The sequence below is a fragment of the Nelumbo lutea genome, chromosome 1 (assembly GCF_056320005.1).
Source record: "Nelumbo lutea isolate HS-2025 chromosome 1, American lotus-T2T, whole genome shotgun sequence".
In the NCBI taxonomy this organism is placed as follows: Eukaryota; Viridiplantae; Streptophyta; class Magnoliopsida; order Proteales; family Nelumbonaceae; genus Nelumbo; species Nelumbo lutea.
The window spans coordinates 174,299,425-174,415,658 of record NC_142684.1 but is presented as its reverse complement, the minus strand read 5'-3'; the positions used below and the strand labels follow the sequence as shown (position 1 = coordinate 174,415,658).

Below are 116,234 nucleotides of genomic sequence, written 5' to 3'. Positions count from 1 at the left end.
ATGGGCAGACTACTGAGTAGACCACTAGTCACTCCCAGAGCCTAAGGGCCAAAATGATGAGCTAACACGACCATGGCATGGGCAAACTTCAAGGGCAGACTATAAGCCACCCTCTCAGCCTAAGGGATAAAACAATGAGCTAACTAAGACCTCGGCATCAAGAAAGACTTAGCCACTTCAGTGGCAAAGGCAGAGTATGAAATATCAGAGGCATAAGCAGCTCGAGTTTAAACCTTACGAAGCACAGCTCGTCTCAGTACATTGGTTGAACTGAGTAACCAACAAATGTATAGTTCAAGCATACATGGTAATCACTTCACGGTATACCATAGAGATGCCTTAAATGTTAAAGGACAGCTCGAGATAATGACAACCGAAAAGTCCTAATTCGGGCATGTAGTTCTAAAAGCTCAAGTTATGAGATTGCTTTAGCACATTTTTGGTATTCGAAAAGTCAGAAATCCCCTGATTCCCGCGCGCGCATTTAATATGAGTAGTCAATCAAGTTTGAATTTCGATCAAATCAACCCATCACACTTCATGAACTCCTCACGCTAAGGCAACACTCTTAGCCCTAGGAGTGGGGGGCAATTGATGGAGGATGATTTGACCCGACCTATTGAGACGATGACACGTGGATCTGACTCAGCACACAGCTCAGCATCATGGCCTGACCACAACTAAGTAATGAGCCTGTAGAGCTGCTCGCTACGTCATAGCTCGCTATAGGGGGAGCTCGCCACAACACGAGCTCCAGGTCCCCCGAGCTACTGGAAAGGGAATACTCCAAGACTATTTCAACTCACGAGCTAGGGAAACTAGCTCGCTCCAGCACCTGGGCAGAAGAACTCCCCCAAAGACTAACCTTGATGAGGGTCACCTCGAAGTACCCCTAAGAGCTTACTACAAAGTAGCTCGCTGCGTGACAGGGTAGCCCACTACAAAGTAGCTCACGACTAAGCAATGCGAGCTCTTAGGAAGCTTCTATCTGACAAGACTGTACTCGTCAGACTGCACCGCATCTCTCGACTGATGGCGCAGTCCCTGCTCATTTAACAGTTTGCACCCACGTCTCTCGACAGATGGTGGCGTGCATGTCCCTTCAAGACGTGTCACTCATTCAAGCGGGTAGTACATTGTAACGATCACCTGCGCAACCCTGGCAGGTAATGGCTGCGACAAGAGCCCAGTGGCGGTTACGCCTGATTTAACAAGAATGTCCCTATAAAAGCCCTTTAATCAAGGAGGAGAGGACTCTCACTCTCTCGAGTTTTACTCTGAACTTGAATTCTCACTTGCTCACGAGCTAATCTTGAGACATAGTGATCACGCATGACCTACACTCTTAGCCTTTCATACTCTTTTCTTCCTCCTCAGCGTTCTAACTTAAGATTCAGAGTATTCCCGTCGTGCAAATCCCCTGGGAATCATCCTTTTTCATCTTCTCAAGTGCCATCCGTTGCCAACAAGGAGCTAGTCAGCAGCCAGCTAGGAGTGCCCGGATCATTCCGCATCAGCTTCTTAATAGAGGTGTCCATGTCAGCATAAGTTATAATTTTCATGACCAAATTACCCTTAAATGGTGAGTTAGAGGAAAAATGGTCTTTTTCAGTTTTCAATTTTCTTGTTCTTTTTGCATTGTTAGTTTTTGTTATAATTTCCAATGTTTTTTCTATAATCTTTGTTTTTTACATTTTTTCTATTTTCTATAATCTATAAATTTTCCTATATTTTTGTTATTTATTTATGATTTCTATGTTTTTCTATAGTTTTTTGTGTTTTTTCTACAATTTTTATTTTATGATTTTGTTTTTCAATTTCTATAGTTTCTATAATTTGAAAATAATTTTTTGTTTTGTTTGCAATTTCTATAATTTTTTATACTTTTGTAATTTCTATGTTTTTATGTATTTTATATTTGATAATATTTTTTTGAACTTTTTCCTTTTTTCATGTATAAATATTAAAATGGTAATATATTAACACCCATTAATTTATTTTGTACATATTTTAAAAATGGTAATATATTAACACTTGTTAGTTTGTGTAACGTCAAGTTAGTGATATGGTGAGGTTTAGACATTTTGAAAAGTTGTGGTGAGTTTAAGATAAATGTTGAAAACTCATGGTGAGTTGTTTTGTTTTTTTTTTGTTTTTTTTTTTTTGGGGGGGGGGTTTGGGATTGGGCTTTCTCAAAAAAGCCCAGTTTGAGCCTGAGCTTGACTTGATAATATTTTATATAATAAAAAATATTGTGTATAACATAAAACATATCTTATAAGTTCCTCTTCTCTTTTCTCAAGCCACAATGAGATCTTTTAGTAATTTTGGGTTTTGAGGTTATTTAATATAAATAGATCAATTTTGTTGTTAAGTAGAAAAAGAAAATCTTTTTCCTCAATCTCCAAGCTGGGTTTTAGGCTTTATTGAGGGTGGACTTGGGCTCAAGATCTAGGCCCGATGGTTGGGTTAGGCTTCTGCTCAGGCTTGAAGGTGTTGTTCATATTAGAGGCAAAGCCAATCCGATCCTAACCTAAACCAACCTGTGAATTGGTCTATCTCCAAGAATCATGCGATTATTATCGCCATGTAGGTATTTTTCTATTTCCCTTGCTTTTTTTATTTAATCAAGTGTTTTAAGTAACATTAAATGCCTTGGATTATGTAAAAACAATGTTTGGAGAAAATATCATCTTGCTGTTTCTTGCAATGTAAACAATATTTTTTACCTTTTTGCCTATATCTATATGTATATGCATATCCATATGCATGTCTATATCTATACTGCTATTAAAGTTGTGAATGAGAGTATGGAAATTTTGTTTGACTAAAATGCCCCAATTTTTGAATTTGGTCCCTCTCTAATTATAAGGGCAAAAATATAATTTGAGTAGCCTCTTTTGTCCTCATTCATATCCCTCTCACTAAGTCTTATATGTAAGGTATTTAACTCCCATTAGCATACATTGAATCCTATTATGGACTAGAATACCCATATATTGAATTTGGTCCCACTCTAATTGTGATGGCAGAAAATGTAATTTGAACTATTACATTTCTTTGCATTCAATTCCATCTTGTTTAAGTCTTTTATTTAAGGTATTAACTCTCATTCTTTTATTGAATATGACATTTAAGCTATTTTTTTTCCACCAATAAATTCTATCAAGTAGAATAATATCCAATACTTTTAATGATACAAAATACGTGCTTTTTAAAAATAGCTAAAAAATGGAACCATTCTTTGGTTCTTCCATCCTAGTCGCAAGTAAGAAATCCAACCATTTGGGACAAATGGATCAATCTATGATGTCATAATTAAATAAAAAGATTTTCAAATATAAATAAATAAAAATATAGAAAATTTGGGCACATATCCAATATTTTACATTAGGGATATTAATGAAAAATGAATGTGATAAATAATAATTATTCATATTGATATTGGAATGAAGTATAAATTTAAAACTAATCAATAAATAAAAATTATTTAAGTAGTGGAAAGCTAAGAATTCAACATTTTGAGTTAAATGTGTCAACCCTTAATATCATAATAAAATAAAAAATGAGAAAGAAAAATACAACGCAAACATTATGTAATAATATAAAAATTTTGCAAAGAAAACACTTACTAAAAAAATTATAAAATTAATTTAGGCATTTACCTAATATTTTATACTAATCATATTAAAGAAAATTGAGTGTGACAAATAATAGTTGTTTTTAATGATGTTGGAAAAATATATAATTAAAAATTGACCCAAAAATGAATGTGTTTTCTTGGTGGTGGGTCAACGGTTCAACCTTTTGGATCATATATGTCAACCATTGATCTCATAATTAAATAATAAAAATTAAAAAATATAAAAATACAAAAAGTGAAAAAATATAACCCAAAAAATGAAATTATTTTTCTATGTGGTGGTAGATCAACGATTCAACCTTTTCAAGACAAATGTGTTGATTCACGAAGTCATAGTTAAATAATAAAAATTAAAAAAAGATAAAAACACAAAAGATATGTAGAAAACATTTAGGTATATCTCCAATATTTTATATTAGTTAACCATGCTAAAGAAAAATAAGTGTTACAAAGAATAATTATTTTTATTGATGATAGTGGCAAAATGCACATTTAAAACCTACCCAAAAATTTGTTTTCCTATTTGGTGACAAGTAAAAAATTCAACATTTTGGGTCAAATGTTTCAACCCTTGATGTCATAATTAAATAATAATAAGAATTGAAAAATATGAAAACATGCAAAAGTAAAAAAAAAACAAAAATATTTGAAGAAAACGTTTGGGCAGATCTCTAATATAATATATTCATCATATTAAACAAAAAATAAGTGTCACAAATAAGAATAAATTTTATAGAACTAGAAATAAAAATATAAAAACATTTGGAAACATATTATTTAATATCATCATCATCATCATCAACATCGACATAAAAAATTGCCATGTCACGTGCACACTTATCAGAGGCATCTAATCATGCTTAACAAGCACCAAATAACATAACAATATAAACTATACACAGAATAGTTACATTACTAAATTTCAAGACATTACCATTGTTTGAGAAAATGACAATAATACCAAACACCCCCTAAATGAATAAGCTATTAAGTAGGTGTTTGGCATCATGGCTTTTTCTAGCAGGGACTGAATGGATTGATGTAAGAGTGTCAATGGATCGGTTTTGGATTGGGCCCAGTCTAGTCCAAAATCAGTTTGGACAGATTGGACAGCCCAACAAGACTTGGATTGGACCAATCTGGTCCAAAATATTTATTAGATTGGATTGGACCTGGTCCATTCGTAAAAAAATTATATTGGATTAGGTTTGATTAAGCCAATATCTAGTCCATTGATATAAGATAAGAATATATGTGTCAATGGACCGGTTTTGGGTTGAAACCAATCTAAATCAAAATGAATTTAAATAGATTGGATGATCCAGACATTGAATTGGACTGGTCCAAATTGGTCCAAAACATTCATTGGATTGGATTGGACCTGGTCCATTTATAATGGACTCATATTGGACTGGATCAGGTTTGACCAAATCCAATCCAAATGACACCCCTAGATTGATGAATTGATTATTATAACTCTAAGGCCATGTTTGGGACTGCTTATGTTAAAAATAAGTGCTTAAAAACAAGTGCCTATTTGAATAAGCAATTATTTGCATTTGGCACCCAACTTTTGTCCTTCATTTTCTTCCAAATTTTCAAAATATCCAATCCAAAGTGAATGAATAAAAGTACTTTGATAGAAGTGCTTTTGTAAAATTACTTTGAGAGAAGTGCTTTTGTAAAAGTACTTTTACAAAAGTGCTTTCATAAAAGTACTTTGATAAATGTATTTCTATAAAATACTTTTGTAAAATCACTTATGTAAAAGTGTTTTTATTAAAGTATTTTCTTAAAAGTGCTTTTATATAGGTACTTTCGTAAAAGTACTTTTATAAAAGTGCTTTCATGTAAAAGTACTTTTACAAAAATGCTTTCACAAGGTACTTTTATAAGAGCACTTCTAAGAAAACACTTTTATAAAAACTCTTTCATGGAAGTGATTTTATAAAAGCACTTTTACGGAAGTGATTTTACAAAAGTATTTCATAGAAATACTTTTATCAAAGCACTTCTTTAAAATTATTTTTACAAAAGCACTTCTATCAAAGTAATTTTCATAAAATTACTTTTTTAAAAGTGCCTTTGTAAATTTGATTTTGTAAAAAGGTATAATTGATATTCAAAAAATGCAGTAGGAACATGGGAGGAAAAAATGAACAAGTATTTATTGTATGGGCACTTAGAAAAAACTGAAAATTTAGACTTTAAAAAATAAGTCCTTATTTTTAAAATAAACACTTATTTCCCAAATAGTAATAAATGATTAATGGTATAATCCCCACCCAAATCAACACTTATTTTTAAGCACTCTCAAATATTTCATAATATGATTTTTGCTATCCACTAAAATAAAGAATAACAAGTCATCCAGTTGAGCCACTTTAACCTTTAGCAAATGTATTTGCTAATTTGCCCTAATCATCCAATAATTTGTACTATACTACAGTCTACAGTAATTCAGTCAAGCAAACTGCATAAACTGGGATGCTACGGCCAACGGCCCACGGGAATTCAATTGGCGCCCGTAGACTAGGCCTCCTCGTCCAGTCGTCCTCCTCCATTGAACGGACCATGGAACCACTGGTGACAAAAGTTCGGTGCTTTTCCCAATGTGTTAGTACATTGTGATGGCTGAATAAACTTCCTAGTCCCATCACCAGTAAGTACATATGGGGCAGGGGTGTCGACAATCGTCCGATTTTAGGTTGAGCTGTATCGAAATCAGAATCAATTTGGACGGATTGAACAGACATATTATTGTACCGGCTCAGAACTCCAGATTTTAATGGTTCAAATTAGATTGAATTGGACCTGGTCCATCAATAATTAATGGATTTATATTGGATTATATGGGATTGAATTGAACTAATATTCGGTCTATTATAGAAAATAAGAATATGGATATAAATGGAATAGGTTTGGGTTGGAATCAATTTGAACAGATTGAATAGTTTAGACAATGAATTGGACTGATTCAAAATGGTTCAAAATATTCTTTAAATTGAATTAAAATGGTTCAAAATATTCATTGAATTGAATTAAAATGGTTCAAAATATTCATTGAATTGAATTGGGCATGATCCATTTGTAATAGACTCATATTGGAGCAGATGGATCGGACCAAATTCAGTCCAATTGACATCCCTAGGGCCTAGGCTTGACTTGTACATAGATAGGAGGGCCGGAAGTGGGCCTACTTTGTTAGGCCCAACAAGTTAGAAAAGAGATTCACACGATACAAAGCCCATAATCATTGGATCCTCCTAAGGATTCGAAAGCAGCCCAAACACAAAGCTATTTTGAGCAATGACATGGGTTAGCATATTACAATTTACAATTCCTTTGCACAATGAGAGCTTTGGATTCCTTAAATCCTATTCAACAGCATCCCTATGTCAAGATAGATTCAAAACAGAGGAGAGTGACGAAAATCAGAGATGGATTCCAACTCATAAACCAGGAAATCCTTTCCCTATCTTTTCTTCCAAACCAAACACAGCCCAAGGGCATCGGTGTTCAACAATAAGCTTCTTTCAACAGATCAGCAGTGCAATCAGGCAAAATCCAAAGCATGCACAAAAGAGTTCTCTAACGACAATTTTAAGAGGTGTTATGTGATATAAGGCATGATATACTCATGGAATCCTTATAGATATCATAATCATGCATCCTTGAAGCCTTGAAGGATATCAATTTTAGCTATCAATTCTATTTAGGGGTGCGATTTGAATGGACCCGACTTCATAGCTCGGGTCGGATGAGTGTAAATTCTTTTAAATTGGGTATCCACTTGCACCTCCAAAATAAAGGAATAAGGTATAAGATATAGGTGAAATATGTAAATTTTCTAGTAATATCTTTTATTTTTATGATTTCTTAAATATGTAGAATCTAAATTTAAGTCATTCAATTCTACTCGTTCAAAAATGCACTTTATTTACTTTATTTAGGGTTTCAGCTGTTTGATACCCCTTATTTATTTGGATTTAAATATATTGAATATTTTTTGTGTGATTAATTATTGCTTTTTATCATGATAGTTTATCTTTTTAGTCTGAGGACCATAACTTGTGAGATTAAAGCATTGCCCATGTAAATAAATAAATCATTGGCATGTAAAAAAGAATCAGCATAATCAAATGATATAAAGAGTGTGTTTGGTGACAATTGCTATTTCTACCTAAACGTACAAATTTGTGACTTTGTTTTTTCCTCTACCGAAAGGTTTTGTGTTTTGGGCTTGCCCATTTGCCAAATTGCTGTCTATACCTAAAACTTCAAAGGGGTTTTTATTGTTCAGTCCATCCCACAAATCTTATCTTTATGTACAATTGGGGTAGATGTCAGCTTGGAATTGGTGCCAATATACGGACAGGTATTGGCATTATAGGTGGAAGTGTTTGAAATTTTGAATTATTGTAGGTCTGCAGTGAAATTTAGAATTCTGAGGTGGAGTGCAATTTACTTATTCCAACTTCAAAAGTAACACCAAGCATACAATTTTCTAATGATGTGACAATATATATTTTTCACCATTTTGTACTAATGGTACTAAATTAGGAATGGCAACAGGGAGGGGTGGGGACGGGGAGCCTCTCCTCATCCCTGTCCCCATGAAAATCCCGATCCCCATTCCCTGTAATTTTTTATAATGTTAATCATTTTTTTTTCTGTTTTTATTTTATTTAAAAAATAAAAATAAAATAATTAAAATTTACAATCTATTAAAAAAGATAAACATATTCAACCATATTTCTAACATATTAATATATAGACGTATGTGTACATATATAACATATGCACACATATATATATACATATATATTAGTGGGGATCTCATGGGGCGGGGAGTGCTCTCCCCATCCCCACCCCATCCCTGCTAACAGGGATGTAAATTTCCCCATCCCCATACCCGCGGGGAAAATCATCCGCATACAACATTAATGATCTGATTTGGACTTTTTTTTAGGTTATTATGAGTCTAAGAGATTTATTACCTAGGAAAAATCTATGATACCAAAAAATTATAGATATTAGGGTTCAACTATGATACTGGAAAAACTTAAAGCAAATCAACCAATTCATGGAGCTTTGATTGGTCAAATCTCTTGCGGTACCGTGTCATTCCGGTACCATAGATTTTCCCTAGATATTAATACTGCCCTTTTCAGCCCGATTTATCTGCTATGTGTGGCCCATCTGATGATAAGTCCTAACTCTGAGAAGTTTAACATGTGGCAGGTTATAATAGGGGGGCCAATGGGCCACCATATTCTTGATGTATCAGTTCAGTCCATACTTAAAAAGAGCATCTTGATAACACTCTTGGGCTATGTTTGGTTTGATGGAATATGAAAAAAACATAAGTTGAGGAAAGATCTTTGAAGGATATTAAAAAAAAATTGATGATCTTTCTCTCAACTTTATGTTTTGTTTTCTTGTTTTATATCAAACCAATCAAAACTGCCTACATCAGTAAAATCATTTTTTTTTGCTGATGTATCAATTATTTTGGTTTGAGAAACAAAAGTATCATAAAAATTTCCAACACCCACTACAGACTGAAAATATTAACACATTTCTCTTTAATGGGTTGGGCTTGATCATCAAAGCTAAGCCTGTCTTGAAATCGATTAGAAGGTTGGGCTTTGGGTTGGATCTGGCCGTCTGGGCACTTTAAAATTTTTATGGATGGGCCTACGCAAGACTTTTAGGGCTGTTGTGGTTGGGATGGGCTATTTCTAAGGTCAATTTATCAAATGGGATGGCATGACTCAGTCATGTCCATCCCTACCGTCATAGATTGGGGAGTTCTTTTCCCTTTTCCTTGGGAGTATGTCTCTAGGGTTCATACTGAAATTTTTTGTAACCAATCAACAACAAGGTAAAGTTGAACTAATTCATTCATATATGGACTGGGAGAGAACAAAAATTTAAGGCTGCGTTTGGTTGCACTGCAGGTGTAAATGCATGAGAGTGCAGCTAGGCTTTAATTTGTGTAAATTCTGGTTTAATTTTGCTTCAGATCTGACCTTGTTTTACTTGTTTGTGAGAAGTAAAATAGTATGGTCCCACCTAATATGAAAGAGAATGGAGGTAGAAGGAGGGTTATTTGTTTGGGAGTGAGGCAGGGAGCAAGATGATGTAGTTTCAACTTCATATGAGAGAATTGATGTAGGACGGTGGTGTAAATTTTGCATCAGTTTTCAATATGCAAAACTTACACTGCCAGCAAAAGTGCAAATGAGACAAAGTTTAAATTTTATATCATGTAGCAATTCAAATCATAGTTACAAACAAATTGGTGCAGATATTTTATTTGGTTTAGATTTACACTGCAAACAAATAGAGCCTAAAAGAGGAAAAAAATGCAAATGTCATTTGTAATGGCAGTAGGGTTTCTTAATTCAGGATCTTGTAATGGGTTTGACATAAGCTTCAGGAAAACACTTGGTTTCTGCGGAGACATGAGGGAGCCTTAATTTTTATCCCAATTGTATATATAATGAAAATAGTTGAATATTTTTATTTTTATTTTTTGTTTTTCTTTATATAAACTGTTATATATTCTTTTTCTTCTAATAATTAATTATTTTTTTCTTAAAATTAAATTAGATTGGATTATACTCGAATATCTAACATCTTTACCGGATTTGAATCCGAATCAATATTTATGAGATCCAATCAAATCTTCGAATCGAATCAGATTGGACCTATAATTTATTAGATCGGATTCGGATATACCCTTATTCTAATGCAATCCGTTTGTATCCCAACTTACACCCGAAATTTCATATCTATCTATGAATGCATGCATATTTGATGTTTTTTCTCCATATATACAGATTTATGTATGTACGTGTTCATCATGTCATTCCAATGTGGACTAATGACTGACTATACGTTGATAAAAAAAAAAAAGAAAAGAAAATCTAAGGTCAATCAATGGTGTCCATCATATAAGAAACCCTTAATTGGCCATGTTTCTCTTGAGGCCTATAACCGACAATGCTTTGAAATTTGAAGCTTTATTTTGCATACCAGTCGTTCAAGGTTTTGCTTTTCAATTTGACTTGTATTGGATGCATGGTAATGCCTTGCTTTTTTTTTTTCTCTCTTTTAACACTGAAAAATTGTTATGTAATTAAAGGATGGCAAAAGGAGTAAAGAGACATTTTCAACAGAATAGTGATTGGATATTTGAATTGAGCTGTTCCTTCATCTATTAAACGAGTTAGTTGAACCGGTCAGAATTTCTGTAGGGGTGACCATTTAATCTGGAAATCTACTTCTGAAGGTAAGTTTTCTATCAAAATCAGATTGGAATTTGGTGAAAAATCAATGTCACCGGGTGCATGCACTGAGCATAAATTTATTTGGAAATCTGAAATTTCAATGAAGCTCTCAAGTTTGATGTGGAAGTTCATGCTTGAAATTATTCCTCTAGATGATTTGATTACTTAAGAAGTGGAAGTGGGATCTCAGCTTAATAAACAGTAACGACTATTGCTGATGAAAATTATTCGATTTTACATCTTAATATACCTGTTAAGACAATTGTGAATAAGAGAGCAGGACGGATCTCCTAGTTCAAACCTAGAGCGATTCCTTTTAAATTGATTGCTGACCGTGCATGTAGAGGGAACCCAGGTCTAAGTGGAGGCAGGGTGCAAGTCAGATTGGCTTGAGTTAACAGTTTATACTGTTTTAGTCTTGGACTTCAGGTTTAACCTATTGAAATTTTAACGAAATCCCAACCCTAAAGGACTCTTTCAATGTTGAAGTCTGCTTTGCTTTCCATAACTTTTAGAAAACGGCTACTTAAATGTTGGCTATTCTTGTTGGTATTCAACTGTGTATTGATAGTGATAATAAAACTGCCATTCATTTTCCAGAGGGCAAGGTTTTTCACCTTTGGAATCTTATTTATGTTCAGTTTTCTCACACTCTTTGTGAAAGCAATTATTGTGCTGATTGATCATTTCCTTGCAAATTCAGGTATTGACAAGGCTCCCGACTTGTTTTTCTTTTTATCTATCTTTTTCCCACTCTTCATTAAATTTAATGCTTTATCATGGTTTCCTTAATTTGTTTGCGGTGGGTTTGAGTTAGTGAGGGAGAGCATTGTATGTTTGAATTTTGGGGCATGGTGGGATACGTCTCTGTCCATCTCTTTCCTGGAGAGTTAAAAAAGAGGCTATATTTGTATCATGAAGACCTTATGGGCTTTCCCATTAATGCTTTATAATGGGTTTCTTTGTATGTTTGGGTTTAATTTGAGGCATGGTAGGTTATGTCTTCCCTATTCATCTATTTTGTTTTTTTTTTTTTTTTTTTTTGATAATGATTGATAAAATTATTTGAAGGTGAGCACCTCCATATAGAACATATAGAACAAATTTTGGGGTTAAGTAACAAAGACCACCTACCCGATTGGAATATCATGTAACTTTTGACTCTCGTAGTTAAGATTTGTTTTTTTAGTTAAAAAAACACGTCATCAAGTCAATGGCCCATAACATAGTCGGGGGATTCCACCTATTAGGCACAACATAGTATACACGTTCAATGAGACAATGACCACTGGGCCTTCACGTGCATCCTGCTGTGCCATCCAGGGTGGCGGAGGGAAGCCATGGCCCCATGTCTTGGGTTTGGACCCTTGCCAACCTAAAAGGAAGTAGGCAAGATTTTCAAAAATGAACCAGACAATGAATCGGTCAGGGGTCCAGTTCTCTGGTTGAATGGTCCGATCGTTCAAGTCAAAAGAACGGCCCATTTTAACAAAAAATAGAGTTAAAAAAAAATTAAAAAAAGGGCCAAAACTGCTGAACAATTCAAACGCCCGGATAAGTGGTTTTCTGACCAAATCAATGTTTTTTTTAGCAAAATAATAGTTTTGAGTAAAATGAAACTGATTTTCCAAATTTTCCGGACCAACCATCCGGTCCAATCCAGTTTTGAAAACCATGGAAGTAGGTGAGGCTTCTAATCACCAAAGATAAATGGTCCTACTATAGCCTCAAATTTTATTTCGGTACAGATGGATACTAGACCTAGCTTTTAATTTGCTAGACAAACTAACATAGTAAAAAGGGGGCCCATTTGAGAGTCCCATGGTTTTGATAAACCAAGTGCCACTTATGAGAGGCCCATTTATATTTTTGAGAAAGCTAACCCTTCTCAAATGAAACCTTCCTTAAGAGATTCAGAATTATTCAATCCCTTTACGTCTCTACCAGTCTCTAATCCAATAGCTTTCTATACTCTAGTCGATAAGGCATCACTAAAATTAGTAATCTTTTCTTATTTTCTCTTTTCTTTGCCGATTTCTTCTTTCCAAGATTTCTTTTGCAGAATTCTTCTCTCCAATAGATATTTGTGTTCCCGCCACAATTTCTTTCTGATTTCAGACTAAACACAAAGTCTTTCTGACTTTGAATTTTTCAATGAATCACGGCATGGTGGGTCTCATGAACAACTGGAAGGATTCAAAGTTGCAATCTCGCATAACCATACATTCCCCCAGAACCCTCTACAACCAAAGAAATTCTTGAATCAATTCCACCTATTGTTATTGTTATTTCTGCTTTTGTTATCATATTTCTCCTACATCAATGTGATGAGAAAGCAATATTCATACTTACTCCACTGAGCCGTATTGTGAAAAGAGTTTGATTATAGCTTCAGACTTTATATAGCTTAAACCAGATTAGATTTAACATCCACATTTAATCCAATTATCAACTTGTTGGATCTGAATTTGATCCAAAATCCAATATATAAAAATCAAAATGGATTCAAATTAATCCACTTGTCATATTATGCTTAAAAAGATAAAAAAGTGCTATATATATCCATATAAAATAGTAAATTTATTAGTTATCTATTTATCTGTTTATCATCCATCTATCAATCTATAAATGAAAGCCCTAGTTTCAAGTGAAGAATCAGTGTATATGATTGACTATGGTTTCTTCACTGAGGAGTTATAAAACTAAAATTCTATTGCCTATTTTTAGAAAATCATATCCCTAGCAAATAAGGAAAACGTTAACCAGAGAGGTCAGTTCTTTACTTGAAAGAGACACTAATCCCCCCTAATTAAAATATGTCAAAATCTGTAGTGCATAAACTACTTTGTGAAGCAAAAAATATGGACCAGTGATAAAACGACATGTCGAAGCTGACATCTTTTAACATTTTTAAAGTCTCAGTGATAAATACATGTAAAATATGAACCAATGAAAAATAAACAGACCATGTAACGTTTTATTGTAATTAGTTCAAATCTTGATTTAATATATAATAAATATTGATAAATGCATCATAGTTGGAATACTTAGATATCTAAGAATGTTCACTAGCATGCGCTCCTTAGACTTGACTTCCATAGGAGTATTCGACTCCTCTCAAACATCAAGTAGAAGCCAAAGATTGTCATGGCCATGGGGTTTTGGCGGCTAGATCTTTTTCCCAATCAAAATGAAAAAGGTTTGTTGGGCTTCTAAACAACCAACAGCCCGCACAGAAAGACATGTCAAATGGGGCTTTAATATGAACCATGGGTTTTGGTAAACCAAACCAGGGAATCATGATTCATGAGTTGTCTGTTGAGTTGAGTTATTGGGCGGTTTGGTATTGGGTTTGCAAATAAAACTTTAATGTGTTTCACTTTTGAGGGTTAAGGTGATGAGGAGGCCATGCCCATGCGGGGTGAAGCTTTGAGCTTTAACATGGGGTAGGCTTATCTTGTTAGCCCTTGCAAGTGTGTTTTATAGGAATGAATTAAAAACTGTCCATTTCTTTTCATTTTCATTTGTGAAGCAAAACTAGCTGAAGATCCGGGTACATGGATGGAGCTTAAATCCTTTATAGTTTAGGCGTAGAGGTGTAAAACGGGCCGTGATGCAAGCTGTAGGCCGTGTCGAGCTGGGTCACATGTCGGGCCTTGGGTGTGGGCCAAAACGGGCCAGATTGTTTTTTTTTGACAGTTTTGATTTTTTTTTTATTTCTTTGCTAAGTAAAACTAAAATACTAAACTTTACTTTGGGAATTATTTGAAAAAATAAGAAATCTAACAAAGAAATGAAAAAAAAATAGTTAACTGAATAAGAAGTTAAAGAGGCAAAGACTCAAAGTGAATATCAAATTGGAACAAAAATAGGAATTTTATTTCATTTAAATTTGAATGATACAAAGCATATAATGGTTGGGTGAATGAAATATGAAAATTGGAATAAATAAATAAAATATAAAAATACAATATAAATACAAATTGAAGATAAAAAATTATGTTATTAAAAATATCGAATAAAATTAAAACAAAATTTACAATAAGTTGAAAAAAATGCTATACAACTATTGAGTATACAAAAAATATTGATGACATCATTTGCTCCTATTGTTCTTGACTTTGATCATCTAATTCAGGTGAAACATCAGGTGTAGTGTCATGACTTCCTTTGTCTTGTAATCTATCTTCAGCATCCAACCAATCTTTTAAAGCAGATGCATATCTCTAGACTTTTATCATTCATACAGTTCCTCTTGTTGTCCAGCACCCTAGTACCTGTATTAAAACAAGATTCCGATGGAACTGTAAACACTGAAGGGGTTAGTAAATCACGTACCATGGCAACGAAAACTAGATAATTATTGCATTTTCACTCCACCGGGCTAAAATATCAAAATCATTTGTTCCCTTCGAAGTGAAGGAAGAATCACTTAAAGTACAAAAAAAAAATTGCTTGTAAATAAAAATTAGGGAAAATTCCCGATAGGTACCCTGTACTTTAGGCCAAGTGCCAATTTAATACCCGAACTTTCATTTTGTGATGATTTAGTATTTGGCGTTAAATCACCGTTAAGTGTCATGGAAAAAGACATAAATGCCCTTTAAGTGTTTTATCAACCTAAAGCAGAAAAGAAAATGGTTTAGGGGATAATTTCACCATAAAAATGTTTGTCGTTTAGGAGAAAAGTCAAAGGCAATACAAAGCAGAGATCAGATGGTTCAGATCACGAACCTGGTGCAATGTAACCGTACGATCCAACAATGGAGGACATACACTCTAACGCTCCGACACCCTGTAGGAACTTGGCGTGCCCAAAGTCTGCGACATGGGCCTCGAAGTCTGAATCAAGTAGGATATTGTTTGATTTCACGTCCTTATGAATTATAATAGGAGAGCAGTCGTGGTGAAGGTAGCACAATCCCTTCGCTGCCTCCATTGCAATTCGGTACCTCATCTCCTACTGTAAGTATAAACCCTTCAATCCATGCAATAGTTCTCCCAGGCTGCTATTCGACACGTATTCATAAATCAACAGATTTGCATTGTTGTTAGACACGAAGCCCAGCAACCAAATAATGTTTCGGTGTCAGATTCTTCCCAGAGTTTGAATTTCAGCAAAGAAGCTATGGTCGCTCCTGCCACTTCTTCTCCCCACCAGGCGCTTAATGGCCATGTCCACACCATTCGACACGGACTCACGATAGACGATTCTGGTGCCACCTTGTTCGATGATGTTCTCTTCCTTCAAGCATTCAACCACGTCTTCTACCTTGAAATTGAGCTTTTGGAACGGGGTCAATTTCTAAGCTTTTGATTTGCGGCATTTTTTTCCGATAGCTTTTGAGCTTTAAAGCTGCAGTGACAAGGCCTAACAGAATAACCAAGATGGTCACGATGATGATAATGACTTTTAAGGATGTAGTCATTCGGCCCGAAAACCCGTCTATGTTTTGGGATGGTAAACATTGTAAATGAAGCAATGGCCTGCAAAGATTGGGATTTCCCGTGAAAGAGGTGTTGTTGAAGACTAGGAATTGCCCACCTGTTGGCACTGGACCCGCCAAATCAAGTGTTGTGAGGTTGGTCATTGATCTTATCTCATTGGGAATTTGTCCTATAAGTTGGTTCCTTGATAGGTTCAATGTGTTAAGGATTTTGAGGTTCACAATTTCTCTTGGGATTTTGCCAAAAAGATTATTACAACTAAAATCTACCAACGATAACGACTTGCAGTGTGCCAGAGCAATAGGGATCTCACCTATAGTGTTGTTATTGCTGATATTGATCTTGGAAAGCATCTTTAGACCAAATATCTCTGACAGAATTTTGTCAGAAAATAGGTTTAGTTCAAGGTAGAGAGTCTGCAAGTTTGTAAGGTTTCAGGCGACGAACGGAGATACGGACATTTAGGCAATGTTATAGAAGGATCAATCACCGAAGTTCTCATTTCTCTGGCGACGAACAAAGGTTTTAGGCAAAGTAATCAACGCCGGTGTAAGAGCAAAAGAGAATGGGCAAAACTAGAGAAAAATGTGAACTTCGTAGTCGTTTGGAACTTGGGATTTCTAAGGAATAACAAGTAGATAGGGATGGGATGGGGGTGCTTTTTAAAGGGACAGAGGTGAAGAGATTTGGGTTCACCTCCATCAAGATATGGAGGTGAGCAGCCATAATCTGGTGGTGGATGGAGGCTTCACCTCCATCAACAGATTTGGGTTCTCGGAACCGGATCTTCATTTTCTTGAGAAAGAAGATGATGAATAGTGAATTTTAACTCTAAGGGTAATTTTGATATTTTCAAAAATCTTAAATCACACATGAGGCCATGTGATATACGGTCCATTAACGATAGGTACTAAATTGTCGCATTTCAAAAGTTCAAGTACTAAATTGGCACTCGACCTAAAGTACAAGGATTTCTGCCTCTTACTTATTAAATAAATAAGTTTTTCTCTTCCACTACTAGACTCAAGTTCAGAAGTGGAAGATGATGTTGTACAAGTTGTGGAATTTTTACTATTCCATGTTACTTCACATTCATATAAACTATACATTTCAAATAATAAACTATTAACTTCTTCTTTTTTATTTCCAATTTCAATATTCATATTTTCACAATATGTTTCAAGTAAAATATCTAAAACATCTTTCCTAATTGTAGGATCTAATATTATAGCTAAACAATAAATAGGAGAAATGTTCTCCCAATATTTTTAAATTTATTTTCCATTATTTCAACAATACTTTCAAATTATGGATTCTTTCTATATTTTGCAAAGCAAACACTAATCATCATTAATTGATAAGCTAAACTACAATAAGTTAGATAATAAATACCTGATAATTCACTAGTTGCATCATAAAAATATTTTAAAAAATCTCTTATACAAATTGTCATTTCCTAGTCTTTCTTAAATATAATATCAGTAGGCATTTTTGCATTATAAAAATCACAAAGAATTTGTTTGTGAAAAATACAACTTTCTAACATAGCATAGGTAGAATTCCATCTATGTTTAATATCTAATATAAAATGTTTATATTTTAAACCATAATTTTGACATAAATATTTAAATTCTTGTTTTCTTGCTCCAAAACTTTTAATATATATTGTACAATTTCTAATTTTAAAAATATGAGTAGAAATAATATTTAAAGCATCTTGAATACATAAATTTAAGATGTGACATGCACATCTGATATGAAATAATTTAACAATTAAATATGGTTTAATTGAGATTATAAAATATTTATTGTTGAATCATTAGTACTAATATTATCAAAACTAATAGAAAATAATTTATTGTCAATTCTATACGCATATAAAGTATTTAAAATACTTGCAGCAATAGCTGGGCCAATATGTGGCCATTCAAGCCTAGTAAAACTTGAAATTCTTTTATTTAAAAGCCAACTTTCATCAATAAAATGACCGATAATACAAATATAACTTATGTTAAATTTAGAAGTCCAAATATCAGAAATAATTGCAACTTTAGAATTAAGATTTTATTACATATAAATTAAATTTTGTTTATATGAATAAAAATTTTTTAAAGCATCTAATTTAATTGTATTCCTAGAAACTTTTTTAAATTGTGGATATATAGAATTGCGTAACCATTTTTTAAGTTTAGTATCTTTATTTAACAAAAATGGCTGTTTAGCATGTACAATGTATTTTGCTAATTTTTGCCTCATTTTTTCTTGAGAATATTTTAAAGTACCAACCCCCCCACCCCACCCTATTTGTGTTTGTGTTTCTTCTTCTTCTTCTTCTTCTTCTTTCTAATGGATGAGCAAATGTCTACCCAAATGGCTAGTACCATCCTTGCTACAATAGCTAAAGCCTTTTTTACATTTTTGGCAAACAACTCTTTTTCCCTTTCCTTGAACCTCCTCTATTTTAAATATTTTCCAGACTGGGCTAATCAATTTAATGGCCTTCTTTTTCTTTCCCCTAGTATTAGTACTAAGGGTGGAAGTCGACTGTTTTTCTAAATTCTAAAAAAATAAAAATTAATTTAATTGTACTTACCTGGATTACCGGTTTAGAATATCAACTTGATTTCAATAGTTGAAGGCTTTCAACTCCAAGAGTCCAAACCTCCCAATTTGCTAACTAGGTAAGAGATTAAGAGAATTGTTAAATTGGTGTAATGAAAATGGTGGAGGATAGAGCTATTTATTGAAATTGAAAATAATTCAATTGCCAAAATACCCACCAAACTAGTTGTTATATAGCTATTGGGGGGCATTTGTGTCATTCTTTCTCCCCCAAACCAAAATGCATAAATACCCCCTATATATAGCTGTTTATAGCTGTTGGGGGGTTATTTTGTAAAAAACCCCCGAAAAGCTAAAACTAGCCGTTGGGGACCCCCCAACAACTAATTCATCAGGTAGGCCGAGCGTGGCCCGTTATGTGTCATGTGTCATGCCAGCCCATGGACCTAGAACCCCAAGCGTAGCATGACCCGGACCATCATGATAGGCCTGACATGACCCGCATGCCATCGTACTATGTCAGGTTGGGCCGGGCCACGAGCAATATGACCTGATTTACACCTCTATTTAGGCAGTAGTAGAGGTGTAAAGTGGACTGGCCCACTTTTGTGAGTTGTCCACACTTTAATAGATCATGTTGGGCTAGCCCACGGGAATGGTAGGCCATACCTACCTCGCACGAATTACCCAAGAGAAAATCCCAGAACAGCCAAAGGCCCGGGTTGCAAACCAACATGATTTTTTTTTAAGAAAAATGAGAAAAAATAATGAAAAGTTAAAATAAATTAACAATATAGACAATAAATTGAATAAAAATATTAAAATTTTTATTAGATATGAATTTTGATTTATACAATTATATATATATATGAAATAATAAAACAAAATAAATAATTAAAAAATATATATAATAAAATTAAAAATAAAAGGACAAACATCAATTCATACTCAACAAATTTACAGTGAAGATCAAAGTATCAGTTTTGAGGTTGTTGATACATGAAATATGAAGAGTCAGAATCATGACTACGTCCAAAGGTTTATATCCTTCTACTGATTAAAGTTCTTGAATCAGGGAGTATTGATGCTTTGACACATTCGATACATGAATCAGTATTCAACATGTCGATACTGTGACGTTTGGACACAGTAACACAGACGGGTCATATAAAGTTAAGCCCAAAACAAGAATTTAACTATGGTGCATTCACATTTCAACTATTTATGATAAGTCTATTTATTTTTTATTTGTTTATATTTTATTATGTTTTTGTATGTTTTTTGGTAAATTATTTATTCGGATAAATGCAATTATCTGGGTAAATTTTTCTTAGGAAATATTTATCCAGGTAAGTGTATTTATTCATGTTATTTTATTTCTTAGGTAAATAAGGTAACGTCTATTTTAATCGTAAAAATCCATTATTAAAAGGGGTAGTTTTGTCCCATTTAAGTGCTAGCAAATTTCCTTATAGGTGAAAAATTTATGCATCCACCTAGTAGATGATCCCTACATTAATCTGAAAAATGAACATGATATTCTTGATCAATAAGAACCAAAATCCCATTGGCCAACTTTCCCCCTCTCAAAATCAAAAAAAAAAAAAAAAAGCCCCCTAAGCATATTTTTCCCTTTAACAAGATGTAATTATCGTCATGTTCAACTAATTACGTCTTTTGTTATATGGTCCAACTTTCATATTTTAAGCCTTTAAAAGTTGTAGTCAACTATTGACTTGCTGCTTCCATGACTTTAAGGCCGAATTGGGCCAGATTTTCAGGCTAAGTTGGGAGTCATTAGTCTGTATTTCAAACTTGTTCTTTCCTTCTTCCACGCACAATCCCTGGCTCTCTCGATCTCCACTCAGTCAATCAGGACATTCATACATACCCGAAAGACAAAAAGTTTCAAGAACCAAATTAGTGAATGATTTCTGGGTCGGAAGATGAAAATGCAGAATTTGGTTGCTACTGAGGTCAAAAGAGCATGGAAAAGAAGGTGAGGAACGGTAGATGCAGTTGCGTGTTGCTCAAGGGTACCCCCCATGAAACACGAGGGCCCTTCCAAATGCTCCCTAACGAGGAAGCATGATGGAACGTCTATAGAAAATAAAGATTTTCTATTAACGTAAAATTACGGATGGCAATTTTTCTCATTTCTCTGATTCCCGTGGGGTTGTGGGTCATCGGCTTCTAGGTCGTGGATCATCGGTTTGATCAGCCAGGTCGAATGGTTCAGACCATGCCACATCAATGCATATATATATATATATATATATATATATATATATAATGGCAACGGGGCGGGACGGGGATGGGGAGCCTCTCCCCATCCCCATCCTCGCGAAAATCCCCATCCTCGTTCCCGTCCCCGTCCCTGCTAACAGGGACAAAGTTATCCCTATTCCGGTCCCCACGGGGATCCCCATTCCCCATGATTTTTTATAATGTTAACAATTTTGTTTTTTATTTTATTTAAAAAAATAAAAATAAAATAATTAAAATTTACAATCCTATTAGAAAATATTCAAACATATTCAATTAATATATAGATGTATGTGTACATATATACATATATAACGTATGCATACATATATACATATATGTTAGTGGGAATCCTACGGGGCGGGGATTGGGGTCCCCGTGGGGCGGGAAGTACTCTCCCTGTCCCTGTTAACAGGGATGAAAATTTCCCCATCCCCATCCTCACCCCATTCGAGGCGGATCCTCATAGGGATCGGGGAAATGGGGAAAATTTCCATCCCTATATATTAGCAATAAATAATGTATAAATATATTTTAGATATGCTATATGTATCATTTTATATTTAATTTATATATTTAATTTTTATTTATAAAAATATTAAAAATTGCAATTTAAGGCAAAAAAAGGGGGTTTTCTCAAAAATAATAGGGCAAGGAGTCAACACCTTGGGATGCATAGATCTTAAAAAGTTACAAAAAAAAAATCACCCCAAATCAGACATCGGAGTGCAAAATTATGACCTCCGAAAGTTTACATGCATTGAGTGTGCAACCCAATCACTAGGTCAATATTTTGGGTCAAACAGTTCTTGACTAAGTCAACAGTTTTGACAATCTGACAGGTCTTGACTGAACCAGACCCAAAATCTTGGTCAGGTGTCGGTTCGATCGGATTAACAGCAGGTTGAAAAAACTAGGTACAATGTCTATTGATTTAATTTAATTTTAATGTAGAATGCTCTGAAAATATAATTTGATTATTTTTTAATTTTTAACTTATAGTTTTTTATTTGAATGAATCATAAGACATTTGAACTATTCTGCTCGACACAATCCGAATAACAATTACACGTCTCGTCAGAATTTGACAACACTGCCAAGTCTGGATTTGGGAACTGTTTTTGCAATTATCTCTAGTGGATTAGATTGGCATTATATTTTGGGTTAATAGCATATATAAGGGCAACTTTTGGGGTTTAATATCAATAAAAGTAATATATTTAAAAAAAAATCAAAAATAGATTAACTTTTTAAAAATAATATCAATAAAGAGCAAAAATATAGTTCATCTTCTTCTTCTTGCCATTTGTTCATGAAAGCTGTCGTTCGCCGCCGCCTGCGGACGGCGGTAGCGGGTGGTGGCGGGCAGTGGCGGACGACGATTCTGGTGAATAAATGGCAAAAAGAAGAAGATGAACAGTGTTTTTTTCCCTTTATTGATATTAATGTTAACATATTTTTGAATTTTTTTAAATATATTACTTTTATTGATATTAAACCCCAAAAATTACCCTTAAAAACCCTTAATTTTTTCGATGTTTTAATTAAAAAGATGTTTACAAACGTTTGTTCTCCCTTTACATGTGTGCATAGGGTGTTGAAAGAAAAACCTATTTGGCTTTTTTTTTCAAGGAAGGGGCACTTCAATTGTCTTATGTGGTGCCCATGCGTTTATAGGGCTAAGTTTGGAAGGAGTACAACTACAAATATGTACAGAATAAATACATACAAAATATAAGAATTTTTACTCTACATATTTCTATTTGTATTTGTACTCTTTTCAAACTGAGTTGTGTTTGGTTGCAAGGCAAATAAATTTGCATTGGTGCAAAATCATAGTAGTGCAAATGAATGTAAATCCTGACCTATTTTTGTTTCAAATTTTAGCTTATTTTGTTTGATTACAGTACAAATGAAGTAAATTAAGACATGAAACCGAATAAAGTAAAATCCAAAATAAAATTAAATGAGAATTTGCATTTTTTTCATTTGCACTCCCATGCATTTGTACTAGTGCAAATAAAATTGCATTGCAATCAAACACAGCCTAAGGTGCAAATTGGAAAACCAATTTGAAGAATTTACACTGCATAAGGCCTAGGCTTTCAGGTTAGGCCGATTTATATTTTAACAAAATCTCAACCCGAGACTGCCCAAGTTGTACCCAAGGTTCAAAATATCGAAAAAGGGCATATCGGCCTGTATCGAAGGCCGCCCCACCTTTTTTTCCTTTGATACTGGTTCAGAGGGGTCGGTCTAAGGCTGGTCTACCCTGAAACCAGGTCACACCCTGATATAACCCTTGTAAGGGCATATCATTAAGCCCCCCGATACAATATAATATCATATCGAAATTTTAAACCTTGATTAGACCCTATATACTTGTATAATCATAAGGAAACAATTGTGCATTGAGTTATGTGCAAAATATTTTACTTTATCAAATGAGAAATCAAATACAATATTATACAAACATTGAGAGTTCAACCCAATAATCCAACATGGCATATCAATGATACACCGTTTCATTTTTCTTCCTGCCTTTTTTTTTTTTTTTTTATTTGGAAAATAGCCACCAGAGTTGTCCATTCATCAAACGGGGGAATTTACACTCTTCAACAATGATAAGGGATATCCATCCAGCAGATCCAAGTTTCACTACTAGCCATTCTAAATACAGCTAGACGAGCAAGGTTGTGAGCTAGTCGATTACAGTTTCTATGAGCTAGCAAAATACAATCGAAAAGCCTGGGATTCTGGATCAATTATTATATAGCAGCATGAACCAGCATTCTCCAATGACGGGAAGAATTTTCCAGAGTGGAGTAGACCCACAGTCGAATGGGCACATGAGACTTAGATCACCACTTGGGCATCACTTTCCAGCACTACTACCAACCCCCAAAGGATAAACCTCAGCCTCAGCCTCAAGCCATCAACGGTGGGGAACACAAATTCTTTTTTTACACCAACACATTTGGCCAGCATGGTCTCTAGCTTGTTGCCACTAGACCTAAACCAATCCCACTCTTTCTTTCTTCTGTTGCATACTGCTTCAGAATTTGGTGGTTATAGAGCTTAGGATTCCAGGAGATCAAACATGTAAAGAAAAAAAAAAAAAAACTTACAAAACACATGATGGTAAGAAAGAAAAAAGATGCAAGAATATCATGTGACCAGAGAGAGATTCTGTTTTTCAATTTATCCACTTATGGGATTTTGCATAATAGTTGAAAAACTATTGAAATTTTTGTTTTTGAATTTTAAAAAAAGAAAATTGATCAATAGGATTTTAATTACTATTTATTAACATACCCATGTTTTTATTTTTTCAGTATTATGTAGGGCCTTCAAAATTTATTTTCCTTGGGTGTGTAAGTGATACCCATCTTAATTTTTCCATTTGGGGGAGCTGTCGAACCCTTATTTGAGATAAATTTACCCCTTTTAATAATAGTTTTTTATAATTAAAATAATCATTATTTTATTTATCTAAAAAATACTTACTCAGATAAATACATTGACCAGGATTAAAAACTTTCCAAAAAAACATAAAGGGTCAATAAAAGGACTAAAGAAACGAAAACATAAAAAACCAATAAATACAGAAAAGATTTCTTAACCTGGTCTTTTTTCTCTAATCTTGTTTTCGTGTTTTTTTTACGGCCGTTGGATTAAGGTTTATCAACCTATAAATGGGCCATGCTCAATTCAAAAAGAGGACTGAGAAAGTGAACGACAAACACAAAAAGGAAGAAAACTGAATCTGAGAACACTATCTCTAATACATGTTAATAATTACAAGTGGACAAAAGTTTCATTATTCCCAATCCTTAGACTGGATTTTCAGAATCCTCCTTGTTATAGAGGAATTCGGGTGATGGGTCCCTCTAAGATACCCGGGAGGATCCTCTGATTCCTCTCCACCATCTGTAAGGTACTTGGCCCTATCTGAATTCTTTATTTATTTTTTTCTTTATGCTTTTGCTTTATATGTTTTATTTTTTATTTGAAAAGTTTACAAAGATGTATATATGGACATGGTTTTCATTTATGGAGTCATTTAGGCTTATGAAGAACAGGTAGGGAAACCTATACAGCATTAAGAGAAATTTTATAATGTAAATTGTTTTTCTTGTTATGGGTTCTAAAAATAAATAAATCAAAACCATCTATTTGAAAATAAACTATTTCTTAAAACAAAAACACAGAAAACGTGCATGTTTTGTGTTTAAAACTGAAACTAAAGACATGTTATTGAATTTCTGGTTTCAAAAATATATTTTTATCTGGTTATTTATTATCATATTCTGTAAATTATATAATTTTTATATTATAAATTTTTTGTTTTTTGTTTTTATAACTATTGTTTTGATGGTTTCAAAAACATGTATTATTTTTTGAAATAAAACCAACTTATTTTTGTCTTGTTTGCCTTCAAAACAAAAAAATGGAGTTCAAGAACATATTTTTGTTTTTTGTTAATTTAACAATTTTAAAAACAAATAAAAAAACATTCATGTTATATATCACCCTTTTAGTTTTTTTTTTTTTTTTTTGTTTTGATAAATAACTTGGGGGTGTTTGACAATATGGTTGATTTTATTTTTGAAATAAAAAACAACTGCCACATCAGCAAAATTGTATTAATTTTACTGAATTATTTTTGTTTTCAAAATCAAAACCAACCATATTGTCAAATACCCCATTTATTATCAATACAACTTATCAATTTCATCCATGTGAAGAGTAATCCATTTCATCTCTTAACTGATAAACGATCCAAACCAGGCATAAGATTCCTCCCACGTTGCAGAAATATGTGTGTTTTATAGAAAGCTACCTACTTGACCTGGAGCAGTGAAACTTTGTCCTATTTTCTTGTCCATGTCTATTTTTAGGGCAGTCATAGTCATTCCAATACATCCATTTATGATAAATTGCATATCCTACAGTGAAAATACAAAAGGTGCCATTTTATTTAATGGCAAAAATAATATATAGGACAATTATCTTTTAAAAATTGACATATATATATATATATATATATATATTTTTTTTTTATATTACATATTACACGTTGGAGAGGGATTAAGGGGTGGGGACAGAATTAGGCCTTTGGATCGGACCGATTCAAATTTTGACAACAGGCCAATTCAAACCCGTCTAAATTGCATCCCCTAAGGGGCTGTTTGGCATCATTGCCTTTTCCTGAAGCAACAACACTACATTAGAGCCACATCGGAAAATACATTGCTCCAGGAAACGAGCATTTGTTTAGAATCGTTTTTCCATAAAAAATAGTGCTCCAAGCCATGCCTCGGAAATCGGGAAGCCATGGCTTGGAGCAACGTCAAATTTGGCGTTTCCTGGAGTTGCAGCTCGTTGCTGCCAATAGGACAGTGATATGGCACTAATATCGATGTGGCATTGGATAATGGGTACCAGTGCTGAAAACGTTTCCTGGACTTGCAGCTCGTTGCTGCCAATAGGACAGTGATATGACACTAATATCGATGTAGCATTGGATAATGGGTACCAGTGCTGAAAACGTTTCCTGGAGCAATGATACCAAACAGAAAAAAGTTGTTGTTACTCTAAGAAACGTCCTACCTGACAGCAACGATTTCAAGCAAAAATAAAGGCACCGTTTTCTGAGAAAACAGTGCTCTAAGCCACACATCAGAAGCTACAGTATCGATGCCAAACATATACTAAATAAAACAGGGTGCATGCCAACTCCATTAACCTTATCACATAGTGTCCACTGGATCATCAGCAACTATTGGATCATCAGCAAAATTGACTAATAATTAACCAATGAAAAATGACCTAATGTAAGTGGCCAACCTTCTATTTATTCCATAAGAAAACCCTAATTATTTCTTCTAATACTATCAAGTTTATTAGCATTTTTCTTGCTTTTTCCTTTTATGGGCATGCATTATCACATGGATGGATATATGAATGGCCAACCCATTTTTGTCTGAGCTATGAACTCCAACATTGAGCAAACCATCTCCTTCTCTATCCTTCACAATTTTGTAAGAATTGCTCCGTATTTTTCACAACCACCAAAAAATAAATTGAATTGAAAATACAAGCACATAAATGTAGTGGCCATGACTGAAGGCCATTAGGCTGGGGCCCCTTTTATGCTTCATAATTCTCATCTCTTCTACTTAATACATCTCCCTTGATATTCTCTGAACAAAATTTTCTTTTACAAACAAAGATTAATCGTTTATTATCTACTAATGGGAACATTTCCCCATAAAACATTACCTCCGTGCAATGGGAACATTTTCCCTATGTGTGATGTGATGTTATGTGGGTAGGTGTGGATAAAATTGTTATGGATTGGAAACCCGAACTCGGCGGCGAAGAGGGTTGAAGGGAAGTGGGTGACTTGAGTACATGTGGAGTGCAATGCACGTGAACGCATGGACAAGATGATAGAACTAGAATAGATGGAGAGATTTGATCGTTGCGTTGGCACGACAAGGCCAACCATGAGCATATGTAATGTGTAGTGTCACATGATGGCGGGAGCATGCCATCCACAAATGTGAAATTCCACATACTCGGTGACTCATCCCTATCTACTTAGCTACCGAGGTTGGACTGGGGATTTGGTGGGGGCCCATTGGGCCCAACAGTGTGTTATCCAAATTTTTATAAAAGGGAACAAAGTAAGTTTCTATGGCCCTTATGGGTTGTTTTCATTGGTGTCCAAGGTTGGGTGGACAGGTTGGTGGTGGGTTCTAATGGAGGAATCATGTGTGGGCTTGGATGACAAAGATGGATGCTTCTGTTGATGGTGATGATGTAATTTTATCTATATATATATATATACCCATCTATATCTATATATATATATTTTTTTTTTCTTTTTTCTATTTCTATTTAAGTTTAAATAAATCTCGTCTGATCTGATGTTCTCTTGTTTAGTGGCTACGTGGATTGCATTTTAATTTCACTTAGTCACCTTCTAGTTGCTTCATCAAATTTTGGATGGTCACAGCCAATCAGCTAGCCTGCACTTTGCAAGTCAACTTCTTGTGCTCCATAAACTGAAGAAAAATAAAGAATTATATCAGATCCATCTCTCTCAAATTTGTAGGACTAAGACTTCCTCTTTGTTAGCCATCAATTATGCTAATTAAAAGTAAGCATGCATAAATGTCTCATTTAGTGGAACCTTTGTAGGATACTCTTTCTTGGGTGTGGGTCCAGCCCATATGAGGGGCCCACCCACCTTTATTTGCTCCCAAAATGAGCTGTATAGTGGAAGGAAAAGATTTCCACCTTTACAGTTTTTTTGGGCATCATGTTCTTAACCACCCGAACTGAGAAAAACAAGAAAAAAAAACACAGAATCGAGGGGTTTTCTGGTTTTCTGAGTTTTGTGAAGAAGAGAAGAAAAGTTGGCTCTTATTCCATTCAAGATCAAGTTCGGAGGTGTCTTTCAAGCCCACTCTTGATAATATTAAGTGCTAGAGTTAAGAATCCCACTCCAGTTCAAATTTGCTGTTTTTTCCTTTCTCTACTTCTCAGTTCAAATTTACAGCAACTTGGTGAGATCTAAACATCTGTTTGTGTTGTATCCACCATGCATTTGGTGATGTTAATGCCGTTCTTGTGAGCCAAGGATTATTTCATTGATGTTTGTAAGCCTCTAGTTGCAAATAGAGAAGATTATTGTATCCATTAATTTCTGAATTAGTGGAAGACTTTTACGGACCACAGGTTCCGTGGTTTTTTCCCCGATTAATTCTGGTGTGCTATTGTGTGGTGATTGTTATCTATTTTTTTGTTTACTTGGCTGAATTGTTTACTTGTTATCATTGTTGTTGGCATACCCATTTTCACACACAAACTTAGGGGAAAAGTTCTTGTTTTCCTGTGATCGGTTTTATACTAATTTCTTCTACTATAGTATAACTTACCCAACAGTGGTATTAAAGCCAAGTTGGCTGAAATTAATTGTTTGTGTTGATACAAATGGAGGAATCCTCGGGTGTTATGATAAAATTGACTTCATCGAATTATGCCATTTGGAAATCCAGAATGGAGAACATTCTTTATTGCAAAGATTTGTACCTACCCATAAGAGGTGATGAAGCAAAATCAAGTGACAAGTCAAGTGATGAATGGGAAATCATGCATAGGAAAACTGTAGGCCAAATCCAACAGTGGATCGACCACAGTATTTTTCACCATGTTGCACAAGAAACTAGGGTTGATGTTTTATGAAAAAAATTAGAGTCTATGTATGAAAGAAAAACGGGTTTAAACAAGATTGCCTTGATTAAAAAACTAGCACACTTGAGATATAAAGATGGGACTAATATGTCTAAACATTTGAGTGATTTTCAAGTTTTGATAAATCAATTGACTACTATGAAATTGAATGTGGATGATGAATTGCAGGCCTTGTTTTTACTTAGTTCCTTGCCTGACAGTTGGGAAACCTTGGTGGTTTCAGTCAGTAATTCAGCCCCTAATGGTATGGTAACCATTGACACAGTCAAAGATGCTTTGTTGAATGAAGAGTCCAGGATAAAAGAACAAGCACACTTGAGATATAAAGATGGGACTAATATGTCTAAACATTTGAGTGATTTTCAAGTTTTGATAAATCAATTGACTACTATGAAATTGAATGTGGATGATGAATTGCAGGCCTTGTTTTTACTTAGTTCCTTGCCTGACAGTTGGGAAACCTTGGTGGTTTCAATCATTAATTCAGCCCCTAATGGTATGGTAACCATTGACACAATCAAAGATGCTTTGTTGAATGAAGAGTCCAGGATAAAAGAACAAGGGACTTACTCATAATTTCAAGCTCTTATGGCAGAAAAGAAAGAAAGACAGGGAAAAAGTAAGAACAGAGGTCCCTGTAACAAATATGATAAAACCAGAGGAAGGTTCAAGTCCAAGAAAAATATCATTTGTCATCACTGTAATAAACCGGGACATTACAAAAATGAATGCAGAGTCTGGAAAAGAGAACAAGCCAAAGGGAAAGGTGAAGGCAAGAAAGAAGAAAATGATACTACAACTATTGTAATCGAGGGTGGTGTTGTTATTGTCTGTGATGATAATTATGTCAACTTTGCATGCCCATACAGTGGTTGGGTCATAGATTCGGGTGCTTCTTTTCATGTTACTCCCCATGGTGATTTTTTCACAACTTACACTACAAGTGATTTTGGACATGTTCGTATGGAGAATACTGGTGCATCCAAGATTGTTGGCATGGGAGACATTTGTTTAGATAGCAATACTGATTGCAAATTAATTTTGAAGAATGTTAAACATGTTCCTGATATCTGCCTAAATCTGATTTCCACTAGCAAGTTAGATGATGAAGGTTATGCAAACACCTTTAGTGATGGAAAATGGAAGCTCAGTCGGGGTTCACTCATTGTGGCAAAGGGAAAGAAGCACAATACCCTTTATGTGATGCAAGCAAGGTTGAGCAGAGGAGAGGTGAATGCAGCTCATGATTCATCCATTGAGCTTTGGCACCGGAGGCTTGGACATTTGAGTGAAAAAGGGCTTCAGATACTTTCTAGAGAAAATCTTCTTCCTGATATAAAATGTATGCCTCTTGAAACATGAGTACATTGCTTAATTGGTAAACAGAGTAGAGTTGCATTTCATAAATTTCCTCAATCTAGAAAGCCTCATGTTTTAGATTTAGTTCACACTGATGTTTGTTACATGAAAGATAGATCTCTTGGTGGTGCATTATATTGTGTGACATTTATTGATGACCACTCCAGAAAAGTGTGGACATTTTCCTTGAAATCTAAGGATCAGGTGTTGGATGTTTTCAAGTATTTTCATGCCAAGGTTGAGAGAGAAACATGGAATAAGTTGAAGTGCATCCGAGTTGATAATGGTGATGAATATAGGGGTCCTTTTGAAGAATATTGTAGGATTCATAGCATCGGACTTGAGAAAAGTGTTCCTAAGACTCCTCAACACAATAGAGTAGTAGAGAAAATGGATAAAACAATTACTAATAGAATCAAATGCATGCTCTCTCATGCTAAGTTACCTAAATCTTTTTGGGGTGAGGCTATGAGAACTACAGTTGACCCCATCAACCTTTCTCCTTTAGTTCCGTTGAATGGAGATCTTCTGAAAGAGTTTGGACAGGGAAAATCATATCATACAGTCATTTGAAAGTGTTTGGTTGTAGGGCATTTGTTCATATTCCTAGAGATGAAAGATCCAAGCTTGATGACAAGGCTAAATAGTGCATCTTCTTAGACTATGGGCATGAAGAGTTTGGGTACAGGTTATGGATCCAGTGGACAAGAAAGTGACCAGAAGCAGAGATGTTGTATTTCTTGAAGATCAAACAATTGGAGATATAGAGAAAATTGAGAAACCAAAATTCTCTATTGATGTTCCAATTAATTTGGATCCGGTTTTTCCACCTACAATTGATGGTGATCACAGGGGAGATGTACCAAATGAACATGATGATACAGTTAGTGATGAAACTCCTGTAAATGAAAATATAGAGGAAGTACAGAATGAACAGGTACCTTCAGTTCCTTCACCACAAGTTCAGTTTAGAATATCAACTAGAGAGAGAAGACCTTCCACTAGGTATCCTCCACATGAGTATGTGATGTTGATAGATGGGGGAGAGCCAGAGACTTATCAAGAGGCTATGTCACATGACAAGAAAGATGAGTGGCTGAAAGCAATGCAAGAGGAATTAAAATCCTTGCATGAGAATCACACCTACGATTTTGTGAAATTACCAAAGGGGAAAAGGGTACTCAACAACAAATGGGTTTATAAATTGAAATCTAATGAGAATGGCTTGCAACTAAAATACAAGGCAAGGCTAGTTGTGAAGGATTTCAGTCAGAAAAAAGGGTGTCGACTTTGAAGAAATATTCTCTCTTGTGGTGAAAATGTCTTCTATTCAAGTTGTACTTGGACTAGTTGCAAGTTTAAATTTGGAAGTTGAACAGTTTGATGTGAAGACTGTCTTCCTTCATGGTGATTTGGAAGAAAAAATCTATATGGAGCAATCAGAGGGATTCAAGGAAAAAGGCAAAGAACACTTGGTGTGGAGATTAAAGAAAATCTTGTATGGGCTGAAATAAGCACCAAGACAGTGGTACAACAAATTTGACTCTTCCATGGTTGTTCATGGGTACATTAGGACCATTTCAGATCATTGTGTATTTTTAAAGAAATTTTCTGATGGTGATTTCATTATTCTCTTGCTTTATGTTGATGATATGTTGATAGTTGGACATGATTCTAACAAGATTGACAGGTTGAAAAATGAGCTCAGCAAGTCTTTTGCAATGAAAGACTTGGGACCAGCTAGACAGATTCTTAGTATGAAGATCTCTCAAAAAAGACAAAATGGTTATGCTTACCTCAAGAAAAATATATTGAGAAGGCTCTTGAGAGGTTCAACATGAACAATGCAAAACTAGTGGCTACTCCATTTGTAGGTCATTTCAAGCTCAACACTAAACAATGTACTACAAGTGAGAAAGACAAAGCTGAAATGAAGAAAGCGCCTTATGCTTTGGCAATTGGCAGTTGGCAGTTTAATGTATGTTATGGTGTGCACGAGGCCAGATATTGCTCATGCTGTTAGTATAGTTAGTCGATTTCTCTTTAACCCCGGCAAAGAATGGATATTTAGGTATCTTAGAGGTACTTCTCAGATATGTTTATGCTTCGGGAATGGTAAAGTCATGTTGGATGAGTACACTGATGCAGACATGGCTGGTGATGTCAATTCCCAAAAGTCCACTTCGGGATATTTAATGGCTTTTGCAGGGGGAGCAATTTCATGGCAATCCAAACTTCAAAAGTGTGTTGTATTGTCTACTACAGAGGCCGATTACATTATAACTACAGAAGTTTATAAGGAAATCCTATGGTTGAAGAAGTTCTTACAAGAATTAGGCATGAAGCAAGAAAGATATGCTCTCTATTGTGACAGCCAAAGTGCTATCCATCTCTCTAAAAATCCAACACTCCACTCAAGATTCAAACACATTGATGTAAGGTACCACTGGATTCGAGATGTATTAGATATGAAGTTGTTGAACATTGAGAAGATTCATACTGATGAAAATGGTGCAAACATGTTAACAAAGTCCTTGCCTAGAGACAAATTTGAATTCTGCAAAAAAGTTGTGGGCTTGGTGAAGCCCCCATATGAGCTGGATGGGGAGAATTGTTGGGTGTGGGTCCAGCCCATATGAGGGGCCCACCCCACCTTTATTTGCTCCCAAAATGAGTCGTATAGTGGAAGGAAAAGGCTTCCACCTTTTCAGTTTTTTTGGGCATCATGTTCATAATCACCCGAACTGAGAAAAACAAGAAAAAAAAAACACAAAACGGAGGGTTTTTCTGGTTCTGAGTTTTGTGAAGAAGAGAAGAAAAGCTGGCTCTTATTCCATTCAAGATCAAGTTCGGAGGTGTCTTTCAAGCCCGTTCTTGATGATATTAAGTGCTGGAGTTAAGAATTCCACTCCAGTTCAGACTTGGTGTTTTTTCCTTTCTCTACTTCTGAGTTCAGATTTATAGCAACTTGGTGAGATCTAAACATCTGTTTATGTTGTATCCACCTTGCATTTGGTGATGATAATGCTGTTCTTGTAAACCAAGGATTATTTCCTTGATGTTTGTAAGCCTTTAGTTGCAACTAGAGAAGACTATTGTACCCATTAATTTCTGAATTAATGGAAGACTTTTACGGACCATAGGTCCCGTGGTTTTTTCCCTGATTAATTCTGGTGTGCTATTGTGTGGTGATTGTTATCTGTTTTTCTATTACTTGACTGCATTGTTTACTTGTTATCGTTGTTGTTGGCATACCCATTTTTACACACAAACTTAGGAGAAAAGTTTTTGCTGTCCTAAGATTGGTTTTATACTCATTTCTTCTACTATAGTGTAACTTACCCAATACTCTTGTTTGTTAATGTTTTCAGTAGAACCCATAAGAAGAAAACAATTAATGTATATATATAGGACATTAATTGTTCAAGTCTAAGCAATTGTTCATTAATTCCTAGCTGTAAAATGTAGGCCGCACTCTTCCTTTGATTGATGCCATAATTTAGAGCTAGCTAACGACACTCTTTAACAGTCAACGACTGTTACCTAATCACAACAAAATGGGCATTATTTGTTTACTTTTTCTTGATCTTGTGACGTTAATGTCTCAGAATTTGTTGGAAGGATAACTACAAAACCCGAAGCAGAAGCGTTATTGCTTAAAACTGGTGCAAAATCGTCCTACTCAATTCCAGTTGGTTGACCAAGATGGTTGTATTACTTAAAAGTTAAAAGCTGGTTGCTTTCAGACCAGACAATTGTCCATGTTGAATCCGGAACGTCGTCTGACTCCTGTCTTTTGTCAAGATTTTGGTTTTAGAATCTATAAGGTCTTAGATTTGAAAGCCGAAATGGTGAAAACAGGACTATCCACACCAATCGGGTTCATCAAACATCAGCTCAGAGTCTGAGACCATTGAGGAAGTACTGAGTACTGAGGGGTCTCTCTCATTGCATACATGACTTTGGATAAACAGGTGGTCGACAATTTTCTCTCGTTTTATATTTATTTATTTCGTTGTTGGTGGTGCTGGTGGTGGGTTTTAATTGTATGGCTTGGTTTTTGCCACCTCAAGTCCAACTCGACCCAAATATGGATCCCCACCAGCTCATCTTTATCTCGTTTCACGTAACAGGTTTGGATTTGAATTTTAGGCTCAGACGTGAATAATTAAGGGTCCATTTAATTTGTAGTTGGAATCGGAATTAAAATGATTTATTCTATTTGGTTCAGATGAAAATAAAAATGAAAATTAAAATCAATAAGAATGGAATTTCACTCCCAAGGGTAGGACAGGGAATGACCATTCCAACCGGAATGGGAATAAGATGCTGATTCTAAAGAGACAGTTGGTTATTCCGCTCCCAAGTTGATGAACATAAATACAGCCACCATATGAACATGTAGGCCCAGCCCAACAGTTGGACAAGCTTTTTTTGGCAAGTATGGCCTTGGACAAGTTGACCTCTGAATGATCGGCCCGCACTCTGCTGACATCTTAATTGCTGGCCGTTTGATTTTATGGTTTTGATTCACTTTGGACTCCATGACCTCTGACCCAAGGCCTACAACTACAAGAGTCAAGACCCATGAATTTGAACACCCAACATTTAAGTGAGAAAAATAAATTAAAATAAAAAGAAAAAAAACTTGAAAAAAGAATAAATAAATAATAAAGCCAGTTGAAACCTATAATTCTGAAAAAAAAATACCGAAATTCTAGAATTATAACCTCCATAGAAAAGAATTTCAGAAGCATAGATAGAAAATTCATAATTGAATAGTGTTTGTTTAAAAATAATAATAAATTACTATTGCTTTTCCAAAAAAAAAAAATCTGTCACTTGTCTGAGCCTCGTATGTGTACAAGAGGAATTTGATTTTGATGCAATTAGTACACATAGTTTCCAAAATTCACAAACCCGAACTCATTGAGTCCACGAAAGAGAGCTCTTAGCTTAGGTCTTAGCACCGCCAACCTTTGTTGATTGTCTTGGTCTCTTGAAACTTACATGTTATCTTCTCAGAAAACTAGGGAAATTAACATACTACTTGACTGAAATTTGCTAAGAGAAGAATCCACAGGAATTCAGAGAAGAAGTCTGATTCTTTTGGGTTCCATTGTAAATCAATGCTTATCAGCTCTCCTACACAGACCAAGGAACTTGGCAATTTCTTATTGGGTAGTCCAGCAACTGTGTCCAGTTGAATAACTGTCAATATAAAATGAATTCAGCCAATGGATGAGCTGGGTTTTAATGCTCTGGTTTTGAATTTTGATGGGTTATCAGATCAGATACATACTTTCATGGCTTAGATATGCTCAACAGATAACAACTTCACCATTCCACGTGAACTCAACTCAACCATATCCCTCTCTAAGGAGGAGCTGGTGCAGACTTAAAAGAAAAAAGCAAAGAAAATAATAATAAAAAAATGATGGAGGAATAAAAGTATGCAAGTCTTACATAACTGAAGACAGGATCTGTACGAATGTATTCGTAAGCATTTGACGTTGATTTGTATGAGTAGATCCATTAATAAACCCATACAAACATCTGATGACGCTGAGACCTGAGACACAATAAAGAGTCACTGTTGGATGAATGAATCATGAATGTGAGTGAGCAGTGGAGGCCCAAGCCCACTTACCCTGCAAAGTCACCCCTCCTTCAGATTTCAGTCCTTCTCTTCTCCCAATAACCCTAATGAATGGATGACCTCCCTCCACGATCACACACTCCCTTCCTCTTATACCCCCTTCTTACCTCTTCATCCATCCTTGGCCCACTTGCCATTTATAATTCCAATAATACCCCTGCCCATGTCCACCCTTCCCCCTCCCCCCATCAACTTGAATAGATGAACTGCCCACTATGTTTTGGAATTGACCAAAAGCCCCCACCCCACCCCACCTCACCCACCATTTGACCAAAGGAAAAGGTAATTTCGGGAATTTGGAGGAACAGGAGCGATGGCTTTTTGTCCATAGTCAGCTGATAGTGTGATACAAGTGGAAAAGGGCGCACATGGAGATCAGGGTCGATCGGCCTAAGATTGGGGTCAGCTTCAGTTCAGTACATGTCACTTTTGTGGGACTCATTTCTGATGGATAGTGGATTCGAACTCGCCTTCAGTCAGTGCAGGCCCGTTCGAACAGCCTTGATGGCTCCCAACAAAAATAAAATATCATAGGTAATGGAGATATTTCCGATGCAACGCTGTAAGACTGTTTGAACCGTGTTCGAACGCGCTTTTGCATTGATCGAATCTCAGTGGATACTCCCCCTCATATGAAATTGGCTTTTATCAGGACAAATCTGTGCTCACATCATTCTAAGAACTTTTTTCAATATTCTATTATCTCTCCATGAAATAAAGCACACAATTATACAGATATTCTCAATGCAAGACAGAAAAAGCTGCTCAAATGGGCCTTGCCCTGACTAAAACCGAATTCCCCTCAAACTTAACCGTAGTATGTACATCTCAACTTGGGGACAGATGTTTCTAATAAAGCGTTCTTCCTTAACCAATCTCACAAAAATATCTCCCATATTTGTATGTTATTATTCATAGGAGATATTCCTAATACATGGTGGGATGTGAAAGCAGCACCAGTATATCGAGTCATACATGTGACTCGCATCTTTCACAGTGGGGCCATGAATTTATTACTCGAATGGAACCTCATCATTGGTTCCACAAACATTCAGCTAATCTGAATTCAAATTTAACATACATACAGGGGAGATGTAACTTATGTGCAACTGTGTGCATAATCATTGTTTGCATGAGATTCAGGTTCAAATTTAAAATACATGTATGAAAGATATTCTTAATGTGCGATTGGATGCTATTTAAGTGAATTTGCTTGCAGGAGATCCTCGTGGTGTCTGTATAATTGGACATAAATAAGTAGATGTTTTAACACCTAAAGCTCGGAACAAAAATGTATTGGGCGCTTCAAAGGCACGGTACCAGAAAAAGGTTTCTTTCATATTTCCCCTTAGGCCTGGCTTGTTGCAGTGTAGTTTCTCATTCACACTTGTGCAAAATTTAATTCATTTTTGTTTCAACTTTGACCCTTTATTGCCATTTCCCAGTCCACATGAACTAAGAACCAGAACTCACACTCGTCTCATTTGCATTTCCATGAATTTGTATTAGTGCAAATAAATTTGCACTGCCAGCATTATATGCAAAGCCGACACAAATCTTCAAGTTGAATCTGCTCTACCAAGCACATTTTTCTAAATATTAAAGCTGAATTACCCATGTGGCAAAGTTTAAACCTAAAAGAGGAAGCCTACAAAACAAACTTAGGTGACCTCTTTTGCTCCTCTAACACATTAACCCACTAATCACATAAGCTATGTTTGGTTTGAAGAAAAAGGAAAGGTAGGTAAACGTTTACAAGGTTTGTAAAGGTTTTCCTATCTTTTTTTTTTTTTTTCTTTTCCTATTTTTTCCTTCAAATCAAACATAGCCAAAGAGATATCTTAGCAATACAAATAAAAAAAGGGTAAAATACAAAAGCCTCCCCTAAAGTTTCTAACAATCATAAAATCCTCCCCTGTAGTTTAATTTTATCAAATACCTCCCCTGAACTTTTGAAAAAAATCAACAGAAACCTCCCTTTCGTCACTAATCCAGATGAAAATTACCCCTGACTAATTGTTGGGGCATCATTGAAAATATATTAAAATTCTAAAAATGCTCTCATTTAATTAACATCACTCTTGCAATTTTATGAGTCTTTTTTTTCAGAATAGAGTTTAAACCCTAACACCACTAAACACTTGCATGGCACCATCATTCTAAATATTCCATTCACCAAATAATATTTCCCATTTTCTAGAAACCGTTCTTCATTGTCTGCAATATCTACTTCCCCCCTCAAGCAATTTCTCACCAGAGCTTTTTTTCGTCTCTCCTGCTGTGAGGATTACATTTCACAAATAGATGTGAGTTTTCTCAGCAACACCACATGGAAAAATAACCAAGGCTCTCAAGGACAATAAATCAACTCCTCTTCTATGCTGTAATTTGTTAACGTTTTCTTTTGAAGGTGTTACTAACATCATTGGTGACTTGTAAGTTGAGTAACCAGCAGCCAATCGATAAGAAATGGGGGACCAAATAGAGTTATTCTTCATTGAATCCAAAAACATAGAAATAATAAAAGCACAAATTCATTGAAGCCCACAAAAATCAAATCAGAGATTCAATAAATGACATTTTGTATGACCCAAAATGAGAAAAGAAGATGCATTTAGAAGTGTCCATAAATACATAAAACCCAAAAGCAAAACAGGGGAAAAAGTTGAACAGTGTAACAATTAGTAGGGGTGTAAACGGATCGAATTCAAATCGGATCAGTCAATATCCGAATTTAAATTCGATTTGAGAATCCGATATTTGAATTTGATTCGATATCCGACGGATATTGAAAATTAATATATGAATTCGAATCCGATTTGATTCGAATTCAATTAATTAATTATTTTAGATAATTAATAAATATATAAAATAAATATTTTATTGATATAAAATATATAAATATATAAATTATTTATATAGCTCAATTATTATATATATTATATAAAATATTTTATATATTATATATAAGAATTAAATAATCGGTCAAATTCGAATATTTGTCGAATCGAATCAGGTCATATCCGAATTCGAATCAGATTAACTATTCGGTAAGAATAGGATATCTGAATTCGACCGATTAGATATTCGAATTATCCGAATTCGATTCAATTATGTCGAATATCAAATTCGAAATCGGATTTTCGAAAAGCATTGACACCCCTAACAATTAGTTTTATTTCTGATATGCAATAAAACCCAAGAATTCATGATTTGGCATTTCCGCTAGAAAACCAGTATCATAAATTCAATATGTATTGAAAAGATTAGGCAGCCTTTAAATTGATTAACACACTTCTCAACCAACCTTCCGGTTAAGAACAATCACCTGCAACAGTTCACCTTTTCATCTATAGCTAAAGTTCAAATTTTATCTATGTTTTCCTGTGCGTAAACCAGAAACGTTGCCTCACTTCTCCACCAGACAAACTCCGGTGGTTAAATGTTGTTTCCCTTCCTGACTGGAGTAAGTTTCAGGGTTGAAAGAGTCAATGGTAGTTTCTACCTTTTCTTGAGTCAATGGAGTTTTAAGAACGGGAGATTGAAAGAGGAGAAAATGATAAATATTCTTCTAGGGTTTCTCTCTTCTTTGGGTCGATGGAGTTTTAAACAAGGTTCCTAGTTACTGGAGTTCAAGAATGGGAGATTATAAGAGAAAGAGATCGACAAGAGGGTAGAATGGGTATTTAAAAAAAACTGATGTATTGGTCTAACGTTTTTTTGTCTGGGTTAGTGATGAAAGGGAGGTTTCTGTTCATTTTTTTTCAAAAGTTCAAGGGAAGTGTTTATTAAAATGAAATTAGAGGAGATGTTTTTATGATTGTCAAAACTTTAGGGGAGGTTGTTGTATTGTACCCTAAAAAAAAGAAAAATTTTTTGTGAAAAAACAGAAAAGGTTACTGTCGTTGTGGGCTCTCAAGTCCTCAACAGGGTTTTTTCTGTCACATGGGGCACTGACGTTCATTCCAGATCCAGAGCCCAACCCATCCATCCAATGAGGGATCCTCTGAATCACCCACATTTGAGCTGTCCTTTTCGGCTCTTTCTACCTAAGCTCTCTCTCTCTCTTCATGGATAAATATATTTAGATATTTTTTGAGCCTCTTTCATCCAGATAAACAAAAGGGGGAAAATCTCCTCTACATTGTATTGTGACAGAGAGCTCCTGGACTCAACCTGGTAGACAAAGAACATATGATTCAATTTGGACTTCGACTGCCATTCAACTGCCTTGGTCAAAGTGAAACCGAAAGCATAGATTCTGCACTATTCATTGTGGTTATTATGAGCCTTAATGCATGATTGAATTAAACACAAATATAACTTCTTCTAATTAGGGCTGTGATTGAATTGTACTAAAATGAAATAGGAATTCATTCAAATTTGATTTGATATAAAACCCCAAAAATCAAATTCAATTGGATCACGCTTCTAAACTTCCGAATTCGAATTTATGAAAAGCTTAGACTATTCAAAGAATTTGCATGGAAAACCCATTTTGGAGAAAATCAAGCGTGAGCAAAGAACCCATAAATAGGATGCTGAGCAACTGAGCAAGTAGTTTGGAGTTTGAACTCATGAGGAGCAAGATTGGAGAATCACAGAGAGAAAGAAAAGATTGGGTTTGGTCAACAGGGTAACTGCATTGAATTTCAAAATTTTTATAGCATGTTATATCAAAATTTCAACCAATTACACGAAAGATGTTAGACGGTTTGCTTTTCATTGACTGACAATTAAGAAAGTGCATTTGTCATTAAAGAGTTAAACAATGTTAAAGATGTCACTGTAATGTATTACTCTATCACTAGTTGGTTCATAATCGAATTATTAAAAAATACAATAGGAGTTTAGGTTAGCTTAAATTCAGAATGAGGCTGTTGAGTATCACTTGTAATTACAGTTACCATATTTAAGGCAAAACTCCCACTTATCATCATCATCATCATCTGAGTCTTGTCTCAACTATATGGGGTTGGCTACATCAGTCATGTTTCACCATTCTATTTTATTTAGTTTCACATCCATTGTCATGATAACAGAGTTTGGTAAAAGTTTTAGTATTGACTATCAACTGACACAACCCCCCTCCCTTTATCCAAGCTTAGAATTGGCGATATAAGACAAACTTGAATGACCAATATTAAAAATACTCAAATTTTCAATATACTTGGCGATATAAGATGTTAAATTCGATTTTTTTTTTTCAAAATTAGTCAAGATGCAAATACAATATTGCCATACTTGAGCCAAGCAAGAATCATATTGATAATTGGGTCATTGGTTAAATTGTTCAACGATCTAGTTCATTTGTTTGACTTATTCAAATAAAATTTGAAAAATAAAACAATAAAAATTTGAAAATTGTTTTAAATTATCTTTAAAAAGTCAAATCCATATATATTGTTAAATTATGAGTGTTTAAATCATTTCTTATTACTTGAAATCCTTTTTTGATCTTTCCTTCATACTATCAACTCTTTCAAGTTGTAATAGATCAGTTTTTTTCTATTAGTTGTTATAGAGGGTATTTTATGTACTTGACTAATCCACTTCAATCTAATTTCTCTAATTTTATCACCTATAGAGGGTCTTCACTTCTAATAGTAAATATCATATTAAAGCAGTGCATGGAAATGAGGCAAGTTTGACAAAGCCAACATTTTAAAGAAATTAAATGAACATACAAAAAGGAAAAAAAAAAAAGAACACTTTAGCTGCAAATTCCCTGTTTTAGTGGTCCTTCCATCTTGTCTGATCCAAGTCTCATAACATTTGGTGAAGATCGCTTTAGTTAGTTGGCTATAGTGTATTGAGGTGTACTCATATTTGATAAACAAGGGTATTTTTAGAATTAAAATTGCATATAAGCCTGCTTTGTCATTTTGTGAGAATGGTTTTATTATTATTATTATTATTATTATTATTATTATTATTATGCATTTCCATTTATGTTTTTATGGAGATTATATTATAGGGGCGTTTTGGCTCATATAAAATGTGTAAGGAGGTTTTAAGAAAATTTTCCTATTTTTTGATTATCAGATATCACTTCTTTTTTTCTTAAGCAAAAGCAATTTAAGGAGGAAAAATTGTGTCATATTAATTGCATAGTATATGCTTTTGTTCCAGGCTGAATTGTAAATTGTGTGATCAAAATAAATTGGTATAATCATATCTAGAGTCCTTAAACACATTAGAAATGAATTCATTTGTGAAATTCTAAAATTATATCATTCTAAGTTTTCACATTATGAGAGAGGCTTTTTCCTTTTGCATCGCATCTTAAATAGGAACAAGGTTTAGCTAAACCCTTTGTCTGTTCAGGAGGCTGTTGTGAAATTAATGATAAGGTTTTACGTCAGTAATAAAATACATGGGGTCCATATCCTTTACAGTAGGGTCCATGAATCCAGATCTCCTACCCACAGGACACTACAGCTGTACAGTGGGAACATCTCCCCATGTATAGCTGTAGTATCTTGTATGTAAGTGTGGATAGAATCATTGTGGATAGGAAATTCGAGTTCAGATTTAAATTACCAAAAAAAAGAAAAAGAAAACACAAAAACAAAACCCATTAGACTCAGTTTTGAAAGAGTATACCTACAAATATGCAGATTGTAAAACCTTAAAATTTGTATTATTTATGTATTTACATTGTATATATTTATATTTATACTCTTTTCAAATCCAAACTGAGCCTTAATATTCATGATTGATGGACCCATTCATATACAGAACCGTTGGGCCAATACACGAACAGTAAGAAAAAGAGCATGATGAGTAATCTTGGCAAAACCCATCCATGATGTATGAACCGTAGCATAAAGCAAAAATCTACACATCACAGTTGACATCTTTAGTTGAAATTTTGATTTAATGTACAGAAAATATTCAAATTGCACCATTGTTGATTCGGACTCGAATCTTATACCATCAAGTTGGTCCCGCACCCTTACCCAGTAGACATTATAACTGTGTAATGAGAATATCTCCCTTACCCTTTCCATTCATGGGGGAGTTGGTCTTTTGTGGGGAGAGATGTGAGAACAATTTGTGGGTAGCAGATTCAATCCCCACCCATCTTTTCACTAATTTGGATGTCTGATTTGGCACCTTTGTCATCGTGTCCAATTTTATTTGGTTTCTGTCCTTTGTCCAATTAATTGGTCCATGTTTGTACTGAGATTTGTCCTTTAAGGGCGTTTTTGGAATCGTGACAAAAATCATATTGACATGTTAAAGCATGCAGGGAGGAAACTTGAAAAGAGGGAGAGGAAGAAGAGGGAAGAGGGGAAATGACCAGTAACGATAATAACTACCATTAGAATATTCTTCAAAAAAAACCAACATGGGTAAGAAGATTCAGATATCTATGAAGAAAAAACCAGGAACTACTAACAAAAATAAATCAAGAAGATCTGTATATAAAATAAGTGAGAGAGGAAGGAGAAGAATTAGGGTTTGAAACTCGGTCAAGATGTTGCCACCCAGCAAGGCTCCCGAATCAACAACAGTTTGTTTCCTCGCCCACCTTCCTTGCACCTGCTCGGCCTTTGAAAGTTTCCAATTCCCATCTCACTCCCAACATTTCCATTATTGCCATATAACTCCTCTTCCACGTTAACGTCACAATCGTCGTCTTCTTCCTCCTCCTCCTCCTCCTCCTCCCCCTCCTCCTCTTCTTCTTCTTCAATTTCAACCTTGTTTTCCTCTTCTACTTCTTCATTGTTTCCTTCGTTTTCTTCTTCGGCGGCTTCTGGGTCAAAATTAGAAGAAAAATTCTTTGTGAAGTGAAGCCTGAGGCGGCCATCACTCCTTTCAGCTTGAAAATTGGTGCGTGGGGCAGCGACAGTGATGGCTTTCATCACTAACCTACCACCTTCCCTCTGAGGCTTAAAATAAACATAATTGGAACCGCTTCTAGACGTCAAGGGTGGTGGGAAGGCGTGACAATTCGACTTCTTCTCGTCGAAAAGCTGTCGTGCTCTCGATCGCTCCGTCGCCGGAGATCTTGCGCCTTCGGAGTCGGATGAGGATGACAAGACACTGTTGTATTCAGTAATGTCGGTACCCGTCTCGGAACCCAAATTCTCGGTGCAGAGTTCCAAGCTTTTCTCGTTAAGCGTGGACGAAGAACGCTTAATGAGCGGAGGGACATAGTGGCTGTCCCTGTCCTTCGCTTCCTGATCAGGACCCTGCGAGGTATTGCTGAGAATTTGGATGAAGCTCCAGTTGCCTAAGTCACCATTTGAGCTGATGGGGCTGATGTTGTTGTCATCCTGGTCATCGTAAGCTTTCTGGTTGGTCGTCTTATTGTTGTATTTTTGTTCTTGGTCCTCGGTGTCAGAAGCTGACGTGCATGGCCTCCATGTCCGAGCGGATTGGGCGAAGTACTCTCTGGGTGGAGCCAAATTCAGCCCCATGACTCGTGGTTCCACGAGCCAGGGCTCGACGTACGACTGCAATCCTTGGCACACGGTCGACGACATAACTAGATTGGCCGCCGAGAGATGTATTTGAGAGTGTAGAAGGAAACAGACCCACAAAAGTGGGCTTGAAACAGGGGAAACAGAGGACTTAAAGCTTTTGGAAACTAGAAAGAAACAGGGGCGCTTGCGGTTTGAGAAGAGAAGAGTGTATAAACTATAAAGCAAAGCTGTTTAAATGAATCCCAGTTGTGGGGACTGAGGGGATAGAGAAAGAGAGTTGAAGGATAGAAGAGGAGTATGGGGAAGGAGAGAGGAGAGAAAAAGGTGGAGAAGAGAAGAGAGAACATGAGAGATAAGTGAAGGGTGGATGTGAATTTGTAGTCCCGAAAAGTGGCCTTAAGAAAAACAGGTGGGTGTAGAATGTAGAGGGAAAAAAGGGCCCCCTTGATGCCACTAGAAATGAACGACTTCAACTCTGCCACACATTAAAAAACAGAGAAAAAAGAAAAGAAAATCAACAAAAGTTGAACAAAAAGAAAATTCAAATTGGTTTTTTTAATATTTGATTCTGGATTTTGACATGGGTAAAAACTAAAAATTTGATTTTTATTATTTTTTAATCAGCCTCTCATCAATATCTCAAATTGGTTTTTTTTTAATATTTGATTCTGGATTTTGACATGGGTAAAAACTAAAAGTTTGATTTTTATTATTTTTTAATCAGCCTCTCTTCAATATCTCATGTCAGGAGAAAATGGGTTTGTTCAGGCATGTGGTATGTGTGGGTGCCACTGTGTGTGAGATATTGATAGAGAGAGTGCAATTTTGATAAAAAACAAACAGCTTTTTCTATTCTGTTTCACCTTCCCTTCCAAAAGAAAGCCAACAAAATCAACAGAAAACAAAGGATTCTACCGAATATTTTTTGAAAGCGATTGCTTCTCCCTCCACATTTTCCTTCCCTAAAACACAACATTTGGTCATGTTGTCTCCGTGAATATCTTTCAGTCTTTGGGTCGATAACCTCTCACAGAAACACCTACTGAAAACCTGAAAATACATCAAACACCTATTGAAAGCCTCTCCCTTGGATTTACTCAAAAACCCATTATTCATTTCCCTCAAGTCATCCTGACTTGGCAGTGAATTGGTCGTCAAGTTTCTGGTTCGTTCAACTTGGTTCTGAGAATTATTGGACTGGACTGTTTTTAGACCAGATTGAACTCACTGGAATCTGTTAAAAATCCAGGATCGGTTTATTTGAAATTTTGAATCAGGGTAGGATAATGAATATAAGATATATTAAATGGAAGGCAGAGAAATGGGCAACGTCCAGTCCAGAACTTTGGCAATAGATTGGGTCAGGAATGTGCAGAAGGGTGGTGGCCAGTAAACTGTAAAATGAAGGTTAGGACTTTATAATTTAACAATATTTTTCTGAAGGTTGTGGGCGGAGTCTATTTTAATATAATAAAAGAAGGGCCCAGGAGAAGTATCAAGTAATGAAGCCTTTTTAGCTGCAGATGTTGCTGTAAATTTTATGGAGTTCCTATTCAACCGGCCAAAAGGAGAAGAACCCAATTACACGATGAAAATATTAATTAAATAAACCCGCCAACCTCCTTTGATTTTTTTTTTTTTTTTTGTTTTCTCAAGGCACGAGGTTTCTCTTTCATCTTGTTTTCTTGTATACTAATTACCAAAACAGCAGAAAGAGTAAAACTTCACAGTCAGCTGTATTTTAATACCATTTTTGGAATTCAAATTGAGATTTTCGGAGTTGTATTCTACTATTCTGGTTCTTGTTCTTTTCCATCTCTAAGTAAGAAACCAGCTTCCTTCTTCTGTTTGGGTCTGGCCAAGCTTTTTTCCAGAAAAGCACGGCCTTAAAATAAATATAACTTCATCTTATAAACACAACTAAGGAGAGACTCGATGGTGCTAAGGGAGTGATTAGATTTAGTTTCTTAATAAACGGAAACTAAATTGGTTGTGGGCAAGGTTCAAAGTATCAACATTGAGATTTTCAGAGTTGCATTCTGGTTTTTGTTGCTTTCAATCTTTAAGTAAAAAAGAAAAAAACAACATTCTTCTGATTGGATCTGGACAACCTTTTTTTCCAGAAGCACTGACCTCCTCAAGGGGAGTGATTACATTTAGTTTACTAACAAAAAGGAAATTAATTGGTTAGTGGACAAAGTTTAAAGTATCGATATGTCATAATACACGAAAATTATGCATATATCGTGCAATTCAAACGACTGATGCACGAGGATGAAAAATGTTTCAAGCTTCAACAATTGAATCAGAGTATTGAGTTTAAATAGCCTCATGTTTGTTTATTTTTATTATTTTTAATTTAAAAAACCACAAAATTCTGAAGGGATTGAAAAGCTATGTGAAGAGGAGAAATAATAAGCTGTTGTGGACAACTGCCTTTTGAAGTATATAAAATTCTATTGTGCTTCTTGTTGTTTTCAAATTTCCAAGTAAGAAAACATCTTTTTTTTTTTTTTTTTGGGTCTGGTGACCTCATTATAAGCACAATAAGGCTGGTGTTAAAAGATGCCTATATATGTTTTGTATGGGAGTGATTAAATTACTTTTAGTTTTGAAAACTTAATTTGTTGTGGGTGAATTTAAATGACACCATGTTTGATTTTTTATTTTTTTAATTTAAAAGAAAATCCACAATATTTTGAGGGAATTGAAATTGAATGTGAAGAACCAACCAACAGGTGGCTCCTTGGTGTATTAGCTGGTTTGTTCCAGTAGTGATGTGAAATCGAATCTCGCAACCACCACTTTGGGGAGAAATAGGGGTAAGGGGAGGTTTAGTGGTGCATAGCACAGAATGCAGAGACAGAGAGAGAGAGAGAATGAATGAATGAATGTGAAGAGAAGAGAGGACAAGCTAATGTGGGCAACTGCATTTTAACTCTGCTAATATAAGCTTGTCTTACATTGCCGGTCCCAAGTCTATATAAAGGAAGGCTGCATCAGATTGACAGTCAATACTAAAACTTTTGCCAAAGCTTTCTTAATCATATATCCCAATTTGTCTATTCATGCTTAAAGAGAATAGAATGGAAAAATATGATTCAGATACACCACCCCATATTATTGGGATAAGGCTTGGATGATGATGATGAGAATGGATGAGATGACCTTAACCGCCATGTCCCCCGTGTTAAAAGACTGAGTTGAGACCTCACTATTACTGAGAGCTGTGACCCCATTAATTAATCAATCCGACCTGGTTGGTTTTTGGCATAACCACCTGCCAAATGGAAGGTCCTAATCGCATGTTATCGGTACACGTGGCAACAAGGAAGACACTCATTGTTATAATTTTGTGGGCCCTCTCATTTATAGCACTGGTTTATTAACTTTGTTAAGGACTCGTACATGAACAACAGAACAAAATGGAGAGGGAGAGGTATATATGATACATTCACACTATTATTAATTCCAAACAAAAGGAAAGGGAAGGAAAAATGATGTTCCACTGATAAAAAAATACAGTTTCTTATGTCGGCTGAGTTTTTAACCTAAAAATGAACATAGACCCCTTCCTCTCTCTCTCTCTCTCTCTCTCTATGAACCAACTGTCTGCCAAGTCAGTATGGGTCAGTGGAGCACCATAGAGAGGTCCACAGCCCACTTATGATAAATTGCATATATTTTTCCTCAAAAGGCAAAGGTTAAAAGTGAAAATGGAGGACAAACCCCACAGCTACTACACTGACAACACTAGTACAATAACCACACAAAACCCTAACTCTGTAAGCCATGTGGAGTACATGAGAATATGAACCTCCCTAGTCCCTACAATGTCTAAAAGAAGTCACAACGAACCCTAACAAGGTTGCTGTTAAATCCCAGTTGCTATATTAGAGGGCTTTCTTTCCTTTCTAAGGCCTACTAAAGTAGTATGGAAATGAATTGAATACATTGCAAAATGACCATCTAGAGATAAAAAGAAAAGCCCAAGAGTAGTGGAATTCAATGAATGAACAACTCATTTGCGGCTTGTTTCTGTTGGCGTTCATTGAATTGATCATGCAGAAATCTGCATCAATATCTTTCTTCTCAATATTATATTCATCACCTTCTTTATCTAAAACCATTCAAATAACAGGTAACCATCCAATTGAGCTGCAACTGACCCTCTCAAAACCCTCGGAAAATTCCAAACCCATAGGTTGTCTTAAGTACACCCAATAGGCCCTAATACAAAAATATACCCAAGAAAAAGAGAAAAAAGCTTGGTTGATTCTAACCAGTAATTAAATAAGATCTAAAACAAACATGGGTCCACTCAATGACCATAATCACCCAATAGGATGGGAGACTTTTAACACCTTTTGACATTCTAAAAGAATGCTACTGACTAGATCAGGAGCCCCCATTTGGGTTAAGAAAAATCTTAAATTATCATAACAAAGGGTCCTTTTTTCTTTTACGTTTCTGACGATTGTTCCCATTAATAGAATACATTATGCATTTGATTGATGCCAAAATAACTAAATAGTACTAAAAAAGCATACTAACAACTCATAAACTATTCCTGCTATAGTCATTAAAAAGGAGGGAAACAGTTAAAAGTAACGGCAGTAACTATTTAACCTGTACAATGATCTCATCCATCACTTAATAAACAAATGCACAGATACTACTGTGCCTTTAACAGCTTCAACTTCTGCTGAACATGATCCATGCATGCAGTCATATATAGACCCCTTAAACCCTAACCTCCTCCTCTGCATCAGCTTCTATACACTAACCTAGGAACATTAATTGAACACATTTTATTGTATTTGTATCTCTCAAAGTTCTGCTCTATGGTCCTACGCCTACAGCATGCAATAACCTGAAACAAAACAGATAAGCTAGCTCATCTCAGTGACCCTTGGTGGTCCTTAAAACACATGCTTTTGTGAGGATGAAGAGAGAATATGTGCTTCTTGCCCACCCTCTCCAAATACAAAGCTCCAAACCATTAAACTAGCACTCACAAGTCACAAATCACAATCCACCCTGGCTTTTGTTTTAGACTAGTTTCGTCATGGTCCCAAGGCCTCAAGTGAGACCTTAAAGCTAGCTCTGGTTTTCCGCTTTATTTTATGATAATTTTAGAATTATTTTACTGGGAGACTCATACTAAGAAAGCTAGCTTAAAGGAATCCATTTTCATGGCTTACACAAGCAAGTACTAAAGTTTAAACGAGCGCACTGTCCTACCTTTTGACCATGTTAGTGCCACCTTTTTTTCCTCCCACTGTTCATACTTAAAACAACAAAAAGGAAATGTCTACGTAAACCATGCAAACATGGCAATCAGCTAATGGTCGTTCCTTCGGTAATCACGAGATGGACACAAATTAAAACTAATGCTTCATCGAGCCCACGAAAAGCTTCAACGACAGGATGCAGACATCACGAAAAGCTGGAACTTTACAGGCAGCCGTGTGTAAGCATCGGGAACGAATCTCAACTGGCAAGCATCATTACTGTTTTCTTATGGAAATATCCGTCACTTTCTTGATTCAGCATTCAGCAACTGCCCCTGTTCGTCGTTGAAGGTTTCCATAATCAGCGTACACTTAGTTTCCATTTCCATCTATAAGACAGACTAATCAATACCGGTGAAGTAAGAAAGGGAATAATCTTTTATGAGTCCGAGTCTCCTGCTGCTCCAAGATATGTACAGGATGATGATGTATAATTAATTAAAAGGTGGGTTGATTTAGTTTCTCATTAAATGAGCCTTTAAGTCAATTCCATAAGAAATTGTTCAAGGTACAGCGCACATGTGCTCCTCGAAGGAATTATTATGGGCACAGACAACAAGGCACTGACTCATGTTTTGGCACAGATTCTTGTATAATCAATCCACCATGCTTACATGAACATATCGGTAATAGAAATAAGCCTTGGTTTTCTGCTTGGGAGGTTGATAGCTTTGTCTCAGACAAAATGTACTAGTTTCATCAAGGGCCAGATGGTCTGGTGGATGACAAAGAATGCGGTGGTTCCCACCATGAGATGGTATGGAGAATGATAAAGAATGCAGTAGTTCACAAACCTTTCATTTTCTAACAACTAAATACCAACCTGCTTTCCTACAAAGAAAATATCAGTGCATCCAACTCAATAAGCATTAGCAACTGGGCATTTTTCATGAAAACAGGGAGCAGCAACCTAATTCAATAAGAATCAAGTTCCACAAACTTCAGAAAAGAAAAAAATTAGTTGACTTAAAATGGGGAAGTATGAATATAATACAAACCAAACAAATGGATATATACAAACAATTTGACATAAAGAGTTCTGTCGATTTCCATATTCCTCTGTAAAGACAATAACATATTTGGTAAAGTTATCAATCTTTGTAAATGCAGGTCAACTGGCTATTCAATCAATTTGTTAAGTCTTTACCAAGGAGAATGCAGCATCTAAAAGGAAAATTTTTGCTTCACTCTATATCATAATACATGTTTACATTGATAATATTAATACATTGCTAGTTGGTATGGTTTTAATACTATTAGTACATCAAGGAATTGGGCTCTTGATCAACTTGTAAATCCTCATAAGGAGGATAGTCAAATACAAACAAAATATGGTAGTTCCATTTGATACATGTTACATGAATTTGATAAAATGACGTTACAACATCCTGCCTCCGTTCAGCATTCATCACCAGGATGAATGTCTCCACGCATAACAAGAGAGGTGGATGAGGGGAGTTGAACTTGCTCTGTTTCTGTGGCTAATACTAAACAACGTCAAGATACATGAAGGTTTTGAATTTCAATCTGTAATGTTTGCAGTCTTTTCTCAACGTTCGCTAATTCCTCTTGAATCTCCAATATTTTGTCTAGTCTACTTTGTGCCGCATCCTGGTAAGGCTTGCTGATGAGTTTGACAAAGTTTTCAAGATCCCCAATGGTCTTCAAGAGATCTCTTTGCATAGCTTCTTCGACTTCACGTGCCAATATATCTGCTGCTCTTTTCACCTTATCCTCCATCTCCCTTCGACGGGTGGGGAAATTTGAAATTGCTAATAAACTATTACAAAGAAAGGTCGCATCAGTCTTCAATATTGGAATTGTGCAATCTAGATGCCAAAAGGCAGATACATGTAAACCAAAAGTTGCATGTTTTCTTCATCCAAAGATATGAAAAGAACTTGTTATGCTTTCAGCTATTCACAATTTCACATTGTCTTGTCCATCATCCACAAGACAGAAATACAAAATAAATTTGGTTGATATTCCAATTCATATCAATGGGGAAGAAAATGAAAATAAAATGTTATCCATGTATAGGAGAGATACATGGTAAGTAGTAACTAAAGTTGTGTTCGGTACCATTACCATTTAAGGTTCAAACATTTAGAGAGGCAATGGCATTTCATGTCAAAATACCAACACAGGAGTTTTGACACGAAAGTTGTTTGGTTGGTACTTACGCTGAATTGGCATTGAACACGTCGTTTGAGCAGTATTGTGTTTGGTATTCGGCATTGATACCTAAAATATTTAAATAAAATGTATAAATTCAACGTGACACCACCCTACTATACTGACTCTCATCCGATGGTCAAAATTAAAAATATTTTTTTCTGATGATTGGCTCATTATTATACATAGATTAACATCTAGATGCAGATTTAATGGTTCTAGAAGCATAGAACCAAAAAAAAAAAAAAAGTACCTTTGTTTTGGAGATAGAGTTTTATGGGTATTCAATGGTCTATATCCATCTTTGCTAGTATGTGATGCACCATAATATATCTCTACACTGCCATGTAGGACACCAAGAACCAGGTCATTGGACTTTGTTTCTTCAAATGGGAAGCTGATGGAGGAAACAGCAATTTGACGTTTCCCCCAACACCCTCAGGTTGATGTTTCCAGTAGAAATGTTGTATGATTGTTTTTAACTCAAAACAGTCTCAACCAAACAGAAAATTGATGTTTAAACTCACCTAAAAGGGCATTAGCCTTTTATTTTTAATTTTTATGAAACATTGCAGTTTTCATGCATCTTATGTTGATGAAAATTTAAAAATGACCACTATAGCACTTCTTCATAGCTATAATACACATGAATTTAGAAGACAACTTTGCAGATCAGGTTGCCAAATTTGAAGAACTACAACAAGATCAGCTCGGGTTCTGGATTGGGTTCATTCAAAATTAAACAAATGCCCAATCCAACTTGACCCAAGTTGCAGCCCTAAAATATAGGGCCCCTGACCCAGATAACTCAAGTAACTCATATGGTGCCACATTTTTGTTCCATCTTGATTGCCGGAGGTTGGATTTCTTCCATGATAATAAAGCAGACTCAACAAACACAAACAATCAAGAAAACAATAAATGCATGTATGAATCTTAATCCAATCATAAATACCCTGAAAATACATAATTAACGATCTATGAGTTGCATGTTTCTGGTAGGAACTCTGGGATAATTTCAGGTCGCATTCATTTATAAGACAATAATGAAAAGATGGAAAAAAAATATAGGGTGATGACACCAGTACACTACTGTTAGAAATCATTACTCTGATCTTTTTCTGTCTTGATTTATATGGAGAATTTATAAAAGAAAAGAGAGGGAAAAAGCATACAAGAACCAAGAGGTATTCAGCAAAGGAGAAATATAGTTATACTTCTAGTAATTCACATGGACCTATAGACACCTAACAAACAGCTTAGTGTCTGGAATAAGTCAATAACAGCTAAAATGAACTGTCAAACACCTCTAATCTATTTGATGATCAGACTTCATAGCTGTATACAGAGGATTCCAGTTAGATAAATGATGTCAAACAGGAGAAAGTAGAAAGATGACCCCACATTTTCATCAAGAACCTTCAGTAAAAGAAGTGCAACATGAATATCAGAATAAAAAGATATATTACCCGCCAGCAGAACAAAGGCCTAGAGCAAGAAGATCTTCCAATGTGGTTGGTAGCACAGAAGTTAGCAGGGAAGCAGACAGACCTGCAGCCCCCAGTCCTCCAAAAGTCCCCAAAACCTGAAAATTTAATGAAAACTTATATTAGCCATTTTCTTAAGGTAAGCCACAGAGTATAGATTGATATTTGAGAACATAGGGGGAGGTAGCAAGGCCTCAACTTGATACAAGAATCAGGTTTATTCATTTATTAGATCTGCAAATCTCTAAGAAAGCATTTTCCTCACACACTGAAAACGAAGTTTGATTTTTTTATATGTTAATACCTTCAATATTAAGCATCCTAAGTTAAGAATAGAGGCCATAATTGGTTGTATTGTTGTTTTCTGCAATAAACCAGTAATACAATTTTCTTTTATCCATTTGCACACTGAATCCATGCTTCAATAAACATGATGTTGACAAAATGACAAAACTTGACATACTCCCAGCATCAAATGCAGAGCAAGGAAAATGTCAAGAGGAGGGGGGACACCCCTGGACCTCTACCCCTGCCCACCACTAGGTTGAACTTACAAACCACATATCCTCTGTCATGCTTTTCAATTAAAAAATTAAAAGAGAGGAAAGAAAGAAAAGAACTGCAAAACCATGCGTTTAAGTTACCCTGCCTAAAATCAGTTTTTTCAACCCAGCACTGCCCAGATGATTGAACCGTTTGACCCATCACCCAGAGGCCAAGACAGTCCCATGACTCCTGTTCAACCCCAAACCTGTTGGTAAAAAAAACAGTTCACTTAGTCAAAGTCCATTCTGCCCAGGCCCAGATGTTCAAATTGTTGAGCCATTCAACCTGGTCTATGGGTTACAGTTCATAACATTTTATAATATCAGCAATCATAATTTCTATTTATTAATATGATTTTAATATAAAAAATATCCAATCAACCAATCAATCAAATGGTCAAACCCAAAAAGAGGCTACAGGGGGGAGAGAGAGAGATAAAAGGGGCCAGTGACCAGTGAATCTTCTTTCTTGAGAATTTTATACTGACCACTTCACGGATTTCTTGCTCAAAAAGTTTTGCTGCAGCACTAGCATTGAAGTCCTCTATTACTTTTAGGCTAAGCTCCTCTCCTTTCTTTAGCAATTCATAAGCCTCCAACTGCACTTCATTGTGTGGGTAGACAAATTCCGGCCATCTTTTCTCAAATGATTCCTTGTAGAGTCTTCCTTCACAAACATTACTTGATTGTAACCAAATCAAATACTCCCCAAGTAGTTTCTACATGCCAAAACAACAGAAAGAAGAGCAAACCATGAAAAACCAGACCAACTAGTTGAAGGCAAAAACAAGTTCAAGTTAGGGCCTGTTCAAATAACAGCTGCCAACTATGAGAAATGCTGGATGGTGGGTCTTCCATGCTTATCAGTTCAAGTTATGAAGTCTTCAAGGGTTCAAGGCAACTATGCCTGAATCCCTGAGAATTAGTTGTTCTACACTATTGTAGAAATTCCTAAGAGAGTCAATGAATTGTATGATTGGTCATGTTCATTGAAGTATTCTTGTTTTGGTTTCTAATCAAACATGATTGGCCATGGATTAGTTCTATTGAGAACTAGGAAACCTCTAGTGGAGGTTAATGGGAGGTTCCTTACACCATACTCCCCTCACAACTGAGTCTTCAAATCCTTTTCCATGGTTAAGACTAACTAGTTTTCTTATGGAATCATCAAGAAAATTTTCTTCCAGAATTTTTCAAATTCAGGCCCCATCTATCCCAATTATCTGGTTAGAATTAGATGGACTGCAACTCTAATGTTACCCCTCTGAAATGATAGCTTCAATCATGCTAGTTCTTACTGCTAATATTGTGATCCTTGGTTTTCCAAAGATAAAGTGGTTTCCCAGATTTTTCTAGAGGCATCTCAATTTAGAATGAGTCTATGACTTCATATACTTTCCACATTGCCCATGGTAAAAAAAAAAAAGTAGATATATTCCAGAGCATTCCTAATTGATGGATTGCACATCAATTTAGATTGCTCTCTGTTGACATAATTTTTGCTCTAAACCTCTAGCTTCCAATTCTAAACGATGTTGTCTGGTTCTCTTTTAACTAAGTTTGAGGCCTGATTTTATTATTTTCTTTCTTTATTGGCCTACAAAATTGACTTTGCTAATCAAGACCGATAACTGAATGTTGTTCCCTGTAAACAGGCATTAAAAAAAACAAATCTCAAGGTTCATTTCCTGCTCAATATAGATCAATAAACTTACTTGTGCATCAGAAAGTGCAGGGCTTATAATTTCATTTTGAATGCTTGAGGTGGCCGGTATCGAACCCAATTTCTCGCCTTTGAAAACATAGGAAGCAACAAGATCAAGATTTGACAATTGAAGAGTAGATCCAACAAGCTTCAAAGCCCGTCCTTTTGCATTATTAATCTGCACAGTAAATATACAGGTGCTACCTCATAAACAATTTCAAAGTTGAAAAAGGACATCCCGCCAAGGAAGATGTTTTTTGAAAGTTTCTCTTTTGATGATTAAGGAAATAATGGAAACTAGGGTCCGATCCCCTCCATCTCCATTGTTTTAATAGAATTTGCAAGGTGCCAACCAGCTGATTGGTAAGGTCTCCTGCTGGTTGTAGCGGAGACTTGGGATCAAATCCCGCCTGCACCTGGGGTGGGGGATGGGCTACCCTCCGCTGTGTAGCCCTTCAAAAGAAATAGAAAAAGGAAATAATGGAAACAAAATTAAATTTATATATGGTTGACAAATAACATGATTCTACCAGGAGCTTACCAGTGATAAAGTCTGTCTCCTCCAAGACAGGCTCTCACTTTCCATCTTTGCGGCATACTGTTTTACACTATTAACCATTTCATTAACCAAGGTTAAATCCTGATTGGCAGATTTGCAATCTTCTCTGACAAGAACTTCACAAGCAGAAAGTAACCGATCTGCAATCCTAATTGGTGTTTCAAGCTTAAGCTTCATTCTTTCCATTCCATTATTTGTTGAACCATCCAAGAAACTATATAAGAACTTTTCAAGGTCATCAAAGCAACTGGTTCTCCAATGAGGATTACCCCATAAGAGTTCTTCATAATCTTTTCCAGCACTTGCAGAAGCTAAAAGTTTTGCTTCAAGTGCAGACCGTGCAGATACAGGATATAATGTCACATTTTCTGCATTGAGCAGTTTCCCTGTGTTCTGTTTGATAAATGCAACAGCTTCCTCAAGCTGCACAGCAATCACATAAAAACAGGATAAAACAAACAGTAAGGATCACTAGGCAGCTGCACGTACAAGAAAAACTTCTGGTAGGGAGGAAAAAGGTTCACAAACACAGGCTTTAGATGGATTCAGAAACAAGGAAAAAAGAACTGAAGAAATAGAAAGAATAAAATCCAAATCAAAGGCATAGTTAGACCTCGCTGGTAGTCCTATAGATATCAGATTTGTTCAACACAAATACGACTTTTTTCTTCCACTGCTGAATATAATGAAGAAATGCAACCTGAAAAGCACCAAATGTGAAGTTGGAACCAATTTATGAAAAAAACAATGTTAGTTCAATGGCTTAACTAAATTTTAATCTCAAACTCAAAGAGCGATGTTGCATCTGAAGCCAAGAAGATAAGTGGACATGAAGGATGAACCTGGAACTTAACATTTTGAAAATAATCACTACTAGAGAACAAAAGACTTTGGTATGTGAAACAAGTAATATGCTGGAATGTTACATAGAAAACCTAATTAGTTCTTTTATGAACTAAAAAAATTTCTCCTAGACACAAGGAGTTTTATTCTTTAGATTCAACTATCGTAATTGGCTGGTGTAATTAAAATATTTAAAACTCACTTCAAAAAGTTATCTCATCCTTGCAATGCCAGTAGGGATCTTTTTAACATGTACAAATCCAGATAACAAGAACCAAAGATAAGTATTACTCATTTTTGTTGTAATAAATGCAACTAAGGTAGGCATCCTTTTTTTTATTTTTGATCGGTAACCCTAACTTGGTGTAATGGTAAAAAGTCGGTCTGTCAAGCATGAGAACACAGGTTTGAGTCTGAGAGCGGCCACTTTGTACAAACAGTAGACCGTATCCAGTCTACTGTCCACCCCACCCAAGACCCCAGATGTCTAGGATCAACATTGGGTAATGACCTTAATTGATAACCATAACATTTTATTAATTGAGAAAAAGAAGGGATTACGTAAAAATAAATAAATAACAAGCATCCCTTCACTTTAGAGTTACAAAATTCAAAGATATACAAGTATCCAGAACAAATACCACTCTAATATACGTTGAACAGCCTCCAAGGTTACTTACATGATATAGGAGGTGGTGGCTTCATATCATCATTCTAACGACTAACGAGCCTTTAAAGGAACTGAACAGTAGGGATAGCAATTTTCCCCATCCCTGACGGGGACCCGATGGGGTCGAGGATGAGGATTGTTCTGGCGCGGCGGGGACAGAGCAGGGATTAATAGGAATCCGTAATCAAGGTCAAGGTCGGGGATGGGGATTGAAGTTCCCACCCCGCCCTGACCCCGACCTCGATTATGCATATATATATATAGGATGAGGATTGTTTTGGCGTGGCGGGGATGGGGCAAGGATTAATAGGAATCCGTAATCGAGGTCAAGGTCAGGGATGGGGATTGAGGTTCCCACCCCACCCTGACCCCGACCTCGATTATGCATATATATATATATATCAAAACATATTTAAAAAATTATTTATAATTTAGGAGAATTTACCACCCAGCCAGGGTCATAAAAAAATACCTCCAAAAGCACTGTACTCATTTAAAAACTTCTGAATTTTATACCCTTCAAATACAAATTTCCATCAACTCCACTGGCCCACACCCACGTCACCCCCCCCATCCTTTCATAGTATAGGAAAATACCTGGAATACCCCATGGACCCACTTAACTCTCGACCCTTTATAGAAAAACCCAGAAATACCCCTCATTTAACACCCCGCCGCAGTTAAAGGTAAACATTTAATTTTCTCTCCTCCCATATTTACCCACTTAACTAGCCCAACTGCCCAAATCATTAATCGATAAATTTTCTCTCTTGGGTAATTATTCTTCTCTCGTCTATATTTACTTTCATTCCAACCTCCTACCGACCCAAGGTCCTTCAGTTCTTCCGATCACTGGCATTCTTTCTATTCTTTAATTAAACCGGTCCAATCTTGCAACATACAAGGAGCAACTGGAAACAAAGAAAAAAATTCTCTCCCACGGTAGGGCTGCCACTTTCCTTCCTGTTGGACAAGACATAAAGTTCTACAAAGAGAACCTTGCAGAGGACTTTGAAGAAGACGACAGAGGTTACTTAAAGGGGAATTTTCCTTATTTAAAGAGAACATTGTAGGGAAGCATTTGTTTGAAGCAGACGATTGAGTTTTTGCAAAGAAGACAGAGAAGAATCATTAGTTCTTAGTTTCTAAAATCTAGTGTTACTTACTCATTTCCACCCCACATTCGAAGACCGAACTTGTTCATACAATGTAAGATTCTAACTCTCTTTCTTTCTTCCTTCTCTGTCATTCATTCCATTTTCGCTCTTTTTTTGTCTTTATTCTTCTTTGTAACTCCCACTTCCCTTCATCTACCTCGTTGGGACGACAGCGGCAACCATTTTTTCCCCTGTTTTCTAAGTTATGAATCAAACTAATACCGTGTAATAACACTAACTGATGTGTGTTTGAACGGGCCTTGCACAGACCGAACCCGACATCCAAATGAAACACACGTGGTGTTGATGTGGCTTACTATATAGGTTGTGCAGATATGTAAAAACTTATGATGACATATCGACACACATACTGTAATGTGGATTTCACTAGTCTGGTCCCTGAGGCCTCCGGCACATGCACTATAATGACCATTGAGTCATTCCATTTCGGTATGTGCATAAAATAATCCACCAAATGTGTACTACACTAAGCTGAAACACACAACAGTACTGATCTCATGCAAACCACACGTTCACACATATCGGTTGCATCCGCCCGTGTTCGAAGGTGAACAGGACTGGAGGTAGGCTGAGCCAGTTCTTGAGGCATCCGGGGCATACATAAGAATGACCCGTGAGTCAGTCCATCTCGATATGTGCATACAATAATCCACCAAATGTGGACTACAATAGGCTAAAACACAATTAACAGTGATCCCATGCACACAACACGTTAACACCTATCGATCGTGTCCTCCCACGTCCGAAGGTGAATGGGCCCTTAGACAGGCTCTTCAGGGCCCGAATGCCTCCGGCATATACATTTGAATGACCGGTGAGCCAATCCATCTAGGTATGTGCATACAATAATCCACCAAATGTGGATTCCACTAGGCTGACACACATCTACATTGTCTTTATAGGTTTACAATAAACTAGTTTTAATTGTAAACGTAATTCATTAGTAAAGATATGATTCTTGTCGGACTTTGTCATTTTTTCATAAAGATGTCTACTCCTTTTTTTTAGTAACGAAGGATAGTTGTCAAAGATTTATATATGTTATGTTATGACTGGACAAAATACAATCTAGATTTGGTTTCGTTGTTGTTCATTCTTGCATATGGAAATATGTATATATGAAGCATTTAGGAAGAGAAATCATTTGCGGTAGAGGTGGATAAACGTATTAACATAACACATAAGAGACTAATCAAATAAAAATATAGTTATCAATAAAGAAAAACGAAACGTGTGATTCGTTTATATAAACAAATTACACACAAAATGTTTGATCCGGTCTAGACATTCGGTCATTTAGACATAATCCAATCTCATTAATGGTGGCCACTTCGATCATTTCGTGTAGCGATATTCCACAAGCGTTCGACTTCGTCGCGCAATTGCAAAAACTCGCATCTCAATGCTAGATATTTTGTCCTCATTTCCTATAGTTCGGCCTCCCACTCAAGGCAAATGCGTTGGTACTCTTTCATGGCATCGAAGTTTGCATCCCTTATGTTGATCCGCAGGCATGATCGCAGATATTGGATGGCCACTCGGGCAGCCATTTCAACCGATGCATCGGGTGTATCAATTGTATCCCCATAGAAGCTTCTCACATCGCCCCATGCAGTCACAGTGGCGACTGCATAAAATTTGTTGCCCACCGTATTTATAGTAAATCTCGGACATGGGAAGTGGCAAGTAGCAAAAGTTCGCCTAAGGATATCAAGTAAGGATGCTTTGACCTTGAAGGGTTCCGCCATTCGAAACAATTAAACAAGATAAAAAAATGGAAGAACATGAGGAAAGTGAGAGACATAAATGTAAAAAGAACAGTATGTGGCTATTTCAATTTGCAGACCGCAATACCTAACAAAAATGATGACCACTAAGTCAGTTAGTGTTATCACACGATATTAGTTTGATCCATAACTTAGAAAACAGGGGGAAAAATGGTTGCCGCTACTCAGTTTGTCATTGTCGCCCCGGCGAGGCAAATGAAGGGAAGTGGGAGTTACAATGAAGAATAAAGACAAAAAAAAGAGCGAAAATGGAATGAATGACAGAGAAGGAAGAAAGAAAGAGAGTTAGAATCTTACATTGTATGAACAAGTTTGGTCTTTGAATGTGGGGTGAAAATGAGCAAGTAACACTAGATTTTAGAAACTAAGAACGGATGGTTCTTCTCTATGTCTTCTTTGCAGAAACTCTATCGTCTACTTCAAACGAATGCTTCTCTACAAAGTTCTCTTTAAATAAGGAAAATTCCCCTTTAAATAACCTTTGTCGTCTTCTTCAGAGTCCTTTGCAAGGTTCTCTGTAATGTTCTCTGCAAGGTTCTCTTTACAAAACTTTACGTCTTGTCCAACAGGAAGGAAAGTGGCAGCCCTACCGTGGGAGAGAATTTTTGTATTGTTTCCAGTTTCTCCCTGTCTGTTGCAAGATTGGACCGGTTTAATTAAAGAACAGAAAGAACGCCGGTGATCGGAAGAACTGAAGAAGGACCTTGGGTCGATAGGAGGCTAGAACGAAAGTAAATATAGATGAGAGAAGAATAATTACCCAAGGGAGAAAATTCACCAATTAATGATTTGGGTAGTTGGGTTAGTTAAGTGGGTAAATATGGAAGGAGAGAGAAAACTAAATGTTTACCTTTAACCGTGGCGAGATGTTAAAATGAGGGGTATTTCTAGGTTTTTCTATAGAGTCGAGAGTTAAGTGGGTCCAAGGGGTATTCTGGGTATTTCCCTATACCATGAAAGGATGGGGGGGACGTGGGTGTGGGCCAGTGGAGTTGACGGAAATTTGTATTTGAAGGGTATAAAATTCCGATGTTTTTAAATGAGTACAGTGCTTTTGGAGGTCTTTTTTTATGACCTTGGTTGGGCGGTAAATTCTCCTATAATTTAAATTTTTTATTTATTTTAAGTAAATTTATTTTTCAAATAAATACCATTAACTAAAAAAATTTCGAGGATCGGGGATGGAGGACAAATTTTATCCCCGGAGGGGATCAGGGATGGGGGCGGGGGTTAATTTCATAATCGGGGTCAGGATGGGGAATATGATCCCCACCCCATTGCCATTCCTATTGGAAAGTTCTATATAAACATACACTGCTTCATTAAGACACTAACAAAATTTTCATAGAGAGGTGGAAACTCCCAAAGGGGAAAAGAAAGCAAGTTATAACTCTGAGAAAGGGAAATGGACAGACTATCCTGATATAGAACAAATAGGAAAAGATGCAAAAAGACAAAGGCAAAAGAAAATGTTGAAATTTCTATACAAATTATTGAATGTTCCATGTAAGAAAGAAAAAACAAATCTTAAGGCACCAGATTCTTCAATTCCTTTCCCAGAGAAACCACATCCACTTAATACATAGGCAATTTAATATCTTCCCTTATATTCTGGGCCTCTGGCCTAATACATGATGCACCAAAAAATATCTTTGAAAATGGAAAAATAACTCAAGAAAACAAGAAGCAATGCCAATGACAGGACGGAATACATAAACAACTTTCTTTTCCCCAAGATAATTGTAAAATCAACCAGGCATCCCAGCCATATAGTTTGTAAACAAGAGAAGAAACGGTCAGAAAGGGGTCTTCAGCACATTCATATACTCTATAACCCAAACCATTTTACATGTTTGACAATGCTTTTATCTTTTATTGAACCCATGGTTCAAAGTATCGATATGTATCTACAATACATCAATTTTCAGGATCACTGATATGCTATATAATGGGAATTAGGAAGATGTCTCATGTTTAAATAACAATACTAGGTGTTCATTAGTGGTGGTAATATGAGCATTGATTGAAACTAAAAAAAAAAAGAAGAGTATCGAAGCTTTTAGATGCTCAATACTGAATTTCTCAGTATCAAGCATATCGATGCTTTGGGCCTGATTGAAGCTGAAGATCACATTAATTTAGCTACATGCACAGCTAAAGCAATTTGCACTTTGTGAATGTTTTAGAGGATTGGGTAGCTATAGTTTTAAACAAATATCATACTGGAGTAAAATAACCCTAACTCTTGAAAATCTATGAAACATAAAAAGTTTAAAGAATTGTAGTTTTTTGGGTCACACTACTACACTTTTTCATTCTGTATGGTTGATGGCCCCATAGTTTACACTGTCCTCACCAAGTATCTTCATTTCTTCTCGAAAACCCATGAAGTAAAGATCTTACACTCGTAAGATACTCCTTTAATGTGAAGAACAGAGAAAAAACAGAAAAGTAGAAGCTCTGAGCCTCTGATAGGAAAGGTTATTATGAGGGTGGCACATTGGTTAAAATCCCTACCTGTTTTTTGCCCTTTTTTCTACAAATGATATTGTTAGGGCCTAGTGGGTTTTGGATGGTAAAGGTGATGCTTCAAGGGTGTAAGGTTAATGACCGGAGATATTGGTGGTAATGGAAAGCAAAGGATTACAAGGTAATGAGAATTAAGGATGGATTTGTTTTTCATGGCATTATGATTGTCTGTTAGAGAGGTGACTATCATTCTGTTTCTAATGGAATTGCTAGATGGGCTGGGGAAGGTGTGATAGGATTTGTTTTTTACTGGAAACGTTAATTTTCGTTCAATTAATAATTAAGTAAATTCAAAAATCAGCCACCCAAAGAAAGGTGCTGATCCCTCAAAGCATCTCATAATTACACCAGAGCACAAAACAGTTCCTCCCTGGGAACCCCTTGCCTTGCTAGAGTATCAGGCAGTCCGTTTGCTGATCTTCTAGTCCACTTGAACAGCACCCCAATCTCTCTTGCTAGGCACCTGATTTCTCTTACAACCTGTCTAAGAGTCCAGACTCCCAAGCTGTTTGTGATGGGATTTTTTTGTATTTCAGTTATCCTGTCTGATCTTGATAGGTGGTGGATTATCTGCACTGATAGGGAGGTAGTTTGGGGATCTTATGTGTAGCATTTGTCTTGGTGATTCCTTATCACCTTTGGGTTGTGTTATCTCTTATCTATTAATGACTAAACAGCCCTTCATTAACACGTTAAAAGACCCAACTACTCTCATTAAGAAAAGACTTACATGCCCAATGAAAGAATGTATTTTTTTAAATACTAAACAACCCATACTAGAAATTGAACATTGATAAATTTGTTCTATATACTTCTCATCAAGCAAAGCATTCCCAATTTGCTGAGATTATCATCAAACTATGGTTTTGGTAACTCCTTGGTTGAAAACATCTACTAGCTGTTGATCTAATTCCATGAATGGTAAACATACTTCTCTATTAGAAACTTTCTCTTGGATGAAGTGTCAATCCACCTCAATATGCTTCATTTTGTCATACTATATTAGATTATCAACTATATTAATTGCCTTACTGTCACAATACCACCATAGAGAATCTCAAACATGTACCCAACTCACCAAGAGAGTTTTGAACCTTGCTACTACAAATTGCTTCTAACTCCTCCATGTCACAAGACTACTAGCTATAAATGCACAATAGCATAGAGTAGATCTTCTATCACCAACACAGCCTGCCCAGTCTACATGGATATAGGTTTCCATTTTCAAATGCTCATATTTTGCAAAGAAGATCTCCCTTCCTAGAGTCTTTGTCAAATAGCAAAGACTATGCTCAGATGTCACTAAGTAGGGAACTCTAGGATGGTATATATTGGCTTATAACACTATCTGCATAAGAAATGTCAGGTCTAGAGACCCCCACCGAAGGGTGTTGTAAAGCTGAACTTCGATGGGAGTAGTCAAGGCAATCCAGGACCTTCAGGTGTAGGAGGGGTTTTGAGAGATAAGGATAGCAACATTCTATCCTTATTTTCAGGCCCAGTGGGATTTGGTGATTCTACAAGGACTGAGCTGCTGGCTGCGGTACAAGGGATACAGATTGCCGACTAACTAGGAGTGGAGAACTTGATGGTTGAGGATGATTCTAAGGTGGTAGTGTGTTGGTTGTCGAATCCAGAAACAGTTTTATGGGGTTACACGTATCTTCTTAAGAAAGTCAATTGGCTCACAAGGAATAGCAGATCAGCAAATGCCATGGATGATTCTTTGGCTAAACAAGGGGCCTCTCGGGTTTCTCTGTTTTGGGCTTCCTTATAATTGTATTCTGTTAAGAGTGTGGCTATGTTTTCATTTCTAAGGGGAGGTAAGATCACATGCCTCCTCTTAGGGTGATTGTACACTTTATTCTCTTCTCAATAAAACTACCATTCATTTTATCAAAAAAATGCCAGGTCTAGTCGTGCACAAATTTCCCAATGGCCTTAACATACCCTTATCTCTGAGGGTTTCTCCATCCAACGTGTATTATTCACCTCCATTGTTAGTTGATAAATTCTTATTGTATTTTAAGCTGGAGAGTAAGTCTCCTTTGCCTTATCCCAAATAGCATTGGCTGTAGAAAGAACAGGAATTTCCAACTTATATTTGGCTGCATAAAATCCACTAGTCATGGCATTACCATTAAGTTTTCTTGTTCCCATTTAGAGTGCTAAGGATCTTCAACCCCCAATATATCCCACCTTAACTCGTTCTCCAACCCCCAATTTACAACTTACCAACCTATACTCATTCAAGGTAGTTTTTCCCATCTAGTTTAACCATAGAAATGGGAGTATTTGGGGTTTCATCATATAACCAGAATTGGACACCATTGCACTAAAGCTAGAATGACAATTCAATGAACTTTTTTTTATCATCAAAGGAGAATTTTATTTGAAATTAAAGTTCCTTGTAGCAATGCCATTACCTCAGCTTTTAGAGAGTTGCCCATGCCAATAGGTCCAGAGAATAATGCTAATATTCTCCTTCCAAAATTTCTGATTACTCCCCCGATACCTGACAATCCCAGATTTCCAAATGAACATCCATCAAAATTCAGTTTAATTCTGTTACCATCTGGAGGTTCCCATTCCGTCCTAACTTTCTCTTTCACTCTTGAAGATTGTGCTACTTCTGTCCAGGATCTTATAATGTTTGTGACTGAGAACTCTTGGAAAATATGCAAAGAACTTACCCAATGAGCTACTTTAACTTTGATTGTGTCAATTACCTCCTCCATTGTTCTACTCTTGTCCAAGAAAATTCTATTATTCCTTTCATCCCATATCACCCAACAAGTAGCTGCCTTTGTAGCTTTCCACATAACCTTCCGTCTTTTCTTTGATTGCCTCAAAAAGTCTCAGTTGAAAAGTTGGAAAATATGCAAAGAACTTACCCAATGAGCTACTTTAACTTTGATTGTGTCAATTACCTCCTCCATTGTTCTACTAGTAAAATAAGAGTAAACAGAGGAAGAAGAAGAATTTGTTGTATTATTCATCAATCTCGTATGTATATATACAAGTTACAAATTCTATGTTAGGAAAGAAGACTAATCAAATTCCTACAAATCTGTCCTACAATCAAGGTAAATCATATCTCCCTAGCATTTACTTCCTATTTTAGTTATACAGTCTGTAACATCACATCTCCCTAGTATTTACTTCCTATTTTAATTATACAGTCTGTAACATCTTCCTATTTTAATTATACAGTCCGTAACACTCCCCCTCAAGCTGGAGCATAGATATTAATCATGCCCAGCTTGTTACAAAGATAATCAACCCTAACCCCATTAAGAGCCTTCGTGAAGATATCTCCCAGTTGTTCTCCTGTTTTCACATAACCTGTGGAAATCAAACCTTGCTGAATCTTTTCACGAACGAAATGGCAATCAATCTTGATATGCTTAGTTCGTTCATGAAAAACAGGATTAGATGCAATGTGAAGAGCAGCTTGGTTATCACACCACAACTTGGCTGGTACTGAAGTTTTAAGACCTACTTCAGTCAGAAGCTGATATATCCACATTATTTCACACACAGACTTGGCCATAGCTCCATATTCCGATACTGCACTCGAGCGTGAGACAACATTCTGCTTCTTGCTTTTCCATGAAACTAGATTCCCTCCAACAAATACACAATAGCCTGAAGTAGACCTTCAATCTTCCTTGGATCATGCCCAGTCAGCATCTGAAAAACATTCAATTCTAGTATGATCATGATTGCCATACAAAATTCCTCGCCCAGGTGCTCCTTTTAAGTAGCACAAAATTTGTTCTACAGCTGTCCAGTGATTAACTGTTGGAGAGGACATGTACTGACTCACCACACTAACTGAATACGCAATATCTGGACAAGTTACAGTAAGATAATTCAACTTTCCAACCAATCTTCTATATCTCTCAGGATCTTCAAATAATTCACCATCTTTTGTGAGCTGCAAGTTAGGAATCATTGGAGTGCTGCATGGCTTAGCTTCCAACTTTCCCGTCTCAGACAACAAGTCAAGTACATATTTCCTTTGAGATAAGAATATTCCCTTCTTGCTTCTTGTTACCTCAACACCCAAGAAGTATTTCAACATTCCCAAATCTTTGGTATGAAACTGAGTGTGGAGAAAGGATTTAAGGGATGAAATCCCTGTAGTATCACTCCCTGTAATGACAATATCATCCACATGCACAACTAACAAAATGATGCTAGCAGCAGAGTGCTTGAAGAAAACAGTATGATCAGACTTACTTTTCTTCATACCAAAATTCTTGACTGCCTGACTAAACTTTCCAAACCAGGCGCAAGGACTGTGCTTCAACCCGTATAGAGACTTATGAAGATAGCAAACTTTCTCATACTCCCCCTGAGCAACAAAGCCAGGCAGTTGCTCCATATAAACTTCTTCTTGAAGATCCCCATGAAGAAAAGCATTCTTGATGTCTAACTGATGAAGGGGCCAATTATAAGTAGTTGCCATAGAAATAAACAACCTGGCAGAAGTAAGTTTAGCAACAGGAGAAAAGGTATCAGAATAATTCACTCCATAAGTCTGAGCATATCCTTTAGCAACAAGACGGGCTTTCAATCGGGCAATGGACCCATCAGAATTGACTTTAACTGTTAACACCCATTTACACCCAATAACCTTCTTATTTGCAGGTAAATTTACAAAGGTCCAAGTACCATTGTCCTCTAAAGCATTCATCTCCTCAATCATAGCATTACGCCATCCAGGGTGAAAAAGGGCTTCTTTAACAGTCTTAGGAACAGAGATAGAATCAAGAGATGCAATAAAAGAACAAGAAGAGAACGACAAATGATTATAAGACACAAATGATACTAGATAAGTACACTTACGCTTACCTTTACGAAGAGCAATAGGAAGATCATCATTAGAGAGACTGGTTCTGATGACGAAGGAACAGGATCAGTTGAGACTAGATCTGCCGACGAAGGAGCTGGTACAGGACATGGGTCCAGAGGGGTTGGTCGCTGAGAATAAACCTGTACTGTAGGTGGCTTAGGCCTAGCAGGAGCAGATTCAATAGGATGTGAACCAGATGATGTGACAGTATAGATTGACAAATCATCATCCTCCCCCTGACTTGAATGAGGAGTAGATGGAAAGAAAGGTGTATCTTCTAGGAAATTAACAACACCTGACACAAGATATCTGTGAAGAGTAGGACAATAACATCTATACCCTTTTTGAACACGAGAATACCCAAGAAAAACACACTTCAAAGATTTTGGATCTAGTTTGGCAACCTGAGGACGAACATCCCGAACAAAGCATGTACACCCAAATACCCTAGGCTCAATAGGAAACAATGTTTTATTTGGAAACAGAACATGATAAGGAGTCTTACCCTGAAGGACAGATGAAGACATACGGTTAATCAAAAAACATGTTGTGGAAACTGCATCAGCCCAGAAAGGTTTAGGAACCTTCATTTGAAATAACAAAGCTCTTGCAGTTTCAAGAAGGTGTCTATTTTTCCGTTCAGCAACCCCATTTTGAGATGGTGTATCTATACAAGAAGTTTGATGAAGAATGCCATGCTGAAGCATGTAAGTTTGAAAAGATTCTGACAAGTACTCCTTAGCATTATCACTTCTCAATATTTGTACAGAAACATTAAACTGAGTTTTAACCTCAGCACAGAAAACAGAAAAATGAGAAAACACCTCAGAACGATTTTTCATTAAATATAACCATGTCATACGGGAGTAGTCATCAATAAAAGTAACAAAATACTTAAACCCAGTTTTGGACTCAACTGGACACGGACCCCAAACATCTGAATGGACTAATTCAAAAGGAGCATTAGCTCGTTTATTGACTCTAGGACTCGAACTAAGACGATGGTGTTAAGCAAACTGACAAGATTCACAATTTAATGACAACAAATTCTGAAATTGAGGACAAATTTTCTTTAACACATGGAGAGAGGGGTGGCCCAACCGACAATGTGCTTCAAAAGGGGTTACAACTCCAAAACAAGCTATGGATCTTGGAACTTGTGTATCAAGGATGTAGAGACCTCCAGACTCATGTCCCTTACCAATAATCTTCTTCGTCGTAAGATCTTGAATAAACAATAATCAGGAAAAATGAGACACAGCAATTAAGGGTACGAGTGAGTTTGCTAACAGAAATTAAATTAAATGATAACTGAAGTAAATTAAGAACATATGACAAAGGAAGTGATGGTGTTGGACTAATTGTGCCAGACCCAATAACACAAGATGTTGACCCATCTGCTAAAGTAACGAGAGAGGTAGATTTATGTGACTGAAAGGTAGAAAACAGACTTGAATTACCTGTCATATGATCTGTAGCTCTAGAATCAATGACCCATTTGGAAGAGGAGGAAACAAGACATGTATTGGATTTACCTGACTCGACGATGGCAGTAACAGGAGTAGATTGAGGTTTCAATGATTCTTGGTATTGAGCAAATTTGGCATATTCATCTGCAGATATCATAACAAACTTCTCAGAAGTATCTGTGGTGGATGCAATATGGGATGACTGAGTTTTCTTATTCTGCAACTTCCTGCAATCCCGCTTCATATGTCCTCGCTTATGACAATAATGACACACCATCTCTCCTAACTCCTGTCCACGAGTATTAGTATTCCTGTCATAGTTACTTGACCTACCACTACCACTCCTGTATTGTTGTCTCCCTGATTCAGATGTATTATTGCGGCTGACAAGGGTACTACTAGGCTGAATAGGTCGAGAACATTCTGTACAAAGGACCCTACTGAAAGCATCTTGTAGAGAAGAGATCTCTAAACTGGAAAGAATCTGAGATTTAGCAGTCTCAAATTCAGAAGGTAGGCCAGCTAAAAAACTCATAACAGCCATCTTTTCTCGCTGAGCTTGTTGAACAATCACATCAGTACTAAACGGAAGCAACATATTAAGTTCTTCATATGTTTTCTTGAAATCCATGAAATAGCTTGTAAGAGATCTATCGCCTTTGTCTGCCCTGTAAAAGGCTTTGCACACATCATAAATGCGGGAAATATTCCCCTTTCCGGAGTACAAGAACTCTAGATAGTTCATTAATTCCTTAACAAATCCACAATGAGTGACTAAACCAACCACCTCACTTTCAATGGAGTTGCGTATCTGCAAGAACAAACGGGCATCCTCCCTCAACCAAGACTTTCTCGAGTCATCATTAGGAGGGTCATCAGTCAAATGGTTATCCATAGCAATACTCAGCAAATATAGTTGAACAGTTTTACTCCAATCCAGATAATTAGAGCCATTAAGCTTATGCTTAGTTATTTTTGACATCACTGGAATAACATCCGACATAACTACTGATTTCTTGTCTGCCATAATCTCAAAATTCAAATAAACAGAATATTTTGAACACCGAAAATCAACAGAGCACACCTGTTGAAAACGCCGGAATGGATATGCACGTAACAAAGCACAAATATGTGCTATACACGACGAGGCGAGCCAAAAGACAATGACCGAAAAAAAATTCTGGCGACAGATGTGCCTCCACGTGTCGGCACGTGTGACTGTGGCAGAATCTTCAGGCAGTGCGTGAGACACACGCACAGAGCTGCTGACTGTCGGACTTTGCAGAGACTAGATGCTCTGACTGCTCCAAGGAGGTGACCCAAAACACCCAGAAATTTTCCTCTACCTACTGTTTACTAAAAACAAAAGGGCAGGCAGAGACTAGATGCTCTGATACCATGTAAAATAAGAATAAACAGAGGAAGAAGAAGAATTTGTTGTATTATTCATCAATCTCGTATGTATATATACAAGTTACAAATTCTATGCTAAGAAAGAATATATTAGGAAAGAAGACTAATCAAATTCCTACAAATCTGTCCTACAATCAAGGTAAATCATATCTCCCTAGTATTTACTTCCTATTTTAGTTATACAGTCTGTAACATCACATCTCCTTAGTATTTACTTCCTATTTCAATTATACAGTCTGTAACATCTTCCTATTTTAATTATACAGTCTGTAACACTACTCTTGTCCAACAAAATTCTATTATTCCTTTCCTCCCATATCACCCAACATGTAGCTGTCTTTGTAGCTTTCCACATAACCTTCCCTCTTTTCTTGATTGCATCAAAAAGTCTCAGTTGAAAAGTCCTACCACATCTTGAGGGGGGAACCCACCTGAAACCAAAGAGAAGACAAAAAGATTCCCAAATATGATGCACAAAAGAACAAGATAATAATAGATGTGTCAAGGTCTCACCATTTTCCTTACAAAGGGAGCACATGTAAGGAGAAAGGCAAGCATAAGGCCTTCTTTTCTGCAGCATATCACACGTGTTAACCTTGCCAAGAAAAATTTCCCAACAGAATTCTTGAATTTTTGGGGAGATAGGCTTACTCCAAATTTCTTTTATAAGGAAGTCCCCAACCGGGTTGCTAGGTGTGGCAACAACATTAAAGAAAGATGAACAAGAGAAGAGGCCATCTACAGAGCCTCTCCAAATTCTGGAATCTTCCGAAGACCAGTCCAAATGAACTTGTCCTATTAGATCTAACAGTTGAATTAAAGAGGCACATTCATTTTCCCTAAGGCCCCTCCTGAAACCCAGATTTCCAATTGACCCCACTTGGGCCAGGATTACCCAAAGAGCTTATTGTTTCCCCTTTGAAGTTTGACAAAGTGTATAGGTCATGGAAGAGGTCTTTGAGTGGACTATCTCCTACCAAAGGTCTTCCCAAAAACGAACTTTATTACCCAGGCCCACATCAAACCGAACGGAATTAAGGAATGCTGGGTAAATTTCATAGATTGCTTTCCAAGGAGAAGATGAGGAAACATGAGGGGCAACTTTTGCATCCCAACCATTTCCATACAAACCATAGAAGTTCCGGACTGTTATCAGTCTTGAACCCTAATGGATTTCAGGATCGAAAATAAGAAGAAAGGTAAGAGGAAAAAAGAGGAAGAGGGAGGAGAAGCAGTAGAACACAAGAGTTGAAAGAAGGAGCAGAAGCTTAATGTTCTGCTACCGCCACTTTAATTAATATTTATAGGTTATGCTCATTACAATGAAAGGACAGATCTGCCCTTAGTTTTTACATAACAAACAAATCAAATAAAGACTGAAATAATAAGTAACAAATAACAACTAAAACAACTAAATAACCAATAACTAACACTAGGAAGACTAGAACACCTTCTACCCTACAAGTACAGTGGGACCGTAGTTGTGGGGCCCACATCAGTGTTCTCTACACTCCCCCTCAAGTTGGGAATAAATGTTTATCATTCCCGACTTGGATAGATCCGCCTCTAGCTTCTTCCGTGGTACAGCTTTGGTGAGGATATCTGCCAACTGCATGTTGGAGATGATGTATAGGAGGCACACTTCTTGTGATGAGACCCTCTCTCATACAAAGTGTCGATCAACTTCAATATGTTTAGTTTTGTCATGCCGCACCGGGTTGTGTGCTATATTAATAGCCGCGTGATTATCACAATACAGCAATAGGGGCTTCTCATACTCAATACCCAACTCCTCAAATAGTGATCTCAGCCAAAGAATTTCAGCCACTCCATTAGCCATTGACCTGCACTCAGCTTCAGCACTAGATTGGGAGACAACACTCTGTTTCTTACTCCTCCAAGAGGCCAGGCTACCTCCCACAAGAGCACAATATCCAAAGGTAGACCTTCTGTCATCAACACTCCCAACCCAATCGGCATCCGTATAGACTTCCACCTTCATGTGGTCATTGTTCTTGAACAGTATACCTCAACCCAGGCATCTCTTCAAGTATGCTAGTATTCTTTCTGCTGCTAGAAGGTGCGTGGTTCTAGGAGAATGCATGTACTGACTAACAACACTAACGGCATAACTGATACCTGGCCGAGTGAGGCATAGATATAGTAGTTTTCCCACTAACTGCTGGAACATAACTTTGTCTTCAAGCAACTCCCCACTCTCTACACTAATCCTGTGGTTCTGTTCAATGGGTGTATCTGCAGGTTTGACACCCAGCTTTCCATTTTTAGCCAACAGATCTAAAACATATTTCCTCTGAGAGACAAAGATCCCCTGTTTAGATCTACCAACCTCAATACCCAAAAAATACCGTAGTGCACCTAGATCTTTCACCTCAAACTCTTGATGAAGGAGCTGTTTGAGGGACTCAATCTAATTTTTGTCATTTCCTATCACCACAATATCATCAACATATACTGCAAGTAGTGTCAGTGACGACTCCACCCTCTTGATGAACAGTGTATGATCTGACTGGGCCTGTACATAACCGAACTTCCCAAGGGCTAGTCTGAATCTATTGAACCAAGCTCTAGGTGACTGCTTCAAACCATACAATGCCTTATTGAGCCGGCAGACCTTCTTACCTGCCTCTGTATCATAGAATCCAGGAGGCAACTGCATGTAAACCTCTTCCTGCAAGTCCCCATTCAATAAGGCATTCTTAACATCCATTTGGTACAAAGGCCAAGTGTAGCTTGCTGCAAGAGATAATAGAACCCGAATGGTGGTCATCTTGGCTACCGGGGCAAATGTCTCTAAGTAATCTATACCATAAGTCTGAGTGAACCCTTTTGCAACTAGCCGAGCTTTGTACCTCTCAATGGAACCATCCGCATTGTGCTTCATAGTAAATACCCACCTGCATCCAACTGGTTTCTTTCCTTTGGGCAATTCAACTAGCTCCCAGGTATTATTTTTCAACAGGGCATCCATTTCAACTTGCATTGCACCTCTCCACTCCGGGACTGATAGGGCTTCTTGCACTATTCTCGGAATAGGGACATCAGCAACAGATGTGAGATAGGACCTGTAGAAGGGAGATAGGCAGTCATAGGACAAAAACTGGGAGATGTAGTGGGTTGTAGATGTGGTGCAGTGCCGTTTTCCTTTACGAAGGGCAATGGGAAGGTCAAGGTCATCTGCAGAGGATGAGGTAGCAACAATGGAAGGAGTCTCTGTGGGCCCTGGGACTATAATATCTGGACTTGGAGCTGCAGAAGAGGTTGGAGCTGGCCGGGACTACTGATGATTTGGATCAACCTGCCTGCATCGCCTGTGATAGACTCTCAACTCCCGATCCCTCTGACCACCCTCGCTACTGCAGCCCTCATCACCAACTGGAATAGGTAAGGGAACAGCCCCAAAAGTATTAACCCTGTCCTCACTGCACTCCCCCTGAAGAAAAGGACCCAAATCTCCACGTTCACTACTCTCCCCCTGAGGAGAGACCCGAGAATAGTAGGGTGTCTCCTCAAAGAAAGTGACATCCATGGATACAAACTTCTTCCCTGAGACAGGATCATAATAACAATAACCCTTTTGAGTTTGTGCATAACCAAGAAAGATGCATTTGGAGGCCTTGGGTTCAAACTTGGAGTGATGGGGACCGAGAAGCTGAATAAAACAGGTACAACCAAATGTCTTGGGGGGAATAGTGAACAACTCCTCATTGGGGTATAGAAGGGAAAAAGGAGGTTTCATATCAAAAACTCGGGAAGGAATCTGATTAATAAGATATACCGCCGTAAGGATAGTATCACCCCAAGCAAATAGGGACAATGAAGGTAAACATAATACTTCTAGCCACCTCCAAGATGTGCCTATTCTTCCTTTCTGCAACCCCATTCTGCTGAGGTGTATGAGGGCAAGTGCTCTGGTGGGTAACCCCATGATTAAGGTGGTACGATGCCAATGGCTTAGCAAACTATTCCTTTGCATTATCAGATCTAAGCACTTTGATCCTAGCATCAAACTGGGTTAGGATCATTTGGTGGAAGTTTTGGGTCAGGGCAGGCACCTCATCTAGTGAACGCATAAGATAAACCCAAGAAAACCAGGTGTGGTCATCAACAAATAACAAAAAATATCTGTACCCACCCATAGAAGGAATGTGATATGGCCCCCAAACATTAGTATGCACAATATCAAAAGAACTATTACTCCTTTTATTACTCAATGAATAAGAGTTTCTACAATGTTTAGCAAACTCACAACTTTCACACTTCAACTGAGATGACTCAACAGACTCAAACAAAGTAGGAAATAGACTCTTCAAGGACCGAAAAGATAAATGACCCAATCGATTATGCCAAAACATAACCAGACTCACAACCTGAGAAACAAGTAACTTCTTATCCATTGACTCTTCCCGACGAGAACTCTCCCCGAGCAGATAGATCCCATTCGTCTCACGGCCAGTCCCAATCACCTTCTTCGTCTCCAGGTCCTGAAAAACACATCGGTCAGGAAAGAAAGTTACTGACCAGTTCAAATGTTTGGTAATACTACCAATGAAAAGGAGGTTAGTATCCAGTTTAGGAACATGCAAGACAGAGGACAAGGATATAGTATCCAACAGTTTGATGTCACCCTTGCCAGAAATAGGGACAAGAGAGCCAAAGGCTATAGATACTTTATCCCTACCAGAAGATAAGTAATAAATAGTAAACAAAGAGGGCAAGCTAGTCATATGGTCGGATGCACCTGAACCGATTACCCAACAAGGTTCAGTAGTACCTGGAGCGGAGGCATGGTAGGCTGAGGCCCGAGTACCTGAGTTGCAAAGCCGATGTGGCCGGGGCTGACGATGACTGCGGTAACTGAGCTGAACTGCCAACTTCCTTCTCCAATTGTATTAAAGCAGCCCGAATTGCAGCTAAGGTCTCTAATGGTGTGCCTCTTGTGCCAGATGAGGATGCTGAATCAGTAGTCATAGCCACATGAGCATTACCCTTTTTATTTCTCAACTTTGTCGGGACCAAATGTGGATGCAGCTTCCAACATGTTTCTTTTGTGTGTTTAGGTTTCTTGCAATGCTCACACACCACATCCCTTTTATCTTCCTTCTTTCTGTCCCTCTCTGAATCACCCCATGTTTTGGGTTTGACAGCTACCAAGGCAGGTGTAAGCGGCTGAGGTTGCATCATGGCTTTCCTCCTAGTCTCTTCACTGTGCACTAAGGAGTATGCCTGAGAGAGGGTCACACTATCTCTGGTCAAAATCTGTTGTCTCACAATATCATATTCTGAATTCAGTCCTGCCAGGAACTCAAACACTCTGTTTGTCTCGATGTGCTTTCTATATATCTGAGCATCTTTGGGACTCTCCCACTCAAGAGTCTCTAAGTGATCAATCTCATGCCACAGGGACTTCAAGGTAGAAAAGTAGAACGACACCGGTTTCTCCCCTTGTTTAAGGGAATTCACCTCACATTTCAATTCATATGCTCTGGCAACATTAAGGGGTTGGGAGTAAGTCTCTTTCATCACATCCCATATCTCCTTGGCCGTATTTGCCCATAAGTAATTTCGGCTGATATGGGGCTGCATAGTATTACTGAGCCATGTCATAACCAAGTAGTTGGTATACATAGAGTCTCCCTTGGAAGGTTCTGCCACATCTCCCAAAAGATACCCTACTTTGCCCCTTCCCCCAATAGCCATCATGGCTGATTGGGCTCATTCCAAATAGTTTGATCCATCAAACTTTGCGGTTGTAATCTGAAAACCTGTCTCAGAACCACCACCACAACTGTTGTTCCCAAAACTGCCTTCTGCCTGATTCTTAAATTCCATTTCGGTCAAGAACCAGAAGTCTCAGAATTAGGGTTACTACAGTCAAAACCAGCACTAGGACTACCAGTCACAATCACAAAATCAGTATAGAACCAATCTGTGCTCACAGTAGGTGAACATGAAACATGTATAAAACTTATCTGAAATAAATAACAACACACAACAGCAATAGTCCGAACTGTTTTCACCCCTTTAGAAGTGTTCGAAACCCCAAAGAAAACTGAAAAACAGTTTGAAGAACAATCTGCTATGCTGAAGCCAATTTGAGGTTTTAATTAGTCCTAAAAGCCGTACACTCCAGACAGTACCGTACAGATAAGGTTTGTATTAGGGTTAATATGAAACCCTAAAACTGATCAATGTTGAGGAGAACTATTAGGGTTTGCCACAGGGATAAGATCACAAGGTTCAGTCCAATACTAGGGTTTGCCGCAGGGATAAGACAAAACCCTAGAGAATAGAGAGATAAAACCCTAAAGTGGTTCGGCCACCCTTGCTGGATAGGTCCAACCTATCTTCTCTGATATTACCTCTCTCAGAAACTAAAAGACTTACGATGCAGTCGCTGCCTACCAAGGTTACCCGAACCCTAGCCTTCTTTGATTCTTCCTGATCACCAACTCGCTGCAACTGTGGCACTTCTTCAAACAGTTGCTAATCCTTTGGAGATCTCCAAGAACCAATCAACGAACTCTGCTTTCTCAGCTTCCAGCCTTAGATGGTCCTCATGTGGTCGGCTAGACTAGACTCACATGAGAAACCCTAGCTTTGATACCAAGTAGAAGTTCAAGACTGTTATCAGTCTTGAACCCTAATGGATTTCAGGATCGAAAATAAGAAGAAAGGTAAGAGGAAAAAAGAAGAAGAGGGAGGAGAAGCAGTAGAACACAAGAGTTGAAAGGAGGAGCAGAAGCTTAATGTTCTACTGCCACCACTTTAATTAATATTTATAGGTTATGCTCATTACATGGAAAGGACAGATCTGCCCTTAGTCTTTACATAACAAACAAATCAAAATAAGACTGAAATAATAAGTAACAAATAACAACTGAAACAACTAAATAACCAATAGCTAACCCTAGGAAGACTAGAACACCTTCTACCCTACGAGTACAGTGGGACCGTAGTTGTGGGGCCCACACCAGTGTTCTCTACACATACAAACCATGAATACTCGCAATGACTTTGTGCCACAGCCTATCTCTCTCAAATGGGAATCTCCACAACCATTTTCCTAACAGAGCTGAGTTCCTAAGTGAAATATTTCCTATTCCCAAACCCCCTTTATCCTTGGGCTTTCTAACTTGATCTTAATTTATCAGGTGATCCTTCCTCTCCTCTCCTGGGTCCCAAGGGAAATCTCTCATGTATTTTTCTAACCTCCTTCCCACTCTATAGAGTATTGTAAAAGTTGAGAGGAAGTAAATTGGGAGGTTTGTCAACGTGTCTCTGATTAGTGTTATCCTTCCACCAAGAGAGATGTAATTCCTCCTCCACAGAGCTAGCTTCCTAGCAAATCTTTCTATGATTGGCTTCCAAAAACCTTCTGACCTAGGGTTACCACCTAAAGGTAACCCCAAATTGCTAATTGGCCAACTTTTAATCTCACACCCCAAAATCTCTGCAAATCTATTAAGTTCCCCTTCCTCCAGATTGATCCCTACAATGCTTGTTTTAGTTCAATTTATCCTTAAACCTGTTATCCCCACAAAGTTATCCAATAGCAGCTTTAGATTAACCACACCTTCCTCGTTACCTACCTCACAAAAGAAGATTGTGTCATCTGCAAATTGAAGGTGGGTAACAACCTCTTGATTTCTACCTATCCTCCACCCTCTAAACAAACCTTGGAAGTTGGCTTTCGCCACCATTCTGCTTAACACCTCAGCCACTAAAGTGAAGAGAAAAGGGGATAAGGGGTCTCCTTGCCTAATTCCTCTCTCAGCTGGAAAGAAATCCTTCGCTACTAAGAATTGAATAATGGGCAGAACTTAGACATCCTCTGATCCAGGATCTCCACTTGGTTCCAAATCCCAACCTTTCTAGCATTTGAAGTAGCACTTCCCAGTTAACCATATCATAACCTTTCTCTAGGTCCACCATACACACCAACCATTTTCCTCTACCCTTTCTTTTTTCTACAACACACTCATTGGCTACTAAAATTTGACCCACGATTTGCCTACCTTCCACAAAGGCACCTTGGAATGGTGAAATGATCGATGGAAGCACTCTTTTAATCCTTTCTGAGAGAACCTTTGCAATAATTTTATATATACTCCCAACAAGACTAAATGGTCTATAGTCTTTAGGGGTTCTGGCCTCCCTCCTCTTTGGGATTAAAGTGATAAAAGTGGCATTCACCCCTCGAGGCACCTCTCCTTTGAGAAAGAATTCATTGAACACTTCCAGAATATCAGTTTTCAGTCAATCCCAACATTCTTGATAAAAGGCCATTGAAAATCCATCCGGCCTGGGGGCTTTTGATCTTTCCATGGTGAAGATTGCATTCTTAATTTCTTCCAAAGTGAAATTCCTATCCAAAGACAAAGACTGTTCTTCTGAGAGCCTATCCCCTTCCATTTCTGGTAGTTCTATTGTCACCCCACTTGAGCTTGTGAAGATTTCTTTGAAATAATTAACAAAGATCCTTGTGATCTCCTGGCTCTCTCTTACTTCTTGACCCCCCCTCCTCCACACTAAAGATCAAATTTTTCTTTCTACAACACTACAGACAAGTCACAGACGCCACACACAACCACAGCTACACCTCTAGTGTCAAATGACAGAACCTATTGGTCTTATGAGGAGTTAAAACAGCACTGGAGATTTCAAATGAAGAATTCTCAAAACTTCTTAGAATCTATCCCTATTTGGTTTTGGCAGTCAGAAAATATATATTGGATCAGACTTAAGTGACCCAACATGATCTTCTACTCTCACAAAGTCTCACCAATTGAAAAACTTCAAAGATATTTTTTTCTGGAAATTCAGAATAGATTCTTCTCTAGAACCTCATGCCTAGGTAGGAAAACAAAAAACAAAAAAAATGAAGCAGCCTATAAGAATAGGAGATTCAAACAATAACAAGGAGATTGGTCAGTTATTTCTCCCACCATATGATCCCTGACCTACATGTGGCTTCCACCTCATCTTGCCTGTGAGCAATCAGATGTGCAATCAATTATTTGAGCAATAGGCTATAATACCAACTTGTAAGATGTTCCCTTAATGTGATAAGCAGAAAACAAATACCAGAAAATTAGAACAGTGATCGAGAGAAAGAAAGAAAAAATGAGAGAGAGAGATGCACAAGTGAAAATAGAACTTCAGACAACCACTGACTGCCTTTTCTTTATATTTATTTTATACGTGGGGTTACAAGTAATAACATAATGACTAAACTACCCTTTATTAACACCATAAAAGACCCAATTACCCACACTAAGAAAAGACTTGTATACCCAATAAAATAAAGATAAAAATACTAAACTACCCCAGAAGTATTAGAAATTAAACAGTAAGAATTATTCCCTACACCCACAAAAACCAAATGTGACTAAAACATACTAAGTTACTAACAGCCAAAGACTTATTGATAATAAATTGAATTTTGATGATCTCGAAAAAAGAAAGCCTAGAAGACTGAAATAATTCTTGAAATGCTTCAAGTAGGAAGAAATGAAAGAAGTCATAACATAGATACAACAACACAATAACACAGATAAGGAATTTGATCTATTGTAACCCAATACTAATAAAACACCATCTCACCTTTTTATTTTCTTAACAACCAGAAAGCATTTAAGAACTTTAGTTAATGTACTGAGTAATTAAAAGCATTCCATCACAGGCACTTTTTGGCACCTAACATTTAAATAAATATCCTCAGAAGCAGCACACCATCAATGTTAACAAATTGTATTGTACCTCACTTTGCGTTAATGGTCTATCTGCAGAAATAACAAAAAGGATCAAATCTGCACGTGGCACAAACTCTTCAGTAAGGCGCTGCTGCCTTTGGAGAATCACATTAGTTCCTGGTGTATCAACAAGGTTCATCTGCTTCACAAACAGATTAGAAAAGGTCAACCCCACACCACAAAGCGATTGTTAACTTAAGGCAAGCAATTAGGAAGAAAAGCTTCCTATCAAAGAAAAAAAGAAGAAAATAAAAAAGACGTGCAGGGTGCTACAAGCATTACCATTGAAGGGGATTCCAAGGTAGTAACAAGGTGGTTGGGGATCAATCAGGAGGGCACATGGCAATATAGGAATATGATGAGGGAAATCAGAAGCCTAATGGAGTAAATGAGGATAAGAGTGGAATGGGTCCCTCGGCTGCCAATAGCCTCACAAATAGGTTGGCAAAACATGGTGCCACAAGAACTATTTGTTTTGGGAGAGTTGTAAATCTAACAGCAGGGGTGGCAAGCTGAGTCTTTCTTTTCTTTTCTTTTTTTTTTTTTTGATAATTAAAAAGGATCAATTTCATTAATAAAACTAGTGCAGTTACAAGCTTCCCTTGGAGAGGCACGAGCTGTGTCCTCTCCTACCAGTAGGAAGAAAGGCAAAAGATAGAAAACAGATTCAGTCTACAATTGAGCCAAATACAAACTTTCCCTATTTACTCCTTGCTTTGCAAGACCATCAGCCATAGGGTTTGATGACCTCCCCACCCATTGTATTCTCACTGTCAAGCTTCTTGTTAGGCAGTTGAACTTTTTAATTTCATTCTTAAAACACCACACTACATATTCTGGATTTTGTAGCCAGCCCGCTACCACCTTGGAGTCCCCTTTTATTATCAATTATTCCACACCTATCTGCACTGCTAACTGTACTCCCTGGATAGCGGCAGCAAGTTCCACCCTAGTAGAGTTTCCAACTCCTATGGGTCCTGAGAAAATAAGAACCACATTCCCACTCTCACTCCTCAGCACCCCTCCCACCCCTGACGGACCAGGATTACCAAGACTACTCCCGTCGAAATTCAGCTTCAAGAATCTTTCAGGAGGGGGTTCCCAAGCCATGCTCACTTTAGTTTTTATGGATGAGCAATTATGCTCTGCTAACCAATTCCTCCACACATCATTGAATGAGAATTGATGGAATAGGTCCAGTGATTTTAGCCATAAGATCACCCTATTTAGAATGCAGTCCTTCATCTCTTCTGGGCTTCTCTTCTTCTATTGGAAAATTCTGGCATTCCTTTCTTCCCACATGGACCAAATCAGTGCTGCTCTTGCACACCTCCACATAATTCTTCCTCTTCTATGCCGCCAAGGGAAGAAAGCAGGATCAAAGAACAAACTTGCATCTGCTGGCCTAACCAACCTACACCCAAACAATGAGAAGAGCCACTCCCATAACTCTGCAGTAAATGAACAAGATATTAGTATATGGTTACAGTCTTCACCATGTGACCTGCAAAGAATACACCAGGAAGGTGAGAGACAGAGAAAAGGTCCTTTCTTTTGTAGAGTGTCAAAGGTGTTTAGTTTCCTATAATACACTTCCCAGCAAAAAGCCATAACCTTAGGGGGAACAGGCCTGCACCAGATTTCCTTAAAAGGGAAAGGCTGATTGGGGGTAGACTGAGTAATGGATTTAAAGAAAGAAGCGCATGAAAAGGATCCATTCCGCTGGGGTGTCCAAATCCGAATATCAGGTTCAGAAGGATCCAAACATATTGTATCAAGTAGACTTAGCAGATATGTGAGAGACACAATTTCCTCTTCCCTTAAACCTCTATGAAACCCAAAGTCCCAATTTGGTGTTAATGGGTCATTCATAATGGAAAAAAACTTTGACACAAAATGCTTTTTGTACCTTGAAACAGAGAACAAAGAAGGGAAAAGGTCCTTCAATGGAGCCTCTCCCACCCAAGTATCCTCCCAAAATAGGACTGAGTTACCATTGCAAACATCATACCTGACAAAACTGAGGAATTGAGGAAGAATGCCATGAATAGCTTTCCAAGGTGTTGCCAAGGTTGCCAACCGTGATACTCTAGCATCCCATCCGTTTTCTAAGCGACCATGAATACTACTCACCACCTCATGCCAAAGTCTCTCTCTCTCTCCACTGGCCACCTCCATAGCCCACTTGCCCAGCAATGCTTTATTTTTTTTTTTTAATCAAATTCCCTAACCCCAATCCCCCTTCCTCTTTATTCCAGCAAACCACCTCCCATTTTATCAAGTGATCCTTTTTACTTTCCCCCGGCTCCCAAAGAAAGTCTCTCATCAACTTCTCTAGCTTCTTAGCTTCCCTAGGTGGTATCCTAAACACTTACAGGAAATAGGTTGGTAAGTTAGCAAGTGTGGCTCTTATCAACATGATTCTACCCCCCAAGCTGAGTTTTTCTACCTTACTAAGAATATTATGTATTCTTTTCTTTTTTATCATTAATAAAATTTCTTAATCATTATTGATCAAAAAAAAGACCTGCAGGGCAAACTACATTGGCTAGTTCACATATTCTTGTTTGTCAGAAATGATGGTGGGACAGGGTTCATGTAACCGATACCATATAGTTGGGGTTAAGGCTGATCTGAGTTAAGCTGAGTGTGGAATGCATCCTAAGCATGTATATTGAATACTTTTCATCATGATATACTCAAAATGGCAAAAAACAAAGGAAGAACCACATGGTATCAACTCATCAATGAAGCACAATTTGCTAAAAGTATGGCTAGTAATTTCATATGCATCGACAAAAGGCTGCTGTTAAGTGAAATATATACATAAAAAATGTAATGGCAATTACCTGTACAATCACTCACCACACAGAAATCTTTTGTAACCAATTTATACACAAACAAAACTACCTTAATTTTTATTCAAAAAAAATGTAATGGCAATTATTGAAGCAATGTTATGCACTATGGCAAGTACTGCTGGACAAGGTGTCAGATAAAGCATTTAAACTAAAAATTGAAGTATCTGACATGATATGGCACCCTTGTACAGGTACCCAGGTATCATAGCATACAAGTAAGGTTGCCAATGGATAAGCACATATAAAATGCAACTTGCTACCAACAAAAAGTAGACAACACAATGAAAAAGTTTAATAAATGAAATATATATATATATATATATAAAATACATCACTGCCAAAATTGATATTATATTGGACAACATAGTAGTCGGAGTACTGTGACATGATATGGGGGAGAACTTAGTCATGACCAAAGTATATTTCTTTAAAATATTTGCTTGGAAAGCTGAAATCGACTCACTTGCTTGAGAATTGGTGCAGGTAGATTGCATATAAACTGACCATCAGGACGCATTTCACAATGCTCTTGCTCATAAGAATCCAACTCAGAGTAGCGTAACAAAGTAATCTCATTAGTTGTAGGAACAACTCCTTCTTTTAAGTATCTCCCTCCAAGGAGGGCATTAATAACAGTTGATTTACCAGAGTTAAATTCTCCCTGAAGCACCAAAAGAACCCATTAAGAAGAAAGAAACTAAATATTGAAAAATGGTTTAATCACATTTTCAATTTTAAATTCTAAATATAAGCAGTAGATAGCGTCATCCTTTGACAATGACAAACAACTTTGAGAAATTGAACTCGCCAGCATAACAGGTGCAATAAAGTGTCACGATGTCAAGAATGAGCCTGTGTAAATTCAATGTCACATCATGCCCAAACCAACGGGGGAAAAAGCAAGGGAAAATTATCAAAAAGGCATGATTTAAATTTATTAGCCTTCAATCTCAAGTAGTAGTAGGAATTTCATTCTTTGGAACATGGTTCCATTTTCTATAACCTTTTCTGGGCTTAGAAGCCATAACCCTTTAGATAGTTAGGGGATGGTGCTATGGTATTGATTGATAACACTAAATTTGGGCTAAATGCAAAGCTAGAACAATTGAAAGATGCTTTAGAATCAAATTATTTTAAGACAAGTTAAACCAGGACAGAATATATATCTTGCAATTTTAGTAGAAATGACAATAAAAATGGGAGTGCAACTAAGGTTAATGATCAGGAGATACCCCCAAACTAATCATTTCTGTTACCTTGGATCAATCACCCATAATGAGGAAGAAACTGAAGATACTAACCATAAAATTAGAGCAGGGTGGATAAAACGGAGGAATGCACCAATGTGCTATCTAATTGGCACATAAAAGGAAAATTTTATAAGATCGCTGCAGACCAGCAATTTTATATGGAACAGAGTTTCAGGTAATCAAGAAATAACAAGTCTAGGAAGCGATGTGGACGGCAAGACAAAAAAGAGCAGAATTAGAATCAAGTGCATTCAAGGTAACTTAGAAGTAGCCTCAATAGGTGACAGGATGAAGGAAAGTCCATTGAGATGTTTTGGGCATTTGCACAGACAATAATGACTGTCCCGATGAGAAGAAATGACTTGGTGCATGTAAAAGGGTCAAAAAAACAAGGGGAAGACTAAAGAAAAGATTGGCTGGAGTGATAAAAAAATGATTTTAAGTACTTATGGTTCAGTGAAAGGCATGGCTCTTGATAGTTGATAGAGCACAATGGCAGGATAGTATTCATGTAGCTGACCTGAAATAGTTGGGGCTAAGGCTGAGTTGAATCGAGTTAGTATGGGGGAACAGGAGGACAGTATGGAATAATACTAGATGATAACTAATGCCCTCCTTGTTGGAATTTTTGTGAAGTTCACATGGTTCTACCCACATTCATGTGGAACATCTTCATAGATCCCTCAAGCATAGTTGTCAAGGCAACGCCTAGGCGATTAGATGGTTTTGAATGGATGCCTTGCTCTACAGAGTGGGAGAATTTACAAAAGGTGTTTACCCAACTTCTTAAGTGCTCGCCTAGGCACCAAAGTGGGCATCTAGACCAACTAAAATGGCTGGGAGGACACTTGATAATATGTTTAATGTTTGTTTATTCAGTGGCTTACAGTATTAAGTTTTTTTCTTTTTGATAATTCAAAAGTAAAAGTATGTTTAATGTTTTTTTTTTATTCAGTGGCTTACAGTATTAAGTTGCAGTGTTGCACACGTAACATTGTATCATTTTTTATCTGTAACAGAAACTACATTAATATGTGAAGGAACTATATATTCCAGAGAGGAATGTAGGACAAAGGACATGTACAAACAGTTTGATGCTAACAAAAGAATTATATGCCTTAAAATTGATTTTGGTACTTATTCTTGATCAGTAAAGCACGGGCTCCACTCTTTCTTATTCTTATTCTTATTGTAATATCATATTTGGAATATTGATATAATATATTTAAACATCTATGTTCTCACAAATATGATAATGTCCTACGTTCTGATAAGAAATCTGTAGTTACTCACTTATGTGATGAATACTACTGCTGATTGTTAATGTAGTTGATTGTTGGCTACCATACAAAATAGAAAATTAGCTTAGGATTCAGGGATTTTTTTATTTTCAAAGTCCACCGCTTAGGCAACTCCTATGCAGGCGCTCCCTTCTAACCTAGCTTCTCCCTGTTGCCTTTATAATATGCCTTCAAGTAGTTCTCAATTTGTTTTGTAAAGCAAGGTCAATTATAGAATGTGAACAAATCTCTTCTTATTCAACTTTATTATAAATATGGTCATAATACTAGCATGCATACATACATGACCATATATTTATGGATGACTTTGACATTATATCCCTAAACTCCCAGGACCCATCTTCTGAGGATATTACAAGTTTTGCCTCAAAACCATTGGAACGGAGTGCCTATTATCACTCTACCTCATACCTCCTTAGAATAGGAAATAGAAATTTTATATACTACAAGAATGGTTAGCATCAAATCTTATTGACAAACCATCTACTACACGAAATAAATGGTATCACTATTTCAGTTATTGTGTTGTTTTGTTGCTTTGCTGGTCTGATGTAAAATGGGTGAGTTTTGTTGGGGTGGTGTTGTGGAGGGAGTTTCCCTCGACTCCTCGTTATGTGGGAGGATTTTTGTTATGGTATTATCCCTTTCTTTGGGGTGATATATTATTTTTGAGGAAAAGGTAATGTATTGTATTATATTCATTCAAAATAGAACATGTACAGCATTTCCTTTACAAGAATATGTTCAATCAACACCTGTCCTGCCAGCCTTGCAAAAACAACATAGCAGGACCCAAATAACTTTGATGGGCTAAGCTTGTAAATTGCTCTGTTGCAGCCAACCAAGAATGAATGGAGCCCATTATCTTTCTAATTAGATCTTCCACCGAACTGCTCCTGTTCTGAAATATTCTCCGATTCCTCTCCTTCCAGTGCACCATGACACTGCAGCTGGAATAGTGCTCCACAGTTTTCTTCCTCTTTCAATTAATCCTTTCAATTCCCAGGAGTGTAAATGTTCTGATAAGCTTTCTGGCATGCACCAGGATATATTCAGCAAACTACATTCCTACCCAAAAAAAAAAAAACTACAAAAATATGAATAAATCTGGGCCACCACTTTGCAGTGCAGGAATAAATGTTTTGAAGCTTCTTTGTCTCTTCCACAAAGTACACAAGTCTCTGATTGAATGTTGATACCTCTTCTTAACAAATTGTCTCTGGTTCAGCATCTATCCTATACTACCGCCCACATTAAGAAAGCCACTTCAGAAGGGATATGAGGAAGACAAACTTCTTCATGGGAGAAATTAGTGTTGTGACTAATGGGTCAATTGGTCTGGCTTGGCCCATCAGAGGTTAGCATAATATCCAAATGGAATTAATGATACTTCAAAACCATTCCCTACTATATTGTGGTAGATCCCTAGCTATGGATGGGCAAAATATCTAGAAGGAATTAGTGATATTTCGAAATCCTTCCCTACTATATTGTAGCAGATCCCTAGCTATGAATGACATGAAAAGGGCCTTTTTGTACGGTGACAGCTCCATGTCTTTGCAATTTTTTTTCTTTGAGGATGGGACTGCAATGGTATGTTTTGGATACTCATGGACTCCTCTTTTTTTACTACAGAAATGCTATTTACTTTATTCAAAAAATAATAGTGGGTTTTAGGCAAGGTCCATGTTTCTAAACATTTAAAATCTTTTTTTAATTGTCTTTTAGAAAGGATGTTTTCACTTCCCAAAATCTTTTGGATATGCTCTCTGTATGAGATATTAAGCATTTGCATTATTATATATCAATGTCTATACATAATGGACTCCATAGTCTACAACTTTTTTTTCAATAAACAAGGAGAATATGTACTAAAGGACAAAAAGGGCAAATGGTGGAAAAGTGTCAAAAATGTTGTACAAAGGACCACAGACAACCTGTACAATCAATGGGAGTTATAAAAAATAATTGTCCAATAACAGTCAGTATGAAAAATAGTTTAATCCCTCAAGATCCTTAGGAGTGGATCAACAGGAAAAAAAATCTTTTCTTTTCAAACATAGAACCCACAGGCCTCTTCCAAAACTAAGAAATTCTGTTATTTCTCTCCTTCCATAAGAAACATCCAATAGAAAATGATTCCATAGAATTTGACCCCATTGAGTTCCAGGCTCTATAGCATATGATGATCAGAATTAAATGAGAAATGACCATAGCTCGCTATTTGCTTAACAGGACAGCTATGCATAATTTTTGCAGAAGCAAAGATAAAGAACAATAGGAACATAAATTTACAATATATTGCCTTCAATAGTTTTTCACATCAAAAGACATGACACCATTGACAACAAAAACTTCCTTGCAGTACAAAGGTCACTTTTATACTAAAGCATGAAAAAAAAGAATTAATAAAGAAATTGTTTGAAATTAAGAGCTAATACCAATGTATATCCGTTGAACCAGAGTTTGTTGAAGGTCAACACACAATTACCACTATAACCAGCAGGAATGGCTCATCAAGTTGACCAAATGCATCGGCAAGAAGTGAGACCTCCTCCATCTGTAATTCAAGGGAAATGGGAGAGTGTTCAGAGTCGACTGCATAAGGAATCAATTGATAGAATACTAGGTATCATTTGAAGAGAAACTCTAACTACCAAATTTAGAATTAAAAGATCACCAGTGGTGCAGCTTTGCGAATGGTAGCAATTGCCTCTTTTAAAACCACTCTCTCTGTTTCTATGAATTGTTTCTCTCTATCTTCCAATTTAAAAAAGCCAGCATATCCTTCTTTCCCAGTTAAGTCCTTGGTAAAGTCTGCCTTTTCTGGTGTATTGGAACTCCGAGGTTCATCCTGTGTTCTTTTATTGATTACATTTATAGAATTAAACAGTTTGCTCAGAACATCACCACTAAACATCTTCATATCTTCCAATGAAATAACTAACCCACTAGCACCTGATTTGAGTAATTTTGATACTTCTTCTGTAAATGGTGGTTCCCATCCTAGCAAAGCAGATGAGGTGAAAACAGGTATCTTGACATTCTGGAATACAGGATTGACCAGTACCTCATCATATATTTCTTTACCGGTATCATATATAAGAAAATCCGCACCTTCAAAGCTGGAAGCACTTAAAGCAGTATTTGCAGTTTGTACATTTCTTGCAACTAAAGGGAGAACAACAGAGTCAGATTTGGATTGCATCATCATATTCCTTGCAACAATAGCAGGAAGACCTGTAAAAGAAAAGGAAATGCATTACCATAGCATTATAGAATGTTCTGCAAACTCTTTTACATGCATATTAAGTATTTCTTCATATCTGAGAATCAACAAATTCGACTCTGCATTGTTCATAAAATTCTAGGTCTTCTTGATAATTTACACAGGCACGAATTCCATTTCTGATAGGTCCAAAAAATCCAAATAAATCTACATTTGGATGGATTACACAAGTAGGCTTCGGAAGATCAACTATGTAAATATGATATCAAGAACAGGACACTGAATTCCTGGATTAAAGTTAACCGTTGAATAGATTTCTCTATAATGATGAAATATATTATTCAGTTACTTTTCCATATATAAGAACAGATACAATCAATAAAGCAGTTTACAGGATAGTGAGATGGTCAAGTGGCCTGGATGGTCAGGTAGAGGACAACTAGATACGTGTTGGACCAGCCTCGGGATTAGCCATTAAACAAAAATCAAACAGCTCCATCAACCATAGCCATCTAGTACTGTAACCCTGACTATGTCGATTTTTGGATGGCTAAAATACACCCCAGTAAAGGTTTTTATATCATGGATAGGATCATCTGGATAGTAACTTTTAATTTGTTGGCACTATAAGAGGTTTCCAAGCATTTGAACTATCCATATTAGCAAAACATTGCCTATGACCCTGAGGGTCATTGCTTTTTTTTTTATCAATAACAGTAAATTTTATTAATAATTGAGAACTTAGGAAGGGGTCATTGCTTAATTAATAAAAGCAGAACAAATATGGGTTGTGAATTTCTTTCTTAATCTTAAGAATACAGTAATGAATAATATTTTCCATGAAGTGTAATATATGAAAGAGTATTTAACCTTGATCAGAGAGCAGAACACCGCTGGCACTAACAGCAGCTGCAATATCAACCCGCTCGGCAATAAGCAGATAAGCGCGATCTCTAATTACTGACTTCAACAAGCGCGCTGCCTCATACAACCGCCCACCACTTCCATCTGCGTCATTGAGCACAACAATTCCAACCCACTTAGAGACGGCTGCATCAATAGAATCAAGAACGCCTTCCCTCCTCAAAACCTCATCAGATTTCAATTGCAGCACCACCGTAGGCACCTTGATCTCGGGTCGTTTAAACCCGCCAGGAAACAAAGTTCTAGGCTGTTGTTGTTGTTGTTGCTGTTGCTGCTGCTCTAGATAATTCGAGTCAAATGAGTTCGTGCCGACCACATTAACTGGTAATCTAATTCGGCATTTCCGAGAGTTAAGCATAGATGTTCGACCATGGCAGAGAGATCTGGAGATGTTGGTTTTACAAAGGAGAGGAAATTTGGGGAGGTGAATGCAGGTCGGAAGTACCGAAACCATGGACAGAAGGACAAAGATCACAAGGCTGGAAGATCTAATAGTTAAGCTATTGCAGCACACTAGAAGTAAGGAAAGTGCATGAGAGAGAGAGAGAGGGTAGGAACCTTATCTGCTTCCCTCTGTGTCGCTGCGTTTTCTTTGGTTCAAGAGAGTTTTGAGAAATTTTGGACATGCGAGTTGCGACCATGGAGCCCGCCTTCTCTTTCCATTCTTAGCTTATTAGGTGTTATACACGTATCTCCCTGCTTTGGTCTCTTCTACGTACGGCTGTCAATGGGCCCGGTTCTACCCGGCCGACCGAACTGAATACATCGGTTCTGGTTATGTGATTTTGTTCCGATAAATAATTGGGTTGAGCCTGCTTCGCGAACTAATTCAGACCCGAACACATTATTTTGTTGGTTTTTCTTGTAACTTTTATTAACTATACAAAATTGGATTGGATAGGATAAATTTTACTGTCACTTTTATAAAGATTATATTATCAAAATTTGGGATTTAAGTTGTTATTCACATAAACAGGTATATATATCAGTATAATCAGGTCAGACCAGATTATTCCGATTATTAATCTTCTAAGTGATGACCCATCCTTATTTGATTCCTCAGCCAACAAGAAGATATCACATGTTTGTCCATCAGATTTGTATTGGAATTTTGAAACAGAAAAAACAAAAAAAAAAAAAAGAAATTATCTAAAACTCACCATGAGTTTTCAATATTTATCTTAAATTCATCATAACTTTTCAAAATCTCTAAAACTCATCATGTCAGTAAGTTTTTATTTTCCAAAACTCACATTCCATTAGTGCACCATTAATGCTTCTTAACAGAGGTGTCCATGTCAGGATAAATAATAATTTTCATGGCCAAATTACCCTTTAATGATGAGTTAGAGGAAAAATGGTCTTTTCGGTTTTCATTTCTTTTTTTTTTTTTGCATTTTTAGTGTTTTGTTATAATTTCCAATGTTTTTTATAATTTATGTTTCGTGCGTTTTTCTATTTTCTACAATCTATAATTTCCTGTATTTTTGTTATTTATTTACAATTTCTGTATTTTTCCATAATTTTTGGTGTTTTTTCTACAATTTTTATTTTCTGATTTTGTTTTTCAATTTCTATAGTTTCTATAGTTTGAAAATTAATTTATTATTTTGTTTGCAATTTCTATAATTTCCATATTTTTTTAATTTCTATGTTTTTATTTTGTATATATTTATATTTTTCTATGAAGGTTAAAATGGTAATATATTAACACCCGTTAGTCTGTTTAACATCAAATTAGTGACACGGTGAGTTTTAGACATTTGGAAAAGTTGTGGTGAGTTTAAGAGAAACGTTGAAAACTCATGGTGAGTTTTAGACAATTTCCCAATTAAAAAAAAAAACAAAAAGATTTGTATTGGATTCAAGCCACGTTTGGAGTGCTTAAAATAGGTGCTTATTTGGGTGGGTATCACACCATTAAGCACTTATTGGTGTTTGGGAAATAAGTTTGAAATAAGTGGTTATTTTAAAAAAAAATGACTTATCGTTTAAGCCCAAATTTCCAGATTTTTTAAGTGCTCATACAATAAGCACTTATTCAATTTTTTCTCCCATAATTGTCCCTGGTGAATTTTTAGAATACCAATTATACCCTTTTACAAAAAACAAATTTACAAATGCACTTTGGTAAAAGTAAATTTATGAAAGTACTTTTATGAAAGCGCTTTTGTAAAAGAAGTTTTACATAAAAGCACTTTTATAAAAGTACTTTTATGAAAGCACTTTTATAACAGTACTTTTATGAAAGTACTTTTATGGAAATGCTTTTATAAAAGTATTTTACGGAAGTACTTTTACCAAAGTACTTTTTGAAAGCACTGTAAAAAGTACTTTTATAAAAGCACTTCTATCAAAGTACTTTTACTCATTCACTTTGGATTGGATATTGTGAAATTTTGAAAGAAAATGAAGGACAAAAGGTCACAATTGCTTATTTAAGTGCTTATTGGAGAAAAAGACCACCAAACACCCAATATAAAATAAGTGCTTACTTTTTAAAATAAGCACTTGAAAAAGTTGGATGTCAAATGCAAATAAGTGGTTATTTGAATAAGCATTTGTTTTTAAGCACCTATTTTTAAGATAAGAATTCCCAAACATGGCCTAAGTGCTCATACAATAAGCACTTATTCAAATTTCTTCTCCCATAATTGTCCCCAATAAATTTTTAGAATATCAATTATGCCCTTTTACAAAGGCACGTTTATAGAAGTAATTTTATGAAAAGTACTTTTATGAAAGTATTTCTATGAAAGCGCTTTTATGTGTGTGCTTTTATGAAAGCACTTTTAGGAAAGTATTTTTACATGAAAGCACTTACAAAGCACTGTTATGAAAAGTACTTTTATAAGAGAATTTTTACAAGAGTACTTTTATAAAAGTTCTCTTACAAAAGCACATTTATAAAATTACTTTACGGAAATACTTTTATAAAAGCACTTTTACAAAAACACTTTAATAAAATAATTTTTATGAATGTACTTTTATAAAATAACTTTTACAAAAACACTTATAAAAGTAAAGTACTTTTATGAAAGCACTTTTGTAAAAGTACTTTTACAAAATCACTTCTATCAAAGTACTTTTATTCATTCACTTTGGATTAAATATTTTGAAAATTTGAAAGAAAATGGAGGACAAAAGAGTCACAATTGCTTATTGGAAAAAAGACCACCAACGCCCAATATGAAATAAGTACTTATTTTTTAAAATAAGCACTTAAAAAAGTCGTGCCAAATGCAAACAAGTGCTTATTTGAATAAACACTTGTTTTTAAGCACTTATTTTTAACATAAGCACTCCCAAACATGGCCATAATATCGAATTCAGGCTGCAATTTGACATTAAATAATGTAAATACTAAAATAATTACTGATTTAGCGCGATCTGACTACTCCCAGCTGGAGGATGATCTGGCTTCCAATCGAGCAATGAGATAGATGAATCTGCAAGACAGTGGATTAGAGAACCCAGGGTGGCTAACCCGGCGAAGTCACTCTGATGCTTAAGTTAGTGTACTGTGGTGCGAGTTGAAAGCTTTGAGAGTTTGAGAGCTAAAGAGCTAGAGAGTAGAGAAATCACGCGTACCTGGGCCCTGGAGGGGTTGTTGCTCTTATATAGTTGAGCTCTCGCGGGTTTCGCAGATCGGTTCTGGGATCTTCATCCTAAGGGGATCCGTTTCCGTTTTAATTGGGAAGTAACGTATCAAACTATCAATTAATAAAGTTTATCAATTCCGCCCAATCCGGGCAGGGATAAGATTAGGTCTGTCGTTATGCGGCGTGATCTTGTGAGGCTTGGAGTCTACTGGAGAAACTTCCGGAGTCGCTACATGGCGGTTCGGGTTGGTAGCCCTGAGCTGATACTTTGGTTCTTTAGTTCCGAACTGGACTGAATGCCGAGGTGCCCCAATGCTGAGATGACTCTGTGCCGAGGTGACCGAACACCCGAGCTCAAACGTTGTGAACTAGGCTTGCTAGGCTGAGCTATCATCCCTTAGTCAGGTCATGTCCACGTGTCCCCTTATCGTTAGGTTGCGCCAAATCACCCTTCATCAATTACTATATTGTGTTGTTAATAAAATTAACTGAAAATGATTTTAATATTGTATTTATTTTGTTCATGAAATTAAAAGATATGCCAATTTAATAAAAAACACAATATTCAAATTAATTTTAGAGCACAAATCTCCTCTTAGAGCATATTGTGTGTAACTTGCTTAATCAATCACAAATGGATATTAATTATTAAACCAAACACAACCTAAATCTATTTCTATATATATAGCAAGACAGTCCACGTCACTTTGCTTTTCCTTGCTCCATTACCCCTAACCCTGCATTCTCCTTGGCTCTCTCTTCTCCCCCTTCCCATCACTTCCAATTTGCCATCTCAACACCCTCTCTCTTCATTCCTCTCCATTCCCATTGGGTTATCTCTCTCCCCCCACAACTCATGTCTCCCTCTTTCTATAACAACCTAAGTTCTCTCCTTAATTAGCTCAATATACATTTTATCATCTCCTTCAATTATATCTCTAATTCATCTCTATTCTCTCTACTATCTCATAAAAGTAGGGCCATAATTTATTAAGATTTGGTTTTCTAAATCAAACAATATTTATATCTATAGACGTGATTTCAAGCAAAGAGTGGGGAATATGATGTTTTCTATATATTCATGGGATTTTCCATTGTTGTTAAATAAACTATTCTTAAATAATAATCCATTAGTTATGGAAATTATTAAAAATTTATGGAAAATATTCCACCAAAAATTATAAAATAATTATTTCAGAAATAATCCATTATTTAACAAATATTAAATAATTTAATAATCTACCAAAAAATAATAAACAATCCATTATTTAATAACTTTTGGTTATTAATAAATGTTCAGAATTTCAACGTTTAGTGTAATTTACATTAATCATTGTAATTTAATAAATTTTCATTAAAAATTTACAATAATAATTTATTGATAAAAGATATTACTAATTAACGTAATTTACTATTTTTTTATAAAATCAATAATTATAGTTATCAATTATCAAATAATTCAGGGAAACTCTTTAACTACTAATCCATAATCAATTTTTTCAAATAAGTAATTACAAATTAAGAAATTAATCTATGAAAAAAAATTCTCCATAACTATTTAAATAATAATCCATTATTATTATTTTAAATACACAATCCATTATTATTATTATTTTAATAAATAATTATTAAATAATTTAGGGAAATTATTAAGTCTATCCACACTGGTCTAGACCATTTAGTTGACTTCGACCATACATGGTTTTACATCAATTAACAACAAATGGCTTACTTTTATTTTAAAACAATGGAATTTACCATAATTACATTAATTTACTATGATTACATTTACTTTGATTAATAGTAAATAATTTATTGTTATTATAAATAGTTAACTTACTATACATCACTATTAATCAATAGCAATTTCAATAATTTTGTTGGAAATTATCATAAAATATTGTAGTTTATTGTTAGTTAATGTGTTATAAAAAATTATTAGAACTATAGGGATGGCAATTTTTCCAATCAAACTAGGGCCCCCCACCCGCCCGAACAAGGCAAGTTTTCTCAAATCTTAAACGGGAATGGGCATAAATGGGATGGGGACAGGGAAAATATTTTTGCCTAAGTTTATAAAACAACCATAAATTAGGGATATGTAGTTTGAATATAATTCCCCGAACCCAATGGTAAATTAGTAAAATATCCGTAGATTTAATATTGATTTTAAAGTATCACTAAGTTTTTCTCATGTTCTTATAATCTTAGAATCTCATAATTTCATTTATAAAATACTCCAAATTCCCATAATCCTATTTGTAAAACAACCATAAATTATATATATTTTTATGTGATTGCCTCAGGGTGGGGAAATTTTGGAAATTCTCCATCCTTAACGGGGAGTGGATGCCTCACCCCGAACCCACCTCGCCAGTAGGGTCGGAGTGGGGATGGAGTAGAGTGTCTTGACTTACGGGGGCAAGGGACAAAGAGGGGTGCCCCATCCCATGCACCTCACAAGCCCCCGCTAGTGTACATATAAGTGTGATCCCATGTGTATAGACTAATGTGTTTCCCTTCCCCATTTGTTACCTATCAAATTACACGCAATTAGTGAGTGGTTGATCCCAATACCCAACTCCAAACTCAATAAAACTCTCAGTGATATTGCTTGTTTTTTATGTTGTTATTTGCCTATTAGTTGGGTGGCCATGAACCATGGAGAAATCATAAAGATGCATGAATTCTAAAAAGATTGAGAAATACAACATTAATGTTGAGGAAAAGGCTTGGGCAGCTTGGAAAGCTACAAGTAAGCATGTACTTTGAATAACGAGTCCATCTTAAGTGAAGGTGATTCCAAATTTGTCTAAATTCTACATAACTCTTAACACAACCACGAAGGATTCAAGCAAATATGAAAGACTTGGATTGGATTGGATTTAAATCCAATTCATTTTTAATGAACTTAAAAAAATGTTTTGAAATTTAATTTATTTTTTTAAATTGTACACGTGTAATAAATTTATATAAATATAAAATATTGCATTTATTAGTTATATACCTTATATATAATTATGTAAAAAATAATTTTAATTAAAGAGTAAAAGACTTAAACATACCCTACATTAATGAGAAATCAAATAAAAATTCATTTAAAATTTTAAAAATCCTATTTTACCCTTCTAGGTAAGAAGAAGTAGAAGAAAAAGCAGAGGAAAGAATGTAGGAAGAGCAAAACGGATTATGGTATCTTGTTACATATATATATATATAACATAAATTGCAAAATATGCCATTGTAGTATTGGAATTTTTTAAATATAATACACTCCTATCTATGTACGTCCCAAGCTACGGACTAGTTTAATTTAAAGGACTCACACCCATAGATATTAGAATTTTATTGGTCAACATAAATGTTCAAAATTTGATATCAACAGTCTTCAAAGAATCTATTTCATCTAAACATTCAAATTCTAAAGTTGGGTTCTCATCGTGGATCCCAAAGGAATGAACTTCTTGGATTTTTCACCTCTAGAGAAGGTATTTGCTTTAATATATGACTTTTTGAAGCTTCATATGCATATATATCTTCCATTTTGGAGAAGTTGGATATCATTTGTTATGACTTCGAACTACATCATTAGTGTAGAAGTAAGATATGTATTGTTATGGATTTTATTATCATATTGGATGAGTTTATAATCTTCTATAGGCTACTGTTTGGATGTGGCCATGTGGAGAGAGAAAGAGAGAGGCATTCCAGTATGCCTTATTGCCCATCACCCACGTGAATTTGAAAAATTCAAGGCATATTCTGAAAATTCGAAAGAAAATGACTGGTAAAAGAGTTACAAGGTATATTCAAGTCATTTTTAAAAATTCAAGGCATGTTTAAGTCAATTCTTAAAAACCCAGTGTATGTTTAAGTCTTTTACCCTTAATAAAATTCCAAATGTAATTCGATCTAATGGAATCAATTCCACACCAGATCCAATTATTAATTGAATATAAGTTATAACATCCAAATATAATGTTGACTTGGATTTCCAACTTTAAGAGCCCATTGCTCTAAGCACAACTCAATATAACCTAGTCCCATCTAAAATATGTAAAAAAAAAAAAAAAAAAGTCTTTGAATTCAAAAGATGAGCAAATGCTACTAGCTAAAGGGATTTTTAGGGATGAATCAACTAAAGATTAAAGAATATAATGCCTTATACATTTGATCTTTTCCCAATTTTGATGTAGTTCTACCAAATCCAAAGACAACAACCCAAACCTACCACCCCAACCACAAGCAAAAACAGAAAAAAAAAAAAAAAAAAAAAAGAGAAAAACAGGCAAATAGGAGTTGATGTTCTTAGCTAAGGGAGAGGCCCCATGTACTACCATGTTAGTGACAATTACCCCCTTGAACTTTCATTTGCAATATAACCCCCCTCCCGAACTTTCTCCTAATTTGCATCAAATACCTCCTATGTTAAGTTAGACAATTGGATGTGTTAAATTACCAAAATATCTTTCTAAATTTTTATTATGTTCTTCTAATCTTAATTTTCTCTTAAGCCTTAATTGACCAAAAAATGCATCCATATTTTTCCAAATGAAACAAGATTCTTTAAATAACAAGAACCATTTCATTGACATATAAAAGCAAGTTTCTTTAAATTGTTATTCCATTTTGCTAACATGAATCTCTATTCATCTTAAAATATAAAAGTTATCCACTCCTTTCTCCAATAAACCAGTAAAACCCAAATGAAACCTTAAATTTATATCTATTAGAAAGAAACCTCTACCATTTTCATGTGAATATTCGATTCAGCCAAAAATTTGCAAGAATCTATTGGAGAAATCGAGAAGACTTCAATATTATATTTAGAAAATTAATATGATCATAAAATTTTCAATTAAATAAGAAAGGGTAGTTTGGGAATTAAAAAAAATAAACAACTGAACAAGAATCCTTTTCAAAATTAAATGACAAAACTCTAACAGGGGTATTTGTCACAAAATAATGAACGTTCAAGGGGACCTTTATTACAAATGAAAGTTTAGGGGGTAATTGTCAATAACCCCATAGTACAATGGGGTCTTTGTAATTTAAATGGTAAATTTAAGATTGTAATGCCACACTGGTCCATCTTTTATTTCATATATTCATCATCACAGTCATCATCATCATCATCATCATCATCATCATCATCATCTAAGTCTTACCCTAATTATATCGAGCCCATCACATAAATTATACTTCACTATTTGGTACTGTTCAGTGTCGTATTTAGTGTTAAATTATGAGTGCTTTCACCCTTTTTCTTGGCTTCTTTAGATGTATTCTTTTTTTTTTAATTTTTGTTTAATCATTCTTCTTTATTATTTTTAATTGTGATATGATATAATGGTAAAAGTAAAAAAACACTATTCTTAATTTTTTGTTTCCATTCCATGACTATAATCAAATATATGGCAAAAGACTCAACAACTACTTTCTATTAAATTTTAAACTAGCAAAAGACCTGTGTTGAGCACAAGAAAAGATGTCCTCATAAAAGGTTTGTATGAAGGAAAAACATAGTGTGAAGGAATGACTTCAGTACATGTTACGATATTTAGACCACATGTTTTTTGTATTTTGAAGTATAGATACTTGATGCATATGATTTTGTTCTAATGTCTTAGATGAATTGGTTTGTGGGGAAGTTAGTTGTGGTGGTTGTGTCAATTCCTCATTGATTTCTTATCCCTTATTTATTGAATTGGCAATTTGTCAAGCATCTTCCTACGTTTTGGCATTTTGTTACTCTATCCAATTTATACTTCTTATTGGATTATACACGGAATAATGAAATAATGGTTATGATTTAGTTAAGGAAAGGGAGAAATGATACTTGTTGGAACATAGGAGATAGAGAGATGAAGAACTTATGTCTATATTAGAAAGAGGAAAGAGGGTATTAGGTTATGAGTCCTCTCACCCTTGAGCTCACATGCTTCTTTTGTTCCTGATCTCATTTTTCATACAAGTGGTTATCAATTTTTAGTTCTTTTGTTCCTAATCTCAGTTTTTATACAAGTGGTTGTCAATTTTTAATTAAACTGTAAAAAAAATTAAGTTACAAAAAAAAAACCTCTTAAGTCTCAAATTTTTTCTAATGAAATCCACAATTACTCTCTAATAAAATCATTCTTACCCCCTCCCCCTAATTAGATGGGTTTAGGTCAAATTAGGAATATGCCAATCCAACTTTAATATGGAACTGAGCCTAGACCCAAACTGATATCAAAACCCAAATAGAAAAAAATTGAATAAGGCTCTGTTTGATGATTAAGTGGTTGTTAAATGAAGAACTTGTTGCACAAGTACTTTTTAGAAGTACTTATTTTAACAACCACTTAAGGTTGTTTGGTGACCCACTTGCCAAATCACTTATTATGTTTTTAAGCACTTGGTATGCTACTTTCTCCATAAGTGCTTATTGACACAAATGATAATTTTAGCCCTCACTTCACAACCTCATTTTCTGGTTCTTGTTCTGATGCATCCAACAATTGTTTCCACTTCTTCTTTACTAGTAGAATTGTGATTAGAGCTCTTTACAAGAGCTTCTTCAGCATCTAGCAGTTGTTCTCCTCTTCACCTCCATCTGAGTAAAACATCGGCCTGAGATGAAACATCTTCTCTATATGTTTAAGTAGTGTTTGAAAAGGAACCAAAATTTCAATGTTCCTGTAGGTTCGAACACAAAGGATAAAACATCCACTAATGAATCAAGAATAGATCGAATTCCATCAAATTCTTCTTCCGCTTCACCATTGTTTCTATTGTATGATCAGAATCACATGAAAGAAAAGAAAAAATAAATTCATAACCCAAGAACAAAATAAACTTGCATTCCCCCATAATGAAAGGACCCATCTCTCTAATTCACCGCAATTGTTCTAACAATTAACACTTCCATTCCTAGACCAAATCTACTGAAGCCCATCAACCCTAACTATAGATTTTGGGGAGAGAGCATAGAAAGTTCTACGTTCACCAAGTAAAAAGGAGCCTCTTTTTTGTCTTCCTTTTTCAAATGTAAATCTGCATTCTAAATCAAATCAACGTAACACCAGAACTCTAACCACAAAACAAAATACCGACAATAGAAAAGCAACTCAAAAACTCCAAAATCAAATACCCACATTCATAACTCAAGCAAATATATAGTTAACAGAAAAGGGAAAGAAGAGAGTAGTTACCTTTTTCTCCGGCATCACTGCCCATTGTCGCCGGTGGACCCGCAACCGGTTTGCCACTACCTGGGTTTGAGGTTCGAATGAATGGAGGAGGTAAAACCCTCACAGGGGTATTTTAGGCATTATAAAAATTATCAAGGACTGGTTCATCCCATTTTTTTGGAGTACTTATTCAAGAAGTACTTAAAAAAAACCAACTTGAAGTCACTTTTTCAAAGAAGTACTTTTCTTCCCCATTTTTTTATCAAACACCCAGAAGTACTTAAAAACCACTTAATGTGTGGTCCCATGTTTTAAAAGATGTACTTCTTTTAAATGTTCTCAAACACTACCTAAGTACTTTTGCGGTACTTTTTTACTAAACACCCACAAGTATTTATTTTCCACTTAATGTGTGGTCCCAACACTTTTATTAAGTACTTATACAAAAATACTTGTTTGAAGTGAAATCAAACGGGTTAAAAAATAAGCACTTCTTTCAGGCTTATTTCCCAAATACCAATTAAGTGCTTAAAGTTCCAAATAAGCACGTATTTTTAAGCACTCTCAAAAATGACCTTAACCCCTAGCTGTCTCATTGAATCCCTCATTACATCTTAAATCTCCATTGACACCTTTTACTCTCTTAATAAAGCAGTGGTACAAATCAAATGGGCTTGGTTCATGTTAAGAGCCAATCCAACATTAATATGGAACCGAGCATGGACCCAAACTAATATCAAAACCCAAATTTGCCAATCTAAGGTTTACAAGTTCGTTCTTTCGTGGAGTTGGGTAGAAGTTACAATCCTCTTTCGAAATGTGCTCCAATATGTTTGTTTCAATGACATCAACTTCATTCTTGAAGTGGAGTGGATCATAGATGCATGATATAATCATAGTAAATGGGATACCTGTAGCTGTATCCATGTCTAGGTCCTCTAGGATTTTAGAAAACAGAGAGCCATGTTCCCATTTACATATCTGTATCCATTCCTATATTTGTATCTGAGCATCATAGCATGGTAGTGATACAATGCAGACCTTATTCTCATAAACAGGGCACTTCCTTTGTAAAAAGACAACAATGTTCTTCCAGAATCCATATCGGCTCTTGTTATTATGCTAATAAAAAGGAAAGACCAGTCCAATTAAAAAAAAAAAAAAAACAGAGCCTGGATATGCACTAGGCAAGAGGGGCATCAGGAATAAATGTTGAAAGCAACTAACAAGAATCAACCAAGGATAACAGGTAAGCATGTCATCTTCTACATGTGTTGGTTTTGTAACTATAATGCTAGCTATGAAGAACAGCAGCTAGTGGTGGCAATTGGGCGGGTTGGGTTGAGTTTGGTTTGGGTTGTGTTTCAACCCAACCCATTTAACCCACCAACCCGTTAATGACCCAATTATGTAAAATTAAATGGGTTGGGTTCAACCCAAACCCGCTTTAACCCAATTCAACCCGCCCAAACCCATTAATCTTATATTTATGTACTTAAAAACAAAAACTAACTCCATCCTAATATATAAGTTGGTCATAGCTTAGTGGTAATAGTAGTTGCTATTTACACAAGTGGTGAATGTTCAAATCACATTACATGCATTATTTTTACACCAACAGCAAAGCCATTTAATTACGTTCGGGCTTCGGATTTGATGAACCACTTAGGTTCAAACCGGTTAGACCAACTTGAACTATTTAATTGGGTTGTCTTTGAGCTAATCACATCAAGAGCGGTTGAACCATTAGATCTGGACCAGTCCAACCGGACCAAGTCTTGACTAAACCGGTTCGGACCAGTCAGACCAGACCCGAACAAACATAATTCAGTCCGGTCGGGTGTGGCCCCGACCGGGCTGATTCAACTCGGTCAAGCCAGACCCCGACTGGACCGGTTCATTTAGGTTGGACTGGATCGAGCCGGATTCGGGTTGGTCCCAGTTCAGAGGCTCCAAAGGATCTAGCTCAGTTAGCATTGTTGACCCGGGCCGGATTTGGGTTGGGTTGTATGGATACGATCCGAACCGGGCAAAACAAGTGGGGTGGTGTAGGGTCTAGACTTCACCTGGTCCGACTCGCTTCGGATTTGGGTCGACCCACATCAGCTTGTGTTGGGTCAGGTCAGGCTATGTGAATAATGGTTGGACCGGATGACCCAAATCGTGCAAAGCAAGCGATACCGAGCCATCTCGTTTGAGGTCTATTTCAAATTTGACTTGACCCAGATTGGTATATGTTAGATCGGGTTAGACTACGTTGAACTGATCCGGACTTGGGTGAAATTGATTTGTATTTATGTTGGGTGAAGTGTGTTGATTCAAGACAAAACTAAATTTAGTCAACAATTAATAGAAAATTAATGACTTAATTATAAATTATTTATTTCAAATAAAGAAAATAAAAAAAAAGGTTAAGAAATTAATACTTATGTTTGTAATGGTTAACCCAACGGTTATTCACAACCCAACTCATTTAAATGAGTGGGTTGGGTGATGGATTGATCACACAACCCGCCAAATAAATGGGCGGGTTAGATTCTGGGTGGGTTGGGATTCAGCAGGTTGGGTGAAAAATTGCCACCCCTAACAGCAGCAGCACATGATGAAAGAGATGCATGTTTTCCTTTTGCTCTCTTGTGTTGCCAGTCTTATATGTGTTGCTAGTCCACCATGCTGTTGTCTACAATGAACAATAGGAACCAGTAGCAGCTTCTTCTTTCCCCTTAATCGTTTACTATATTTATATGAGCAGTCAAGCAAGGTGATGAAGTCGCCCCTGAAGGATGCAAAATTTCATCCTCCTAGGGTTAAATTAAATAGTTGCAATTGAAAAAGTAGGGAACCTTGGAGTTTGGCCTTTTGAGAAGTTCTTCTGTTTCTATTTCCTCATTCTTCTTACAACTTGATTTCTTTATTGGTAACAAATAAAACATTCCCATCAAGCCCCTTCCCTTTCATTCTATCCCTTCCATTGCCCTCTATAAGTTTTCTTTTCAATTTCATATTTTCTTATGTTCTGTTGCTTGTGCAGGCTGCCACTACTCCTATATAAGTTTTCTTTTCTATTTATTTTCCTATAATATGTGATTTTCTGAGATCTGAATTGATTATGTCAAATGGAATGTGCCTAAACAATGCAATTATTGGCCCTTGCCATGAATGATTCTTTACAATTTAGGCCTTTGCATAGAGCTGGCCTATGTCAGGCACTTAGGCTTAAATGGTGAAAATAAGGGAAGAAACGACATATGTTCAAGATGCTTAACCTGGTTTGAATAGAGACAGATTCAAATTTCTTCAACATTCATGCCTAACACTGGCTCAACAATAGATAAGCCATTTTGGTACCCATCTCCTCTAGGCCGTGGATGGCATTATGTTGATTGTTGACAAATGACTGAATTCAGATTGAATTCAAATGAAACACAGGGTTAAGAAACAGATAGATAAAACAATCAGGGAACAAGCATGCATCTTACAAACAAATAGAGTCAAGGTTAAGAAACACGGGTTGAAAAAAGTAAAGCAAATGAACCTGAAATATGCATTCGTTAGGAAATATTTGGGCGTGGATAAATAGACATTTAAAACCCTACATCAAGGGAAACTGAAAAAAAAGGATGAGCAATGGCAGCTAATTATACCTAAACACGGCCAAAGAACAATGAGCATTTAGCCTCCTACAAGACAAAAATCTAGATTAGTACGTATGAAGAGAAGAAAAAGACATGAAAAAAAATCGAAGATTGGAAGAAGAAAAGGAGAAGAACGCATCTGTGTCGATGCTTCTCAGTCGTTGGGGCAGTTTCACTCAGTCAAGATCTAGCATTTTGTTTAAGATCTAGCATTTTGAAGATGTCGTCCATTGTATGAACCGGTGTTGGCGGCGTGGAATGAGAGACAGTCGTCGGTGAAGGGAGAAGGGAGAAAGGTGAAGGGAAATGAGGTTAACTATTCTTCGTGATGATGGGAGAGATTGAGAGAGAGTGGGAGAAGTGTGAGAAATAGTCCCAAACGAGAGAAGGAGAGAGTCATAGAGTCGTGAAGAGGGAGAGTCCAAAAAATACACAAATTCGCATGATAGCTATAATAGCCGTTGGTATATGGCAATTTTCTTGTAATAAATTCATGACAAACTAATTGAAGGACACGGGCAAAGAGTTCAAGACGGCATCGGTCTTGGTGTCATTGTCAAGTTGAGAGCCAAGTGCCTCCTATTCATTTATGCAATGTATCATCCGCATGACATGGTCATGAACTGATTGGTTTTCGGTCATTCTCATGGTCATCAACAGTTTGAAGACCTTATCTCTTGTAGAACAATTCTGCTCCTCATACATGGTGCTCAAACTATCTTGGATATCTTTGCAGATGTCAATTTTGTCAAATTGTCTCAGGATAAAATTGTCCAAACAAGCTATGACATAACATCGGGTAAGAGAGTTTTTCTCTTCCCATTCCTAACATTCTCTCCTTCGTGCTTTAGAAGCCATGTCATTAATTTCGTTTTGTTAGTGTAAAAACTTGAAATTTTAGCTATACCAATATTTAAACCTTGGTCACTTGACTTTAACAACCACAAGTTCACTAATGAGCCACACATATTTGTTTGCTATGATTATATGTAGTTTTAATTTTTAGTAAAATTTTACGTTTCTTAATGAGTGACAAGTGTTTTGCAATAAATGCTAGAATTAATTATTAAAATTTATATACTAATAAATATTAAGACTAATTATATTGGTTTTTTTTGAAAATTGACATTCACATTTTAGTTTTTTAGTATTTTTTTTACATTTTAGTTATTCCATCATTATTCAACGGTTACTAATTGTTTCCTGATATGTCACACTTTATATAAATCATTAAATTATGGTTTTTTACATTTAAATGAGTTTTTTACAATCATATAAAATTTGTAAATATTGTTAGTAATATATATATTGGATTTATTGGAATTTTCTACCATATTTATGTGTATCTTGATTTTTCGTCCGTATCCATACATATTCAAAGTGTATCCTAATACGTATCTTAAAATTGTCTTTTCGGTACACCTTGCATTTTTGATACTTTGAACATTGACGTTAATTACATGTGTCTTACTGCTCATTTCATCAATGATGAGTGTAAATTTGCACAAAAAAAAATTAAAATTTGTCAAATTCTAATCATTCATGAGAGATAATTTGTAAGGCCATTTATAGGTGTTTATTTGACTTGGGCATTGAAAGAGTGCTCATTGGAATGGTAGACAATGCAACTTTAAATGATGTAGGGATATAATATCTAAAGAAAACACTTAATAATTGGAAGGGATGTGTCTTAAGAAGTGAGTTCTTACACATGAGATGTTGTGCATATATTTTGAGCTTAATTGTCAAAAAAAGGTTGTTAGAGCTAGACGATTCTATTTTCAAGATTTGTTCTGCAATGAAATATATAAGATCTTCACCAATAAGGTTGCAAAGATTCAAGGATTGTGTGGAGAAAGAAAAAATAGTGAGTATGGGTCTTGTTTGCCTAGATATTGAAACTAAGTGGAACTCTACTTACTTAATGCTAGAATCTGCTTTGAAATTTCAAAAGGCGTTTGATTTGTTGGAGAGTGTTGATAGTAGGTATGTAGATGATCTTACTCATGTTAAAACAAGGGTTTGCCTATTGATAGAGATTGGGAATATGCTCGTGGTTTGCTACATTTTTTTTTAAATTTTCTATGAAATTACATTAAAATTGTCTGGCTCACTTTATATAATTAAGAATAAGTACATGAAAGAAATTTATGGTATTGGAATTGTTTTTTCTCAGATGTGTAAGAGTGAAGATTTATCTATTAGTTTTAAGGCTTCTAAGATGAAGAGGAAGCAAGACAAGTATTGGGAAGTAAGAAGAAGTGATGATTTCTCTATTAGTATCATTGTAGTTATTCTTGAGCCCCGATGTAAATTGGAGTATGTGGGTTGGGTTATTAGTTAGTCATATGATGTTGATACTACTAAAGTGCTAAAAAAAAGGTGAAACAAGGTTTGATTTCTATGAATGAGTTTTATAATTTAGCTCAATCATCTCCTAATATTCACTCAAATAATCAATTTCAGGATCCAAATGATATGGAAGTTAAGAATATGGAGGATATTGTTGACTTCATGAATTCATTATTTAACAAGCAAAAAACGGGCCAAGGAGGTGTAGAGAACAAAATGAAATTGGATAAATATTTAGGGAAGGAATGTGAAAATCCAAAAAGTAAATCATTTGACATATTGGCTTAGTAGAAAAATAGTTCTTCTAAATATTGAGTGCTTTTTTTAGTGGCTCGGGATTTATTAGCTATGCATGTGTATACAATTGCATCTGAGTCAATTTTTAGTACTAAAAGTCATGTGCTTGATTCATTTTGTAGTTCTCTAACTTCAAGAATGGTAGAAGCTATCATTTGTGGACAATATTGGTTGTAATTGTCACGTGGTTATCTTTATATAGAGGAGAGCTTAGATGAGATTGAAAATATGGAATCAAGTAAAATTTATATTTTTCAATTTTGTTTTTCTTGTACATGCTTATTTTGTTACATTAATTCTAATTTGTAGTTGTCTTTTTATGTCAGAAATGTCATCTTTGATCAAGGAGCATCTTCTTGTCAACATTGATGATTAAGTGGTTGAGTGGTTGCGGAACTTGTGTTTGTAGTTGTGAAGTGTGAAATTGTAAATTTGTTTTATTATGGTTGTGAACCTTGCGGTTTTCTTAATTTTTTATGGTTATAGACTTGCGGTTGTGGTTTTGATTTTTACGATGCAAATTGTATGATTGTGGTTATGGTTTGAATTAGGGATGCAAGAGAAAGATAATATATTTACTATAGGATTGATTTTGTCTTGGTTAATTCTTTGACAGCCATACAAGTTTGTTTATTTATTTTAATTATTTGACAGCCATACTTGTGTTTGGTTCTACTTCTACTAAGTTTTTCCCCTCCAAAGATTGTACCATTAGGAAAAAAATTTTGATGGGAAATGGAAAGGGAAGGGAAGGGCTTGGAATAGTAGGTTTCAAAGTTATTATTATGTTGCTCCATGGAATAATTAAGTGGTGACAATTTTATTTCATATTTTGGCATGCATATCTATGATAAGGTGAAGGACATTGTCATTTAAGTTGATTTTTGCTTTTAATTAGTAAGAGCATGACAAGTGAATAAATTTATAAGTTCTTTTATAGACCATGGGACTGACTTATTGATGTTTTGATCAAGGTTATAGTAGTAAATGACAAGATTTTGATTTAATATTGATGGTGGATAATTTCTTTTAGTAGCTATTTTATAATTAGTCATTGGGTTGGTGATGTAGAAATAAAAGCAAAGAAATAATCCATGGAGAACTAAATCAGTTTTCTTCCTAGCTATTCCTAAACCAATTTCAGAATTTTTAGGTGATAGGGATATTAGTATTTGTGAGTTTTTTTTTTTAATTTATTTTTTAGTTTGTTGGTTTGTAGGAAAAATGCTTTTTAATTCTTCAAGTGCCTATGTTTTGATGCATGATATCAGAGCTAAAGATAAACATCCAAAAGAGTGTACTTGTCCCTGTTTGGGAGGTGCCCAACATAGGCTAACTAGTGGTTGTCTTGGGTTGTAGGTATGGCTCTCTACCAGCTAGGTTCTTGGGGTTGCCATTGAGAGTTAGCCACAGGTCCAAGGAAATATGGACCTCAATGATTGAAAGGTTTATAAGAAGAAATTTGTAGGGTGAAAGAGGGAAGTTTTTTACCTTTTTTTTTTTTTTTTTTAATTTTGAGTGCATAAAAAATTGTACTAGGGATGGCCAAAGCATGAGGGAGGAAAACTTTAGTGGTTTGGCCCCACCAACCAACAACCCTTGCCATCCACAACCTTATCTAAACTCCAGGTACAAAAACTTAACATAAAATATTTTCTTGGCCCAACATTTTTCCTTGGATTTTGATGTATTGAACACTTCCGTCTCCCCTGTCTTGCAGATGTTGGATACGTTTGAGTAGCATACGCTCAACATGTAAAGGAGCTTATGCAACATTTCAAACACTTCAAAAATTGCTCATTGGTGTGTTTATCATTTGTTGTGCAACAGCAAGAATCCTTTCAGAGATGTTGTTATGGATTGTTTTAGGTGGGCTTGCAATTCTCAGTCCTGGTTTAGCTTATGGTTTAAACGAACTCTCAAAAAAAAATTCATCAATTATGTTCATGTAGACATTGATTAGCTTATGAAAGAAACAGTGAAAATATGGATAAAAAGGAAGAAGAAAAATTACAAAGGTTATGAAACATAGTTGAGGTTAGAAATAGGGTTGTAAGGCTTTATTGACATGCTTGTATATAGATAGAAATCATCTATTTTGAGGATACAAAAGAAAAAAGAAATAAAATGAATGAAGCGGATTGGGTATTCAAAATTGAACTAACTAGGGATGTAAGACTGCAAGAGGGAAGGTTTTTTCATTTTTTTTTTAATTTTGAGTGCATCATAAAAACAAAAAAAACTGAACCGCCGTTAATTGATCCACCGGTTAACCAGTTGCATTAATTTGGTTTCGGTTAAGATATTTAAAAAACCAATCAGGTTGATTCATTTCATAAAAAAACCCACGGTTTAAACCATGAGCACCCCTAGTCAATATGTCATATTACTTATGATTTGACCCATGATTCTCTAGAAGTCACATGCTTATATCCTAGATTGATATTTCATAAGAATGTTTTAATTGCCTTATAAAACATCAATAAAAGGGGCTTATTTCATTTAGCATTATTTGCATTTGGTATACTATGAAACCTTGTCAATTTTGGGATCCTTTTGGATGTTCTCTATTTTCAACTTTGTGTTGAGTACCATAAATGTTACGTGTATCTTGGCCATTCACCATTTTTTGGGGGCAAGTCTTCCAATCCCATGATAATCGGCACCATTTATCCAAAATGTGTATGGGCCTTGTCGATCCATTAAATTGTAATAAACCTTTCCTCCATATATGTGAATGAAAATATAGAGTAGTTGTGCATACAAATTGCACCATTAATCATGAAACTCTAGTGTCATACTTTCTGTTAAGCATCATTGGAATTTTGGTATTAGTAATAATAATAACAACTTAACTTTACACTCTTGCTTGCAAAGACAAAAACACTAGAAAAACATTTTATTTGACCAAATTGCCCTTTAAATCTGAGATGGCCAAAGTTATTGTTCATTGTCTTCCTCCTCCTGACACTCATACATAGAACTCGATGGGGTAAGTCACCCCCTCCGATATCGAGGGGAAGACTTTGCCATTCTTTTTTAATTATTTTACAATTTCAAAACTTATTTCTGAAGGGATAGGATATCCGTCACATGGACGCCCAAAGATTGCGGAGTAAGGGGGCGAATTTCAAAACTTTTCTCTCCCTTCAACTGGGAATCGAATTCCCTATTTAGAAAATCATATTTTCAAGGATCATTCTTGAACCATAAACTGAACCAGATCTAAACCAAAAGGAGCAGGGAGGGATTATACCTGATACGGAGAAACAGTATCTCCCAATGGAGGTGTTCACGCCTAAGGAAGGATCCAAAATCTGCTCCCACTGAAAATGGCACAGTGCAAGGTGGAGCAGAATCAACAGTGTTATTCCAAAAGAACTTGACCATTCGCAAGAATCAATTGGATGGCTTGTGAATACAGTTCCAATTGGTATCAAGATCAAATCTTGATTACTCCTGTAGAGAGGAGATCGAACTATTGGAGACGACGGTTGCAGGAAGGAGGCGGCAAGAGAGTATTCACAGGGAGCAGAATTCTCTCTTCTTGTGATTTCAGCTCTGAAGACAAGAGTTGTGTATTGCATGTCTAAAGGCTGCCGCCCCCTCCTCCATTTATAATTCTAAAGGGATCAGCTCCTAATCTCATTAGGAGTTGCTAATCCAAATCATATTTGGATAAGAAGTCCCTTTAAGTGATAAGTGATAACCTTTATCTTATCTGCAGATCAGATCAGTCATCTCCTAATCTAATTAGGAGGTTTTCAAATCTAAATCTTATTTAGATCTTGGACTCTCTAAGTGGATAGGGTCTAGGCCTAATCCTATCAGCTGATCCATCTCAGAATTCGCCCCATTAAATGACTAATCAAATCAGCCCAGTTCAAAATGGGCTTAAGGCCCATTTAAGGTTATGTATTCACTTAGCCTTCCAAACTGCTGCCTAGTTAGGCTTCCTTGTATGGCGTGGGACCCAAACATTGATCTACACATCAGCCACATGGGTTCGGCCCAGCTTTTGTTACAAGGCCTGGCTGAATACACTGTTATGGACAGTGCACCCCCTGAAACCCATCTCATGGGCTCTATGGGCCCAACACTTACCCTAAGTAGTCCCTGAGCCAAGCCACCTTGTAACACCCAGGGACTGTGGGCAGATGCAAGATTAGCCCATCAGGTATTATCCTCAATGGTCTTACACTTAACCTCTCAGCTCATAATGATCATACACTGCCCGACAAGAGAGGACCTCTCCCTCGGCTGCAAGGAACAGTGTTTCACTCTCTGCTTATATGGATCCCAAGAATTAAAATCTTTTTGCAAACATTTTAGAAACCATAATATATATACTTTTATATCACATATAAAATATACTTTGCAAAACAAATATCAACGATTGAAATCGGCTGCCGACGGTCTTGGTTTCCATCAGTGAGAGTGCATCCCTGATCATTACCTTTGTCCGACAAAGGGGTTGATCCTGTCACTATGATCACCCACTCAGATGAATTCTCAAACTGTCCCAACATACCCAGGTTTTGACCCCTGCTAAGGATCTCACTGATTGGTATATCAAAGACAACCCAATCCGACACTTAGTGCAGTATCATAATCGAGTTTAGGGGTCGAGTGTAACTTTCCAGTTTTGCCCATCAATCTCTAAGGTCCAGGGCAATATTGGAAATCTGGTTCAGTTCAAAGATTCAATTAATCCTACACTGTATGTGCCTAGGGTCTCACCCTGGCAGCTGAGACAGGCCACCCCAACCGACTTGGTGGCACCACAGTGTTAGCCGTATCAGGATAGGTCTCCCTAGACCGATCCACCGGCTGTGAACATTCTAAACTAACACGAGTCTCATTAAGTGTCTAGTTTAAGGGTATTACACAGAAACATACCACGGGAACATGAATCAAATATGCACTTTTATTCATTTACAATTAACTCATAAAGTACATCATTTTGATTGAAGGTAAGGGCATACAAAACTGTCTAACAATTTCCCCTCCGAGATTGAGGGGCAAGTCATCACTTCCTAGGTTCCTTCTGTAAGTACATGCAGTTCATTATCACCAGGACTGCGGTGGGGATGTTAAAAGAAAACTAGAGAAATCTCAACCAGGACACCTCTATAATGGCACAATGACACTTTATCAAACTAATGTAAGGGCCACACACTTGTGATGAGCACAGAAGACTATCCTACACTTGTGATGAGCACGAAGCACCATCTGAGGCTTGCGATGAACATAAAACACCTCCCTAGAACTGTGATAAGCAATTGACATCACCTGGGACTTGCGATGAACATAAAATGATATCTCAAGTTCGAGATGAGCCCAGTGCACTATCAGCACATTGCGATGAGCATGAAATGACAAGTCTTGCTGTAATGAATAGATGATAGACCCTGAGGCCGGCGACACCTGCCTATAGGAAATTGGCATTCCTTTTGTTCATAGCTAATTGTGACGAGGTGCCTCATAGGTAGAACACCCGAGCACACCAGTCAGATCCAAGTCTTGCCCTTGACATGTGTCCATAGGGAAACCTGTAAGGAAACATAGCCTACATGTGCCATGTGAGAACCCTTAGGAGAAGGAAAACTTTGTCCTTAAAGAATCTCGTGGACATGTGGTGAAATTTCAATGGTGTTTCCCTTAATAACTGACACAAAGATAAATATATCATTTTAGATCATTCTCTTTATAGCATTAGGGTCATCTCTATAAAAAGGAAAATAACTCTCCCCCACGTCAGTCAATACCATGTCACCCTGATCTAGGGCTTCTGATAAGAGCTCTCTCTCTCTCTCTTCCTTCTCTTATCTCCTCCCATTATCCTTTACAATCGGTATTCCTCCCGACAGTCTCTCTTTATTGCCGTCTTCTCTAGACCTTCGGAGACTTAACCAACCTCTGTCACCTTACCACCACAATTACACCTTCCAATCTTCCATCTTTATGGAACACCGATTAACTAAAGCAGTGAACCCTAGCCTCTATTTGATGCTCTTTGTCAGTTCCACCCTCTTGGTCCTGGTCACCACCTTCCATACTTCCCTTTCCCTTCTTCTCAATCTATTATCTCTCTTTAAGAAGTAAGGTTATGCATTCATTCTTCCTTAATGACCACCACAAAAGGAAGAACTGAAGAGTCGAAGAAGGACACCTGGTTGTTGCTCGCAAGAGGATGAAGAAACGCTTAACGCTGAACACTTGAATATTGTGAGAGACTCTTTTGGTTGCATAATGACTTGAAGGCTTTAAACCACCAATTGCCTTCTCTATTTATGGGCTTGGTTGAAGGCTTTATTTTTGGACATGGTTACCGCCTCACTAGTCACTGTTGATTGTCGTTACTATCTTTCTCAGAGGTAACAATCCAAGGAAAACAAAATACTATATTTTGTCATCAACAATGAATGCTTACATTGTTTTCGCAATTTGTTTATTTGGACTTCAAGGTATTACGATTTATCTTTATTCCATCTTGAGCAGTCACCTCCGACAACAACTAGCTGGCCGATAAAGTGGTTAACTGGTTTGCTTCAATTCGGTTTAAAAAAATTAGTCTCGAACTGTGACTGCCCCTAAATGTTAACTTCCCCTTAGTCTCGTAGCTCATGAGAGGATAATGTAAACAATTGTCTCGTTTTGTTAGTTATATTTTATATTTTTGTTAAAAGGGGCAATTTGGTCTGAGTGTCAAAGATTTTCTTGTCCCACTTGTTGTTTGGTCGTTATTTAAAAAACATAACTGATTTTGTCAAACGATCAAACTTGGTCATTTATTTTGTAAAAAGGTCCTTTAACATTTAATCACATGTTTAAATTATATAAGTATTTTATACATTGTTGTTATTTGTTTCAATTTCAAATTTGCAATTTAATGCCCAATGAACTATTTATGTATGAGAATGTGTGAATGCAAGTTATATAACAATAATAGGTGGTATTTGTTAATATGTCATTTGGCCCAAACCATATTAAAAACCAGGCTTAATTGTTTTATTATGATTTGGACTCAAATTTATTAAGGCCACGTTTGCTTGAGGTGTAAAATTGAACCGGGGTAAACTTTACACCACGGCTCGATTTTGCAAGCATCTAGATAGAGTGTATATTTATACTATAAATCAGTGTACAACTCGATTTTGAAGTACTTTTACATTGATAATTGATGTAAAAAATACATTGAAATTGTTGATGTAAAACTTACCTATTTCTACCATCAAGGTAAAATTCCTCACTCTAATGTCTCCACATCAACGGTGGAAGCTTTGGACTTCTTTTTAGCATACAAGGTGAAGTGACAGCAGCCACTAAAATAAATCCCCTGGTCGTTGGAGAGAAGGGTAAAGTGCACTGTGAGCTACGCCTTCTGCTTGCTGCTTGAACAACCTCTTAGACGCCTCTGCCCGGACAACTCTCACATCCTCTTGTCTCATCTTGTATGCCTCTGCCATTTTCTCTGGTCTTCGTTCCACTTCCACTACTCTCTCTCTCTCTCTCTCATTTGGTGCTTTGTAGTAGAGGGAACTGTGAAGAGAAGTATCAAGGAAAGAGCCAGAGTCTATGGGCTATAGGTTAGCAGATACATCAAATGGCGAGCAATGATGCATCTGCTACAAGCTACAGGTTTTAGGAGGCTAAAGCTACAAACAACTTGTTATAGGCTAAAACTATATGTGGACAAACTCATTAGCTAGTAGCTCAAGACGCTCAAGACATAGTCCAAATTCAAATAATTTGGAAACCGTTGGATCAGGATTGTTGCATCATATAGGACTATTGCAAAGTGCATATTGGGGTATGGTTGGAAATTTATACTGACGTCTACTCCAAATCCTGAAAAAAAAAACATCAAAATTTACACCTTGACAACTAAACATGATTGGTGTAAATATTCAAAAACAACCGGTTCCATTTTCCATCCATTCATATTTTCTATCGATGTAAAATCGAATTTACACCTAAAACAGTTTGAAATCTTCTCCAAACCAAACTAAAATCGGATAATGAACATCCCTACCACTTATAATGGGTCAGCGGTTCAACCAGATGGATCGGATGGATCAACACCGGTTTGTCACAAAATCCTCTAACCAAATAAAAAATTGACTATTGACCCTCCCCTGCTCCGGTCTGATGTATCATCGAACCGAGTGGATCCTAATCTGGGCTGGTCCAAACTGAGCTCGGTCCAGCTCAACCAAGTTGCAGCCCCACACCGTCCCGCGCGTACAATTGCTAAATTCAAGTTGAGCATCTCATATTTTGGGGTTGAGCGACCGGGTCCGGAAGGATCAGCTCAACAACTTCAGGCGGAGGCAGGACCCTACAAAGAAAGCTTCCGTTCCACCCACTGTCCCGTTCTCGTGTC

At 36.3% G+C, this 116,234-nt stretch overlaps 2 protein-coding genes and 1 long non-coding RNA gene across 9 annotated transcripts; all 3 read right to left on the bottom strand.

Annotated features, from left to right (window-relative positions):
• Positions 1-43,801: 43,801 nt before the first annotated feature.
• On the bottom strand, positions 43,802-45,298 carry LOC148879309 (protein FANTASTIC FOUR 3-like). The gene has a single exon (XM_088960816.1). It carries the CDS (start codon positions 44,992-44,994, stop codon positions 43,978-43,980), a length of 1,017 nt encoding a protein of 338 aa, XP_088816942.1. The 5' UTR covers positions 44,995-45,298; the 3' UTR covers positions 43,802-43,977.
• Positions 45,299-51,393: 6,095 nt separating this feature from the next.
• FZL (FZO-like protein) lies at positions 51,394-91,444 on the bottom strand. 4 transcript variants are annotated; one of them, XM_088960811.1, is made up of 11 exons: positions 90,737-91,444; positions 89,318-89,877; positions 89,129-89,197; positions 84,550-84,747; positions 81,233-81,367; positions 57,313-57,399; positions 56,682-57,122; positions 56,151-56,318; positions 54,924-55,154; positions 53,873-53,988; positions 51,394-52,008 (listed from the first exon to the last, which is right to left on the bottom strand). In XM_088960811.1, the coding sequence occupies exons 1-11, from the start codon at positions 91,242-91,244 to the stop codon at positions 51,726-51,728; spliced, it is 2,796 nt and encodes a 931-aa protein (XP_088816937.1). In that variant the 5' UTR covers positions 91,245-91,444; the 3' UTR covers positions 51,394-51,725. The 4 variants fall into 4 exon arrangements, with proteins under 4 accessions (XP_088816937.1, XP_088816938.1, XP_088816939.1 ...); XM_088960812.1 differs by having other exon boundaries at positions 81,233-81,364; XM_088960813.1 differs by lacking the exon at positions 51,394-52,008 and adding an exon at positions 52,223-52,472.
• Positions 91,445-93,924: 2,480 nt separating this feature from the next.
• Positions 93,925-105,762, bottom strand: LOC148879307 (uncharacterized). Of its 4 annotated transcripts, none has more exons than XR_016104172.1 (4): positions 105,209-105,762; positions 101,586-101,645; positions 94,382-94,842; positions 93,925-94,239 (listed from the first exon to the last, which is right to left on the bottom strand). It is a non-coding gene; the product is annotated as an uncharacterized LOC148879307 (long non-coding RNA). The 4 variants fall into 4 exon arrangements; XR_016104173.1 differs by having other exon boundaries at positions 94,382-94,854; positions 105,209-105,336; XR_016104175.1 differs by lacking the exon at positions 101,586-101,645 and having other exon boundaries at positions 105,209-105,576.
• Between the last annotated feature and the right edge of the window lie 10,472 nt (positions 105,763-116,234).

What these genes read in the sequence shown, in the direction of transcription:
- LOC148879309 (XM_088960816.1), bottom strand. Translation starts at nt 44,994, where the DNA reads ATGTCGTCGACCGTGTGCCAAGGATTGCAGTCGTACGTCGAGCCCTGG.
- FZL (XM_088960811.1), bottom strand. Translation starts at nt 91,244, where the DNA reads ATGGTTTCGGTACTTCCGACCTGCATTCACCTCCCCAAATTTCCTCTC. An exon ending in TGTTCTGCTCTCTGATCAAG is followed by an intron (nt 89,878 to 90,736) that starts GTTAAATACTCT and finishes TTTCTTTTACAG; the next exon opens with GTCTTCCTGCTATTGTTGCA. An exon ending in AGCAAGAAATCCGTGAAGTG is followed by an intron (nt 53,989 to 54,923) that starts GTCAGTATAAAA and finishes TTAAATTTTCAG; the next exon opens with GTTTTGGGGACTTTTGGAGG.